Source organism: Dromaius novaehollandiae, chromosome 8 (genome assembly GCF_036370855.1).
Source record: "Dromaius novaehollandiae isolate bDroNov1 chromosome 8, bDroNov1.hap1, whole genome shotgun sequence".
NCBI classification, from domain to species: Eukaryota; Metazoa; Chordata; class Aves; order Casuariiformes; family Dromaiidae; genus Dromaius; species Dromaius novaehollandiae.
In genome coordinates this window covers 21881011-22025189 of record NC_088105.1, presented here as the reverse complement: position 1 = coordinate 22025189, position 144179 = coordinate 21881011, and the positions used below count along the sequence as shown (strand labels likewise).

The window sequence follows — 144179 nt, the reverse complement described above, 5'->3', positions numbered from 1 at the left end:
AGGGTCTGCTTCAAAATCTGTTGAAATTACAAGAAAACCCCCCATTAGTGTTGTGTGCTTTGGGTCATCTCTTGTATGGATTTTTCCTTTGACATGTTTACAATAACTCAGTAAGGGAAAGGGCCCTTAACCCTTCCTGCACATGTGCAGAAGTATGTGTGGGAAGGAAGGGGTGTAAGAAAGCTGATTAGTACTGGAGGCCCCAAAAGTATAGGATTGGCTGTAGGAAAGAATTAGTAACATCATATTAATAATAAACAGCATATAACTTTATTTTTTTTGAAGACTGAGAAGAATATAGGAAATAAAATTGTACGGAGATTAGTCTTCCATAAGAGCAAACTTCTTTTGAGGCATTATTTTGGTAAAAACTTCAGAACTTTAAATCTAAACTTTTTTTGTTAGAGAAACTGTGATAGCATTAGTAAAACTTTAAGCAGCATCCTCTGTCTCAGCTCACATCCAGCACATCCTGGATTTTTTAAATGTAACTGAACCGAAAAAAAAAAAAAAGGAAAGAAAGAGAGAGAGAGAATGAGAGAGACAAGGTGTTGCTTAGCAACAGCCTCATTCAAATGATGTGAAATTGGTATACTTGCTGGAATTTGGGAGACATCTCAGGGAGCTTGCCAGGTACGCAGGCTAAGGAGAGGAAAGAGAGCGTGTCCAAAATGGAGAAGTAAACCGCTCCTGAGACCAGTCTTAAGCATGTGTTCTTCACCCAGCTTTGTCTGAAATACCCTTCTAGCTGCATATTTTAAATGCCTTTTGGCTGCCTTGCATGCCATTGATCATCATTTCAATAACGGGAGACTTGTTTTGTGACAGGTAAATGTGGATAGCTTCTTTGTGATGTTTGTAGGTGGGTTGCTTATCCTCTGTATCTTCAGGATGGTTTATTGGACAAGCAAGCATTACGGGGGGTCCTGAGGACAACACTCCCTCTTGGGTAGTGCGGACGGCCCCTCAGGACGGTGTATTTGCAGGACCAGGATCTTACTCGTGTTTTCTTGCCTGAATTCCCCTTTGAGATTCCAGCTCAGTGCAGAAAAAACAAACGATAAAAAGCAAAACCTCAGCGTGTGTGTGTGTGTGTCTGCCGGGGTGGAGGGCTGAGAGGAGCAGTATGCGGAAAGGAGTGGGAGGGAGAGGAGGGTTTGACATGGATTTTTCTAAAATGCAATCCTGCGTGTTGTCTTCTCCCAGGAGAGGCAGCCCTCTTGCAGGAGGCCGGGGGGAGCAGCCTCGTTGCTGGGTAGGCTCTCCGGAAGGCACAGCAGAGGCTCTCCGGAAGGCACAGCGGAGGGCGGGCGGTCTTGAGGTGTTTTGGCCATGCATTATGCTCTAGGTGCTTTTTGTCTCCACCTAATGTTATCGCTGCTCTGTGTGCTGCCAGACTGAGCACCTCACTCTTGGGCTGCTGTGTGGGAGTTGTCTGTGACCTGGGCTTCTCTTCTGCCTTTTGCAGTTCCCTCCCTTTCCTTCCCTGAGGAATGAGGAAGGACAGAGAAGTGACTCAGTAATTCCCCTCCAGCTACTCTTGAATGTACTCCGGCTCAGCAGCCTCGACAGGGATTTCCAGCCTCCATATGTTTCCCAGTCCTTAGGTCAGGCAGGATGAGAAGGACATTTGGGATTTGCACTCCGGATCACCTGGGCTCCAGGGAAAGCACCTCTGAGGGTTGGCATCATCCCAGCGCGACGGGCTAACTACGCTGCTTTTGGTATTCCCGGCATTACCTGGGATTTCTTTAATGTCACTGTCAGTAGCGTGTGTGAGACTGGTTGTCCTTCTGTCTGGAAGTCAGTGGGTGGATTTCTGTGTACAGCACGAGTTGGAGCACATTGCCTCTCTGTGGCAGCATAGGCTTAAGTATATATACTCGCTTGTAGGATAAAAGGAGGGAACTGCCGGAACGAAACATCATCTGTTTTGAAACGGACCGTAGCTCTGTTCCTGCCAGCCTTGTCGCTTTTTGGGAACGGCTGCCTTTCACACAGCTAGCGCACGCACAGCTCCGAGTAAGAGGCTATGCAAGGGAAAAATGAGTAATAAAATCCAGAAAAGAGCTCTGAAAGAGAATGTAATCTTAGCAGTATAGTACCCTGGAAAAATGACCAAAGCTCACAGATACTAAGAATGAAACTAGTTGAAATTCTGCAGCTCATTCTCTTTGTAGGCAAAAAATAACATTCCTGGGTGGTTTGGCTTGCCAACTCATTTGCAGAAACAATTATAAAATGCAAATATTTATGAATCACTGTATATGTTGTAATCTTATTTTCAAAACAAACATTACTTTGTACTGTAGCTCCTAAGTACTGTGAGTCAGGAGATTTTCCAGCATTTATCCTGTTTCAGGCAGCAAGCTGCAGGGAGGACTGCTGCTGCTGGGACAGAGGGGATGTGCCCTGACCCCTGGCAAGTTGTTGTCAGCACGTGCTTTCAAAAATATTTAAATGAGAGTTAAAATTGTATTTTGGGGGTATTTAATTGTTATTTAGGCAGACGTTATAACCAAGTAGATGGCGACATTCGTGCTAAATTTGGGCTCGTAGCTCCTGACAGCGGGGTTCTGCCCGGGCGGCTCCTCGTTTCCCGCGGCCGCTGCACGTGCCGCCTTTCCCCGCGGCGGCGGGCCGACCGCGGCGTGCTGCAGAGACGAGGCACGTTGCGGTGATAGCTCAAGATGGAGGCAGCTGAGGGGGGCAGGGGAGATGGGGGGAGGCGAAGGAGAGCGGTCCGGGCCGCTCCGGCGGCCGCTCCGGGGCCTGCCGTTAGCGAGGAGCGGAGCTGCAGCCGCAGCGGCGACGCCTGGGCTCGCTGCGTGGGCCACGCGGCCGTCCCGGGGGAAAAGGGTTATTTCATTAAGAGCACTGCTTCAGTGTGGAGCTTCCTCCAGTTGGTCAGAAGTTGTCCCTTTTCTTTGCAGAAAAGGGCTGTGGCCGTGGTGGGCACGGTGCCCCTCCGCCACCGCCACCTCTGCAAAGACCAAGGCAAGTCCCGATGGACCCGTACGATGTTCTTCATGCAACTACAAGGCAATAACAGTAAGAGACCGTAAATCAAAACATGTGGGGGAAAAGGGTTTTTTCCGTGTGGAAAATATCCTAAGCGTTAACCATTAACTTCCTTTTGCTGGATGGACGTAAACATGGCGAAGGAGTTTTCTTCCCAGATCATTGTGCGGGGATTTCGGAAAGGGAATGGTGCCCCGCGCAGCAGGCCGCTGGGGTAGCCGCCGGCCTTCTGCACAGGGGTGCTCGCAGTATGCCAGCTGTGTGCCGGAGAGTATTATGCGCTTCTGAATTTGTGTATATTTATAATTAAGCTCGTCACATAGAGTTTGAATAAATCAGGATATAAATTCATTATCAGAACGAATTTGGATACTATCTACGTGCCTGTGACTAATACGTTACGCGTGTCTGTACCGTAAGTCTACAGCTGCATGACACGGTATATTTATTAAAATCTAACATTCGTGTATTTCTGTAATAGCATACTTTTTCCCAACCACTTGTGAGCCTGGGGGTATGCAGCATCCGTTCATCATTACATTCTGATGAAACAATGAGAAAACAAAAATGCTGTTAAGAAATGTGAACCTTCAGTAATGTGAGATGCTACAGTATCAGTGGCTAATACACTTCTGTATTTCATAAAGTGACTTATCCCTTTGCTTATTTTCAAAGAGCTCCTCTCTAACATAACAAAAAGCATAGAGTTTGTGTCTGCACAGTAAGCCAAAGATAACACAAATAGCATAAAAGTTATGTAAATCGAATGAAACATTATGTATTTAAGACAGACGGAAATAATTTGGAGAAAAAATCCTGTTTGATAATATACGTATTCCGGTTGTCCCTATATTTTGCAATAGTCTTAGAAATGCTGTTAACTTAATTATAAAATCATAGGAGTGAAAGACAGGAAAGCCTAGTGTCTTTTTTGGCACTGTCTTTTCAAATGTTTTATTAAAGTTATAATCATCTCAACTAGCATTCACTAGGAAAAGAACATATATATATCCCTGAGCAATAAGACTGCTTAAGGAATAAATAAAAGTTTGAGTTACAAAATCCAGCCGTTATCAGAAAAGATGACAAGGGCCAGTGAATTGCTGAAAGTCTGAGCTTTTCAAACCTTTCTTATTTTTGTGTGGAAAGCCATTTAGCTGATAAATACTTCTTTTTGTTTTGGCAAAGATGGTAAAAATTTGGACGACAAAACTGAATTCTTACTGAAAGATCAGGAAATAGACTGCAAAGAGATTCTTTACTTTGCTGGAATATATTTCTAACAATTTAATTTCTGAGAAAAAGACTAAACACAGTAAGGTCGTCAGTGTTTTGGGCAGAGTCTTATAGCAAATAAATAAACAGCAGAAAGCAAATATGTTCCCCTATTAGAATAATCAATGTACATTTTGGGATATAGAAAACACAATAGACAGAAGTTTGATCGTGAATTATTGGAGGGAATAATCCATATGTGAAAGTGAAATAATGTATGCTTTCTGAAACATGATGGCTGCTACTGCTTGCTAAGAATGTGATTTATTGTCAAATATCATAGTATCCCTCTGCTTTTATCAGGCCCGATGACTTCGCAGGTGTGGGTACAAAGACAGATTTAAAAATGGTAGGTTATGTAATACAGAAAATAGAACAATTGCGGTGACATAGTCCAAAATCTTTTTCTTCAGCTGTCATGTGGTGTCTCTCTCTTTTTTTTTTTTCCTTTCCTTAAGCCAGACTGCTGAATGATGAGAGCCGAGTTTGTGCTTCATCATTTTCTCTCACAGGAGCAGGGAAGCACAATGCGTTTTATTTCATGTTATTAGCCAGGCTATCGCTGAGCTGCTTTGTGATTGCTGGTCTTTTCCTCTTGCCTCATCGTTTTTTGTCATAATGGAAAAAGCACAGTGGTGAAGAAGGAAGCAACCAGCCATCAGGATGGGATGTAAAGGCAGCAAATTACAGTAGGGCAAGAGGATCTGTAAAGATCTCTTGCTCCCCTTTGCAGATATCTCTATTACTCTACTGCTTCTTGGAGGTGAGGTGAGAAGGGAGTAAAATTTTGAATAGAAAGAGCTGTCAGCTCTTGGAGCACGTTGTTGCACGTGTATGCACGAGTGAGGATATCCCTCTCTTCACAGCAAGGTTCAGTGCCCCGAGGAGTCCTGCCTTGCCGCCCTGACCCACCTGCGCAGCCGCCTGGGGATCAGTGGAACCTGCTGCAAGGAATCATGATTCCCAGTTCCTGCTGTGGGGGTCCGTATTAAAGGGATGCCATGGAGAAGGCTTTGTTTGCAAATGCAAACTCCTAGCATAAACTCTAGAAAGACTTAAGACCAGTGCTTTAATAGTGGATAAAGTGGGCAAATCTACCTGCTTTGCATGTATGAGGTGTAAGTACATTACACAGCCCAGACCAGAAGCAGGTGAAGTCCTGCTATCAGTATTTGCCTTTCATAACTCCAAGGTTTGCAATGTTTTGTAATGACTTCAAGGCTTGTGTCCTCCATTTAAAAACAGAAGGACAAAAATACAGATTGTCCAAATCTGTAGATTGTCCAAAGCTGCGGATTTGTGAAACCCACCTGAACATTGTGTAAGTTCGGGAAAGCATTTAAGCAAGTACTTATTTTAGCCTTGTCCATAATTGCTTTCCTGAACAGAGATGCTTTTGTGAAAGAGGCCAAGGCTGTGCAGAATCGGTCATAAAGACAACTATACAGTGGTTTGTTCTTTTTATTTTTCTAGCTTAAAATACTTTGTGCAGCTAAAACTCTCTTAAGTTTCCTGACTAAAACAGCCAGTAGGTATCTTTGTCAGGACTTGGGTTGCCTGAGTATATCAATCACCATTTTAAAAGCTAATTTTTGACATGAGCTTGCAGAATGGGAATAATAGACCGAAAATTATTGTGTTTTGTATCCCCAATTCAATAGTAGTGCCAAAGCCGCGCTATTATCTGTCCAAAGGTGGGCGCAGTGGGTAAGGGTGGAAGAGGAATCCTAAGTAATAGCAGAGAAATACAGTCTGATCCACAGAAACGTGTCCCTAAACAAAGATTTCCTCATGAATTCATAAAACAATTGGTTCTGAACTAGAAGGGTAAAATTGAGCCTCTATACTTACTTTTCCTGGGAGTAATTGTCACTGTGAACTATTAACGGAAGTATTAGTACATGGGTTTGAAAAACCTCTCACTGGGATGAGCCACCTGTTACTTGTACGGGAGAGTGATTTTGCTGTAGGTACCTGGCTGTATGAATCTGTAGCACCAGCAGAAGGAGGTGGCGTCCTGTTGACTTTTGGGACGTTAGCAGCCTTCGGGGACCAAATACAGGGAGAGAAGTGTGTGAAGAGAAAAGACTCAGCACAGGCTTCAGTGACAAAATCAGTAATAATAGGGTGCTATGGAAACCCAGGGCAAGAGACTGGAAGGTAAATCCCACTGACAGGGCTTCAGAAAAATAATATTGAAGGGCAGTACCACGAAGTATTCTTGTGCTGTGTTTAATCTGACAATTAAAATAATAAGTTGTTTGAAGACTGAGCATCTGATAACACATGAAAACAAGAAGGAAAGAAATGGTCCAGAACAGCAAAACACCATGTGCCATGATACAAGGTGCATATTATTTCTTTGTCATCTTGAAAATGCCAGTTGCAAAACAGGAGCCAATTTTAAATGGATGTCAAAAACAAGAACTGCCACTCCAAAAACATATTATTAAAACATTTTGCTGGCAGCACAATATGCAGTTATCAGGCATTGTGTAAGCTTTTAAAGAACAATACCAATACTCTAGATCATGGGCTAAAGTAAATTTTCATTGTATCTTCTGGTGCTAACCTCTTTTGTGCTTGACTTTTGAAACTCCTGCAAGTAGCTTCTCAAGTTAACCTCTTGTCCTTTGAATTGCTGAAACGGCCATCTTGTCCAATGAAAATATGATTTAATTATTCCCTAGTTTTTCCATTAATGTCTTACAGGATGTCAGATAAAACTTTCATATTATCTCCATATTTCTCTGTTCTCAGTAGACTCCTTTAGCAAGGAACTGGCTATTGCAGCCAACCTCCACATTAATCACTCTGTATGGATGGGCAGCCTTTCTGTATCAGACGGGTAGATTTTTATTATTTGGATTTTAGAGCTTTCTTATTCCTGCACTGGTTAGAGCATTGAGGAGGTTATGGATTTTCTCCTCATTAAACCAATCCATGGACTGAATATCTCTGCATATCCTAATTGTCATTAATATCTGAGCAGTGACACTGTTCTAAAATGATATAATGTGTTTAATTTCCCTGCCTTCTTTAAAATAGCAACTGTTCTGTTTGCACATGATTTGGAAACTTGTATTCATTTATTTGAGAAGCTGGGATCAGGCTGAAGAAGTAAATAAGATGTTCTGGTGTTTCAGGAGTGTTGAAAGGCCAGACTGTGATCTGGACCTTATGGTGGAAATGCTGTCTTATCTCTAAGTAGAGCATGACTTGTACAGAGGATGGAGTGGTATCCATCAGCTTTGCAACAACAGATTTATTGGTTAGTCTCCTAGAAGAGGAAAGAAAAAGCATGTCCAAAGACATGGTGACTGAAAATGCCTTAAAAAATTAGTCACTTACACTTAAGAGATGTAAGTCCCATTCAAGTATATTTTTCTATTGAAATACAGGTGCTGTCTGCATCAGGAACATATTTTGGCCTTTTCTGGAAGAAGAAAAAATTCCTATCACCTCTAACAAGTGGTACTATGCTGCCTCTGTCAGCATTATTCAAAACCTTAGCGCAGAGAGGGTGCCACAAGTGTAGGCATCGTATCATCCTATCATGAAGTGGTACCTGGAAGGGTTAGTAACCGTGGGAGACGTTTGAAAAATGTTCCTAAAACAGACAGGGAAACTAACGCTTTCAAAGTGAAACCCTGTCCTCAGTGGTTATTTTTCATTCCAGTGTCAATGGAAATGGGCCTATATATGTGCAGGATTTATTTCACCTACTGTGCTAGTGAAGCGCAGATCCTTTCTCAGATTGTTTGCTTTTTCAATGCTATAGTAAAATGCGTAATGGTTTGAAATGAGAAACAGAAAAATCCCATAGTCAGCTGAAAAGATATATAAGAGAGGGAGTGATGATATAAATGGCTTCTAACAGATGACTAGAACACAGCAAACATTCAGTGTTAATATATACAACATTCAGCTCCTCAGGTTTTATTTTTCTCTTCTGAATGATGTGAAATCTAGTGCCAAGTGTCATCAACTGGTGGACTGTTTTGTTAGTGAATTGGAGAAGGGGTGTTCTCCGTGCTAGTACATCACCGGTGCAACTTTCTTGCGATCAAGTTTTCAGGATGTGCCAAAGATTTGAATCTTAATTTTGCAGAATTCATGGCAGATCCATTCGTGATTTTCCCACTGTCGTCCAGGAGCTCTTTTGTGCTAGCTGTTAAGCACTTCCTACCTGTGGTTACAGCTTGAGGATTTTGATGCTTCAGCTCCATCTATTTCCCTTTGTTTATGGTAAAAAGCAAATGTATTCCTGGATCAAAAAAAAAAAAAAAAAAAAAAAAAAGAAGAAGAAAGGAGAGAGTCTGAGTCAGTGAGAAGCTGGGGAAATAGGAAGTATAAAGATTTTGTAAAACTAAAGCCTTTCTGTGCTTCTGAATGGAAATTAATTTCCTAATATAATAAGCATTGCGGTTTTCCTGAGCTTTTGCGTGCACACACGCGCTGGGGCTCACACGGCCCCTGGGCGCGTGCCGGGTGCTGCGGGGCGCCGGGAGGCTGGGCTGCCGTCGCAGCAGGCCTCCGGCGAGCAGCCCGAGGCAAGCCCGCCTCGCCGCCTCTCCCGGGCTCTTTGCCTCGGCACCTCCAATTTCTCCCCAGTGCCTCCGCTCAAACGTGCTCAGTCAGGCAGTAAAACTGGGATAGTAAGCGGAGCGTTTGTGATGGATACTGAATGCATGAGGTGTTTCCTTATGGGATGGGACTCCATGTGTCTATAACAATGAGATTTTGAGGAAGCAATGAAAACTTATACTGACATTTCTCTCTTAATACATTAGCGGTTGTGTTATAAGTACAACTAACATGAAGTTTTAAGTGGCCTCAGAAAAGGCAACTAGGAAAGAAGACTAGCACAGATATAAACCACCCCCACAGCTGTAAATCATGTTTTTTCTGATCAGAAGCACTACCCGTGTGCTGTGATGTCTGGCAGATCTAATCTTTTCATTTTGCTGACCAATAGAAATATGCATCACCATAAGCCATTTAGATTGAAAAGGAAAAAAAAAGTCCTTTTGAGTTAAAATCGTTCCTCTAAGTATGATTTTAAAAAGTTTGTATAGTCTCAAGCGAGTCTCATTGCTTGATCAGAATCAGAGAGCAGTGGCTGGGACAGTGTGTCTGGCACAGAAATGGAAAATGATGCTGTGAATGTTCAGAAATGTCTGTTTCCAGCAGAAGGAAGACATGATTCTTAAGGCACAGAGCTTTGCTACATCCGTGACTACTTACGATGATTCTGAGGGTGAGAATTAAAAAAGTAGGTGCCATCCTTTTTTCCCCTCGAAGGGTGAAGAGGCTGTTTGAAGAAGCAGCAGCTTTAGGTGTGACAGTACAGTCAGTTATGCTAGGAATACTGGGGATGGATTCGATAAAAGTTCGTTCCTCTTCCTCTCAAAGACCGAAGGTTGTATGCAAGGGCACGAGAATATATTGAGTGGCTGGGAATGAACGCAGGGTTTGAGGAGTCTGAGGTGCTTTGTGACACATGTCATTTCTGGAAAAATGAGCCATCCACAGAAACAGTTTGTCTGCCCTCATGTGCCAAGGAACTTTATGTATTGGCAACAGTGATGGAGTGAGACTGCAGCAAGAGCTAAGCGTTGCAAAAGACTTGAATTTTCATGAGGGACATAAGCACAAGATAGTCACACTTTAAGCAGAAATACAGGGTATAGGAACTGTGCTAGTTTAGTGAGTCTAGGAAGAAAGCTGGGATAGGTACTGTGACTGGGATATACTAATAAGCAAGTCAAGAAGAACAATTAAGACCTCCTCAGTTACTTAAAATGCCATGGATGCTTAGGGAGATATAGAAGGTTGTTTTGCCCTTTTTTTTTTTTTTTTTTACTGGTAGTTTACTATCAGAAATGCTTTTGGTCATATCTGAAGGGTGGGATCCTCAAAAGCCCGTAGGAGGTGTTTAACTTCACTGCTATTGCAATTGGTTATTACTTTCCCATTGATTTCTAGTAGGCATTTTTTGAAAATCCTACCCCATGTACATTTGAGGACGTGCAGGTGTAAAATATGCAGCCAAAAGAACTTAGGGAAACAACAAAACTGGAAGAATTAGGAGGTGAATGGTGCATTTATGGAAAAAAATTTGGGAAGCAGAGAGAGAGTGCAATTCTATTTGGTGTTAATGTGTGAGCCACTTGCTGAATATAAGCTTACTTGCATTTAGGGTTGTTTAGAGATTTAGAGAATCAGCCAGTGAACTCAAGTTCAGACTGGAGGCAGTACACTGTGTTAAACAGGAAAATAATTAAAACATAGGGAGCTTGTGATCTCCCTAAATACTGTTATCATAGATTACGAGGAGTGGTCTTTTTTACATGTCACCTTGCCTCTCTGATTTTACTTTTTACCTTTTCATCATAATTGAGGTATCATTTTCTTCTAGAAAGATTTCTGACATCTGTGATAGAAGCTATCCATGGGTTTGGGAACCATTTCCACCTGCTGATGATGTGGGTTACCTCCTTCTTATGATTGCAATCCCCATAACAGTTAAGAAAATGACTATCTCCTCAGCATCTCAATCATTTAAGGAGAAAGTGATCCTTGCTAGTCGCTACCTTCTATGCAAGCAGTTATCTTTGATATGCTTAGATGATATTTGATAGTCTAAGAAAGAAAATTAAGAATCTCATTCTCTGGAACTGGTCTTTCATTCCTGTTCAGTAGAACAACATATACTTAAGCTCAGCCGAGGCTGAAGCATAGCCAATGACTCTATCTGTTTGGACAGCTTTTTAAATAGCTACTTGCAAAGGTAAATCTGCTGAAATTGCTCGTTCTGACATACAGGCATAAGTTTGCCATGCCCCATGCACGGCCTACATTCATTTGGGTCAAGCCTATGTCTGACTCCGAGACGTACCAGCCTGGTTTGTTAATAGCAGTAAACTAGCCCATTTAAAACTAAGCCAAACTCTCCAGCATTTAAGCAAATAAAAATTTCAAACATGGATGGGAACTAGGATATAAACTTAGATCTGCAGCCTGCAACAGTCACTGAACTAAAGGGAGAAGAGGGAAACCTGCTCTTGCAGCCAAGACGAGGGGATTTGTGGATGCTTGAGGAATGGGTGAGTTCCCTTCTGTGGAGACTGCTCTTTTTGGGGATTGTGGCTAATGTGTGACACAGCGGTACCTTAAAGCAGTGAGGAGTTCTCAAGGTAGTGGTTGATCCATTCCTTGAGCAATACTTGGACAAACCATGTCGGAAAGAAGCTCTTTTCTCACGTAATGGATTCCGATAAAAGTTGGCAAGGTGAGAACTGAAGGCAGAGGACCTGCAGGATCTGTATCAAGGGCAGGATGAGAGGGATGGAGCTGGGCGTGGTAGCAATGGACATTATTTTTGCAGTTCTCTATTATTTTGTTGAGGGTAGGGTATGCATTCATTGAAGCAAAGAGAAGAACACAGAAGGAGAATACTGCAGGGGCTGAGGTAAAGCATAGGAAAAGCATAAATAGAAAAAAAACGTAGACTATTCCAAAGCATCAGAGAACCTCAAAATTATGAGTTGTTTTCAGTACAGTTTCTTAGACCAGTTTTTATGTGACATTTCATTGTGAACTATCCAGCCTCTCTTCATCTTCGCAAGAACTGACTGAATGCAGCAGTTATCATGATCAGTGTTTTGGATGTTTTTAGTTGGAACCTCCTTTCTTTATGCCTCAGATCCAGTAGGTTTTTTGCATTGACTTAAACAATAGGGAATCTGATCTGATTTTTTTTTCCTACTGAGCAAGGACTGCTATCTTTGAATCCTGCTTCAACATACAGTCAATTAAAAGAAAAAAAAAGATGCATGGTGCCATCTCCCCTGCCGTGATACGTATGGAGTAGCAGTGGACATCGTATCAGGGTGCACATGCCCTTTTCTGTACTGATAGTCTAGGACTAGTACGATGTGGGAAATTTGGGAGCCAGTTTGGGCACAACAAATGAAAACCTGATGTCAGAGGTTAAATCTCCAAATGTGCATTATCCGTTCTATACTACACTATAAAAACTTACCTCCACTCACGAAGCATAAAAAGCAAAACATGCACATGAAGTTGGAATCTGTAGAAGCTGATATTCTCCAAGGCATTGTTTTTAGCATTATTTTCCCAATAGAGTTGTCAATATTCCTTTTATTAAATATGCAAGGCTCATGGCTATTTTTTTTAAGACCAACACATTACTTTTGTGAATATAGAGATAATCAGAATTCAGTCAAGTGGGATGACTCTGTGAGTTCTGGCATCAAAGGGCAATACTGTTTGATTGATATCAGTCAGATGGCAATATTGTTTGAAGAAATGTAGTCAGAAGACTGGCAATTTAAAGGCTGTAAAAAGTTACAGGAGATGTGAGTGCAGCGTTCCATACTGATTTCCAGCCTGCAAGACTGTGCATTAGAGAACTGGCAGTAACACGGCAATCTTGTCTCTCAGACAAACACATCGTTCGAAAGGACAGAGAAAAAATCACGCTCCTACTTTTCAGACAACATAGTCAGTGGGGCATTAAAGACACAGTAGTAAATAATTCTTTCATTGTTTTATTCCTTGCTGCCTAAGACTGGGGTTTGCATTTTGCTTAAAATATATAGAGCACATAATATTACTGAACGTTAATAAGCAACAGACTTTTTCTTCTTTGCCATAGGTTTATTTGTAGAATTGTATTGATTACACTGTCTGCATATAGAGAACAACTCTGTTATGTCTTTCTGATAAATATCAAACATTAGTGTATAGATACAGTTGGTTTTACTCTATTTCCCTGTCTTGTTTTTTGTCTTTGTTTCTTAATATAAATAATGGAACAATGTCCTTTCACTGTAAATGGTTCCTTTGCTGAATATGTCACATAGTCATTACTCCCTGTGGGTTCAAAAACAATGCAAAAAGCTAACTATGGGATTAGAGCACTGCCAGCAAAGCAAAGTGAAAAGAAATCATTACAATTACTAGAAAACATTTTCCACTGCTGGCAAAATGTACCAAAATTGCATCAAAATGATTATCAAAAATAAGTTAGTTGCACAATAAAACACTATTATAAAAAGTTGTCAGAATAGCCATAGAATAGGGGAAGAATTCAATGTGGAGGAGAAAACACTAAATGGTATCAAATAAAGGGTAGATACCATTCAAGGAATAACCACAAAGCTGAATAGCAGGTCATAAACACTAAGTGTAAATATACTGGTCTGGGAGGCAGAAGCAAAGATATTATTGAAGAATTTCACACATGAAGGTGGTTATTATAATAAAATAATTATTGTATTTTTCCTAGTGTAGAGATGCCTAGGTATCCTGGCCTTTGACTTAGACCTTGCTATAGCAGGCATGGTTCAAATACGAGGTAAAGAGATGACCTAATTCCAAAACAAAATCTAAAATACAAAGGGTGCATACAGTTGAGCCAGCATAGGTCAGCATGGTCTCTGCAGCCCAGACTAGGTGGTTTCTTTCTTTTTTTTTTTTGATGAAAGTAAATCAAAGCCATTTAAGAAAACGTAGCTAGAGATATTTACAGCCACTTGAGTATGAGGAATTGTGCAGAAGGAAGCAGTACGTCTTTGAAAATGTAACAAATGGAAGAAAGGGAGTCTTAAAAAATACCCAGTTCCATATTTTTACCTACCAGCTTTCTGTCATTTATCAAGGTGTTTTTTGCACAAAGAAAGATGAGACTGGACCACCAAAATGGCACAGATTTGCAGCATCACAGCATCGTGGACTTTCTGAGGCTGGAGGGGGCCCCTGGAGATCGTCCAGCCCAACGCCCTGCTCAAGCAGGGTCAGCCACAGCAGGTTGCCCAGGACGGTGTCCAGGCGGGTTTTGAATATATCCAAGGCTGGAGACTGCAGAACCGCTCAGAGCAACCTGTTCAACGCTCGACCACCTTCACAGTGAAGAAGTTTTTTCTTATGTTTAAGTGGAGTTTTCTGTATTTCAGTTTATGCCCATTGCCCCTTCTCCTGTCACTGGGCACTACTGAGAAGAGTCTGGCCCCGTCTTCATTACCTTCTTTGCCACCAGGGCACATTGCTGGCTCATGTGCACCTTCTTGTCCCCCAGGATCCCCAGGGCCTTTTCTGCCAAGCTGCTTTCCAGCTGGTGGATCCCAGGCTGTGCTGGTGCTGGGGGTTTTTCCTCCCCTGGGGCAGGACTTTGCATTTAGGGTATTAGCATGCACCAATCTAATGTAAGCTCCCTCAGAGGAGGGTCATCAACAGCTTGTATGTAAAACCCTTCTTTGCCAGATCTTTTGTTAGCCAGTCAGAAAGACTAGTCCGTTCTGGCAGTCTGGTTGTTTTTGCCTGTTACTTGCCAATTTGATTCTTTGCTTCTTAGTTGGAGGGTGTAGACTGGCTAGATAAAGGAAAAACAGCCTTGCATTTTCATCCTGATCTTGAAATGGGTTCCTTTTTTTTTTGGTTCATATTTTTGAGATTCAAAGAAATCTAGATAACAGTTTCATGAAAAAAGTTCATTGTGCTATTATCTTTTGGGGGCCAGCGAGTGCTGAAAGCGCAAGAGAAATCTTGAGCAAATAGGATATTGCAGGGAGCTATTCCTGCAATTTTTCTGTAGCCTTTAGAGGTGGGAAGTTGAAGAAATTTTGAGGGAAAAGAGGTCTCAGCAGTTATCTGTTGCACTCAAAGCTGGAGTAATTCTCTGACTCAAATCTCTGCCATTTTTTAAATTCACCTGCAGAAAAGTGACAGCCTGCAGGATCTCTGGGCCTGATCCTGTGAGAATGGGTGGGCCAAGGGCCAGGCACCTTCATCTTCAGAGAAGCTGGTTAATGGTGAAAACTGTGAAAAGCTCAAGAGTTTTGTTCCTGTTCCCATATTCTTGCTTTCTGGGGAAGAAAAGCGAACGAGATCTGGCGGCGCAGCGGAGGGCTGGAGCAGGGTCCCTTGCAGCCGAGGGGCCGGGGCCGATGGCCGCCGCATCCGGGTGGCAGCGCGGGGCCGGGGCTGGTTGCCCAGCGTGCAGCAGCCAGCCTGGCGGCACACCTGCGCCTTGCCCCGGCGGGCAGCGTGAGCGCTCGCGCCCTGCCGCTTGCCTCCGCTCACTCCAGACGCAAAGGGCGTCAGAATAACGCTCTCCGCAGCTCCCCGGCTCTCCGGCCAGGCGATAATCCATGCCTGCCGAGCAATTTAGGTCTTTAGACTCAAAGTACATGTCACTTGGTATAAAAGGCTCGTTGCAGCAAAGCTGTCAGTGGAACTAAAACAGCAATCCTACACGATGAATAGGTTCGGAGGCGGGGTAGGGGCCGTACAGCCTGCTCTGCTGCTGCTCAAGAAGAGATAATCTTACCCATGGGTAGCTTCACCACTCTTGGCTCTGGAGTGTTAAGCTGTGCAGTTTTGCCACTCCTGTAATTTAGGGATATTATCATAAATGAATGGAAACATTAGCTTGGATTTTCAGTTGGGCAAAATGATTGGCATCACTGTGAAAAGAGATTTGTTAGGATGTAAAAAATAGAAACGTATGAAGACTGTAGTACCGTACACCTGATTAGTGTTCTGGTTTTCAGTTCCAATTAAGTGCTAGGAAACCTGTTAACCTAAAGTTTTTGTTGTCTCTGTGTCTCTTTTCTTTTTACAAAAAAGAGGAGTTTGGAAGCTCCTTTGGATATCTCAACATAGTTTTGTTGCCAACAAGCTGGGGGATGTAGGCTGACATGCATCCTGTTTCTAATAGCACACACACTGTTTCTTTATTTAGAGCCTCTTTACCAGTATCAATTAAACCCCAGTTAAATTTGACACATCTTAACCTTGCGTTGGATCCAATTCATTGCTACAGCAGAACCCATATGGCACTGAGACAGTTGCAGGCATCAATTCATTGCTTATGTAGAGTTACTGGCTAAATGCCAAGCAGTAATCACTGCTTTTTGTTAATAGACATGTTTGCTTTTGCAGTCATTTCTATACACAGTGCTCTAGATTAATTAGAACAAAATCTGTCATCCATCTAAGAAACAACCAGAACTCTTGGGTTTTTTTGCCTCAGATTTAAAGAGAAATGAGTTCTGGCAATCAAAAAAAGAGGGGGTTAATTTACATTATTCTGGAAGAACCTGTTTTCCTTATTGAGCACACATGTATCTGTTATTTTAGTTCAATAAATAAATAACAAAAAGAGAATAGGAGAAAATTGCTGGTAATCTAAAATATACATACAACTTGAGGGAGTAATCACAGAAAGACTAACAGTGATTTTTTAAGCTGAATTTTTAGCAAGAGGAAGACAACTACCGTTAAAGAAGCCACAATTATATGTGTTTTTCTGTAATTAATTGGCACTTTTGTTCTAGGGAGGCATTCCAATTCTGGAAATACACTTGGAGGTGACCTGCAGAATCGTATAACCCTCTCTGAGGTTTGCGTTATTCACGATCTCCTTACTACTGCCTGCTTACAGTTTGAAACCACGCCTGCTGTAGTGGGCAGGTATGTAAACAAATTTAATATTTCTTGTATTACTGACATTGCATTTTAAAGAAGTTAAAACTATTGTGATTAAATGCAGTTTTGTCCCCCTGACCCCACTCTGATGAGTACTTTTAGACCACACTATATTATATTCAGATCTGTTGTTACGGTGGATACAGGTAGGGTCACCTAGCCAAGCCTGGAAGGCATTCAAGAATATTTTACAGCAGTGAAATAGTGCAACAGTTTTAAGCTGCCTTATTACACAATAGAAACGTCATAGACTATTTTTCAATACAGTTTCTAATTTTGGCATCCACCATCATCAAGTGGTTTAAGAGACCATTTTGGGGCATGTTATTTAATCAGTTATGTGAATTTATAATATGGCTATAAAGAATGTTCTGTAGTATTTTCTTCAGGTTAACTATTTTTTTTTGCATGCATTCAGAGAAAAATATTTCAGTTAATCTGATTTGAAAGCAACGCTCTCTAGTCCCCACTTCTTCCATCCATAAATATGACACACAGGACCAGATTAAAAATCCACTGGGGCTTTCCTTGCAATTCATTAGGATCTGGATGGTGTCCATTGCCCTGATTATTAATATTGCTTTCTGAAGGACCTCAGACTACTGTTAGTCAAATCGCTGCTTGCTTGGCTGTTACTTGATAACACTTCACAATGATGCAGTGTTAAAAGGAAGAAACCCAAACATATTCAATAGTCAAGGATAAATAGTTTTCATTTAAAGTAGCCTTGGTATTTTTAAACTTTGAGGTATTTCTGTTACTTAAGTGATTTAATGTGATTTATACCTTAGCAGAAGATCATTTTAGGGCACCTTACCTCTTCCTCAGTATTCCTGATGCATGCTCTGTATAGGCTGCATAAGAATATGTATGTATACTATATAATTCCTCTTTGCATGAAAAACAGTAAAAATACCTTCATTTGCTGGAAGTTGTATTCTCTTGCAAAACTTTTTTTTAATGTTGAGCTTATGTTTTAGTATTCCAGTGCTGCTGGGCCATTGTTCGGAACTACAGCTTTATCAGCAGAATGTGTGGCAGATGGTTTACATTTGCATTAGCCTTCTGGAAAAGGAATCAGCTCCCACCAACATAAGCTTCAGCTTTTCTTTTCAAAATTTACAACAAATTCATCAGAATGGCATTTTTAGAGGAAAAAAACCCAATCCTACTATCTTTGCATTCCCTTTTTGAACAGGAAAAATGAGTCCTGTTCTAATGCCCTCATTTGCACATATATCTTTCGTCCCCTCCCCCAGTGTTTGTTAAAATGATTTAAGTATTTCATTATGCAAAATGACTTTTATAAAAAGACCTTCCTTTTTGCCCCACAGTCATTCTTAATTTCGTTTGTCACTTGTTATAGAGTGGAGTTATGTGAAGCTAGGATATATTATTTGTTCTAGTCTGTATTGGATAATTTATTACATTAAGAAACCAATAATTTTCAAATATAATCAGATTTAAGTTTTTAATAAGATTCATCCTCCCATTCACACTTGCTTAATTTAAGGATATTAAATCTGCTCAGGAATGAGCTGCCTCTCAAAGCCTCATGTGCCTATTAAAGGATTTTATTCCTGATGTGTTAATAGGATTTAATTATATTAGCTCTATAGTCCAGAGACACATCACAATTGTTAAACTTGATAAACCAGGCAAATACATGCTAAAAGAGTGATGGCTAGCTTCTTAAAAAAAAAAAGAGAGAGAAAATTACAAGCTGATAATATTTTAATATCTCTACTATGCAAGTATGGCTTTGCCTCATGCTGAAATTTTAAATTTTGAATACAGTGAAAATACTCTTTTTTCTCAAAAAATCAAGGGCAACGAAGAAATGAATAGGCTAGTTTAATCACTGCTTATCTTTGTTTCTTATTTCTGATTCTGAGATTAATTTCGATAAGCTTTCAGTTTTCTCTTCTTATGGCATCCTGCTGTTTTGTGCAGACAGAAGCCACAGCAAGCCATTCCGAAAATTCAGACTATCAAGTGTCACCTTGGCTCCTGCGTTTCCCGTGGCCACCTAGGGCAGCGGCACAGTGGCAGAAGCAGAAAACAATGGCTCGGACGTTTTGCAGAGACAAGGTGAGGGAGAGGGAGAGAGAAGAAAGGCGCAAGCTACTGTGGCCTGTGGATGTTGTCAGGTTCTCCCTGAGCATCATTTGCATTGATCAGGCGTGCTGGCTCCTGTCAGGTTCACACAGATGCTCAGCGTACACAAGCCAGCGTTTCTGATAGCTGCAGACAACGCGGAGACTGAGGCAATGACAGGATTTGCATAGAATCACAGGGAAGGGAAAAAAATTTAGCAATGTGCCATCCAGTTGGACATTTTGCTTCCAAAATTAGATTGACGCGTGTTATGGCACATTTCCACTAGTAATCACAGACACTCAACATATATTTCAAGAAGATTTAGGCCCTGAGTTTTTCTCTCACTTACGCAGAGCTAGACTCCAGGCCTCTCAAAACACAGTGTAGGCTGCATTTATTTGGAAAAGCTAAACATGTAAAGTAGGCTTTCATTTTTTAAAAAAGGAACTTTCTGGCACTTTTCCTTGCCATGATAGCCTTAGAAATGTAAACTGATATAAACTGTTGTTTTGGTTAGAAAGGAAGTAAAAGCAGGGTTCTGCTTTGCCCGGCAAGAGGTTGGTGAAGGGATCCATAAGAGGTCACATCCCGTTCTCCCCGTGGCTCCGACGGGTCTGCGCTGCCCCGTGGAACAGGGGCAACCCGAAACCCAGCACCGCCCGGCCTCGGCCTCCTGCACAGGCAGCGCAGACATATGAGCATCTCTATCAGAGTCTCAATAAGCAGCAAAGAGTCGCGGTCTTCTTCTAACACCCGAGATGCACTCTGCTTTTTGTACCTTCACGTCATTCCTAATTTCTACCAGCTTAAATGAGTAGCATTTTATGACAACATTGTGGCTTTCTTGTTTACAGTTTGATAAACTCTTGATAGAATTGTTCAAGTTTTCTATCTACAGTTTGAGCGATATTATTGATCTCTTTGCATGTCTCCATCGACATATATAAAATGCAGTGCGTATTTATTGAGGACAAGAGGTATCCTGCTCAAAGATGAGCGGCTGTAAACATGCAGCTTGTCACCACTTATACATATATTCAGTTTTTTTCTTTGCCTGCAGAACTGTGTGAGAAGGTCTTTCCTAATTTAACTTGGGATTTATAGCTCTATAGCGCTTTTTTCCAGTTAGGTGCCCATACTTCTTTTCACATGAATCTCCCAGGCGCTGAAAGGGGTGTTAGCTGCCTTGCCTTGCCAGCAGAACCAGAAACTGGAACGGGAGCTGCCAGGAGGGATTTAACTGGGTCTGCTCGTCTGTCGTATCAGGCTGCAAGAGGGGGGGAACAACCGTCGGCTGGATCCCGTAAGGTAATCGAGTGGTTCTGCCCCCAGGACGCTCCCGTGGTTCTGTTGCTCTGCTTATAAATTAGAGCTGGCTGTGAAATAGGCATCGTGTTCCCGTGAAAAATATTAAGACTTTGAGTTTTGCTTTCCTTCCTCCCCAAAAGTTTCAAAACTTGTCACTGAAGCACACAGGATAGTCACACAGCAGAGCGCTCGGTGCCCATGGGTTGTGAGGCTTGTCTGGGACATCGAGGCCATTCCTTACGGAGTCAAAATGCCAAAGAAATGCTCGTGTGGATAAAGGGTCTGAAATCAAATCCGAGGGCTGTGGCCAGTGCCAAGGACTTCAAACATAAAAGTTTAATCACAAGGGAAAAAAAGGAGGGGTGACAGGTGGAGAATGTGTTTCCCATGTACTCTCGAAGGAGGACTGATTTACTGGTTGAAAAGTAATAGTAGGACTGAAAAAAAATCAGTGTCCTTCCACAAATACAGTGATACAAATTAGGAGGCATTCTCAATAGAGGGGAGGATTAGAATATTTTACAAGCAGAAATAGGTCACCGTGCACATCGAAGTATAGAAGTGGCATGAATGCTATGGCACAAAGCGCAAGGTCCTGCAGTAAGGGGCTGATGAGCAGAAGAGAGAAGAAACCTTTGTCCAGGGGCATTTGAGTTGAGACATCACAGCCCTGGAGAGATATTTTCAGCTTAGAGAGAAAAAAAAAAACCAAAAAACCAAAAACCCAAAAAACCCTCCCATCCTTGCAAAATGTAGCATGGCTTGGGAAAACCCAGCAACTCAATGTGCATTGCAGGCAGAGGCTGTTAGCAAATATTTCAGTCTTTAATTCAGTTTTGAGTTTACTCTGCACATCCTTTTCATGAGCATTGATGCTCCTCTCTAATTCCTCCCTGGCAGGGTTTGGTGGGGAGCAGTATGTACTTGCACTTGGGAAGCCACTGTTAGTCTCATGATCTGTATCACACACGTTTTACCTCGCGTATTATACTGTCCATATCATTTTACCTGTCTCTCATCTTTTCAGTGCTTCCTTTTAATTTGCTTGTCAGGCTCCTGCGAGTCTTTCGCTCTTGCTAAGTCTCTCTGTCCTGATTTATGAGTAGGATGTTACTGGTGAACAGGAGGGAATTCACTATTTGCCTCCTTCCTTCTGCCTGCTCCCACCCTTGCTTGCCCTTCGCTGCGCTGGCCCAGCCCGGCTGGCGCCTCCCTGCCCGGTGCCCTCCCGCATAACGCAGTCAGGCGGTGCTTTTTTCCGAGGAACTTCAGCTGGTTTTCGAGTCCTTGCTCCGTTTTCCTTCGAAGTGGGAGCCATCTGGCCCTGCGTTTGGAGCGTGTCTCGTGGGATGCCAGCGGGAGCAGCCAAGCCGCAGCGGGGCTTGGAGGGCGCCGCTGCTCCTGCCTCCAGCTCCCGCCACCTTTGTCGCCGGCGCGTCTCGGCACCGCTTGCCGGTGCTTCCCAATCCCCATCTTTGCTTCCCTTCCTTTCGCGGGCTTAAATTGGGTCTCGGGAAAAGGTCACATTAATAACAAAAGTATTAATTTCTGTGCTACCAGAATAGTTCGCTTCAGTGCTACCAGGCACTGTTTCGTCGTGCTTGTGTGGTTCATGAACTACATGCTAATTTTCTTTATATTTAATTACCTTAGAATGTCTCCTGTGCTTCAGGGTACAAGCCGTCTCCTGACTAATTAGGGTTTTTTCTCTGAACAGACTATTCCCTATAAGTCTGTGAAGGGCTTCTTGCACTTTCCTGTGAAGCACGCAGTAACTGGCCTCTGTCAGCAATGACTGGGTTGCTGGATGCTTGGGAAGTTCCTGTGTTATTTGATCCACAAATTCACACAAAGCAAAGTTTTATTAATTTTAGCGCACTGAGCTGGCTTGGATCAAATCTTTGGCATGCATATGTAATGGGGTGCCTACTGAAAGAGCTATTGCGATTAAAAGAAAATAAATATATTTTTATCTTAAGACAATTACCCATTCTTTTGAGATAAGCAGGCACTACATATTACTCCTCCGGATCCACACTCTGTCAGACAAGCCTCCCTCATAGTTATGTAAAAACTGTGCAGGCATCAGAATTTCATCCTCAGTCTGGTCAGGGATTAAATCAGTGCATACTGCATGTGAAAAGCATCGCTGCAATGCTGAATATTCTTATTGATTATGTATATAGCAGTCAATACAAATGTATTGTGTTCCGACTGCAAAAATTATCATCTTAATTAGCTAAAGATTTTTAGCCTAATTTCCCAACAAAGTGAGACATGATGTGATTGCTCTGTCTTGTTCTCCAGCTCACCCTCCCTAGTCACTCCTGAACCTCTCGGTTCAGTCAATGTCAGCCCAACGCCGTTTTAGACCTGATGAGCCAGCAGCTGCACATGGGCACGCACTAGGACGGGAACAGACGTTGGCAAGAGCGAGGTTCACCGGCTCTGTTACTCGCAGCACAATCCAGAGGGTTTTACTGAAAACCTTAGCTTTTGATTTCGGAAGAGATGCTATGTACTCAGCTCTCTGTTAAGTATCCGAAACCTCAAGATCATGCAGACAGCTGAGTCACCATTACCACTGGCTCAAAAGCTAAACATTGTATTTTTCCTTTCTTTGCATTTCAAGTCATCTATTTCGGTAATTAGAATTGAACACTTATGCGAGGCTGCTAAAGTCACTTTTTCAAAAAGAATAAGAGCCATTTAATGCACCGAATAGTTCATATTCTAAGTGACAGCCCCGCCCCCCCCCCCCAGCCTTCCTCAGCTGGCAGCCAATTGCTACCAGGAACCAAGTCTCCAAAGCATTTGTACAGAAATACAACCAACTCGTTTTCTGAAGTTGGGTCATGTCCAAGCATATGAGATTCTTCAAGCATGAAATTTCACTTGACCCTATTAAGGCTTTCTCAGCATCAGATATGTATACCACAGAGTGGATAATGTTCATAACTCATTTCACATTACCCCTGGGTAGTGCCAGTGGAGAAATCCTGTCTAGTCTAATGCAATCAAAGTTGTGAATATGAGGAAATTGAAACATCTGGCCAGGATACTGTGCCATGCCCCAGGAGCTGCAGCACCGGAGAGTCGGGCTGGAAGGGGGGGCCAAGAGTGTGTGGGCAGGGGCCGGGGATCCGGCAAGGGCGCCAGCAGCAGCACGGTGCAACGGCAGGGCAGGTCACCGCAGCTGGGTTCTTGTGCCCATGCTGAAGTCCAAAGGTGCAATTCCGGTTCACGTAAACTTGTCTACGCTAACCTGAAGGTAGGTCAAGTGAGTACCGGTACCCACGCTGCTGCAGGCCTGCCGGGCTCGGTCTGGGCTCGCTGCAGGGCTGCTTGGATCTGCCCCGTGCTGCGCGAGAGGTGTGGTGGGGGCTGCACACTGGTCGCGTGGTGGGGCCAGCCCTGCGTGGGGCTGGGCCGAGCGGAGGCTGGCCGCCGAGGCAGGCCCGGGCCGGCGCTCGCTCTCTGCCCCGTATTCCTCCGGCTGCAGCCTCTGTGCAGCCAGTGGCTCTGCAGGCGTCGGCTCCTGATCTAGCTGGCTCTGTGTGCGCGTCTGTGCAAATGGCCAGCCTCACTATGCACAAAAAAAGGCATTGCCGTGGGCAGCGGTTTGCCTTCTGCGGCTGCGGTGCCCCTTGGCCTGTCCTGCTCGCGGGAGGCCCCCTGCCCTCGAGCAGCGAGCCCCGGTCTCCAAGGCTGTCCCCTCTCCCCTTCCCCCTTGCTGCTTCGGGAGCAGCCAGGCCCCAGCTCCTCGGCCTCAGGGCGTAAAATTGGGCTTTGCACGCGCATGGAGAGCTTGCGCCAGCTCTGGAGCCGCAGCTCTGCTCACCCAGCGGGCGCCAGCCCTGCCCGGCCGCGCGGCCTCCCAGCGGGGCAGTGCCCCCCGGGTGGGTGGCCCTCAGAGCTGCTGAGATCTGTAATGCCATTTTCTTTATATGTAGTTAAGATCGGTGTAAAAGAGAGACAATTCTTCTGGATTTTATTTCTCTGAGGTTAGAGGTATAGTCTCCAGAGCATATCTGCAGAACTGATTCTTTCAAACTTTTTGGTTCTTTTAAGACCTAACTGTACAAATTGGCTTTAAAGGGAGTTACCTACAGAATTCCCTCATATTCAGTGAAGAAGGTAGTCTGTATGCCTCTGTGATAAAACCAGCTACTAAAGCAGTGTAATTAATTTGACCACAGAGGTCACAGCTAAGATGGTACATGTGTGTAAACAAGCCAGCTGTGAAATCCAGCACTTCGTTGAATGTACATTATGGAGAAGTGAAAGAGGGCATCTATCTTTTTCTCCTTGTCCCTTTTTGCAAGCTACTTTGAATTCAGAGTTAATTTCTGGTCGGGTGCCTCACGTGGGTATTACTTCATGTCTCCTCTGTAGTCTTGGAGTTAGTCGAGATTGCCTCTGCTATAAGTGAATTTGACTTGGTGAAACCAGGCTAATCTAATTTTCCTGCTCTAGCATGGTGCTGATGCTGGGATGAAAACACCACGAAGGAATGTTTAAATCCTCCCAGCAATTATTTTCATTACACTTAAAATTTTTTTATGCTTTTATTTAATACCTGACACTAAGATTGGTCTTTTGACAAGTGACTCTCTGTGGTCTTTGGCATGTTGCTACTAACCGAGTTGCTTGCTTTTTGCTGTGTTGTGATGCTGGGTTTCAGTCCCTAGCTGGTCTGATTCACCGAGGAAGCATTTTCGGGGAGCCAGGCCAGGCCGGGGCTGCCTCCGCGCTCTGCGGGGCCAGGGCCGCCGTGGCGGGGTACCCTCCATGCCTGGCCCCTACTTGAGGAAGTAGGTGTTTGGTTGGGAGGCTCCAGGATGCGCTGCCCATGCCCCTCCAAGAGGCTTTTGCAGTAGTGCTTTTGCCTACGCTGGATAATCCTGCTCACACTCAGCTTGGTTTTATCCTTTATGTTTTCAAGTGTGTTCAGATTTTCTGACTAAAATCGCTGTATACAAAACGCAGAGTATTACTCTTCCCTTTTTTGTTTTTCTTAAATCACGAGGCATTGCTTTCTTCCTACGATCAGTAAAACCCAGAGCAGTCTGTCGCTTCCTTCCTCTCCATAACTGGGTATTTTTGCCTGAGTTTCATTCAACTGTTGTGATAAAAGTAGTTCCTTCTGAAACCAATGAAACTTCCTGGTAAGCCTTGAAAAGGAGAGGAGAACAGTGATATCAGACTTCAGCTTTTAAAACCAATAAAATTTTTATCAGATGTCTTCTAAACTGATGCTCTAGCATGGATTGATGACTGGATATTTCTAGTCTTACATTTTCTGGCTCAGTGAATTTCAGTATAGAAGAGACCACAAATTTGATCTTGCATAGGAGTCATGATGGACAGAGTAGAAAATAAATTATTTGTAAAACTCGCTCCTCTCCCCATGCCCTCCCTCTCCGCCCCAAAGAGAAACCTTCTGGGAATAACACTTTCATCATTACTGTTCAGCAGAACTGACATTAGCGTACCGGGACGTGATGGCTTTTCTGGATTTCCTTAATTAAAGCAGTTAAAATGTTTGTGCAGAAAAGGCCCAGGAATATGTGGGATACCTGGGATATGTATTTGGAAGGCATAAAAACTTGCTTTTCACAGAGGAGGCTTTTTTAGAAGCATGTTTATAACCCATTCTTCAGGTATACTTCCTTTCTGAATACACCCAGTTTTTCCAGTTGTCACTGGCTGTTCACCATGATGATTGATAATAATGTAAAAGCAAATAGTTATTTAATCATAAAAAAAAAAAAAACCTTTCAAAACCAACCTTGAAGGATTACTCACTTTGTTGGAGCAGGGAGCAGCATTTTGCCAGGCTGTCTGAACCAAAATTAACCTGCTCTTGTCTGTGACAGCAAGGACATAACGGATGACTCTTGGGGCTAGTAATAGATTATGGAGTGCCTGTCTGCTTGAAGTTACTGATTCAGATCTGGGCCAAGCTGACACAACTTGAAAGTTACCCTCAGGCAACATACAGGATCATATTTGATGATTTTTGGGCTCAGTCCTACTCCCTTTGGACATATGTTCACACAACAAAAATATGCTCCCCTTCCCTTGTTTGGCACTCACTGCTCAGCCAAGAAGTGAAGGATTATGACTCTGCTTTAAGTGTGTACTTGAATCCATCCTTCTTAAATATGAAAATCAGTGAGACTTAGCATATACTTAGCTTCACTTTAAATGCAGAAGTGTACTTTAAAAATGTGCTGAAGTGCTGCCTTGGAAAAGGATGCCTTCTGGGTCAAGGCTGTGAACCATCATTTCTTCCAGCTCCCCACTGGAAAACGGTGGGACAACATGTGGGAACGTCCATGGGACTTTTCCACAGCATGGGGAAGAATGAGGAATCCAGGATCATCAGTGGGGTACTTTCCAGAACTACGAATATTCCTCTTTAGCCTCTCTGCAGCTCACCTGGGAGATTTCCTTTGATTTCACTCCCATTGATTTAGCTATGTGGAGTCTTGGTGACCTCCACATACTGTCTGGAAACCTTTTTTTCCTGTGTTTTTATTTTAAACCTCCAAAATTTACAAACAGAAAACTAACCCTGCAAAGACAATCAGCCCATGGTGCGCAATCACTAGCTCAAACACAAAGAGAGGTGAGGGCAGGACCCATGCCTGGAGGCAAGGAGGCAGGGATAATATTGCAGTTTTGGCTTTCATACTTTGTTTTCAGACTGTCAGCTTCTTCAGTGTGGAGTCTCTATTTTCTTTAATGTCATTAGGAAAAATGCATTAGGAAGATTGCCAAGAGGCAAATGCTGAGGAACGTCCCTACAAGCACACCTCCTTGGTGACGTTTTTTCAGAATCAAGTAACTACCATTAGTTACTTCAAATTGCTAAGCTGAAACTTAACAGCCTGTTTTTAATATATTGTATTTACTGTGTTGCCCTTGAATCATTCTTGCTGCTTTATGAGAACTACCAAGTCAAATACTCTACAGAAGGCACTTTTCTCTGTGAAACTTGCATTCTTTTAAAAGAAGCTAACTGCTTGAAAAGACCTATTTTTTCCATAAAACCTTGTTGTTTGACATTATAGTACTTTTCATCAATATTTTTTAGCTGCATCCTGTATCAGCTGCTTTATTATTTTGCCCTGGATTCATGTCAGGCTGAGAAGTCTATAATTATCTGGGTCATCTCATTTGTCCCCATTAAATATTGACACTAAATATTTAATATTAAATATTGATACTAATGGGTGAAATGTAGAATTTATGAACGTAGCAGACTCCCGGCCCTAAGAGAGGCCAGCCAGCTCGCAGCCCTGGCCTCGGCAGGGATCTGGGAGCTGCGTGGGGACGGCAGGGGGACGGGAGCGCGGACCTGCCGGCGGTGCGGGAGCCCCTCCGCAGTTGTTAGCCATTCCAAACACATGCTCGTTTTTTGTTTCGACAGGGTCTGGAAACTATTTAGGAGTCGTAACAATGGTATCATTATTCCCCGATGAATCCGTGGCTGTCTGTGGCGTTTCATAGTTTCAGGCACTTTTACTGAAATCTGGAGCAGAGGACGGCTTCCTCGCTGATCACTGTCCTTGTGTGATAAATGTAGGGCTATTCATCATCACCGGCGTTAGGAGACATTTCACAAGTGAAGCAGCTGTAGTTACATCTATTTGGGAAGTTAAATCAGATCCCACAGGCACCGTGTGTGGATGAAACATAGAAATGGGGTTTGTTCTAAGATTTTCTCCTTTTGTATTTCCAGGTGTGCGTGTGTAAAGTTTCCAGCATCTCTAAACAGGTGTTCTTTACTTCCTTGCCCCGTTTTTATTAGTACATTTTTACTGTGATTGCTCTTTCAGTGGCTGTCATACTTGTTAGCTGAATTAAGGCAGTACTGAATCAAAAGGTCTGCTATCATCAGCTTGACCTATATCAGCCAGTTGTATTACTTTAATTTCTTCACATGACCTCTTGCTCTTCTATGACAGCCTTCTAGTACGTCAATGTTTTGTAGTGGAAAGGTGCTGAGAGAGGAAGAAAAAATTGCCACTCACCTAGAATGTGAATCATAAAAAGCTTTCCCAGAGCTGTCCACTCTTAATTTCCTGTGTTCGGTCTGTTAGAAGCATTTCTGGTGAAAAGCCAATATAATCTGTGTTGCTGTTTCAAAACAAATGCCTCTTTATCTGGTAAGGTTATATATTCCTTCAGCTTTCCAGGCAATTCTACTAGGAAAGAAAAGAAAAACAAATGGCATTCTTCTCTTCTTTTTTGTTTGCATATTATTTTCCCCACTGTTGGCAACAGAAATGTTTAAAAAAATTTGTAATGCTTAGAAAATAATATTAGTAATAGTCTTATATAGAGATACCTTGTCTGTAAATCAGTGGTGACAGTCAACCTGGAGTCCAAGCAAAAAAATGTGCAAATGGCTTTATTGAAAATCAATGTGCATTTGTTAGTGAGGATTGTTTTCTAAATCCTTTGTGTTCATTGCTAGTTTTATAGTGATGACACTCCCAGTGAATGCTACCGCTTTGTTTCCAAAAGTTAGTCTTAAAGTGCTAGAGCAGGTAACCGCTTTTTCCCCCCTTTCCTTTTCCCACCTGCACAGAACGGCATTGTTCGCGAATAAAAGGACCCTGCATGACAAATGCCTTTGTAGATCGTAATATTGCCTACAGTATAGACAAGTCCGTCAGATAGAAGGAGGACATCGCCGATGGGGCACGACTGGCAGTCACCTCCATCCGTCTGCTGGAGTATCACTCTTGCGGAGGACGTAATGCAGAACAGGAAGGTGAGAAGAAAGCCCTGTGCCTGAGTTGCTCGGGACGCTTGCCTAATTGCTGTGCGTGTTACACTTCTGACACTTCACTGGAGGCAGGTTTTCCAGCAGCAGTTCAAGACATTTTTTGTTCTCTGCACAGAAGAAGAAAAATATGCCTCAGTCAGTCCAGTGAGGTCTGATATAGCTTAAATTGATGTCATAGGCGAATTTGCATTAAGCCCCTGACTTTGAGATGGGGCAGCTGAGGTGCTGGCATATGGACTTTTCTCTGGCCCTGTGGCAGAGGTGGCAGCCTCCTGGGGAGGGCTGGTAATCCTCTTAAACTGCTGCAGCTGCAGCTGCGGGGGTGAGTCCCAGGCCTGAGGTCCTATTGGCGCAGCTGGCCAGAAGAACAACTCAAAGAGCCCTCAGCTGGCCAGCTCTGTCATGGCTCCTGCAGCTCCTTGGGCTGGATCTTCTGGGGAAGAGTAGGTCACTCATTTTTCTTAGTTCTTGTTTTTTTTTATTTCAGGACTTGAGCTGTTTCTTGGACAAGTGGTTCCAGCAAGTTCCACTTTCTACGCTGGCTCCTGGTGTCCTCCCTGTTACCGGGTGGCCAGGCCCAGGGTCAGAATAGAAGTGCTCTCCATCATTGCTGGTTGTTTATAGTGTGCTGTTTTTGCTTTCCAGTCTTGCCTGGCCACAGTCTTTTTCTCTACTTCTCTGTGAGTCCTTCAGTAGCCTTAACTATTTTATTTTTAGTTTACTCAATCTGATGGACTTTCAAGGTGTTTTTCCTCAATTGAGATCTCTCCTATATTTTTATTCTACTTCTGTACGCTATAAAATTTAGGTAGCCTTTTCCTATGCACATCTATCAGCTATATGTGGATCTCTGCAAATGTGAAATCCCAGAATTGCCATAATCAGGTCTGTGCGCTCTACACAGTCACTAGCAACTGGATAAGATGTGTTTTTAGAAACTGAGTAATAAAGTTGAATAAAAGAATGTTTCATCTAGAGGGTGCAGTAATAGTCTGTCAAGAAAAAGAAATACTCCAACCGTTCTAAAAGATATGAAAAGACTGTGTTAAGATTGGGAACTAAAACAGAGAATGCTGCTCTTATTTGACTTTTGCCTGCTCATCTGTGCAGTTTCACAAGTATGCCATCCGTTTACATTCTTTTATACTCCCATGTTTTTTCACATATATGATATTACTTTTGTCTGTCTCTGCATTTTAGTCTTTACCATTTTGTTATGAATGTATTTGAAAACAAACTTGTAAAATAAGTTAAAACACTTGTTCACTGCCTGAAGCGCAGCACAATGTGTTCTTCAGACAAGTTCCAGCTCTTCTTTGCATTTTCTTGCCTTGCAAGTTAGTACATTCATAGGTTATGCATAGTGTAGAGAAATTTTTTCTTGAGTTATGATCTACTGACTTGTTAAAATAAGATTGAACTAAGATGAAAAGGAGAACATTTGCTATAATAAAATGACTGAGGGTAACACAAATCAGTTTGATCTGAGTAATGTATATATAAAATAGCAGCACTCTGTTGGCACATTGAAATGTTTCTGTAGAGTTTCTGAGAAGAAAGGTGAAGGATTGCTTTTACCTGGCATGTGAGACAAAATACATTCTCAGAGCAGACTATTGTTAATTATGCTCTGTGCTCAACATGTTGACTGGGAAGCTCATATCACCTGCGCTGCTATTTTAAGAAAGGATTCTGTAAGATGTATTCCTAGCTTCAGAAATAATTCTATGAGCAAAGGAAACCTCTTTGAAGAGACAAGGGAAAGAAAAAGAAAACAAAATGAGAGATGCTACTTGAAATGATGTGCTTGGATCATATTCCATCTGCTTACAAAATATCAGTTTTCTGTGAAGGAAGAAGTCAGTAAGAGCTTTCATGTTCTGCTGTCAGAGGTATCACAGTTCATTAGTACCTCTCCTCAAAGAGGAATGAGTTGAGGAAAGCAGACTTGAATACACCACAGTGGTGGACACAGTATAGAAAACCAAGTAAGCAGAAAACTACCAAAATGTGGCAAGTTTGATCAAAGTAGTCCTTCAGGACATATACAAAATAAAAATAGAAAGCTCACATACTATGAATGTTTTTAAGGTGTAAAAAAATAAAACCAAACCGTGTTTCTTCCTCAATTAGTATGTTTGAATGAATCAGTGCTAAGGAGTCAACCAATTGTACCATACCTACCACGGTACCAAGCAAGGGAACTTTCAAAAGCTCCTTTGTGGCTAAGGTAATGAGTCTCATCTGATAATCAGCGGGACTTTGCATATACCTGTTCTGCATGATGCAGTTACTTGAGCTAGCTGTAAATTGGGTAGATAAAATACCAGAAATAGTTGAGCTGCAAAAACATGGCATATGTGGAGGGCTATTTAATCCCACTGGGCAAACACAAAATACTGCTTCTGGTGTGCTGGTTAGTGGCTGCCTAGACATACCTGTAGCCTCCTAAACCACTTAGTACTTCTGAAAGTTTTACCATTGCACTCCAGTCATTTTAGGTGCTTTAGAAAGCTGTGCAATGACTGTTTAATTATGCAAAGTGAAGGTATAATTAAATTTTGCTGGAACTATGGGGATTTGAATATGATGAAATAAAATGGGTTCAGTTTTAAAGGCTCACTGTGCCATGGAGGAATTGCGAAGCCCTTTGATTTTCTTTTTTCATATCTATAATTCTCTCTGGAGGACTAGTGAGCCTGGGCCCAAGGTGGCTTTCTGTCTTTGTGACAGACAGTGTAGATGTATACTCGTAAAAGTTAGATGTTGCCAAGCACAACTCAGAGATGAGATTTGTTTTTCTCCAAGAAAGCTGCCAGCACTGTTAATATGTACATCTGGAAGTTCTTGAAACCTGGTAATGAGGACAGTGGTAAAATCCAAATAGAGTCAAAATAAGCAAATCTATAATACAACTTTCAAAAATAGTAGCATGAAACTGGGCTCTTAAGCAAGTGGCCTGAGTATATAATACTGCCTCTTTGCAATTAAAAGAGCTGCAAACTCAGCTGTTCTGTAAAATCAGGCTGCTTGCTTAAAAATGGATTTAAGAGATTGGCTTTACCCTGATATTTGGAACTCTTAATCTTTCTTCAGCTTGCTAACAACAGAGCTGGCTAATTACCTTCTGTGTATCTTTCATTTGGTTACTTACCACTCAAGGGCAGTAATTTGCTTTTGCTTCCATGCTTCTGATTTTGAGACCCATTTCAGAAAGGACAAATTGAGTGGGTTTAAAGACTCAAATTAAGTGTTAGCTGAGTTTTTGTTGTGTTTCTGGCCCATAAAGAAGAGTCTGAAGAACAGAAAAGAGCTGTGAGGAAAGGAAAACCTGTGGGGAAAATGCAATGTCCTCTGTTTAGGTCAGACTTTCCCCAGTGGTAGTTAGTGGAGACCTCCCTGGCTGGTGAATGCATATGGATAGATGCTGGCTTTCCTCTGTATTTTCAGCTAAAATTTTATAATTTTTAAAAACACACAGAGAGGAGGACAGATAGATGTTTCATGCAGTTGAATGAGAGTCCAGGATCTGTGTACTGTGGTATCATTACGTGTTATTGCAAATGTGTCATACAAGGATATAAAATACCTAAATTACATATACAGAGGTGTAAAGGGCAACCTTATAATTTAGGTCATGGTTTTTGTTTCTTATGACTGTGTCTGATTTTAACTGTTGAGCCTGAAGTTTTCAATCTGATATCTGACCTATTTTTTTAAAAATGTTCCTTTACAAAAGCTTGTTGAAAATTTAGCCATTTCCAGAATGCGCCTAAATAGAAACATTTCTGTCTCTCTCTTTTTTTGACAACTTTGCCTTTTAAGCAGGATTTCTAGAGTTATTTTATTGAGGAAAAAGCAGCATCTTTATGTCTTAAAGACATTTAAAATTTAGCAGGTCATATAGGGTCAGAGGCCTTGTTCTGCCAAACAAAAAACTCCTCCCAGGCTTACCCACAGCGTACACTTGAAGTCAGCTTGCACGTGCTCTGTGAATGGAGACTTGCTAGGGCTCAGCACTGAAACGCCAAGGGTCTTCTGCTGTGTGCTGGGCAATATCTTTCTCTGGCCACCTTGAGTGCCCAAAATAGCTGCTAGTCACTGAATTTAAATACTTAATTAAAAGATTTTGCTCTAATTATTTAGTGTCCGTGGGATTGTGCTTTACCTGTATACCTGTTCAGTCAACCTGGAGTACCTGTTCTGGTGGCTTTTCCTCTGTGGTTATCACCACGGTGTCTCTCCACTACACATGTACCACTCGACCAAACCTGAAGCTCTCCCCCCTGCCCAATCTTTTAAGCAGATGTTTCAAAGATGCTGTGCTACACAAATACTCGTGGGTAGGGGGAAGAAGTCCATATTACAGGACAGCCCTGCTGGCGTTAACTATAGCTGTAATGCTGCAAACAGGCAAAGTGCAGCAAAAAGGATCTGTAAAGGTGCTCAAGCAAGCTGGCACAAGCCATGCTGGTGCGGTCTCGCTGCTTTGCATAGCCAAACCTGCAAACCAGGGGCGGCTTCCCCGGGAGGGGTCTTGGGAACTGCCTGAGTGTGGCTGCGTGGTCCTGTTAGCTGGGAGCAGGCTCCTGAAGTCTCAAATGGTTTTGACCACCTCATTAGTTGATGGCTGCTATTTATACGGTATTTACTGATGCATCCAGCTTGAGACAAGACCAGATGATCAGGTCTGGACACAGCAGCTTGTTCTAGGCTTATGAAAATGATTGCTCCTTTAAAAAAAAAAAAAAAAAAATCAGAAGGAAAAAGAGCCTGTGTTTGAGGCAATGAACTACTTCTGTATGCTCTACCATATTTGAGATAGCTGACTGTTGCTGCTTAGGTTTCTTATTCTTTTCATAGATCACAAAGTAAGAGAGAGGAAAAACTGAAACACAGGTGGTGCTTGTTAATTCTATATGCAGTGATGATGTTAAAGCAAATGAGAGCAGTTGATTGGGATATTGCCACAAATGAGGTCATCTGAGGTGCTTAACCCACAGCCAGCAGCTTCCAGTGCCTGGTGAAAAGGCAGCAGGGCTTTCTGCAGGTCTGGGGTTCCCCCTCAGGGCTCTACTATCCCCACTGGCCTTCCTAAACCTGAATGTGTTGACCTACAAGTCAAGACCTAAATATCAGAATTTTTGTCAACCTCCTTGGAGAACAGAAAGGAGGAAATCTTAATGGGTTCATTTAAATTTGTATTTGATACTATAGTCCTAACTTGTGTCTTTACTGCTTACACTTCTGTGCATTGACACACCTTCCTTTGTAACTGCCTTAGTTTTTGTTTGCTCTTCATGAGTGGATCTTGCATATATGATATTCTTAACTGCTGAATTGAGTGTGTTTTACGTATTTGTCACCTTGCCAGCAAATCCAACATGCTACCCAGTTCTTTTACCTTTTCAAAAATGTGGTGTTATCTCATAATTTGAGCTAGCATCTACAATAAAATTGGTGATATTTTCTGCCATAAGATTAAACATTACAAACAAAACTCTTTGGGGCTGGTGCATGCATGAGCTGTAATTCCTGCAGGGAGCTTATGGCCAAGCTCGCAGATGACTAAATTGATTTGTTTTCAGAAGTGCTGAGTGGGCAGGTAGCAAGACTTCCACCCTGGCTCTTGTTTGTGTGATTTTTTTTTAGTTATTATTCGGTAGAATACAGAGCAGCTCCTTGTTAATGTTTTTCTCTCTGGGCAAATTCATGGGGGGGGGTGACCTTATAGAAGAATCATCTTTAATTTCTATGAAAAGAGCTTGTCTACCAAGGAAATAACTTGGCTTGAAGAATAGAGATTCTATTTAAATAAGATTCCACAGGAAAACTTAAAAAAAAATATTTAAAACAAAATAAGTACCACATATTAAATTTAAACTAATAAAAATGGTGCTTTGGCATGCAGTGTTTTCTTTCAAGCTGCCTAAACGTCAGCTGGTCGAAGTGCTGTCTGTTTGAGTGGGTTTGCTGCTCTCGAAGTTTCCTAAATAAAACGAATAGGATGCTTTCCCCCCTGAAATCTGTATTCTGAGGAAGTCTGCAGGCGGGGGTGGGTGGGGAGCCGATCTCCCCACCAGCGTTGCCCCAGCAGCCACGCGTCGCTCCCGTGGCGGGGTGGAAGTTCGCGTTACGACGCGTGAGAGGAAGGGACACGAGGGTCTGCGGTCATGCCGGACCTGGGGAGAGACGAGAGGAACCTCTCTGCAGCGCTGGAGATGTGTGCCACGAGCAGAGAGAGCCTGAACGTTTTATGCTTTTCATTAGAAGCGTCTTGTAGGGAGGAAGCCAGGCTCAGCAGTGGGCAAGGTACCTGTTCTTTTCTATGCTCTCTGAAGGAGGAGGGAAAATCAATGATAAGCTCGGGTGCGTATGCTTTATAGCCTACGGACTGAGATGTTTGAGGACGTGAAAGCACATCCTTATACAGTCAGAAAGCATTTCTGGTTTGGTCTGTGGTTTCCACTAAAGGCATTATCCTAATACTGTTATTGGGGGCAGCTGCATTGTAGCACTAGTTACTTATTTATTCACTGTAGTGACAGTTATATTTCATGTAGCAGCTGCTGAAGCCGAGACTATTCAGCAAGGGCAAAATGTGATAAAACCTCAATGAGGTTTTCTTGCACAATATTAAGTTTTAATTTTTTGTACAGGAACAAATATTTTTTTCTACTGCTACTTACAACTTTTATCTGTAGCATTAGCAAAGAAATTTGATAGCTACTAGTTATGAATGTCAAGTTCAAGTTATTGCATTTGACTTTGTGTCTATCTATTCTAAATATATAACCAACATTTGTAAAAGCTAAATGTATGAAAGTAATTAATATGATAGAAATGGCCCAACCAGTGTTCAGATCATTTTCAGCTTTTCTTAATTCTTTTTACTGTAATGAGGGCTTAGCCTCTGGGCACGGGGAGGAGAAACCTGGTATAGTATACAAATGATTGAGGAAACTGCTGATACATACTGAAGGTGGTGCCTGCTCTGGGAGGCTTATTGATTGCTTCTAAATTTTAGCTAAGTGTTTGATGGGGAAAGGGCCAGTTTGAGCTTGGGGGATACCAGTGAGAGCTTCCAGCTAGTGCAAGTGGGATGAGAACGTCTGTGGTTTTATGGTCTCTCTTCTGCTGTTTTTCACCCAAGGTCTTGGGTAGAGTCATTTCTGTTTTGCTGGAAACTAGATTTTTTTTTGGCAGTGACTTGTGCTGCTGTGCAGGGCTTGATTCCTGCAGGCAGCTGCAGTCTGTGGGAGGGTTCAGTGCGTTTGGTCACTGGGATAAAAGTCCTTTGCTTGGGTTCAGCCTGGCCAGGGGAGTCTGATGCGGGAGCTGAGTCTGCGCCTGCGCTGCTTTGCAGTGGCTGGCTCCAGAGTAGACCTGTCCTCTGGTAAAGGTGCTGTGGGCTGGTCTGCTTTCAGGAGCAGACTCTGACGTAGAGCTTGGACAATTCATCTTTTCCTGCCTTTGCACAAGGAGTTTGACCACTATCGAGCAATGAATGATACTTAATTTAAAAGTTTGTGAGGCCTGTTACTGTGAATACCTGTCATATCATATCCTATAAAGCTGATGCTAACTGCCCTCATTGTTATATCCTTCTTTTGTCATCTCCTCTCTGGAGGCAAGAGTTTCCATGCCTTCTGATGTGCTACCAGCGGCAATCTCTGCCAACGTGAAGCAGCTCTTCCAAAGCTATAAATGCTGCGTGTATAATAAAATCCTACTACAAGCTGCTACCAGAGACTTTCCAAGCTTGCTCACTGCGAAGCAGTGGCAGCTCTGAGAGGGAGCGAGTGCTTTTGGTTCAGGATTCGCAGCCCTTTGGAAAGGAGGCAGGGTCAATACTTGCCTTTTTGCATGCCAAAGGCCAATGCAAAGCAGTGATGTTTTGTCTTCTGTACCCATGATGTTCGTATGACACCAAGCAGAGTGACCGGAGTAAATATTAATGTTCTGGCTCAAGATGTTGCCCCCTCACATCTCATTTTGCATGAGCTGTTACATAGCTTTAGTGATGGAAAACAAATGGCTATATTTAACTCTATCTTTGATATACATTAGTAACAGACATATGTTTTATGCATTTAGCTGTAATTAACACGTTTCCAAATTTATACTATCTAGCTTTCTGTAAATGTTTATTTTTGTACAGCAGATTTAATGTTATATTCACAGAGCTAGTTGGGAATTTTTCAACAAAACAAATGTCAGAAAGTGACAATTTGAAATCAGAACTTTCTTAGTGAACGTGGCATTTTCTCTGAAGTGCTTTTTCCAGGAAAGCTTTGTTGCGTCTTCAGTGTGGTTTCTGGCCTGAGGAAGAAAGACCCCCCGGAGAGGGAGGCTCCCTGGGCTGGGGGCGGCTGCAGGTGCTGGTCAGGGGCTTGCGCCGTCTGAACCGGGCAGAGCAGGGAGGTGAACCTGGTGAATCCTGCCTCTGGCTCAGTTGTATCCCAAGAAGGAATGTGGAGACTTCTGACACCTCACACAGTTTCCATGTGGGTATAATCACTGTAAAAATTTACTGAACTATAAGGAACAAAAACCCCATTGGAGTCTTCGGTGTGATCTAGCTGCCGCTGGGCGCTGTGCACATTTCCCAGGCAGCGCTGCGTGTTTGCAGCCCCTCGCTGACGGCACGGAGAAGCCCGAGCTCCTCCTGCAGCTCGGCAGTGCTTTGGAGAGCAGACCCAGCTTGCCGGGCTCGGTGCGTGGCTGCTCCTGTCCACACGGTAGCAAAGGTGGTTCGTATGTGGGTGGGCTCCTGCCGGACCGGGAGGCAGGAGGGGACTGAGCAACGCTGTCTTTGGCCGGTCTCTTTGAAGGTGCCTGGGGTGGGAGGGGAGCACAGGAAACTTGCACTTTAATTTCATTTGAACTTGGGATATCAAACACGAAGTGCCAGGCCTGCTTGTCCTTGCTCACGCTGGTTTCAAAGAGCACAAATTCCCAGGAGCGGGTGAGAAGTTAGCCAGGTCCTCCCTCTGCTTAAAGGGTTGTAACAAAGGGGCACACGCAAGCCCCTGCGTGTGCCCCAGCACGGGAGCTGAAAAGACAGTGCCTCTGCCGAAGGGTGGTATTTAGGGGGCTGTGGGACGGGCTCCGCCTTCTCGGTGAGCCAGAACGCGAGTCTGCCCCGATGAAAGCAAGCTTGTGCTTGCGGGCAGTTAGGCAGTGGCAGAAATGGTCCAATTTTACTTGAGTTGCACCTGTTTTCCCTCTTTATTTTTCTTGCACAAAAAGCTAGAAAATCCTTTTCATGTGGAGAAATTCCTTAGGAAGGAACCTGCCCTACCCCCTCCGAGAAAAAGTCTTTCTGCCACGCTCCAGCGGAGCCAGAACTGGATGTGTTTGGGCTGGCTGAGGTGTTTAGAAAGGTGTTTGTTTCCTTCACTGAATTATGCTGATGTCACCTTTGTGCTTGCCAAACTTTCCTTCAGGATTGCAGCTGGCAACGCTGCTTCTCTGATGCCCCAGGTTCATAAAATAACTTTAACCTGTTTGGATCCCCACCCGTCAGCCGTGCTCTGTGCATCTGCTTTCTCCTGCGTGACAGAGGTAAAGCAGGAACATCTGGCTCATGGCTCCCCTATTGCTGCAGCAGTTCTGGTAAATCGGGGCTATGCTCTCTGCGTACTATGGCTGTTTTTTCCTGGTACCTCTTGAAACTGGATAGCTTGGGCTCCATCATTACCTTTTCCTACACAGAGTCTGACTTTGAAATGCACGTTTTCACCATGGTGAAGCCATCTGCTACATGTGGGGAATTAGCAACACTGGGCATAATGTTTCTTTATAGCTATTTAGAAATGTGCCCAAATAGTGCAATATAATCAGGCATAATATTTAAACGCCTGTTCAGTGCATAGTCCTGTGGTAAGGCCATTTTCACACCATCTTGCACTGAATTGCATTATGTTGTATTGAATTTCATTTTGGTTTCTGTTTGCTAGTATCATACAATACCCGGATGAAGAAATCCGCTATTGTTATCTTTTCAGATGCATGTGTTTCTAGTGCTAGTTTGGTCTGAGATTCAGATATAGTTGAATTTACAGGAACTGGACAAAGAATATGATATAAGCTGCCTTGCATTTTCTGTGCAGTAAAAGCATATGTGTGGGTAGATACTACAGAGCAGCAAATGTGCTGTAAATCCACACTTAACCTCCCAGGTGGAACCTGTTTATGTAGCCATATCTAAGGTTGTCAGGACTTGGCATATTATTAGGTATAGTTCTTTTCATGAGTCTACAGCATTTGCAGGTCTTTGAACTTGCTGTGTATGTTTTTTTCACAGTTGCTATCTATCTTTAAAGGTGGTGGGTTTTTTCATTGACTTTGCTGTTGTGCAGCATGTCTTATGTACAAGGGAGGGTGCAGTCTTTTTGTACAGGGTTGAATTACACATCCACGGGCATCATACAAAATTCAGTTTTTTTCTAAGAGCTAGTGGCAGTGGTGTGTATTTTCAAGCCTTGGGTACCTTTAAAAATGTTAACTAACCCCTAGCCCATCATTTGTAGGTAACCATAACCTGTAATTTGCAGAAGTTAAGACTGAGGCAAAGAGGTTAACTTGCTGCAGATGTCAGTGATATAGCAGTAGGCATGAATTAATCATTGCAAGCATTCTTGTAGAGCCATTAGTGCAGAATCCTGTTAGACACGTGAAGCGCGGGATTTCCCAGCTCCCAACCCTCTAGTTGCACCGCTAATCTTCGTACCCTTTCCTTTGTGTTCTTCCTGTGTCCCTGGTGATGATTGTCCATCAAGGGTGATGCGTGCTAAGTTGTTTTATATTCTGACAGTTTGAGAATGTAACAAAACTACCACATGTCAAAAGTTGCAGGGACATCTTTCCCTTCCTCCCTCTCTCCTCCCTGTTTCTGCTAGCCCTGTTGCAAATTATCAGTGTTGAAAGAAGTCATGGGGAAAGAAGGGAGAATGCATGACTGAAGAAAATTGAAGAGGACTTCAGATACTTGAAGCCTGATAAGCTTCTAATGTCCTTCTGCTTTCTGGCAGGCTGCACAGGACCAGAAGCCTGTTTTGAACATGCTGTTTTTAATTTTAGGAAGTGTTGCTGACTAAAGAAAGATTGAGGCCAAAATATTGTTTATAAGATATATGCCTTATCTCTAGCTTTTATTCTGGTAGTGTCCAGAAAAAGTGACCATTGCATATAGATTCTTGGTGTTATGTGCTTAATTATAGAGAACTCCGATCCCATTCTCAGGGGACTAAATGCTGCCAAAACTGCAAGCAGTAGTTTTCACACATGCTTGCCATCGTTGACGTAGAGACAGGGCCTGATCTGTTGATTGACATATTTCTCTAATAACGCTCTTCATGTCAGAATTAACGCATGACAGGGAAGAACATGAAGAAACCTTCACCAAATCTGTTTGGGTCAGGAAAAATAGATATTGGTGATCTTGGGTTCTGATGCATTTTCCTTCTCTAAAATTATGTTCATATGAAAAATCTATACAGCTTTTTTTTCTGTTCATAAATCCCCTTTCTCCCCTGCCAGCCCTCCAACTTTTGGCATGAGCAGGGGCTCAGCTATAGGATATTGCAAGTGTTACAGAGGTTTAGCTCAGTGGCCTCCTGAGCAGTTAGAAAATGTGTCTCCATCACTGCAAAGAGGACAAAGAAAGTACAAAAATCCAATTGGAATTAATGTCAGTGTTGTTGAGAGGAGTTTGAAGGGTTTAAGTCTTACAGTTAATAACAGCAAGTCATGTTCATCTGCCATTTGAGAAAGCAAGTGAAGTACTCATAAAAGATGCCTGTTCGAAGAGTTTCCACAGTAGCATATCAAAATATATGCTGAAAACACTTAGGTCCAGTAGAATGGCCTATCTCAAATTTGTGCTTTATTTTAAATCAGTACAAAAGCTGCTTTTATGTGGCAGGTTCCCATGAAAGATAACTGCTTTTCAGTATCTTTGCCATCCTTTGAAGCTCCAAAAATATTTTTCTCATCTCTCCTTTTCCAGATCCTTTAACATATTTGGGCTGACATTGTGCCTAAACATTTTGGAGTGCTATGCTTAGCACTATCAAAGGAACCTGTTGCTTATGGGAGATGGTGGCTGGGCCACAGCATTGATCAGTCCTGCTTCAGCTGTGTCCATCTGCTGTGAGCTGGCGCTGCAGGTGGTGAAGGAAAGCTCTGGTGCTCCAGGTGCTTTGCTCTCTAGTGTCGATGTTGGTAGCTTTTTGGGAAGGGGACGCTGCAGGCTGGAATGTGGCTCCAAGCCCATATTGTGGAGGCTGCTGGGGTTGAAGGTGATTATGCTCAGACACGGTTCTCCAGGGGTAGGTGTGAATGGATGTCCTAGAACCGGGAGGCTTTTATCCCATTCTCTCCTTTGTGCTGGGTTTTCCCTGCCCCGTAATGGTTCTCAGCTCTTGCCTCCACACTTGCCCTGCTCCAGGGAGATGGGTGCCTGTAGCTTGGAGGTGCTCTGCACCTCATGGCAAATGACCTTCTTCCAAAGATGAGCATCAGACTGATCAGGAGTTGCTGGATTACATGTGCCCAGGAGCTCTGGGCACTTTGCTGTAATGTTTCAGGACAAACAATGTTACTGAATTATCTGAAATTTTGTGCCTCTTGACCATTTTTCTCAAGTTGTTTTTTTCCTATATTCCTGATCAGTTGCTGAGTCTGGTGAGATAGCTGGCTGCAAAACCCTTGCATAATGATCAATATATGCAATAACAGCAGCCTGACTGACTGAGGTGTAACCATGCAGCTAGGAGAAAGCTGCTGCCAAACACCATGTGGCTTTCCCGGCCTGTGCCAAGAACTCTTTAGCTCCTGGAGGGTCCAATGACACTGAAAGCAGCCAGAGGTAAGATGGACAAGTTGCAAGTAAAAGAAGAAAAGGACAACATTAAGTTATGCTTGTCAAACAAGGTAGAACACTTCTGTTTATTCCTAGAGAGATGTAGGATTACATTTAGTTTAGGACTCTTACGAGAAGCAACTGCTAATGCCAACGCCACTTCTACCTGGAGAACGGACAGACTGTCTTGTGGTGACAAAGCCCCTCTGACAGGTATCAAAGCAAGTGAAGCTTGCTGTGTCACACTTTGCAGAAAATAAAATCGGACTCATCCTATCAATCTTTCTCTCACCATCCTCATTTTTTCTGCTGCATGTCTCAGGGGATGTGATCGTTATTGTTTGCCAAGTCACAGTTGAGTGGAAAGTTTTACTGTGATGATGCTGTGGCTCGTTTCAAGCCCCTGTTAATGCTGCATTCAGCCGATGTTTAATGCTGAGCCTGCAGGCGCGTGTGTGCGTGTATGCACACATGCAAAACCTCCGTCTCTGGTTGCCAGGCACAGTGGAACCTCGCTGTTCTCCCTGTGTCATCGCCACAGCACACTTATTTTCCTTGGCGTGATTGCTGTGATTCTTGCTCATGTCCTGTCCCTTCTCGGTTGCGCTGACCACCTCCTCTGAGGCTGTTGTACGGCAGTCGGTGCCTCACTCATTGTGTTGAAGAATGGGCCAGAAAAATCCCCTTTGACACTGACTGGAAACCACTATTGCTTTTCTTTGCTTTGTCCCCCTGCTGAACAAAAGCTCAAGTTTCTTGACCCCTTTTTTGAGGCCCCACTTTGCTCCCTGTCCCCTCGCTGATCTGCCCGGGTCCCCGCCGGCCCCGTCGCCCTGCCTGTGGCCGCCCCTGCGGCGCCCGGCCCCGGCGCTCTGCAGCCAGCGGAGCCGGGGGGTGGCACAGGGGGTGGCACAGCCCCCGGGAGACCTGCAGGTTCGTTTCTCTGCACACTAGACCTGCTTTCCCTCCGTCCTGGGCAGGTGCCAGGGCACGTGCGAGGAGAGCAAGCATATCGTATTTACTGGCTGAAACTCGGAGGCTGGGCTCCTGCCGGGAGGTTTTCCCGGGGATTATCCTGGCGTGGCAGAGGGGAGCCCGGATGCTTACGGGAAGGGACAGGAAAGTAAGAAAGAGGCAGAGATGGAGGCTGGGGAAGGGGCTGCCTTGCAGCCAGTAACATGTTTTCATCCCCAGTGAACAGAGGCAGGCTCAGGACTCGGCGTCTGCTTTTGAATACTTATGTACAAGATCTTAATGAAGCCCAAATCCCTTCTAATGAGGGCTTCCAGCCTTCCAGTTTAAATAATGTCTGAATTCTGAGAGTCTATCAAAATATAAACCCAGACTGGTTACTGCCTTCTGGTATCAAAACCTATTGAATGTTACTCTTTTTCTTTCTTTCTTTTTTATTTTTTTAATCAGTGTTTGCCTTTGGGATCTGTTACAGCCCCTTTTGGCCAGGCTGAACATACTGAGATGGTCTGAATAATTCCGTGGTAACGTGGTCAGTTAGAGAGGGCATTGTGGAGTGAACAGATATCCTTGGTTAAAGCACCAGATAAAAACGGAGACTGGATAAATCATTTTGAAGGAAGAGACTTGACTCCTTAGGTTTAGTCCAAAGAATCAGTGAACTTAACCCAAACCGGTTTTGCAGTTTAAAAATGCTCATTTAACTCACTGACTGGTAATATAATGCTTGCTGGTGAATTACTATCAAGTAATTAGTAATTAAGGCTTTAATGGAAAGCGTTGCAAAAAATTCTAGCCCTGCTAGCAAATATGCCCATATTGGCCCAAGAAGGCCACTTCTCCAATAATTATACCTTAATTTTGCTCTATGTCCTAGAGTTTCATGTAAGATGCAGATCGAGCTTTGAGTTTTATTTAAATCAAGCTACTTGACAGTTGTCAGTTACGTTATTAAGGTAACGTCTTCCCCCAGCCCCCCCCCCCCCCGCACACCCCGCAGTGCGCAGGGCAGCGCCCGGGGCGGCTGGCGCTCTGAGCAGCCGTGAGGCACGCAGGCGATGGAGCCGCGCGTGCGCGAGGGTGGGAAGTGAGGGGTTAAAACTTGTTAAAAATGGACTGTGGATGGAACTGAACTGTGCTGGTGCCGAGCCTCTGAGATCTATTAGTTTTGACAACCTCAGTTATTCTGGTGCTTCTCATCATCTGTAAAGTTAACAAGGGCTGATAAGAGATGATGAGGCACCACACAGGTTTGTATTTCAGAACTCATAAATATTTCACAATACCATTTTTCTTACAATCAGATACATTAATTTGTCGACTGTAGATGTTGCTGAATATTCACTTGGTGCAGAGGTTTAACAAAGGCGCTGCAAGGATAAAAATTTTTAAATCGGCAGAGAGGAGCCTTGGGTTGTGCTGCGTGCTCAGCTGTTACGCGTTTTCAAATGCATGTTCTAATTTTACTGAAATTGTTGATTTTTGACCTGCTTTCTTCCTTGAAAATATATTATGATTCATAGGCAACCCCTTCCTCCAGCTGTATTTTTATCCCTTTTTGGTGCGACTTCGTAATTTCATACTAGCGAGTCAGATACCCAAGGGTGAATTTAATTTGAAACAAACCTTACTCTTGGCAGAACAATTTTTACGAGGGGATCAAACAATGTAACATACAATTTTCTCAGGCTGCACGTCACCTGGAGAGGCCTGCAACTCAAATTAAGTAAAGGTGCTCTTTGAAGCAAAAAATTTCTATGAAATAGCGTGTGGACAAACTCTCCAAAGTAGCAGTTATTCTTTCTCCTGCTATAATAAGATGGAGCACACAAATATCACTTGATTAACAGCTGCTGTATTAATTTCCCTTTTTGGTTGCTTGACTCACAGCAAGAATCATGTCAATGCAGCAGAGAAGCAATTAAATTGATTTTGATCTTTGTCAGAGAAGATAACATGCCTCTTTCTCTTCTCATTTAAATAATTAAAGTTTCAGCAGGTATTATTTCTGGCTTTAAAGAAATTGGTATCTTAATGTAATAGAATCCTTGTAATTATACACTTAATGGGTCTTAATAAGTTAATCATGGTTTTTCATTTAAAATGTTTTTTTTTTACTTATTAAACTTTTATTTGCTTTGGTTGTGCTTTTAAGAGGGTAGGAAATATTAAAAGTTCTAAAAGTCTCACTTATTCTTACATGGCCTTTCAAAATAATTTTCAGTGGAATACTCACATTTCAATAAATGCTTTAAAAATTCTTATTTGAGAAAGTTTCCGTTAAGGAAAAGATGAAGCTTTCTGTTATGCTACAGTTAATTACTTTGCTGAAAAAGCTTCATATAATGAGGAAAAACAAATATCTTTTTATCCGTGTTGCAGTAACAACTCCAGTTCAGCAGGAGTGCAGCAAATATTTTTTTGTCCCCTTTGATCCAAGCTGTTAGGCGATAGTTGGGGTCCTGCGGGTTATTCCCATTAGGAGGAAAATAGACGATGGAGTCAGGTGTAGCTTTGATGCAGTGCTGTCCGCTGACCCCGGGCATCTGTAAAATCCCTTTCCCTGCACGCAGGAAGGAGCTGAAAGGAGATGGGTCTTGGCTTGCGTTTCCGAGCTTGCCTGTTCAGGCAGTGCTTTACCCCCAAATCTTTCAGTAATAACTTGGCATGGTGAATGTTTTTCTTCCCCCTATTCCCCCCCCCCCCCCCCCCGCCCCAATTTAAGGCAGGGTTGCCACCAGTCTTATGTTATTTATCCTGGTTTTCTGCCTGGCAGAGGCTTACCCCTGCAGCCAGGGAGGCTATTTGCAAGCAGCCTGGCTTTCCCTGCGGCCATCCTGGCTGCTCTCTGCTGCTCTGTGAGCCGCTTCACGCAGGAAAAGTCTTTGCAAAAAGTTGGTTGCTTTTTTAAAGGTTTTAAAGGGGAATATCCTTGGTGGCTTTTTAGGAGGTGACCCCAAATTGCGTAGCTGCAGCACAGCCCTTCTGTGGGGAAGCCCTGCCCAGCGCGGCCGGGGGACTGTCTGTGGGCAGCCCGAGGTCCTCGGGGCTCTCGCATGTTACAGCGTGATTTTGGGCCAAATCCCCCGCTGCCGCAAGCACTGATTGAAGTGCTTTTGCAGAGTCCTTGGCCAGCGTTGTCCCAGCACAGCCCCGGTGCTGGGAAGCTCTGGGTCCGCGCTGGTGTTGCGTGTCACCGAAGTGTTGCGTGGCTGCGGGCGGCCCGCGTGGCCCAGAGCAGCTCCTTGGTTGTGCTGGTCTGAGGCAGGCGGTCGTGGGCACAGAGCCTGTTCTGGATCACAGCACAGCTGTGCCACAGCTGCAGCCCGCAGCTCTTGGGTTTCCTCTTCTAGTGTGCCTACGTATGGGACCCTTTCTGAAAAGCCCGTAATAGTAGACCTTATACCTACCGCCTCAGATGACTGTCATGATGATGATGTCTGAGATTCTCAGTGTACAAAGTTCAGGGGGTAAAAAGGCAAAAATACCAAGGGGGAAGTATTTTGCAAGGTTTAGTATGAAAAAGGATTTAGAAGTATTTGAGGAATGTGAAGAAATTTCCATGGGGGAACCTTTAAATTTTGAGAATTAAAACCATACAAAAAGTAGCAGTGACAGTTCACGTGGAGTTTCATGGAAAACTTGTCATTGTCTTCCTGTACAGCTGATATACTTTGCATTCTATAAATGGAAGTTGAAAACTCATGTGTCTACTGTATGAATTACCAGAAGTTAACAAATCATGAAATGTATGTTTTCCCGTATGGTGGATTTGGTCATGTTCTCTGAGAATTAACAGTTGCTCCATGACCTCAGTAAATAATGCTTGTCTGTGATAGCATTATTCAACTTTCTGAGTTTGCACGGAAATCAGTTATATTCTAAGTTTTTCTTTAAAAGAAAATTTCCAATTGCAAATTATAATAGTGATGAGCAACACCACACACAAGCAGCAGGGAGCACACCAGCATCTGATTTATGTCCATGCTCAAGAGCGTTGTATTTCTTCTGTTTGCTACTGTATCATCAGGATTGTTTTTTCTTTGACTAGAAAAGTACTTAATACTTGCTCTTTGCTTTGAATAGATATAAAATCATCTCTTATAAAGTGTCTTGTTAATACAGCTACCAGATTAGAGCAATGCTAAAGGGTCAGATTATTCTTTTCCTCAGGTTTCTTTATGAGAAATGTTCAGCTGAATTTTTTTGGGGGGTTGATTTAGCAGATAGTAAAAATTACATGAGTGCTGCCCATGGGGCTTGTGTGTATCCCTACATCCCAATGTACTCAAGTGGTTGAAAAAATAGCATGAAAAAAATTGCAGTATCTCTCAGCCTGGTTCTGGTGTCTCTGAGTAAAGCTGCTGCAGTGTGATTGCTGGATTCTCAAGACTGGCACAGCTTTGCTTGGGAAATGCCTTCACCTGCTCTTTGAGGTCCAGTTATTGGTGTGCATGTTCTTAGCTATGTGCAGTCCTGTGATACAAACACATTTTCATAAAGTAAAGCATGGAACTAAAATCCGCAAAAGGAGATGATCCTTTTTCATCTCTGATTTACGAGAGATGCGTGGGCAGGTGGACTCAAGGGGAAGGAATTCCACTTTCCCTGGGCAGACGACTTGCACGTGCAGGAGGTCTTTCCTCCGGGGCTCAGGCAACACCTATGTTCTGCAGAGGTGCAGAAATGTTCATAGTCAAACTTAAAAATCTGTTTCATGTGCTTTAATATGACCAATTAACTTAGTCTCATCTCATTTGTATCGTTGTGCCATATGGTGCATGTGCAGGCAGAGATTTAGTCCAGACAAATTTTATGGACGAGAATTGCAAATGGGGAAGGGAGGGAGAAACAGGGTGGTTAATCAACAGAGACGGGGTTCTTGGTAAATACATACTGTTTACTCTAAATAAGGGAAAGATACGTAACAGATGCTGAATTCTTTAGCACTCTTGGCAGCGCTACATGCTTGGTATCAACAGAAGTATGAACAATATAAGTGTTGTAGTATATGGGAAAGGAAACTCTTTAACTAAGAACCAAGTTGGAAAGGATATTGCTTGTTGCCTTGCCTACCGAGTCATTACTGTGAGCATTACAGGCAGTCTGCAGATAAAAGATAGTGCTGTCTGAATGGACTGATATTAGCAATCATTGTCTATATTTTGCTTTTTGTTTTTCCTATTTCAGAATATCTACTCAAAATATGATTGCAATCGCTTTCCTTGTATAAGTTTTTGTAGGACAAACCTACCGTACTGCCTATTCCCAATTGCATCCCAAGTTTTTGATCAGAAATAGAGATGCAAACTTTTATCTAAGTGAATTTGGAGACATTTTAAGAAAAATCGCTCTCGCTCATCTGAGGATCTTAAATGGCAGCCAGTGAATATTTACCACTAGAGTCTAGTGCAGGGTTTTTTAACATATTTAGACAGTGTCTCTGAACTCTATTTTTTTTGTGTTAACACACTGAACCTGCAAACGAGAAGGCTTACAACCTTAGTAGAAAACGCGTTGCAGGCTGAGATTTCCTTATTTGTATAGTTCTTTCAGTGCCTCCTGCTTATAAGACAACTCCAGAAGCCCCAAGCCAGGAAGCTGAATTCTTGCTTTCAGTCAAAATTTCTGTAAGTCTTCCATAAAATGGCTCATGTAATGAAAATCACATGGTAGCAGACAGCATTTCACTGATAGATGGTTTTGTTGTATTTGATGAGGTACAATTAGGAATCAATTTGGCAGAAAACCTTCACCCTCCATGTAAGGCAGTCATAAAATATTCTAGTCAGCAAAAATCCATAGCAAATGCTTTTAATGACTTCCTTTTATATGAAAAAATTACAAACTCACATATATAGCAGAATGTGAAATCTTCATCCCTGGGTGTATGTGTGCATGTTAATAATGCACTCAGTAACCAGGCGTGACACACGCTGTTATCAGAATGCAAGGGATTTTCAATCTTCTTTGTCACTTCACTTATTTGAATATTTTATCTAGGAACTAGTGATTGAAATCAGCTGGTGTCTCTGTTCAGGATGAAGCTGTACTGTACCTTAGGTCTTATCTACATTTGAGCTGAACAGCTTCTGCAGAAAGATTTTTTTTTTTTTTTTTTTTTTTTGGAGAGCAAATTCAGATGTCCTGTTCATAGCATCAATTAAAAACATTCCTTAATTACAGATGCAATAATTGAAGTCAAATAGCAGTATCTTACCTTCATCTACCTTCCCAGCCCCTCCTAAATTAAAACTTAACTAGCTGTAGGATGTAGCTTGGTAGGTTTTGCAGAAGGGAGTGTGTGATATGGTTGCCTGGTGACAGAGGACTAGACTGAACGACCCAGGCAGTTCTTTCCAGTCCCGCTTTCCCAATACACTGAGCAGCTGGGGTAAGTCAGGTCCTGCTGAGCAATGCAGCTCTTGGAGACATGCACTTTCTTGAAGGGGTGTCTTGGCTTGGTGGCGTTTCCACAGGTATCTGTCCCAGCACACTGTTATTCAGGGCATGTGCTTCTTCGAATATCAAATATTGGAGCATCTCTCATCTGTTCCTGATGCAGTCTGTGGGCTAGCTAAAACAGTGGTTGGAGGCCGAAAGGTGTCCCCAGGTCGCTCCTTCAGTCTGTTCCCTTTTGTGGCCTGCAGGATGCTGACTGCCCATGCAGGAGGCAAAGAGCACTGCGATTCCCGTTCTGGGTTGCGCTCGGTTTGCAGCATCTTAGACCGTCGGTGGTACCAAATACTTCAGTGGAAAATGTAGTGTTAGTAGTAATGACAGTAGTAACATAGTTGTTTATAGTACAGTTAATTTATGCAAATACTGTGTTTCCCAGGCGGAGCGTGACTGCCTTTTGCCCTCCTTGTGAAATGGCCCATTCTCAATGCTAGGAATAGAAAGTGTTTAAAGCAGCATTGGGAGGATGTAATGTGGTAATAGGTGTGATGGAGGGCAGGCATCTGTTAAAAAAGGCAGAATTGTGGTTGCAGTGCGCAGGCCTTCGGGGCACAGTAGTTACAGTAATGGTAAGATGTGAGCCTCTGGGGACGAAGCAGAGAATATGAACTGACAGCTAGATTTGCTTTTCTCTGCTTTTATGTGTTTGTGTTAAGTTTTACTAACAGTCACTGTTTTCTTTGCCTTACTTCAAGGCTTTTTTTATTCTGTAGTGCTTTGGGTGGCAGACAGATGGGGTATCCTTATCCTTTTCCTTATCAGGAAAGTATGTATTAGTTGTGTACGAGACCTTTTTGCATGCAGAGCTGCATCCAAGAGCTGCTTATGATGCAGCGGCTGCGCACAAAAAGTGGTCCACAGACTTTTGTCTGGTGTAGCCTATGGTTAGATTAATGGTTTATTCCATGGTTAAATGATACTCTTGGTCACACGAACTCCAACACACAGTGAAGATTGGCTTCTGCAGTGCAATGAAATTGGCACCTGGCCAGTTGTGGTCCTACTGCCCCTTTGAAACATGTAGCTGCACAGATCGGCTCCTGTTCCTGTATCTCACAGGTGTTAAGGCCCCAGAAGCCACTTTTCCTTGCCTGGGCTCTCCCAAGGAGGACACTGCAGCATCCAGTCCTTTTGGGTAGCACCCAGCAGTTCCAGCGCTTAAATGAGAATGAGGGACTTGCGTGTTTGTGGAAACGCGATCAGCTTCTGCACGCGAGCCCTGCTCTGTCTGTGCCTCCCTGGAAGTCCTGAGTTTGATGTGTTTTCTTAGATTGGGCAGTCCTTCCAGCTTTTCTGCTGGGCTTGTCTTGATGATAGTGTGAAGTGGCTTCTCTTTCTCAACGTGTGTGTGTAAAATATTTCCAGTTGCAGTTTTGCTGCTCCACTTCTGCAGGGCGGTTTTCATGTGCTGCTCCCCGATGTATCTGCCCTTGCAGCAGAGCCATAGTTGCATGAGGGTCGATCAAGAACCGCAGTGCGGGTGATTCCTGCCTGGCTCCTCCACCTCGAATGCAGCCTTTCCACAGTGAAAGGTAAACTACAACTAGCAGTGGGCAAATAAAATGCAATTCAGAATTTGCCACAGATACAACCCATGTACTGTTACAGTAACTTTTGAAAACTCATTTTATATATCGCTTTGACCACTTTAAAATGTGTTGCCATCTAATATCATTGGGAGAATTGTGTGATACAAAATCTTTGAAAAGATTGAAAAGATAGCTGCACGGGTGCACCTGGCTGACCTCTCTTGTTCCAGTTATTATTTTATATGTCATATTCTGTCATCTTTTATCCTTCTCTTCACTAGCTAAATTTTGTCCTTCTTTTTAATTGCTCATTGTGAAGAGTTTTTTTCCAAGCTTGTAGTACCTTTTGTTGCACCTTTCTGAACCTATTCTATTTTTGCTTTGTGTTTTATTCTTAAATAATTGACCATGAAAGAATGTGGTATCAAGATGAGGAACAGTACAATAGCTTGAGTAGTCTTTTTTCCTATAAAATTTAATGGTTATCACTAGTGTTATGAATTCTGAAGATGCTTTTCATGATTTCTCCACAAAAAAGGTTTAGGAGCGGAGGAAGCAGGAGTGGAGCATGCAGGTACTAACAGGAATAACATAAACAGAAAATCTTATTTTTTCTCATCTTGCCATCTGGTTATCTAGTTAGGATCTGTTTGTCTGCTGTTCCCTAGTTTTCTTGATGTAATGGCTAATATTACTCCCCTTGCCATGAGTTTTAATGCTTTGGCCACACGGTATTTCACGTAACCGACAGCCATTCCAGAGGAGACTGTGGCTTTATGGTGACCATGCTCAATCAGCTGCTACACATGCAATTTCTTTAAGTGCTGTTACCCAATCCATTACATTTGTAAAGTCCAAGTGAGCCCATTTCTCAGATTTGGTAGGCCAGCAGAGGGAAAACCTGGATTAACTCCGGCTTTCTTCCTGGGCTTGCTGCCTGCCGCAGCTCTCCTCCTGGACCGCGCAGCCTGCGCCCGACACTCCTCGTCCTCGGAAGTGCTGCTTGCTGCTGGCCGGGGAGCTGGGAGTCGCGTAGCCTCCTGCGCGGGGGCTGCAGGGGTGTCTCGTGTCTCGCTCACTTCTGCGTTTCTTGTATTCCTGATAAACATACTGAATGAATTATTGAGAAACAATTGTGACAGGCAAACAAAGTGCTCAAAACAAGAGCGTTTTATCTTCCTATAAATATGACTTCAACGTTTCCAATTTTGGAAGTCTAATTTAAAAATAATTCAGCACTTTACTGTTTAATTCTCTTGTGCTGTTGATTTGGGAGACTTTAAAGCTGCAACAAAAATAAAGTAATAAAAGCAGACAATGACTTCGGTTATGTATTGTGTATCATAAATATTTGCGTCTCTGACTGGTTTCATTTTAGCTGGCTGAGGAAATGTAACTTGCTGAAGGCGGTTACCTTTGTTCGAAGCCAACTGAGACAGAGCCAGTGCTCAGTAATTACAGCCGTACAGTTTCCAGGAGACTCCTTCTTCACCAGACCTGTCGTCTCGTGTCCCCATTTGTAACATCGTTCATTATATTCAACCTGCTGCCGTCACTCTGGAGCTTTCAAAAGGTATTCTGTGGGCTAGCATGCCGCAGGACGCGGATAACGACATAGTTGGACGTGACTCGTATTGTAATTGGCTCACCTAACTTTCATTTGGCTTGAAAAGTAGGCTTAATAAAAGCAAGAGTGAAAGGCATTTTATGTTTTTAATAAGGAGTCTCATATGGTATTACCTGCTGTTTTTCATTGTGTGTCTCTTTTCATGGTTTCCTTTTGAGGTACCTGACAGCAGAGGAGCAGTGAACATCTCTTAATCTTAAAGCTTTTTGCAAAACTATAGTGGTAATCAACACTGGTGATCAGTAATTTCCAACTGCAGTAAATTTGTACATCTATGTTTAAGATTTTAAAATGGGTAATAGTTTGCTTCCTGGTGAAGACAGTCCCCTCTGCCTCCCCCCAACAATCACAACAACAACAACCAAAGCTCTTTAATTGCTTACCGGCAAATTTGTTTTTGATGTATAGTTATAAGCTTGCAAAAACACACCTGCCCTTGTGCTGCCTCAGGCTGGGTTGTACAGGAGTTAGGGGAATTTTTCGGTGCACCCTGCGGCACGGCAGAGCTGCGCTCCTCCGACCGCGTCGGAGATTCACACAACGAGTTACCTGCAACTGGCTGTGACAAGAGCCCTGAAAAGCAGCGTTGTAATGTGAACCACGCATCTTTATTACACTGATGTAACCTCCTCCTGATCGGACAGCCGTCGCGAAAGCCTGACACCATCCTCCTGCCGCGGCCCAGCACGGTGGCTGCAGCGCGCGGGACAGGGGTGCCGGTCTGCAGGTAGGTAGCCCAGAGGAGCTGCTAAATAGAAAACTGATATCTGAAGCTACGTGAGTAGCTGTAACAGCTCAGTTATGAGGAAGAAAAGCCCTGTCCTCCAAAGGGGCAGCGGTGCTTTCACTGGAACAGGAGCAATAAATGCAGGTACCACTGCTGTGATTGGGTGAGATGGGACCTGGCAGTAGAAAACCCAACTCGCTCCATAAAAGGTGGAAGTACTGTTGGCTGATGGTGGAAACCATTTTGAGGAGTGGGTGGGAAGTTACCTTCCCCTTTGCTTAGGGACATCTGTGCTTCAGTGCTCATCAGTTCCCAAGCCTATTGCCACTTGTTCTAGATACAGACCTGGAGCTGGGTGACCAGAAATGCCGCTTTCTATCTGTGACTGCTACATGAGGGTATTCATGCTTCTCTGTCATGGCTAGTAAGAGTGAGTCATGTCTCTTGTAGACTTCAAACTTGTATTTTGCTATATCTTCAACTTAGCGTTGCCTTAAACTCTTCCTGAAAGCTGAAATTGATGGAGCAGTCTGCTCATAATATTCGTTGCTTAAAGTAAATGGTAGCATTACTAACCACTGGCTTGTTTTGACAGTTTTTGATGGATTGGTTCAAGTACTCGTGTCAACACTTTGTTATGTAAATGTCTCTTCAGCTCTGCAAGTAGAAACATGAAGGCAATGGCGTAATTCCAAGCCCATCTACCTTTGGGAAAGGTATGTGGATGGAAGACAAGTACCTTGATCATACATTTGCAGGATGATGGCTATAAACATGGATTAGAGAAAAATATTTAAGAAATATTTATTTGAATTTATTGCTTAAGAAGAGACCTGGAACAAGAGCCTTGATCACTGTACTTGAAGCACCAGTGGCATCTCCTATGTCCTGTTTAAACCTCCCTTAAAACCTCTTACCTGTCATGCCCTAGCAAGTGAGATTTTACCTTCCCTGCTGAAAAGCCATAAGCTGGCTCCAAGGCAGTACTTAAGAACTGAACAGAGGCCCTTGTGCCTGGGCAGCCTTTGAACTACTTCCCCTTGCTTTGACCTCTCGTTCTTGACTTGGCCATCAGCAGAGCTGCAGCAGGTAATGGGCTGGTTTTAGTCTCTTTAGCCAGGTGATGAATGCAGCACCAAAGGAGTGCTGCCTTGCTGTGTTAAACAATCCACTTACTGAATAAAGTGTACATCCCGTTTTTTAATTAGAAAAAATTGGAAGTAGTATGCTTTATGGTACTGTGTAGTGTCTAATGACTGTTCTAATGTATCTTTTTTTATGGTTAAAACCATTTCTAATTGAATATGGTTTCAAAAAAGTTTTTTATGGTGGGAAATCCTCAATCTGCTGAGATCAGTAATTAAGTCTGGTTGAATTCAGTAGGACCAGGTTTCAACCCACTAGTTTGTAAATCAGATAAAGATAGCTGTAAAATGATTTAGATTGATTATGTGTTGCTCTTCCACGTGTTGCTAAGATTTTATGCTGTCTAGGCCAACTTGGTAAAACTGTTATTCTACAAGTGGGATTGGCTGCTATGTGCTTCATAATTGAAAGTGCTGATGGACCTTTGATTTGGTGATGGCCATTACTCCTCTGGCATTGTTTATCCATATGTTTAAAAGAACAGAATGGTGATTAGACTAAAAATTTGGTCTATAGGGAAATGACTTATTGCTTCATAGCCTGTGTAGGAGGGCTGCTGGACACTGAAATGGCCATAGTTCATTCTATTTATGGATTACTCTGAGGTCTGAGTTACTTATGGAAGAACTAATGTTCCTTGGAAATGTCAGTCAGAACTTTTCATTTTAATAACATGCCTGGTTGAATTCAAAACTGGCATTTTATACTGACACCACGCATGAGCTGACATGTCATTATACACATGCTAACCTAGATTTATAAAATAATAAAACCATTGTGGTCTAAATTCCCACAAAATATTGATGTAAAAAAGTGTTATACACTTATGGGAGTAGCTTACTTGCTAATGTGTTTGCCATTTTTTACTGACCTTATTGTGAATGCAACCTTGCTGCAGGCTCCTGCAAATTGGAGCTCTGCTACAGCATTTCTGTTCAGTTAGACCTGCAGAAGCACATACTTACTGTAAGAGCACTCTATTCTTCCTCCCTCACTTCTGGAATACATTAGCCTAATAACCAAAATGACAGTCTAGAATAATACATCTTTATTTATTGATGTATTTCTTGGTTCTGCTCTGTGATAAGAGGCATAGTGACTTCATTCAGGCAGCATGTGACATTGACAATTTCTTTCTATTTTGGTGTTCCTCTACCTGAAGAAAAACAGCCTGAACCAAGAAGAGTTTCTCTTTATTTATGTTAAAACAAAGCCATGTGAAGAGAACATGAAGGCTGCAAAAGCAAACTTAAAATAGGGGGAAGAGAGTCCAGAAGTAAGATGATTGGTGCAACCTGATTTAGGACTTTCATACCTATGCATTATAATAGTGCGTTTTGCTACAGTTCACATGCTATTTTAGTGAAATAACCCAGTAATGTTAATACTGTTATTTCAGTTTAAATTGGTGTTCAAACCTAGGAAAGGTTGGTCTTTCAGGGGAAATTAAGACGGAAGTCTGATTTTCCACTTGCTAAGCCAGAGAAGGGATTAAAAAGGATTGAAAAAAGGGAAAAAGGATTTTTTTTTTCTTTTTGGTGAGATAGCATTACTTATTTCCCAGAGGAAAGAACCTAAAATTGGCAATGTGGTCACTTCATGGCAAATCCTCCATTTCAAAGGGATTAAAAATTGGAAAAGGCTTTAAATAGCTGCATGGTATTCTTGTCCAATTTAGAAAGCAAGGAAGTGACCCTTACCAGAGCTCTTTTGTCTGGTATTGTTCTTCATGAGGATTAGCTTTATTTAGCCCTGATATTTGGTGATGTTAGGCTGAGGATGTTTCTGGGTTTTATAGAACCAAATAACCAGAAAAGAACAGTAACATCGTTGCCACAATTAAATTAACTCACTGAAAACAATCATACTAAATGTGTGCATTTATGCCTGGGTATCAAAGTCTTGATTAAGCACTGAGCTACAAGATAGTGTTTTCAGAGGAGACTGCGTGCTGGCAAATTCCCCTGGCTTTTGACTTTGTGCCATTTCCTCTGTTACTTGAGCTGTGCCTTGGCTTCACCCTCCTGGAGGCGGTGTCTGTTTTATGGGATACAGAGGGTGTGATGCTGGTGAGTTGTGCATATCTCTGTGTAGTCATAAAAATGACAGAAATGGCTATAGCTAGAAAAATGACTTCTAATTTTGCCCTGAATTTTCAAGCTTGTATGTAATTTCAGGGTAGGGAATTTCTACTTGTGTTCCAGTTCAACAAACTAGGAAGGTAGCCAGAGAAATCATCTAACAAACTTTTGTAAAGATCACTTATTAGGCCTTTATATGGAAAAAAGGTGGCAACAATTTAATAGAAATATGCCTCTGAAATGGGTAAAGTCAAGTTGCCCCAAACTGATTGTGTCAGTTCAAGGGCTATGAAGAGATATGGATGAGCTAATCAAAGGTGTCTTGGGCAGTATCAGGGCCATTAAAGCCAAACCTTCACATACAGAAAAGAATCAATTTTCTTATATAGTAGAGAGAAAGCGAGAGAGAAACGGAAACTATGACATTTGTCTTTGAATTTAAAAAGGGCTCAGAAATTGAGGGAGAACAGTACGGAGGTGCTAAGGGAGGCACAGGGAGCTTGTAATGATCTTGTCGCCTGCATTCCAAGGTAATGTGCAGCTCTTCCCTTCCTGCCGAGATTTCTATTGAAATTACCTGTACCTAGTCTGTTCTAATAAACCTGCTCGTATTTAGTTGAACCTGAGTTGGTTTCTGAGCTTCACTTAGGAGAGACCTAGCTGTTCTCAAGTAAAATTTGATGTTTGACCGCAGAAGAGGCTGAATTAGACAAAAAGTCTAATATCTTGAGAATTTGGGGAAAAATTGGGAGTATTAGCTTTAACTCTAAAAATGATAATGAAGAAGGAACAAATTTACTTGATGCTGCTCTGTGCTGGTGAATGGAAGTCTTGCACTTCATATGAAACAGAGTGGTTTAAGTTCCTATTAGAAAGAACAGAAAAATGTGGTGGTAGGTTAGTAATGCACTGAGTTCAAAAGGAGTAGAGATACTACTGAGTAGCAGTAGAGATACAAATGAGAGTTGAAAGTAAAAGTCAGTTCAATAAGTCATTTATAAATAGCTTTGAAATAAAATAATGGTACTTTAGAAACAAGCATATTATGAATTTTGAAGAGGTAACTTCAAAAAAACCCAATAATTTTTACATGATTAATTGCTTTGGACTTGAAACCTAATATATTTTTTCTCCCTTTTTATAAATGTCAAAGAGAAACATATTTTGAGCAATAAAGGAAATAGCAAGACAGACTATTCCTCTAATTTTTTTGAGAATACGTATAACTTTACTAATGCTATTGTTCTCCATCCGCCCACTCCCCGTTTTGATGGATGTACATGGATTAATGTGCTAAACTGGAAATATAATTTAGGGCTAAGCAAACTATTTCCACGGAAATACTAACATTGTCAACGTCCTTTGGTTTGGGAAATGTTCAAGAAAACACAATCCATCAATTTTTCATCAGTCCAGACACAGGCGAGAAATAATGAAGATGTTTGCAAATGACTGCTGTATTAATAGGAACTTTGTACTTGGATTTTCATGATTGTTAGCAGCTGCAGTTTATATATGTGTGTGTCTGAGCGTATATATGAACATACACAGATACATATTTCTTAAAATTCAGAAGTTTATTTACTACTTCAGTTTTTCTTAAAAGACAGTAGATGTTCTTTAAGCCTAAAATTTTCTGTGGGCAGCTTTTGGTCTGCAAACTGTTCAACATGTTTGTAGATTTACCTATTTAACTAGTTCCACTCAAGTGAAAAGAAAGTAGCACTGGCTCTACAATTATATATGACTTTGCATGAGACTCTTGGCTTTCTTGAGATTGTACATAAGCAAAATTATATGTTTACACATTTGAAGAGTTTAAGGATCGAGTACTATGATTCTCAAAATTTAAAATATGATATTTCCATAGTGCTGTATCCACATCCAACAGTATTCACTGGTGGATGCACATTGGTGGTGATGGTGAAGCTGAGAAGTTGCACCATGTCTCGGGTAAAGCATGCTAGCAATCAGCACGCTTCTGCCTGGTCTCTCTTTAGGTACTTCTGAATGGCAAAACCAACACAGGACATCTAAACATACCGTAATCCAGTAAAATCATTTGTATTTATTCAGACATGAGAAAAATATTCAAAATTATCTTTTTAAGTGCTGGTGCTATTTCACATTCTCCCTACAAATGGCTGTAAAACTTTTGGACCAAAGATCATTGTTAAGCTTTTTTTTTTTAAAGCATGAGAGGAGGTAAGGCATTTCCTTAAATGTCAGTAGATATAAAACACTTATTACAAAGCCTTCATAAATTAAAATCTTTCCAGATACTGATGAGGCGTATTCACGTTACTGCTCATTTTATTTACTCAGGAGACCAATTTATTTTGCTACCTCTGTGGTAACTGTTTCCATTGACATCCAGGTCTGCTCTGACCAAGCAACTGTGACAAGTTGTTTATTGAACTGTAAATGGGTATTGTCTGCCTCTAAACAATGGCTTTAATTATGAAACCCCATGCATCATTTTAGTCCAGTGCTGTTGGCTATACAAACAAGGTCCAGCTCCAGATTTTCATGTTATTAAAAAATTAATTTAAGTCCGGGTACCCTGTCATGCAGTGGAAGATATTCTGCATTGCAAGTTTATAGACTGGAGAGAGCTGACTATAATGTTCTGCCTGTGGTTTGTTGGGCACTAAGAATAGCTGAGAAAGGACAAAAAAGGGAAGCATTTTATTAAAAAAAAAAAGAGAGAGAGAGAGAGAGATGGAATAACTGAACAAAGTCCATTGCTTATGCTTTAAATGATTCTTGTGTTACCAAAATGAACTCTTAAAACTAATGTTGATAGAAGAAATACAGGTGTGGTTATGGGAAGCAAAATTGGATCCTCAAGAAGTGAAGCTTCTGGCTTGAAAACAGTAACAAGAATTGAATAGACCTGCTTGAAAAACTAACTCTTCTCCCCATTGCTTTGTGTTGGGAGATAATTGAGTGCAATCAAAGCTTTTTGTCTTCAGCTGTCAGTAAGTCAACTTTTCTAAGAGGGTTTTATGCAATAATCGCAAAGAACTCAAAGGTTTTACTCTTCTGTATTGGTATGATATTTTTGGGCATGAGAAAACTAGCCAAAATTGAATGAACAGTTTTGATACCACACAGACTTTAAAAAAAGAGGCGGGACTATATATGTATGTTAAAGAATTGAAACAGACAAATGTTAATGCTTTATTAACATAAATTGAAATAAATGAAGTGTGATGGAGGGCAAATACTTTCCCATGAGAACTCGCACAAATACTGCCATTTGTAAACAAAATTATTTAATTTATCTTTATCACTGAAAACTTTTCAGATTGCTTTTTGAGGCATTGCTTAATGGTCTTGCATAATTAGTTTCACACGTTAAATCCCTATTGGTAGTTTCACTGTGATTTTCTTATGAAATATGAAACTCTTTAAATTTTAATGGTGAATTAATATTAATTTAATCAAATATTTTAATATTAAAGCTATTAATATTTCATCTTTTACATGGCTGTGGAGATTTTGAAAGCCCTTCTAATGTTTTCTGGCAAACTCCCCGGTTATACGAAGACTATTGTGAAATTGTTTTGCGTGTGGTTCCTGCGCAGCAGCCAGGCTGCCCGGGTCACTGGTTATTTTTATTCAGCCCCTAGAGTGAATGCAAATGAGACGCAGGGCACAGCGAAGCCGAAGAAAGTTTACCAAGTCTAATCGAGTCCGTAGTCTGCTCGTGCCCGTCTGGACGCCGTTGGCGGGGCCCCGCGCGGATTCGCAGGTGGGTCGGTGCCGGCGGCGGGTTTGACGCGTATCGAGCCTGGCGTGCCCCGGCACCGGGGGCTGCCGCTGGCGAGGGGCTGCGAGGAGACGGCTGGCCGCGGATCTCGGCTAACCGAGCTGCTTGCACGCAGCTGATAAAACCAACGACTTACTGCAGCAGACAGGCGGGAGCTAAAGCGAGCTCCCCTCTCCGAAACCCTGCCTGTCACCGCTGCTGGTTGTACCCCTCGCAGGCGCAGCTGGCTCGCGTGCGGGAGCCCCGCCGGCACGCCGTGGGGCAGGGGGTGTGGGGCCTTGACCCACCAGGGTTGTCCCCCTGCGCTGCCGGGGCTCCCGGGCAGCCCTGCGGCAGCTGCCCCATGGCAGCGGTGCCGGTGCGCTTTGCAGGCTTGCAGGGAAGTGTTTTGCAGCCCTGATGCAGTTGGGATAGCTGGTATCTAACCCAAGGCAGTTTTCCCCAGTGATTTGCATCTTCCTCTGTTTTTAATACAGCTACGGCGTCACTCTTATGTTCTGGCTGTGCTTTCTTGGTGGCTGAAGCTGTCTCCTGGACAAAAAGATGTGGACTACAGTTGTCAAAGACCCATTCTGATGTTATTTATTAGTCTAACATTATTGTAACAAATAAAATCAAATATTTTTTGTTGGATTTTTTTTCTCTTCACCAAAAGTAAGTTAAAAAATGAAGAGAAAAAAAAAGAAACTTGACCAAGTCAGAAGACTTAGTGGCGATGCTGCGTGTGGCAGGCTCCGTGTGCCATTAGCCAGCTCGTGATTCCTGACGGCAGGGTGCTGCCGCCTGGCTCAGCAGCGGATGATGTATCCGCTCTACTTAGAAGAAGGCAGACAAAATTGATTTTATTTTATTTCATTTTAGCTTAATTTAATTTTACTTTTACAGAAACGTGTAAACTGTCATGCTCATTTCACGGAGATATCAGAGGCCAAGACAGCAGTAGAGTTAGAGGGGAGAGGGAAAAAAAAAAGACACTGACCTGATGTCACAAAATATAGCTCGCTCTTGGTCATGGGCCCAGTGCTCTGACACCACTTGGCTTTTCAGCTGAACTTGGCAGAGCACCGGCTCCTCCTGACTTGTCCGTATGACCTCACGAGCAGTGCTTACTGAGGTACTCCCAGATCTCTGCCCAGGAGCACTGAGGATGCGCTGATGGATGCTGCCTCCTCCTTCCTGAAGCCTCTCACCTGTGGGACCAGGCAGGTGAAGGAGCAGTTAGGTCAGGGAGTAGAGCAGGAGGAGGAGGAAGGGGCTGTCTCTTGTGCGGTCAACAGCTTGCGTGATTTCCGAACTCACCTAGGAAGGGCCTGTGACACAGGATCGTGGAGCAGCAGCTCTAGATGCTCGTCCCTAAAACGGCTGCCACCCATCCATACCATCTCCTGGCACTTGGATGAGGCTGTAAAGGCTCTGTTGGTAGCTCAGTGCTGTATCCCCTTCTCCACTGATGTTAGCAGTGCTATAGCTAAGGGCCACACAACCTAGGACAGGGGAGTTCTTGGACAGCTTGGATCTAGGCAAGAGCAGCATGTGAACCAGAGGGGAGGAAATGCTCTGAAAGTCCAGCCCTGCTGACAACCTCTCTGCCCCTGTCCTTTTCTGTAAGGCACAAAGATACTGTTTATCCAAGAGATGTGATAAGCTTTGGTACTCTTTCACTACCTTCTGAGCTTAACTAACCTTGTCCTGTTCTGGTGCGAAATATCTTTCACCTCCAGCTTATTGGGCACTGCCTGCCCATCTTCCTGGGCAGCACATCCTGAGACCACGGTATAGCTATAATGACCATATGTTTGTCTCTTCCACTTTAAGTTGCTAGAATTCACTGTATCCGTGCGCAGGCTTCACCAAGTACCAGATAATGCAACCTGTTTCTTTCATGGCCTGTGCAATGCTAGGAAGAAGCATGAGCCCATCCCAGATGAGGTCTCTGAGATTTTAGGAGGAAGCCTTGAAAGTGACAGTGCTTCAGATTTCACAGGCTAAAAGCTATGCAATGAAAGCCATGCAATAAATCCCGTTGTGGGACTGTCCTTGCGTCCTTGGCCAGTTGAACGACTGGCAGTCATATTTGCAGCAAGTTATCTGAACAGGTATAAATGACCACAGGAGGAGCAGAAACTGAGGGAAGTGTTGAGCTAAGGGCTGCCTTGTACTTCTGAAGCAACACAGAGTGGTGGTAGCCCAAGAGGATGTGTTTGCTGAGGGAGGGGATGAGCACCTGCACTCTGCCCAAAATACGAGAAGTAGGTTTGGCTGTAAGGGCTAAGGTCTGGATTTATTTTAAGGAGCATACTGTGGGGGTGAATGACTACAGGTGTCTGCACCCCAAATCTAAGGCTTAGGCTAGGGAAACAAACTGGAAATTTTATAGAAGTGGTGAGTTTCCCATTATAGCAAAATAGATGGTCACATATGAAAGATTTCACTGAAATGATAATGTTCCTCAAGAACTAGAAATGTCACAGGATTGCCAGAGAGGACTTGAGCAAAGAGAGAGACTCGGTATGTGCGTGGCAAGAAAAACTTGGTTTGGATAGGAGATGTGAAAGTGTCCTGACACAAAAAGACTATGCAAGTATTTATGTTTATGCCTGAATTATCTGACATCTGAAAATCGTGCTTAGGATTGCTCATAGAGAGGTTGCCATTTTAGGCCCTGAGCTGATGGCAGAGCTAAGATGTGTTTTATTATAACTGATGTTAAACCTCATTGGAAGTGGTGGGTATGACAACTGGTGAAGCTAACAACTACCCTGCGTTGCGCTGAAGTGTAGAAGCTGATTATGCTGTGTTGTGGGATCCCTATGTAAAACCCTTGCAACTTGAAATCCAGGCTAGATATTGAACCGTGCAATGGCAGCTTTCATAGGGCTGCACGCAAACGCAGGAAGGCAGGGAGTCATTTTGGACACCACTGTGCCTGTGTTTGGTAGCTGCGAGAGAAAGGTCACAAAATTAGAGACAAAGTCCCAGTGGCAGGTGGAGCTGCTCTCGCTGTCCAAAATCCCCTCCTTCCCCTCCCAACCCCCCAAAAGTGGTGGTAGAAAGCTGGCTTGGCAGAGGCTGGGACGGGGCGCGGAGACGGGCCCACGGGACGCCCCGGCGCGGCGGGCAGCGGCTGTGCCGCGGGGCAGGCGTCAGCTGCTCGCTTGGCAGAAGCAGCTTCCGACAGACCGGTGCTACGTCGCGGCTTGAGCTGAAACGCTGGCTTAGTGCGTGTGTCAAAATGGGTAACATGTTTATATTTTTATCCTTAATGACTTAAGCTCTTCCACCTCTGTTATTTCTCTTTCCATATGGAGCTGTTGCTGTAAATACATGTCAGAATACCACCGTAACGCACCGAGGCAGCAAGGCAAGCAGTGAATACTGATATATTAAGGAAAAGTCAGAGCAGCTTTTTTTCTGCTGAAAGTTTGAAAAAATCAGTTTCTTTTTCTCTTTACATTTAGAGAGGGGGAAAAAAAAAGAATTGTGAAAATGTATGCAAAATAGCTTTGACCCTAGAAGCCACAAAACTACAGCAGACGGATGTACTTGCCCGAGCCAAAAGTAGTCTATTGAATCATGGAAGAAACATAAAGTTAGCTAAAGGACTAATTAAGTATAGACTTTTTAAAAGAAGAATTCATGCTTCATCTTGTCTTGGCAAGATGCCTATACGAAAAAGAAAGATCTGTCACAGTCTTGCAGACTGCAGTAATTAAGGTTTGAAATACTTCCCGGTCTAAAACAAGGATAGTTCAGACAGAGCTAACTGTTTAAACAACGTCCCTTATGAACTGACATTGCTACTCTGTTTCAGACTGACGTGTTTTACTTTGCTTTTTTTGCTATTGGCTTCTGTGCAAAATATAAAGAAAAGTATAAATTAGGAAATACTCATCAGTGCTTTTTTTATAGAAGCCAAAGGGTTAGAAAACAGCTCTGTGGAGCAGCTAGAACATTCGGTGTGTAGGTAGTACAGGAGGTAGAAAATCAAGTTTTATATCTCAGAGTAGTTATGGAAAAAGGTTATCTGTCTCGAGGTTTTGTTCTTTTCTGTCTGTGAACATGTGATCCTATTGATGTTAATTGGATCCAAACATCTTCAGGCTTTGAGGATTTAAAATTTATTTCCAAATCTTGCATCTCAGCTTGCATCCGATGCTGCAAGTTCTGGAGGAAAGAGGATCTCCATCCACCCTTCAGTCAAATTACTTTAAGAATTTGATTAGTAATTGCTTATAAAATAAAAGGTCAAGTTGATTGCACATACCTCTGCTTAAATATGATAAACACATTGTATGTGCATGTCGTTTCCCAGTATAATTTCAGATGATGTGTTATCTTTTTACATCTCTTAACTTGCACAATCTATTTTCCATCCAGAAAGGTCAGTCCAGTTTAAAGGATGAAGGTATTCGGGGCCCAAGATCATGGACCTTTTTGCCGTGCCCTATTATTCTATGTTATATTTCTGGTGTAATCCGATACTTGTCTCAGAGAAAAGTCTGCCCTCTGGCACAGTCGTTCCACTGTCATAAGAGTTTAGTTTTCTGTGATCTCGGTGGTATTTAACGATAAGCTCTGAACTGCATGTTTAGTAGAAGCTGTGGGAACATGGATGTCAAGTCCATTAATCATGGATAAAAAAAAATCTCTGGGCTGGACCGTCAGCCAAGGATTAGCTGTGCCCCCACTGCAAAATCTATTCAAACGACCCGCCGATTAGGTCAGCTTGTCCTTCTGCCCTGAGATTTTTTTTTAAGAGAAACTGGCAGTTACAGCTATAATCCTTACACTACTCGAGGCTGTGTATAGATATGTGCTCAGAGAACCATAGGCTACGCCGGTGTAGTGTTTAGTTCACCGACGTCAGGTTGACACAACTGCATAAAATCCATACAAAACAGCATGTTCTGAGAAGGAGGTGAATGCATGAGCTGCGATTGTTTCAGGAGTACTTTGGTGACACCTTAAAAGCATGTTTCTGTAACTTGGTGATTCGTTTTTAGCCTAATTTTATTTGGAAGATAAGTATTAACTATATATAATTATTAAAAGAGAAAGGAGAGAGAATTATTAAGAGAATGTTTTCTAAATATTATCTCATTATATATCAAAAAAAGATTAATTTTTTTGCAGTGGTGATGTGTCTTGGGATAGACAAAGCATTTCTGGTAAAGCAGAAATTTGGCTAGCCAAACCAAAGCAATGTCGTTTTTGGTGGCACCTGGCAAAAGGTGAACTGTATCTGACTTCTGAGCAAAGTTGTGCTGGTGGCTTTTGGGTGAGCTGAAGTGATTTTTGCTCTTGATCTGGGTAAAGAAGGCACGAAGATCTCTCATAATGCTCTGTTGTGGAAGAAAGTTTTATTTTCCTCAGCTGCAGCTCTCAATCAATGCGACTGTTCTGCATGGCTAACAACGTAGCTCCAGAATCCTATTACTATGCAAAGCAATTTCAAATTATTTCACAAATAAATCTTTCAGACTCTGTTGGGTTTCCTGACTTTTTGGAGTTATCTTGAATTCTCAGAACCATTTGGCCCCATTCATTTTCATTTGTAGAATTATCTATAATATGGAAATCGGCGCTAATTATTTCTGCAGCCGCTATTGTCATCACTAGCCAAAACTGACGTTTTAAGTGCGCGTTATTAGCAATTCAGATCCAGAGCCACGCTTCTGCCATGCTGCTGTGACCTGTATCGCCAGCAACTTTTCCAGGCTACCTGGAGGATGGCTCAGCAAGCAGGGCCAGCGCGGGGTGCTCCTCGCTGCGCGGCTGGACTCGGTAGCGTGCTCTCGGGGGCTTTTCCTGGCACTCGCCTTGGACCGTGCAGCGTTAATGGCTTTGCAGCGGGGCTTGGCAGGATCTGTGCAGCTTAGTGAGCCGTGGGGGGCTGCCTTGGTCCCCGGCATCCTCGGTGCTCCCTGTGCCAGCCTGCATGCAGGAGCTCCCTCCAGGCGCCGGAGATGCCCCACGAGCAGCGCCTTTGGGGCGGGCGCGTTGAGAAGGGCTGTCGTTGGTTTTTGTCCTCTTGGAGTAAAGTATTTTGAAAGGGTGCTCTTGGGGGTGTAGTTTGACAGCTTAAAATTTGTATTTAAAATTTAATTACACATTTAATAAAAGATTGGAGCAGGGTAGGAAAATGTAGAATGAGAATTGAAATTAAATGTCAAATTGGGGTTTTAGGGCTTTAAGGTCTGCAAAATTTGGTGTACCTAGAATATGGCTTTAAAATGTATAGCAACGCTAATGAGTTCTCAATATACCTGTATTTCTGAAGCCCTTAAGAAAGGAAATCATTTTTCATTTTTGTTAGATAATGAATAATAGGCCAAGCAGAGCAAACTCTGAAATTTGATGTTTTTCAAAGAACCGTATATACAGTAAAATGATGACAATGGAACTTGTTTATTAAACTAATGTAGTGATTTTATCACTTCATTCTTGGTATCTTAGTACCTGATATTATACTGGTATGGTTTCCATGGTAACTGAACACACTGTTCCTTTCATTTGACCTTAAGTTCAAGCCCTGCTGTTGCAGTAGAAATGCCAAGAAACACCTCCACTTTTATTAAAAACAAAACTATCAAATACATGCAAAGTGAAAAATGGGGAAAAAGAAAAGACAACCTGACATTACATTGTGTAATCAAAAAGGAGAAGACACTGTTTTCAATGAAAGAACTAAGAAATAAACAACTATTGGGATGTGTTCTCATAGCACGTTTTGTCCTTAAATTTAACTGCATTTTGATTGATTTGCCACATCACCCTTGTATTTACTTTTTACTGTAGAAGCAGCTACTCTTTAAAAAAAATTCTTATTTTTCAGTTTGTAGAACCTGTTGGGTTTATTCTCCACAGAGAAGCACTGACCTGCTCAGTCCTGCGTACCAGCTGGCACCAAGGCAGAAAATGGTCAAAGAGGCTGGAGATGATGGAGATGGTTCCTGCTGACCGGCCTTTGAGGAGACCTGTGCTGTTTCCCTCAAACTCGGTTGCCCCAAAAGGTCCTGCTTTCCAAATGAGAGTGACTTTCTGGGGGCCATTGACCGACATCGATGTGGAGTCCATGTGGTATCGCATGGAGCCCCAAAACTGGGGAACCTCTGGCTGTCACTGCAGGAGATGCCACTTCTGGCAGCAGCTCCTGGGCACCAGGGCAGTGCTGGAAGAGCAGTGAGCCAGGATGAGTGGTAAACAGGGACATATTCCAGAGAAGAAACAGGGATTAATAATTTCTTTTTTTGTGTTTTACATTAGACCTTTACTGTGACTGTACATCAGACCAATTTCCTGAACGTCCTGCTCGGCCCTCTGGGTCTTCCAGAGCCGACTCTGCTGGTGGCTCGGGGAAAGGAGAAGCAGCCGGATGGCACCAGGAGTCACGGTGAGTGAGTGCTTATGGGGCTGTCTCCTAAATCTCTCCCAAATTGTGAAACAAACGTGTACCCTACTGCTGATCCTTGTATGGCGGAGCCCATAACTTCAGGTAAAATTAATGGATTGAAGATGTTGATCCCAGAATCCTTCAGGGAATACTTTGTCACTGACAATTGAGAGTGCAGCTTTATCTGTGTGGGAAATTCAGTAAATCAGTAAAACACATATGCAGTATATAAATGCTAGTGCAGCTGATTTGGTTTTAAATTTAAATTTTTGGAAGTGGCTTTGTTCTGACCCTAATTTAAGGTTAGTAAGAAAGCACGTTGCTTAAAACTGGGACAGATCTATTTCTTTGTTTCCTAAAGCTGGATCACCAGTGACACAGCGGGCTGTGATTTCTGTTTCCTATATTTTGCTCTAGTAAGAAAAGGTGTGAAATAGTGAAGGTTTAAAAGACTTGCACAATACTGGAAAGACTGAAAACTACCAGAATATAAGAGTAGGGATATGCAGGCACAAACTGCGGGTTGCTGCTAGTAGCAGATGTAAAAGGGAACGAGAGAAAGGTTTATGAATACATAGAAACGAGGACGGTTAATAACCAATTCCAGTCTGCTGTCTAATGGGAAAGAGAACAAATAATGGTTGATGAGGAAAATGATGAAATGCTTCATAGTTACTGTTCTTCAGTTTTTACTGGAAGAGATATTAGTTACAGGTTGTTTAATTCAATAAATGCATGAGAAAGATGAGAAGGTAGGAAGGACCAGCTCAAAGTATACTCAGAAAACGTGAAAGTGCTCCCATAAGGGAGCTGGAAAGCATGTATTATGCTAAAGGAAGAAGCGGTGGTACTGCACTCTTTGGAGAGTTTGTGGAGGCAAAATAAACCTGAGATGCAGTGGGAAGGGGAAAGCATACGTGCCTTTTTCCCCTCTGCCTCTGAGCATAGTGCAGCTTCTAGTTTGTTGTTCTGCAACCTCGAGGAAGAGATCCTTGCAACAGAAATCCTTCACATGCCCTCAGTGATCTAAACTCCTTTGGGTTTGCAGTCATCCAAGAAACAACCAAGAAATCAGTTTTCTAACTTTGAGAACTGTGCCAATGAATAAATCCTGCCCCCCCCCCCCAACCTGTAAGACTCGAGCAGACCTAAAAATTAAGGTCTTGGTACTTTACACGGCACAGAAGTGATTATTCTGCTTTTCTGTGCAGAGAGGGTGCCTTGCCAAGCCATGCAGCACCTGCTCTGTGGCTCATCCGTATTACATGGCTGCCAAGCCTCAGCGGGGCGCGTTTCTGAAGGTGTCGTGCCGTTATCCGTGCCACAGCACGGGCTGCTGTGGGTCTGTGTGCGTGGGAGGGAGCTGGCACTGCCTGTTCTGGTGGCCCTTCAGCCAGGTCACGGCGGGCGGCTGGTTGTGCCGCTGGTGAGGAAGACCTTGGCTGGTAGCTGGTGTGAGAGCTCCCTTCAGGCATGTCATGTCCCCGGGTGATGCCCATTGACTGAGGGCTGTCTCGGGTTTAAAAGAAATACGGGTGAACTGAAATTGTCTGTGTGCAGAGGCCATTTGTGTTTGGTGCTAGTCTTGTCTAACATCGTGAAAATTGCATCAGGACAGGGCACTGACAACGAGCGTGCTTTGAGCGCTGACCCCTTGTTCCCGGAGAGGTTAACACAGGGATGACAGTGTCAGCCGAAAAGCTGGGACGGGCCGGCTGCTGTGTGGGCAGCTGAGCGGGGCTGGCACCTGCCCAGCCAGGCCCGTCCTGCAGCGCTGTGCGAGGCCAGTGGCTTGGCCTGGGGACTGTAATCGGCATCAGACACAGCACAGTCATCACCAGGCACGTCTGTGGTGACGGGGCAGGTCTGGGATCAAAATCAGCTGAGCCCTATGGTAATGCAGAAATGTAATCTAGATGAGTGTTCAAGATCCTTTGCAGCCCTAGTGACTGGGAGGGTCAGTTTCTAGTATTGCTGTGGATTATCAGCATAGATCCCCTGATTTTTTTTTTCCATTACCTTTTTAAGGCTAGCAGCTTTATTGGCATGTATTCAAAAGCCAGGAGTTCCTAGCTGCTTGTCAAATTTTCTTAAAATGACGAGAATTCTGCAGTCCTGGAGAATTATCATTGCCTTCAAAGTGTAAAATGTGAATACAAATTAGTTTGCAAATATCATTCCAACATCAGTAATTTTCAGCTGAAGAACATGTGAACCAAGTATAAATACAGTAATTGTTAGTATTCCTCTCAGCAAAAATGGTGCCTTGAATTCTGATCGTGTGCTAACGTGGATTAAACCCAGCTACCCCACAAGCGTGTCACAGTTGCTCTGCACTGTTGCAACAGGAGAGCGGCTTAGGCTAATTTGCCATGCAGTGACTATGCCCTTTGGAAAAGCCAAAACTGCCCGGTGAACAATTTGATCTTCCGTTCTGTGTCATGGCAAATTAGTTTGTTTTATTTTACAGGAGGAAAAAAGTCTGTGATGTGAATACTGGGAGATGTCCAGCTTCAACCCAAAATGTCTTGCCCAGGCTTGGATCCTTTCTTTTCTCATGTCTTTTTCTCTACAAATGAGCCACAGATCTCACTTGATGATCTATACAAGTTTAGCCCTTCCCAGATGGGATCGGCAGCCTCCGTGAGGATGCGGCTCCTGGTGCTCGGCGTGCGGCTGTGGAGGCCGAAGCCCATGGGAGGTTTGGGGCGTCGAAGGCCCTGGGCGCACCATCGCACGCAGCAAGCACAGGGATCCTCTTTTCCCTTGAGCAGCATACGCTGGAGATGTCATACATCAGACCAGAGCTCCCCCTTCTCCTTTTTAAAGTCCTGAGCTGTAATCTGATGGCATTTTTCCAGTTGTGGGTTGGGGAAGAAGAGAGCTTTGAGAGCGGGTAACGTGCCACTGGGCTGGGAGGCTGCGGCGCTGGGGGCTGTGGCCGACGGCACCGCAGCAGGCGGTGACGCGCTGGCCAGGCGTGGGGGGGCTCTGGGGACACGGGCCAGGGCCCTGGGAGGAGAGGGGCGTCTCCCCGGCTGCTAGGAAGGTATAACTGACCCTGAACAAAAAGTTAGGCACTTTAATAATACCATTTGTGTTATTATATAAGCTTTTGGGCTTGGTGAGGGGGAATCATACAGAATGCATGTTTTTTCTCCTACTTAGTGATTCTTGGTCCTTTGGAAGGTCGTTCTTCTCCCCTTCTCTTTATTTTCTTAATGCTGGATTTCTGCGGTAATTGGCGATCTTATTGTTCGTTCTGTGTCAGCCTTGACCAAAATGTCTTTACAGTTAGAACAAGAGAAATGACTGAAATATTTTCTCCTTTTGTAGCAGCTGCTCTAATTAGGACTGTATTCCTCAAAAATGCAATCTGAATGACAGTTTCCTCAGAAAAAAATATCAAATGAAAAATTTTGATTTGTAAAGATAGCAAATTTCATTGTTGTTCTTATTTTTTATGCTTTTGATTTACACGTTACTCAATTAGAATCTTACCCACTGGTAATATTGTGAGTTACTATTTCCCCTACATAATACATGTATTCAAATGCTTAAGATGGGTATACTTAATATTTGTTCTCTAGATTAGTTTTCTCATTTTGTTTAATGTAATAATGTGATGTATACCTTAAACTCTTCTAGTAACTCAAACAGGCAACAGTTTGACCTAGAAGATACTGATGTCTTTAGTAATAGCAAAGTACAGGATGCTAGGACTAACGTGTAGTTAAATAACATCTCAAAAATGATATAAGAATTCAGAAAAAATATTTCAAAATTCCTCTAAAATAGCATTTCCAATGTGATATCTGTAACTGCTCTTACAGAAAATTAAGCACTAAGCTGTTTTGGTTCTGACTTGGATTGAAGATATATGTATAGAGAGAGACAGAGAGAAAGAGGAGAAAAGTGGTTTTTTTTGTTTTTTTTTTTGTTTTTTGTTTTTTGAAATGTCAGTGTTTGTGTAAAAAAGGATCTCCAGGGCTTCATGCCTAGGCTGGCTGAGCTAGGCCACCCTAAATGCTCCAGCTGAGTCTCCTCTGGCCCTCAGGTGCTTTCCTATGTGATACAGGCAAAGGTGGCAGAGAAGCCCGAGATATCTGATAATAGCGTTCCTTTCTAAGCGGTATGTGCTAAGAAATTACAATATTGTCAGATTCCATAAGCATAAAAAAGGCATATTCATCAGGTATATTTCATATTATCCATTTATTCTTGTATAAGGTAATCCATAGCATAGTATGCTTAGGTATGTCTTTGGCTGAATGGTATTAGATATAGAGTCCTCTATGGGTTCAGTGTGACTCGTGTGGTTCTCCCACTTGTGACTAGTAGAAGAGCTGTGCAAGGATTTTGTAAAATGTTTAAGCATAACTTGCCTGGTTAAACATAAACTTGAAACTGACTTTTTAATTCTCAGCTTGATGCTTTTGAAGTGGATCTAGGAAGGGCATGAGAATTGTATCAGATTCAGGTTTTCATGGATTCACGGTGAAATCGAGGGAAAAGCTTTTTATTTCAACCTAGCTTTACCTCTAGTCTAAATCAAAATTAACTTGAATCGTGGTGCTCTGAGTACAAGTAAATTCTGGAGTGAGCAGTGAACATATTCTAGAGCGCCAGTGTTTTACAGAGCTCTAATATTCGTGGTAAAAGTCAATTATTCATTAAAATGACCCTTTACAGGTCTTAATTATTTTTAATTTATGCAATGTAAGCTAGTGACAGGGCCCAGACCTTGTGATGCAGTATGAGCGGGCTGCGTGTACTAGAACTAATCGTCAGCCTTTTTGTTAACTCCTCAGGGTGGTTTAAATGCACCAGGGAGTGTGATGCAAGATCACCAGAACCACGTGCCTTTTCCCATTTTGTCCTCGTCTAGGTGTCTGATTACCCAGGGAGCAGAGAGCTTTGCAGGTGAGGCACTGGAAGCAAATAGTCCTGCACCACTTGCAAACGTTTTGCATGTCAAGTTGCAGTCGCACGCCTCAATGTTTGGATCCTTTCCCAAGGCGATGTGGTGTCTCTTGACACGGCGGCCGGCACTGGGGCTGGCCTGTGCCACAAGTGCCGAGAGCTGGGCTCTGCCTGTGGCTTTGTCACTGGTATCCTGTATTCACTTACTGCGGGGGTATTTCTCTTGTCACATCTGGACAAGGATAAATATGCACATAGTTTTATTTTGTTTTTTGAGCAAGAGAAAGCTAATGTACTGTTAAATCCTGATGTTCTTAGGACAAATTATAGTTTTACTGCTTCAACTAGCACAGTAAAAGTAATCTGTCTCCCACTTTTCTTTCCAGAGCACCCAGGGTGTGGACTAGAGCACCTCTGGGTATGTAAAAGGGACACTTTTTATTGGTGACTCAGGGACTCCTTTTCCCTATTAAAATCAAGCTGCTACTCCTCCATTTCACTTCCTAACCAAAATTAACATTGTACTGATCTTTAGTTATATATACGCCCATACAAATTTTGTGTTGCGTGCAGACCGTGCCCTGAGTAGCTGGTCATACGCAATAGCCGTGATGAGGTGTGCAGAGGGTCGGGCCGAGCGGCTTGGTGCCAGCACTGCGCTTGGGGCCGCCCGGGACCTGCATCCCGCTGCCCGGATGCTCCTCAGCACCCTGCAAGGCTTTTGGGGGCCCTGCTGAGCCCCCATTCCCCATGGGGCTGGGGCTGTGGGGGGTGGGTTTGCTGGGTAAAGCCAGACGCGGGGGAGCGCTAACCTTGGTACCGCTCGGGTGCCCTCGCCCCTGCCCTGCTCCTGCCGCCTGGGAGGCTTTTGGAGGAGGGAAAAGTAAAGTCAGGATTTAACTGGGGAGGGTGCTCCCTGCCACAGCCCCGCTGTCAGGGGCATTGCGCTGCTGCCCTAAAAATAGCGGGTAATGGGCTGGTACGGCAGGCAGCGCATTGCCCAGGAGTTTCGCTCTGAACTCTGTTGTTCCTGCTGTCACTGAAATGCGCTTTATTAGGGAATATATTGCAATTTCCCTTCAGTGTTGAGGATCCTCTTAATTCTAGAGAGCCGCAGTAACTGTGCTGGGCACTTCAGTACAGCTGTTGAAGGCGGTGGTGGCTGTCAGCCTCGCAGTCTGGGAACTTTTGTGGCGGAGTACAAAACTTGAAAGCTGTCTTGCAGTCTGTGTGCACGGCTCACAATGCTACCTCTGCTCCTAGGAAAGTGCAGATAAGGATGGTGAAGTTGCCGGCTGTCGTTTTATCTCAGTATTTGCGTGTGTTTTTAATATTACTGTATCGTCATCACGCAAGTTTCGTAGTGGGTGGAGCGGTGGCTCATTTTTAGCTGCTGCTTGATGTCAGGGCAGCATCTGGAATTTTAAAATAGTCTTTTCAGTGCTGACGGAAGGATTTTACTCATCACAGCAATCTGATATTCTTTTAAACACAGCTTGCGTTTTCTGTCATGTCACATCTATAAGAACTAACCTTAGGTTATTGTATCACAATTAGACAGGAGTATTATGGCCATAAGATTATCTTTTTGACATCCCCTATGGGTGTTGTAAGGAATTTTGCTCTCGAGGATAATAAGAAAAATGGATGCTTCCATCATTACCAATGCCATTTGCCTTTTCTATGTCTCAAAAGACCTGAAGAGGACAATTCTGTAATAAAAACTGGAGGTTAGGCGTCTGAGGAAATGCTAAAGTAATGCCCATATAATGATAGAGAAGTTCAAAAGCCTTCTTTCTTGAGGATATGGATCTGGTATGACTGCACTGTTTGCATGCCTTGATAACTTCTGAAGTTGCTGGTCAATGCAGATGTTGCATTCCTGTAAGTAGGAATAGGAGTCTGGAGAGGAGAGATGCATTTTCACATCAGCTGTGGGAAGAGCTGCAGCATGAGCTCAATTATATCAGACCTCAGGGAATCTACATAGACCTGCTCTTCTGAGGCCATCCCCAGCGCTGGCAAAGCTTCCTCCCATTCCTGTTTCTCCAGGCGATATCCAAGCCTGAGACCAGAAGCAGCGAGGAACCAGGTTTCCTAACCTCTGCTGCTCATGGCAGTGCTCTTGTGCCAGGGAAAAGACGGCCTGTGCTGGGGGGAGCAGGCCACGACCCCGTACCAAATTCAGGCCTGCGATGCTGAGCTTTTTAGCCCAATGGCATCAGTTTTGGAGCAGTCTTTGCATGCACGATGCTCCTGGCCCCCCGCAGTGGGTCAGGTTGGGCTGGGGTGGCAGAACGTCTCCGCAACAGCAAGGCTTCTTGTGGGAATGGCCGTATGGGAATGCTGCGGCGCCTGGCGCAGCGCTGGCCGGGGTCTCGTGGTGCGGAGGGCTGCGCCGGCCACCTCTGCCGCGGTTTCATCCCCTCGGGGCTCCCACGGGGCGCCAGTACCACTGCGGGGCCGGCTGGGAAAGTTCAGCTCAGCACTGCTGCCTGAAAACCTATCACGTACGTTATTATTCTTGATTTTCCTCTCTTGCTTGCTCTTATTAAAATAGGAATCATGAAATGACTGCCATGGAGCATTTCATAAGTCTCGGCTTCTTAATAGATCTCCATATAATTTTGCTACACATTCTCCTGGGCTTGGCAACTATAAAACAACTCCTATAGCTTTCACTGTGGCAGCTTTTCTGCAGAGTCTGTTTTGTAAAATGGCACGTTAAAGGCCTTCAAATATTTCCTTATTGTTGCAGACTTCCAAAGCACCAGCCTGAATGGTTTATTATACTTCTGCTCTTTCTTACTCTCCTCAAAGAGTGCATTTTTTTTATTAGGTCTTGTTCCTCAAGGACAGACTCAGTGTAGTAGGCTTGCTATGATTTTAATAGACTTTCCTGTCACTTAGTCTTGTGCACGGGCCATGGGACTTCAGGAATCTCGGAGACTTGATGTTATTTAAAAAGTGCCTCCTGCTTCTTCTCTAATTAATTGCAATCAGAAAGGCTAGTTGGTGGAAACATGGTGTCGCAGCTTCTGTGAAATACTGCCTGATGGCTATAAACGTTGCCATATGTTCTCTGCGAAATATTGCCATAATCGCTGGCAACAGAACAGCTGATAGGTGATGAAGGATTGGTTGTTCTCCTTTTTCTACTTTACTTTCAAAATCTGTGAAGTACTTTCTGATCACCTCAGTATTTCCTTTTTTTAGTTGCTGATACTTACAGTGGGCTTATCTTCTCCTAAAATGTTAGTTCAATAACTTTTAGACTTTTACCTTTATCTTTTGAATTACAGCTGCCTGCATTTGCTTTGCATGCTGTGTCCGTTTGCTGAAACCACTCATTAGTCAGAGTAGGCAGTTAGTTTGAATGTTTTTTTCCCCTGAATTAAACAGGTAATTTTTTAATAAAACTGAGTAGTTAAAAAATTAATAAGAACTCCAAAAAACTTGATGAACTGAAAGTTTTTATGTAATTAGAAGGTTTTGGCTCTTACCTAAAATGTAGGTAGAGGGACAATTTTGGGGCTGAACTGTTTACCAGCTCTTTTGATTGTGAAAAAGTGGCAAGTTTTCAAAGCTGTGATCTTAATTTTAGGTGTTTTTCCTCTGTCATCAAAAAAGAGGTGGCTTTTGCAGTTTGTAGTAACATGGAACAGCAGTAGTACATAATGTTATGTCCTATGCTGATATGCCAACTTCCTTACTAGAGTAGCAGTAGTGTAGTAAGAAAAAATAAATATCTCTTAGTATAACAGTGTATTTCAGATTGTTCATCAGCATTTCCAAATAGCTTTCCTCTGTATGTTTTGCCTCTGCCATTAAGTTTTTAACACTTTGGCCTCCATTATAGGAGGCCATTCATTAGAAGCAGCAATCCTCCAATTACTACAACACAGCTAGAAGCCTCAAAAGACTGCTTCCACAATAAGTATGATTCAATAAGAGAAGGAGAGTGCATTAAGCATGTAAAGTGTTTTTGTGTCTCTGGTTAGAAGCACAGGGCTCTTGTGGAAGTAAGCAAACAGAATTGATTCTGCTCCATTTATTAGAATTGGTTTCTTTTAAGCACTGCTTTTCTTTCTCAAAGTACTAATTCTAACAGGGTTCTTGCTAGCTCTGAGAAAAATTTTATTTTATTAAAGCAACAAATGGTTTTACATGGCCCTCTCTACTTTGGGAGTTGTGGGCTATTGAAGCAGGTTGTGTCTTACACGCACAGCTCTGGCTATTAAACTGTATGCAGGTGATTGATCTTTTTAATAAAACACTGCTGTTTAGTAAGGAAAGAGTGATAAAGATAAACAAATGTACTTGTTTGTCCAGTGCTTTGGAGATCACAGCAGCATGAGGACACCGAGAATGCCATTTTAATGAATAAGGTAGATGAAACGCATCAATTTGGACTTCATTTTAGCATGGTCTGGAAACCAATATGCTTTAGTTCATTGGATTCATGCTTTTCATTCGTTTGTAACACCACGTGCATTTTGACAGAAAACATTTCATACTTAAGCGAATAAAAAATCTGGCAGGTAAAGGATGCTGGCCCTTTCCGCCCTCGCATCGAGAAGCGCGTGGTGCCGGCAGGCGCTCCTGCGGGAACGCGGGGCCGGAGAGGCCGCTACCCGCCGAAGCCCGGGCGCTCTGCTGCACGTGGGCAGGTCTGTCGCCGCCTCCTTCACCCTGGTGTTCTGGGGATGCTGCTGATGTCAATACTTATACTGATTTTGTTTTATTTCATTTCTAAAAGCAAGCGTGAGAAGAGAACCAAGCCCTCGTTTCTTGTGCTCTGCACTAAAAAGCATTCTTTCCATGGCAACCTCTGTTTCCATGGTACGTGCTGTATTGCCCTTCGGAGAAGCTTTATTAAGAGACATATACACACATGCCGTCATGTGATTGTGGTCACATTTTATAGCACTCTAAAGGAAAACTACAGTAAACTGTCATTTTTTTTTTTAAGTTGTAGTGCTTTTTCATTATACAATGTGATGAAGGATTATTGCTGCCAGTGCTTGGCAGCATCATGGGAATGCAGCACAATGTGGTTCGTTCCACTCTTACTGGAGGGATGTTCTTCAAACTGCTCTATTTACCGGTACATTAAGATCATTGTTTTCTAAACTCTTTTTGGGTTGGAAGTTGGCATACAAAGTAATCAAACTCCTTTTATAACTGTAAAAATAAATATATAATAGCAGTTTTCTACTAGGTTCAGCATGGGAAATAATAGAGATGTTAGCAAATTCACAGGCTTATCTTCTGTTCAAAAAGAAAAAGTGAACCCACAGAAAATTGGAGACGACTTCTCCATAATGATACTTATTAGAAGCTCCTTTGAAAGAGTGCTTTAAGTGAGCTAAATTTCCAAAAGCAAGACAAAGTACCTCCATTTTTTACTATGAAGATGCAGCTGTAAAATTCTGTTACGTCATTACCTTTACTTTGAACAGATTCATTTATAATCGCGTTTTTAGACTCTTCTACCTGCTGCTGTTATGTGCTGTAATAGCCTCGGGTCTGGAGGCTCAGTCTTTGCCCGGCTACGCCGGTGCATCCTGGCCGTGTGCATTCGAGCCTGGCTGCGGCATGCCGAGGCTCTGGGGCCGCCTCTCTGGCCTTTGGTTAGTATCTGCTTTTTAAAAATGTCGTTCCAAACCTTAGAAGATCCATGGAAAACTAAGCAAACCTAGAAGTATACTATTTTCAAACAAGATCACTGCCTCATATCAAAAACTGTTGATTTCAAAGATGACCTTGATAAAATCCCTACAAGAAGTCAGAGTGAATTTTCCTTTTTTGCAGAAGGAACTTGGCTTGTGATCAGACCTTGCAAAGGTGGTATACTGCTTTTAAGACACCTACCCTGATGTATGTTTGTTTTCCACTTAGTCACTGGTGTCATGATTAGTGAACTAATATTTGTAACTCATGTAGAAAACTACACCAAAAAAATTTGGAGAGAATCTTAAGGATTCACCGCATGAACAAAGGAATGTAAATAATATTATCTCTGATAGCTGGAGAAGTTGGGAAAGTTGAAGTGGGGTGATGAAATGTGTCAGGAGGTTATTTGGAGTGCCTATATGTTGCCTTTAAAGTTCTGTTTATTAATCAGTAGACTGAGAGGTTATATACAAATTAGGGGCTTTTGTTTTGCTTTTGGATGGGTTTGCTGTCCTTTCATCAAGAACAGAGCCCTGTAGTGGTGGTTTCATTAACAGCTCTTAGTGAGTTTTTTGCTTTATTTTTACGTTAACTATAACACCTTCTTATCACCTTTATTTCTTTTAGTTTTTGATTTTTTTTTTTTTTTTTTAGTGCTGTGCAGCTCTCTTGTGAATGAAATACTTGTCTTCTCTGTGCCATCCTGGGATGGATCAACTGGAAACAAAGCAATATATTGATACTGGTAACGCAAATCGGTAGCAATGCTACTTGTGAGGCAAGCAAGGGTGTGATGTGGGGAACCATCACGTACTGGGTGGGCTGGGAGACGGTTACGTCTCGTGTTCTTCAGGATCTTGCTCTAAAAGAGAGCAGTGCATGTTGGCTGGCTTAGAAAAACGGCAAAGCACCACTATCCATCATCCTTGCTCCTCTCCAGAAGGCTGCACACCGCGCTAACCTCCATGGAGCCGAACGGCTGTCCCGTTCCTCTGCGAGATACGGACATTCGGCGGCGGCGTTGTCACAACCCCCTTGCTTCTGGGGACTCCTGTGTGCCCTCAGAAAGGAGGAGAGCCTGAAAGGGTCTGTTCTCTCTCTGAACCTGCCGCAGAAACGCGTTCAATTCCACATAGTAATAGTGCTTTAATAACAACTGAAAATATGCTTTATGGTGAATGTTGATAACTAAATACTCATCCCGTATATAGAAATTCAAATAATTGGAAATTCTTATAGCCTGGATCCAGTCGCGACCACTGGAGAATACCTTGATACTGGAGGTTAGAATCAGTAGAGTGTGTTTTGGTTATTTTTCAGATGTCTGTTGTAGGCTTAATATACTGTATTTGTATCACGGGCTCTCGGCCCTGTAAATCTGAGGTCTCTCTTTCTTGAATGAATGAGGAGATAAGCAATTGAATTTGAAAGATACTTTATGCAACAGAAAAGCAATTTGGTTTCTGGTTATCAAAGGGCAAGCAGCAAACTAGCAATTGAGTGCTAAATATTTATAACCCTTATGTTGCCAGCCTGCCCTGCACCTTTAGGGAGCTACGTTTCTGGCTGTGCTGGCAAGGCCTCACATGCCAGTGTTGTCACCTGTGCACCGAGTTCTGCCTGTTCTCGTGGAGCTGGTGGGCGCCGCCTTCTGCCTTGAGAGCTGCTTGCCCCGGCGCTCGCTCCCGTCCCTGCAGTGCTGTCCTGGGTGCCTGGGCAGCGGTCTGCGGGGCGGTCGGGGAGGAGGCGGCCCTGGAGGCACAGCAGAGCCAGGTTCGGTGCCAGCCCGGCCGTCGGTGCGGCTCTGCGCCTGTACCCGCTGCTGCTCCTTGCCGGGCGGCCGCCGCGCTTCCCGTGAGGAGCGGGACGGCCTGGGTGTAGCCGCGCCCGTGGCGTGCTGCGCCGTGTTGGGGGCGGAGGCGCGAGCTGCTATTGCTGTTATTTACACATCATAGGCAAGTGTGAAAGGTCGTTGGTAACTAGTGAAAATAAATATGTCTGGATTTGGCACAGCCGTCTCGTTTATGCCTATAGCGCTTTCGTGCCTTCGATGCCTCTGACTTTGCAGGCGGAGGGTTCCCGAAATAAGAGGCAGGAGGTGGCGGGGCCGAGGTCCTCTTTGCCTGCCCAGCTGTGCGAGCCACCCCTGGCGCCGGTGCCGCTCCAGCACGGCCTTTAACTATTGCTATTAACTATCTGCACTTGAAGTGTAGTCATAGGCATTTCATACCTTGAGCTTGGCTGTCTATTAAAAAAAAAAGAAAAAGAAGAAACGAACTTGATGCTAAGAAGCCTGGGACCAGGGCAAGGTTAATAAAAGTCAGAGCTGGTTGTGCGAGTGCTGTTTGCAGTGAGCGTAAGGGGGACTGGAATAACGTGCGAGGCTGTAGAAGAGCAGCTAATTTGCAAAGCAAATGACACAACTGTCAGCAGGACAATTTCACCGGAGGATGGTGTGGCGGAGGCGTAGCCTGTGCGGGAACCGGAGTGGCTGCGGGGGCCGGAGAGACGCTGTGCTGCAGCCTGTGCTGACCGCAAGCGTAAGGGACGCCGCCAGCGTTAACATCAATGCCTGCTCCAAAGTTTTAAGCCTTTTTTTTAATGCCAAAGCCAAAAATTAGAGCAAACATGTTTTCTTCTTTATCACCTTATTTTGATTCTGCAGCAGTGCTTCCTGAAGCCTATTTGATTATCGGTAGCGTTTTCTTTGCTTCTTGCCTGAAGGATCCCCCAAATTGAAAGCAAAATAAGAAATGAAATTACTTCTGCGTAGAATGATATGAAATTTTATATAGGGTTTTTTAACAGGAGGGAAAAAAGTCTATCTTGAAGTGTGTGCTCTCAATAAAGGCGAAGTTTCACACCAGGTTCCCTTCTAATTAAGGGACAGCTTTCACAATGGTAGCAGCAAGTACTGTATATGACTGTTTTGTCCTCTGTCAATAAGAACAATATATGAATGAAAAATTATTAATGGAAGTCACAACTATGAGCCACACTGAGGTGCTAGTCTCTTAAAATCACTTACTTGGACAAGATTTCAGATTGTTTGAAGATAAATACATTTTTTCAAACATTTCCTCTATTTCTGTAATGACAGTGAGTGTTCAGTCAGCAGTGATAAATATGGAAAGCAACACTACTTTTTGTACAGCTACAGTAGCCTAAACTCAAGGTTATACTATGCTGGGTAGCTGAGCGAGTGCAATTTTCTCTGTACAAGGGTAGTGCTTAATTTGATTTTAGTCTTATTTTTCTAGCAGTAATAATAGATGTTTTTGTTTTTTCTAAATTCTTTGCAGGTTTTAACAAAACATAGAAAAGTAAAAATTAAACCTCTAGAAAATCTCAGTGCGTAAGAGTAAATTTGAGATTATGAAAGAATGGCGATCCACAAAGTCAGCGGAACCTGCACACATTGCACGTAAAGTAAATCACGTATAAGACATTTTCCATGACAGATTTAGTTTGGTAGCCCTGTATTTCATTATGTTATTACTGCGTCCTTCTGATGATCTTTTTTTTAATGGATATTAGAAAAAGATAATACTATAATATGTGCTAAATGTACTGGTTATTATAAAAATCAGTTATTTTTATATCTAGTTATGAATTACATTTTAGAGGTTTTGTTAATACCTATAGTTACTGGAAGCGGGGTGGTGCCAGAGGGTTCTTGGCTGTGTCTGTATGAGTTGTAGAGCTGTCGTGTGCCAGCTGTAACGCTGGAGCGCGTGGTTCAAAGATCCAGGCTCGTATTTCCCAAACAGCGTTTCGTAGCATTACCTCAGCTTACAGCTCTGAACTAGTTAACAGGGTGCATTCCCTCAGTGTTGTAAGGCAAAGATTGGGGGTATTTCTCAAAGGAAATGTGAATGCACTTTGCTTATCCTTTGTCAATGGAAGTTACAAATAGAGCTACAATTTCGCATAATAGCTGTAAACCATTACTCTAATGGTTTGACAAATACCTGTGAGGATAGACTGCAATATTTCATCTGAGAAAGGGCTGAATATTAAATAAATGTAACCTCCCATTGGGTCCTGCTTTAACCTCCTACTGATTTTGGAAGGTGAATTTAAGAGCTGAAAGCATTTTGGAGTAAATGTTAGGGGACAGGTTCAGTCAGACCTAGACAGCAGATTAGCACTTTGTGCTCATAATAATCCTTTCCATCTTCCCATTATCACTTCACCCACATGACTGCAAAGTGCAGAATTTAGCTGAAGAGTTAGGTGCACAGTAGGCTTGGGCTGATTGTCTAACAATTATGGTTATAGACAATGAATATTTTTTTAACTTATTTAATGTTTTCCCTACTTCTGATGACCTATAAGGACTGAGAACTGGAATTTGTGATTTTCTTATTAATGTAATTGAGCTTTTGAGTTAAGTTTTTAAGCCCAGCATCTCAGAGAAGAGGTTCTGGAGTCATGACATATTTAGCTTCAAAAGCTAAAAATAACGAAGTTGTTTAAAATGAGCCAGGACAAGCCTGACAACATGAGACACTATTAATGCAAGCAGAGCAGGAGGCTTCACATCATTTAGAGACTATTTACTAATCCAGAGAAAATGTTTCCTGTAAATTTTTCTTTTTCCTGAAAAGTACTTGTGGCATTAGTTGTTCTCAGCTGGGAGGAATGAGATAATGCCAGTGTGAAATATTCTTGTTCTGTTGTGAAAACAAGAAATGAATTGCTTTGTAGTGAGCATAGTAAGGGTGGGTGTTTTTGTTTTGTTTTCTTTAATGGTAGTGAGATAGCATGGTAATACTTGCATGTATGTGGATAGAGACTTTAGAATGAATCCTGATTATATTAGTAACAGCAATAGCAAAATAGCTATTGCAAGAAGAAGCCCTTTAATTATAAGGTGGAAAAGAGAAAAACATCAGAAACAGCATGTAATGTCTGTTTTCATTCTATATTTTTATTTTTTGACAAGAGAAAGCTATGTTGAAAGGATTTGATTATTCGGGTTGTAATTACTACAGTAGACAGCCAATCAAAAGGCAATTTGTCTTTCTAGAAAAATGACGGTTATCCATTATGTCATAGAGAACGCTTAAAAATATTTAAGTTGTTCAGGTGCCTTTCTTGCGGTCAAAGATCAGTAAGTAATGACATGAACCAATAAACCACACTGACAAGCATATCTCTCCCACTGAAACAGAAATTGCTACTGTTCGAGTACCTGCTCGTCTGCTAAAACCTCTTTTTCTAGTTCTTCTGACGTTGCAGCACCTGGCTTATGCTGTGAAATCTCTTATGAGTTAGTTGATTTCTAAAATGCTTTGGACACAAACAGACCTAATGAGCAGGTAATGCACAAATGTTCCCCCTTCTCTGGCTGGAGGCTGCCTGGCCGTAGCGAGGCACGGGGAGGTCCCCCCTGCTGAACCGCCCGGGATCAGGCAGGTAGGCAGCTTGTTCTGCAGATGGAGCAGCAGTCAGAGCAGCGTGTTTCTGGTGCCCAGGTGTTTCTGTGCGGTTTTGGTTCTTGAGTGAGCCAGAAGCCAATCTTTTGTGAGAGAGGAAAGCAATAATGAGTCATTCACAGATGTCTCAAACACAGTTATAAACTAAGATGTCTTCCTACTGTAGCAATAACAATATAGTGCTAAGAGATGAAGGCCATCAACCCAGTCAAATGCAATTAAAAAAATCCACGCTTCTTATTTGGCCTTAAGTATTATTTATTCCTTTGCAGTAGCACTCATGATGGGCTAAATGCTTTCTTGCAGCTATAATATTCTGGTCTCAGCAAGGAGTGCATAATTTGACAGATGGATGTTGTTGAGGAAGGAGCGCAGGATCCAGGCAAGGTTGTGCTGGTGAAGTGATGAGAATTAATTAAATCCAAATACTGTAGTTAAGACTGGTCTCATATAGCCTAGCTGCCTGTGCAATATTTTTCTTTTTTGTTCTTCTGCATCACTTCATCTCAATCTCTCGTTTTCACCAGCTCCATAGAGCTTTTCTGTGTGGGCATCTTCTGGTTAGCGGTGAGCAAGGCAGTGGGACCGCAGCAAGGTTGCACATGAAGCCCATGCAGAGGCTGCAAAGCAGTGCCCCCTCCTTCCCGCAGCCCTCTGCTCCTGAGGGGATGCACATCTTGGAGAAGGAGGCACCCACTGGAAGAGGAGGACCTTGTCTCCTGCCTGTGGCCATCTTCAGCTGATGTCCCACTGTCCTCCTGCAGCCTGAGGGAGAGGTCCGTCCTGACCAGAGCTACATCAGAGGTACGCCTCTTCCGTGCAGATCCTGAGCTGTTTTTTGGGTTTCCTGGGCTGATCTCAGACCTGGCTTGTATCCTTGTGTTGCCTGATGCTGTTGGGCTGTTGATGGAGCCAGTGGCTGTCTCTGGCTCCTCCCTGCTTGCCTGGTCCAGGTGCCATCAGTGAGGTCTCTGCCTGGCCTGCCTCACCTCATGGGGTCACCTTCGGCTCCCAGCTTCTGCTCCCTCTTGCGGCAGCCCCGCTCGTGCCGCTTCCTGGTGCCAGGCTGCTGGCACTGCAAATTAAATAGATGTGATAGGAATATTTAAGTTCAGAGGCAGGAAAAAAGCTGACAGGTTGCAGAGATGGCCTGGCTCAGGCTGCCATGACCTGCAGTGAGAGCGTGACTCACTTCTGGTGCCCCTTGGAGAAGGCTGGAAGGGGCAATGCCCCATTGCAGCGAATAGGGGAGCCACAGCAGGGTGCTGCGATGCTGGGTAACAAGCGGCATGAAGCAGTGGAGCAAGGGCAAAACTTCCAAGTGTTCCAGCACTAGCTTTAAGGCCTGAAATATAATATGAGGGAGTTGGGCTGTTTGGCATCAAACGATAACTTTGATGCACCAGGCCTGGTGAAAGGAGGATAACTGGTGTTGCCAGGATGTCAGTTATAGGAAAGATGAGAAGGACATACAGGCAGGGGGCTGGCACTGTACATGAAGAATTTTATAAAGTGTAAGAGCATAGAAATATCATGGAAAAAGGAGGACTGTGGAAGTCCTGTGGGCTGAAATCCTGTGCTCTAATAAAAATGTAGTGCTAAGATTGTGTCACCAGCCCCCTGCTCCGAGCTGTAATAGTGCTCAGGAAGCGCAAAGGGAGACTAGAGAGGCTGCAAATTCAGGACGGGCAGTAACAGTGGGAGGTTTTGGTAGCAACCCGCAGAGGCTGGGTCAGTGCCTCATCAGGGTGCGAGGTAGCGAGGGAAACTGTGGATGTGCGAAGTGGCTGCTGCCTCCGGCACCTGGTCCAGGAGCCCCTGGAGAGGAAGATGCTGCTCTGGGCCCAATCTTGAGCAGCGTGCAGGATCTGTTCGTGAGCGCTGCTCTATAACTAGTGACCATCGTAAGGTTAGGTTTAACGTTAGGCTGAAGAGGGCAGAGTACATAACTACAGCATGGGGTCATTCAATTTCAAGAACAGGATCTGCATAACAATGAGGCAATTAGTCAAAAAAAACCCTCAAAGGATTAGTCCAAAAAGCCTTATAAGCAGGCTGCAGGCTATTAAGGTAGTATTCTAATAAGGTTGTTAGAAGCCCCCAAGTATGTTCCACAATTCAGTGAGAAAAGAAGATCACCTGCAGCAGCCTGCCTCACTTGCTGGGAAAGCTGGGAGGGGAGGGCGCTGTAGCAAAGCGGCTGGAAAATGGAAAGCCTGCCCGAAGGAGCAGAAGAGGAAAGCCCTTGAACATGGCAGGTCAAACATAAACAGGAAATTAAAAAGCCTCATAAAGAGTTCGAGAAGTGCCTTACAAAGGCTGCTCAAGCTGTTAGGAAGAAGTCCCGAAGTGTATCAAACCCAGGAAATCGGCAGGGCCGCCGCCTGACGGCAGTGTAAGGGGGCGCTGGGAGAAAAGGCAGGGCAGGGGAGCTCGGTGCGTCCTTTGTGTTGGTCTTCGCTGCTGAAGGTGCTGGGGAGATCTTGCATGTAATGTGGTTTTTGCAGCAGTTAGGTCAAAGGAGCTAAGTCAGTCCAAAGTAAATACCTAGGAGGTATTAGGAGGAGCAGGTGTGCTGGGTTGCAGCCCCAGCGGTGCTCACCCCACTGCTCTGGGGGAGCTCAGCACAAAGCTGCGGCTGCCGGCCAGGCTGTGCGTTTCCCAGGCCCTGTGTCGCGGACCGACGGGTTGTTGGTGCAACTCCTGCCTATAAACAAGGCTCCAGAGCAGATCTTACTCCTCCCTCTTTGTTGAGCATCCATCTTAGAGTGACATCATTCAACATATGGATAAACATCATGTGTTGGGGGAGAGCCTATGCTGCTGCGGAGGAGGGACGTCCGACCACCCTGCCTGGCTGGCGGTCTGCGCGGGTGTCAGGAGACGTGCAGAGACAGGAGAGGGGATGCGTGGGGGCTGCTGGATTGTCAAAAAGCAAGTGATAGGGTTCCACTTCAAAGGTCATTTGAAAGTTATCATGGGCTTGTGAGGAAGGTCTTTTTGTAGACTTAGAGCTTGGTAAACATTAGGAAACAAAGTGTCATGTAATAGTTATTTTGCAGAATGGCAAGGAGTCTGGTGCAGGGACCTGGTCAACAGGGCAGGTTCTGGTTGATGACTTCATCAGTGGCTCAGAGAAGAGGATGTGCAATGAGACCTTCGGGTCTGTGGGCGATACGGAGCTTTCTGGGTCATCAAATGCCACATCGACGATGAGAACTTTGAGTGGACAAAAAGGTGTCTGAAACTTTCCGTGTTGATAAATACAAGATATAGCATCCAGGGAAAAAGATCCAGGGAAAAAACCACGTCAGCATGATGGTGAACCCGCCACTGGCAGTTGCTATGCAGGAAAGACTTGGCTATGTGCCACAGCAGCCAAAAAAAAAAAAAGCCATCAAAATATTGGGCTGCATCAAGAGAATAAGACAAAGGGTGTTGTTTTTCCTTCTATAAAAAAACACTTCGGTGTGCTCATGCCTTGAATATGCAATACTGGTTTCTGCATTTCAGGAAGGGTACAGAAAAACTGAAGAAGGTGCAGAGAAGGGCAGCTAAAATGATCCAGGAAAAGGAGCAGCTGTCTCATGAGCAGGGATGGAAAAGGCTGGGACTTTCTGGTTTGGATAAGAGAAAAGCTGAAGAGGGGTGGCTGATGGTTAGGAAATCACAAAGATTTTGGGTAAGGTGAACGTGGAGCTGTTTGCACCACATCCTGCAGTACTAGAACTAGAGTGATCTTGACAAAAGTAGGAGATGGTAACTCCTAAAGGCAGAGAGAAAAAATACTGCTTTGCAGAGCAGTGGACTTGCGGAATGTTGTGTCATGGAAGGTTATAGAGGTGGGTAGCTTCAACAGACACTGAAGGGTTAAGCAGGAATGTGTCTGCCACTGTCCCGAATCCAGCAATTGTGGACGCTGGGAAGGCATTTGGGGAAGGGACTGCAGAAGTAGCTAGGTTCATGTGCTCCCTCTAAACAGCCCCTCTAGTCAGAGGGAGTCCTGGGCTAGTCAGACCACTCTGACCATCTAGAGCGTTTTTAATGTTTGTTTATTGAGGTACCAATGTTTATCAAACTAAGATGTCACCTGAGCTAAGTGAGTGCAAGCTTCTATACTGTGCAAAATGCAGAACTCGGTGTAACTTTGCCTTCCCAGGTTGCAGGCTGAGTGAAGTCAAATTATTCCACTTTTGCCGTAGGCTAGGAATGAGCTCGCAGACAGCTACCAGGGCTCAGCTGACGCACAGTCACTTGGTGACTTTGATCACGCGTTTGAATTCCAGCGTTTTGTCAGCTCAGGGTGCTGGGGAAGGCCGTGCTGTTAGTGCTGCATGTTTTCATACTCATCAAGCTACTTGACCAGATTTAACCAGGCTGTCAGCAGTGCTGAGAATGAAGTAAGGAATAGTTTTTCCTTATCTGCTTGTAGCAATATTGCCCAGAAGTTTGCTTCTCAGACACAATACCACTGAAACTTTTCATGTGAGGAAGAGATCTGTTGTAGCTCCCTCTTCCTTGACCTTTGCTTGCCTGCTAAGCCGCACCTGAATCTCAACCAGATCTGCTCTTCTGACTTGCAAATATCTGTCCTTCACCCATGACCTTTCTACTTCTGAAATGCAGTTCCCTTGCACAGCTCCTCCAGTTGTGGTCAACTTTGCTCAGTTTGCTTAAATGCCACACAGCTGAGGACCGCTCTTTTGCTTCCTCCTTTCCTACTTGCTTCCTACCACAAACTTGAGGAAGTTTCTTCTTGGTGCTCTCTTCCCCCATGCTATGGGAGCCCTCTGCACAGGGCTCCTGGGTTGTGGCAGCTGCTGTCTCGAGTGGCCTGAACCTAGCCATAACAAGGAGTTTGGGGAATTTTAATCGCAAATGCTGTAATGCCCCTATTGCCATTTCTTTTAGAAGCTGTTGAAGTTCAGGATGGATAGGGTTTTTGGTCCTGCTGTCGAAGGGACCACTGTTGAAATGTCAGGTGGGAATGGGAGTGTCAGCTTAGGCCTCCAGTTGTCTTTTTATCCTCTGTGCATATGTTACAGTCAATACTTTAACAAACAGAGAAAATACGGATTTGTACTACTGTACCTGCAAACTTAAGAGAAAAGTATATTTCCTGCTGGTTTTCCCTAGAATGGTTCTTCAAGCACCAGGGTGTTTTAAAAACTCTTTGCTGTAGTTAATATTATGTTCTTTTCAGAAATCAAACTGTTGCAAATGAAAGTAGCTATTTGCGTTGTTTCAGCGGGACTATGGCACACAGGGCGCATAAACTGAATTTCAGAAATATCGCTATGAAAATACCATTAAATGTATATACTTGTGGTCAATATTTATGACTAGAAAGAGTGCTTTTTGTTTGTTTCTTCTTTTGTTGAAGTAATTTTCTTCCCTTTTCTCCCTTAGGTACAGTGATGCAGTTTTTTCATGTTATTTGTGGGTCCCAAGAATATACCATTGAGCAAATTTTTAAAGTGAAATTTATATTCACTAGTGATAAGTTCAACATAGAGAATGCTACTTTTTTATTAATAGGAGTGTCTGAAAAGCTCTTAGGTGAATCACCAATAGTAAGTCTGAAATTTTCCTAGCTATTAGAATGTACCGTTTCTCTGGCAAAATAATTGCAGGCAGATTTTTCTCAGAGTCTGGGTCTGGCTGATTCAACTGATTCTGAAATGTGAGAATAGTTGTGGAGCCAGTTATTTTATGACTGCAGTTGTATATCTGTTTTTTGTCTTTCTACCATGAGGTACAAGCTGAAATCTTGGCTCTACTAAGATGAAATTCAGGTCTGAGAGAACAGTGTCCTCAGTAATGTTTAAAATGAAGTTAGCTTTCCCCCCAAAACACCTTAATTGCATTTCTATTAGGAGTGTGTGTAAAAAGACATGGAATTTTACGCTAGATAGATCCTGAATACTTATAGGACCTTTATTTACATTTTGTTTTGGTATTCCAAGTAACTTATGTGGTGCATAACTAAAATCTCACTTTGATCATGGTTGGTAAAAGGACAAAAAGCAGATGTAAGCCAGGACTGCTGAGAACAGTCAGCGTCAGGGTGCTGCTGACAGCTATGTTGCCATTAGATCAGTCTGTGACCTTTGAGGCTCTCTGCGAGACACGTTGTAAGACAGAGTAAATAGAGACTAGCAAGAGTTAATTTGGCTGTTTTCCTGGGTTTTCAACAGCTTTACAGTCATCAAAGTAGGGAAATAGATTCTGAAAGAAAGCCTTCAATATACACGGGTCCAAATATTACCATATGTTAATATGTCTTTATCAATTAAACTTATTGGTCTGAAAAGTGTTCTGTTTTATTTTGATGTTTTGTTTAAACAAATGAAAAGAGAAAAGGAGAAAGTGGTTTGTCTAATTTTGCTTTGCTGACTATTTTCATGCTTTTCTATAGTGTGAAGAGTGCCAAAAGAAAGTTTGATGAATGTTTATCCATAAACATATTTGCTCATATAGTATAGCATAGGCGGGACTGGTTCCTTTGTGCCTTAGGAGATCACATTAGGGAAATTTCATTATAATTCTTTGAATGAGAAACTTTCTGATCCTGCTCAGCTGAGGGAAGCATACACCTATCTTATGTACCATTTGAATCAGTTTTTAATTACTGAGTTTATTAAATTAGAGATCTGTGAGAGATGAAGTACTGTATTATATGTACCTAATACTCACACGGGTTATTTAGACATCATTATTTAACAAATTTGATCTTTCTTTTAGAAATGTTAGGATAATTCACATCTCCCCCCACACTTCTCTCTCTCTCTCTCTCTCTCTCTCTCTCTCTCTCTCTCTCCTTTGCCATTTTATTAGAAGATCTGATCATAAGGTGGATTTGGGTGAAGACAAGGGGAGGACGTGGGATGGCTTCTTCTCATGCTCATTTGCTACACCATTGGGTTTGGAGATGGATAAATTGCAGTCACCATGGTTGGTGCTTTTGCTATAGCCCAGTTAGTAACTTTGGGTCCACAGACTACCACTAAGGCTGCTTGTGCCTGTGACTGTAAAGCTGCCTATAGGGTTATTGTGCCTAAGGCTGTGGCAGTTGTTTGTAGACCAAGCCTAAACTCTAAAATGTTTTGTGGAGCCATGTTTGGTAAATGGTCCATTTGTTGTTGCATCTCTGGTAGCTTGCTGATTTATCACGTATCTTATTTTCACCTTTGGGCCACGTAACTGCCAGAGTTGCCCAGTTCTGCCCATGCTGGAGGATACTGGTCTGTCTGTCTGATGTTAGACACGATGTTTCTGAGCACTGTTACTATCGGTTGGGACTTCTCATGTAATCCTCTGTAAATCTGAACTGATAAATACTTTTGGTATTTCATCTGTCTTAGTTATCTGATTCTTTGCTTCCATAACTTTTCTCTCTGTTACCTATTGTTATTGGCATTAACTTGGAGGGAGGAAAGAAAGGTGGGTGTTTCATTTAACTCCTGGTTCAAAAACTCATTCTGAGAAACCATCACATGCAATTGATTTCTTTGGTTAATTGTGTTGCCCTGACAACACAATTCCCTTCAAGGGAATGATTTATATGTTTATAGTAGTATAGTTTAAACTTTTAGTTTTTTCTGATCTTAGTCTCCATTGAGGAACACACTGGAGAAAAGTAAGAATGTAGATTAATTTGACTACTTCTTTATTAGTGCATTTCAGAATGTTGCACTATTTGCAAACATTTGCACTAATGTTTGCAAATTTGGTTCTTTGGGACAGCAGCTCTCCAGGATGATGACTGAATGTCGTTTCTGCTGTGTCATCCCTGCTAGGACTGAATTTCAGATTATAAAGTGCTTTAAGAAAGAAAAGAATTTCACTGTACTTGCCTGGCCGGTAGAAAGATCTCTTTCATCCTGTGAGAGGAGACCAAAGTGGAGCAGTCCCCCAAGCCCCTGCCTCTGCTGCCCTGTGATCCCTGGGTGCAAGCTGCTGATGGGGGCAGAGGGGAGCTGCTCAAGCTCCTCTCTCCAGAGAGGGGAAGAGCTTACAAGAAATGCTGTAGACTGCGTGTCAGCTCAGTGATTTCTGCTGTGTCACCTTCCTAAATGCAAGGGTGCCCTTCAAGAAGCTATTTATCACTTCCTCCTGAAGAATGATCCCATGTCATTGTAGTTGTGAATAGTGCCTGGTCCCTGCTCAGTCATTGAAAGGAGCTGCTTTAAAAATTATACTTGTTTTCTTGTGTTCATCTTTCATTATAGCAGTGACCTTGCTTATGCCACTAACTTCTTACAGTTTATTTTCGGAATCGTTGATCTTTGGTGTGTGTGTTGGGGGAATGTCAGCCTCCAGTCTCGCATCATGTGAGATGTGTCAGTTGGTGGATGAAGATTTGGAGCAAATATAATAATATATAAATATATAATATATAAATATAAAAAAATACTATAGCTAGTTCTTCTAACTCAGGCTTAACTGATTATCCTGAAGAGTCTGCAAGACTCCTTATACTTTTTTTTTTGCCCCCTGAATTACATTTGAGATGAAGACTGATCTTTTCTAGGCTGCTGGGTTTGAGGCAGTAATTCATCAACTTTGTTTTCCTGTGTTGAGATTACAAATGGTGCCAACTTTCCCAGACCAGCTTTAGCGGGGAGATTGGGAGAGCCAGGGGTGATGGACTGTACCTCCCTCTCCCCAGACCTCGTGCATACCATTGGTGCTTTGCTCTCTTCACAGAAATGGGTAAGCAGACAGAATTTCAAACATTGGAAGCAGCATACAGCAGTATACAGTTGCTTATATACAGGCAGTGCAGAAAAAAAATGGAAAGGGGGAAAAGTTATGAGATAACATCAGTGCATGTCTTTTCTCCTGCTGGTCTCCTGTTTGTTGGCACCTTGGCCTTTGGCTCATTCTTAATTTGGCAATGAGCTGAGGAGATAAGAGGTCACCTGGCTGTTGCCAACAGAAAGTGATGTGTATTATATATGCTTTGTATATACAGAGCTAAAATGTCAAGATACTTTTCTGTAAGAAGTATTGTTTTACAATGTGAGACAGTATGTCTTTATATTTTCTGTTAATGAAATAAAGTCTGTTAGTGGTATACTGAATTCCATTTTAAAACTTTATGATTAAGAAAAAGTCAAATTCAGTCAGATGTTTAGTCTTTGCTTTAAGATATGCATCAATCATTGTTAACTTCCTGTGTTACTGAAAATTATGAAATTAGAAGATTAAGATTTGCCCAGGCTTCTTGTTGTTATACAGGATGAAATCACGCTATGGAGTGGAAGAGTTGCACTCCTTTTGTGTTTTTTCTCTGAGCATTTTCAGGAGACACGTATGGTAGTTACAGCTCTGTGAGCCCACGTCAAAAAGCAGAGTGTGACCCTTTCTCTCATGGGTGATTAATGTAAATAGCTTAGAGCCACTTCAGGTACTCAGTAAGAACACACTCCCAAATATTTAAACATTCATAAATGGGATTTTTGGTGGCTATCTAATTTTAATGAGATGAGGTGAAATTCTGTTGTCACTCCCTCCAAATAAATTACCTGGTGTTTAGTTGAATGAAATGGATACCAGAAGGCTATGAAAGGATGAAATAACAGGAAGAGTCTTGCTACTTAGACTAGGAGAAGTTTATTGATGTCCATTTATTAATGGAATTAAATAGACTTTTTCTCTCTCTAGGTTAATAGCTCCACTTTTATACAGATCTGTACCTTTTTGATTGTAATTTATTTCATTTCTTCTAATAACCTCCTGAACTTTGCCATACAGATGTAGGGAGTAGAGCTGTAATGGCTGCTGTACTTTTTGCTATTTATGGGGCACTGACATGATATTTAGGTGATATACTCTTCCTTCTCAGTGCTATGTTGCTGACTTCCCAGGACTGGCTCTCTGTCAATAATTAGATGCCTTTTGAGTCTGGTTATTCACTTCTTATTTGGATACATTTTGACAGAAGAAAACAAAACTGTGAACAAAGAATTTAATCTTTCCAAATGCTATTCTCTTCTCCCGTCTTTTGAATATTGTTATAAAGCCATATGGTACACTTAAATCCATACTTATGTGATTGCCTTAGAATTAGTCTTTGCTGTTAAGGCTAGCTCCAAAGCAAAGAGTAGTTGTCTTGCAGGCGATCTTGTTGTTGAAACTCTTCACATTGCAACATTGACTATTTGGAGTGTAGGCAGTAAGGCTCAAAATAAAGTTTTAACAGCTCATATTGCACTATTGATTCCAACAATTCAATGAAATTGCATAGTATAGTTTCTTCTTAACCACTTCCACCCATTATAATATCCACATTCACAAACAAACCTTCATGATGGAGTAGATACTTTTTCTTAAGAGCCTCTCTCTACTCAGCGGTTTGAATCAAAAACAGCTTGTCATATCAACTAAGGGATAAATTTGATGTTGCCTGGTCCATCTCCCTATACAGACACATTTTGACACAGTGTATTTGAGTGCTAATAATGACATTAGAAGATGTTGGAAAGAGATCTAATTCGGCATGCAGAAGTGACTTTGCTGTCATCTCCTATTTTCTGCACAATTGACAGCAGATACTAGCGGCTGAATTTTTATTTCAGGTCAAATTTTCAAGGCATGAGGCTGTCTGTTAGAAACAGATAAGACCAAAACCAATACTGAAGTACTTGTTGGAAGTGTCAGCAGTGCTGAGAATTTAAAAAGGGTGCTTTGGTTTTCTGTTTAGGACATGACACAACAACACATGTTTTAGCAACAGTAAAATCCAACAATCCAGTCTGTCAGTTTTCCAAATTTCCTACTGGGAAGGCCTCGTAAGAGAAGTCTTATTTGGGAAGAAAAAAATGTATAAACTAATGTAGCTGCTTTGTCATGTTCTCTAGCCAACATACTCTGAAATTCCTTAAAGAAATCAGAGCAGGTATAATGCCCTTGTGACCTAAAGTGATGAGTTTTATTACAAGCTTTCTTTGTCAGACAAATAAAATTCATATCCATGTCTCATTCCTAGTGTACAAGACACTCAAAAAGCAGAAAAAATATTATCTGAGGCAAGAACCACTTTCAAATGGTGCCATAGATGTTTCATACACAGTTCTCAAGCAGTTCAGTTCATGTCCCATCTCCCCCTTACAGGAAAAAATAGCCAGGCTACTTCTAGCTTTCCGTTAGTGGATGTTAATATTAAAAATAGCTCTACAAAAGCTTTTCTCAAAAGGTAACTGAGAACAACTTCTAAACAACCTATTTCTCTACAGCCACCCAATGACTGTGACGAAGCGCCATGTGTGATGATCCGAGATGTCCTTATCTGCAGCTTATGAATACTGAGTGATGTCAGGACATCTCTGCTGAGCTGATGGCTCTGTTCCTGATACACAGCCTTTTCCATTTTTCGATGTCTTTTGCCTTCCCTCGCCAAGGTAGGCGGAACTTCCCAAAGTCATAGCATTAGCCTGACAGCAGTGGGTCTTGTAATGAAAGTGCTCCTTTGGCTGTGCATGCATAGGGAAAGTGACATAGACTGAGCATTTTGGAAATCCGTTTTTCAGATGACATAATATATGTATCAAAATGCCCTGAATACTGTCATATCAAAAAAAATCCTTTTGGCTCTGTATTAGCTCACTCTCTCTGGCAGCAGATGATACCTAAGACAGATTAAAGAACAGTCCAAGACTTAGCAGAACTTCCGTGTACACGCTTCAAGTCCCCCAAAGATTCGTAGCTCAGGACTTCCACAGCCAGGAGAAACATCTTTGTATGTGTTAACAGCTTTTGATAACTTCTCTTTCCTTTTTGAGGAGGGAACTTTTTTCCAGGCACTTCCTAGTTTACATAAATCTTTAGCATCCAATTCCTGTGGCAGTTGGTTCCTCAGTCTAATTATGCATTGGATGAAGTGACATCTCTTCTGATATTACCAGTTTCACTTGTTAACCTTGATTCTTGTACTGGAAGAGATAGTGTGCAGTGATTTCCTACTTGCTTTCTCTGTGTCACCTGTCATTGTATACATCTGTCACAACCTCGATCGTCATCTTCCAGGCTGGCTGAGGCATCCTGATCTATCTTGTCATCTCCTATATAGAAGTTGTTTCATACCTTTTGCCTTTCGTTTTACCCCTTCTAGTTCAAGTACAGGGCAAGCTGGAACTGCAAAAAAATATTTAAATAGTAGCTGCATTGTATATGTATATATCCAGGTGTGCTATGATGCTTTCTGTTCTGTTCCTTTCCTAATAATTCTTTTTTTTTGACTGCTACTGTAATTTTAGGATAGTTCTGAAATTTTCATAGTGCTATTCAGTATAACTCCAAAATCTTTATCCTGACTGGTGATAGTCAGTTCAGAGCCCATCACTGTATGTGGAAAGTTAATGTTTTCCCCCATCATAAGCATCACTTTCCCTTTTAACTTTGGATTTCCTCTGCCTTTGTATCACCCAGTTGCTTTGTATGGTAGATTTCTTTTGAAGTGCTTCATTGTTGCTAAGCCATTTGGGGTTGTAAAAGCAAGAGTATTGCCAGCTAACTTGTTCACTTCCATATTCACCCTTTTTTGCAGATCATTTATGACTGTTTTGTGTTTCACGAGCTCGAGCACATATCCTTGTAAGGCATCTCCCTGTAAGTTGTGCTTCATCCTTGAAATAAAAACAGCAGCATCTATATTTTCACCTCTTTCACATGCCTCCTTAAAAGCTGGCTCGTAAACCAAGTTGTTTGCGACATTAGCAGAGTTTGGGGAAAGTATGCATTTAAATCATGCTGGGAGGTCAAGTGTAAATTATATCTGGCAACATCAGGACCAGACCCTGCCAAAAGACAGGTGGATGGTAAGTTTCAGCCACTCAAAGATGTGTTAAATACAGGATTTGTGCTCTGGCCATACAGCAAAGGTCCCCTAGCTGAAGGACCTGGTTTGGTCCAGGTCTAAGAGGCTAATTTTGTAACTGGATCTCATGACAACAATCCGAAGAGTGACCAGTCATGTACTTGGTCAGATGCTACTGGCATGAGTTCAGCCTCTAGTACTTTGGGAATTCATCCTGTGAAACTGGACCCTTGCTCTCAGCAAAAAATACCTGAATTTTATTTTCTTTACTGTGTTTAATATCAGTTGCAATTCTTTAATAGGAACTGTAGTGAAAATGTTCCAAAAGGATTTTTTTAAAGATTTGGAGTGAAGAAATGATAGTTTGGGAACACATTTGCAAGCATGTTCCCAGTAAAGGTGGAAGGTGTTCTTTGTTGAATTAGTAAATATGCTGGGGGGAAAAAATGCACTTTTTATCAGCAAGGAAAGACTGGGAATAGTTTTGCTCCTTCTCTTCCCTTGCCCAAGGATGGAGAGCGGACGGATTTTAAAAATACCAAAATATTTTGAGTTTTTAATAAACAATTCAGGAAATTGATAGGTTTCATTTTGACAGTTTCAAGATGAAATGTTTTAAGTTTCTTATCAAAACTAATTTTTCAACTTGAAGTTGAGCTTTTTCAAGGAGGCAAAAAACAATCTCCTTTGGAGATGACTGGTCTTAATCATGGGTGATGGATTGCTGGATTATCATTGCAGGGAGAGTAGCTCTGCTACTGCCTAAGATACATATGTTCCATGCAGAAATAGAAGACTTCTGGTAAGGGGCTGTAATGGATTTTTCTTCATACTCAGTAATAGAAAGGAGATGACAGGGAAAATTTTATAAAGAGTTAAGGAGTTTCTGCATTAGCTGCTCTGCAAATTACTGACCACAAAAGAGAGGACCTCTTAGCAGGAGGGCTAGAAGGGCTTGTCCATCACTCTGGGCTGTGGAGCACATGCCCAAATTGCCCCCAGATTAGAGGGAATCTGCCCGCTGATGGTTTTCAAACATGAGATACAAAGTTGACTCATACATAACATGCTTATTAATTTTTTGCCTATCTCTAAGTAAAGGTCTTTTGAGCTCTTTTTCTCAAAATACTTCTTTGTAATAAATTGTGGAAAGGGGAGGCTATGGGTTGTGCTGGAGGTAGAACCAGATACACAAGAGCAGTATAGTATGTGAACATCTATTAAAATAGAAAATTTACCCACAGGAAATAAATATTTACCCTCCAGCTGTAAAATGTGTTATGGGAGCAGTGAAGTGATTTTTACTAGGCTAGTATTTTGAGCTGGTAAACGATTATCATCTACTCAAATGGCATCAATAGATCAAAGACTGAAATAGCTAATGCCATGCTGGGATATCATTTTACAGCCCTATAAATTTCAGGTATATTATTAGGGCAGAAAGCATAAGCATGTTGAATATTTTTATTCTATGGTAAGGGATAGAAATAGTTGAGAAATAGTTTTCTCATAAACATGGAATATGCGACCAGGCTACTCCCTGAATAGTTAAAATGAAGTGCACGGTATATGGCAAAGATGAGGTAATAAATTATGGGAATGTATTCTTTTAGCATATTTTTGTATGTAATAAAACTTCATTTCTTTTGCTGGCAAGTATTTACAGGTTTTTTTTGCTACTGCTCCCGTTATCTTGCTCATAATAAATTTTGGACCGTGCTGTTAAAAGCAAGCAACACAACAGCCAATAATCAGACTTGCAGTAAAAATAAAACACTAGTAACTTCTCATGACTGCAGTGGGCTGGGGCTGCCCCGGTTTTGTCCCAGCCAGCCTTGCTAAGGCGCAGCGCAGCCCAGGCAAAGCCAAGGCCCTGCCCCGCGCGCCCGCCCGGCCGTGGGGAGCCGTGCCGTGTGCGGCACCGCTGGGCCGCCCGTGGGGGAAGAGCCGTGCCGGCCGCGAGGGTGCTTTGGGGCCGCTGGTGGGAGGAGGCTCTGGTGTCGGGAAGCCAAGTATCGCCGCTGGCGTTTCGAGTCGTTGTAATGAGAGATGGGAAGATCGTAGCGTCTCGGTTTAGTGACGCGTCCGTAGTCGTTGGTCCTTGTCTCCTCTTTCTGCATGAAAGCTCGTGGCTGTCCTCAGAAAAAAATGAAACCTCCCTTTTTCTCCTTCCCATGGAAGCCCTTAGAGCAGGCGCTGCCTCTTTGTGGAGGTGCTTTCTACATTACTTAAAATTTTAGCTGATCAAGGAACGAGAGCCTGCGTTGAACTGCTGCCCGCAGTGGTGGTGCTGGGTGCAGGCGGGGGGCCCGGTGGGTCGGTGTCTTGTGAGGAAGTGGGAGGAGTGACACAAGGCCACGAGCTCCTGCCTCTGCCCCGGGCACCGAGCAGCGCGCGAGTGTGTGTGTGCACGCGCGTGTATAAGCCATGTGTGTGCACGCTTTCAGCCTGCCCTGGAGCCGGCCTGGCGCAGTGCAGTGCAAGTGGAGGGGGCAGCCCCGTGTCCCAGGTCTCCGTCGCCTGTTGCTCGCGGCCGTGATCTTGTGGCTGTAGCTTCAGGGCAAGCTGAATCAGCGCGTAGGTCTGATGGACAGCTGTCAGTGTTTGGGAGGGGTTTTCGGTAAGATCAGCAAACGGATGTGATTTGCGATAACCGCTGCGAGCTCCGCAGGCCCCGCTCGGGCGATGAGCACTCGCAGCGGGAGGCAGGAACCGCAGTGAGGTCAGTTTATGCGTGAAACCTGTCTTGTACTTTTGGAAAGTCTTGGAACTTCTTTCTTTGGCTTTAGTTCACTTTTTCTGAGATGATCTTGGTTTCTGTGAGCAATTAAAACCAAGGTAATGCCCTATGTATCTAATTAGCCATGCAGAAATGAATTTTACAGTCCAATATATCTGCTAGATCTCTGCTGCTTGCGAATGCCCCTCCTCCTCCTCCTCCTCTTCTGCTTTCTCTGCAAATACATTAAGAAACTTCCTTAGTCTGTGTGAAGCGTGAACCTAGATGAGTTAAACAGGATTTATTTTATTCCCCATTGCATTCCCTGTCAGGAGGGTCAGTGGCTGGTGCTACCCATGTGCCCGTTCAGCCTCCCGCTGCCTGGCATGCCCCTGCCCTGTCATGCTGGACACGCGGTGGGATTGGGGGAGCCGAGGGTCAGAGCGGGGTGAGCGTCCTGGTCTCGGCAGCTTGGCCGCTGCTGTTGCGTGTGCCGCAGCGCTGCAGCAGATCCATGATGCTTGCACTTTTCCTGGGTAACCTTGGAGCGTTTTGGTGGATCCTGCTGCTGGTCCTGGCTCTTCCCGCTCTAGGTGCCTGCTCTGTGGATATTCTAAACTTTCCATCCATAATAAGGCAATTCTTCTGGTATTTTTTCTACAAAGACCATAATGACTTGGACTGTTTCTCTCACAAGTCAAGAGAATGGCAATTGGTAACCCACTAATATTGCTGCCCACAAGGGTTTGTAATTTTAGAAGTAATCACTTTGTGGCTGATGTAAATTTTGTAATGAGAAATACTAGATTTATGACTGCAAGATTTCTCTCAGACTGTTTTATTGCTTAGAGGAATTGCTTTCTCTGTTGGGAAAATCCATCATTAGATGTCTGCCTCAAATGTTTTGTGGACCGTTTATGCTTGGAGAATGCTAATGTAATCATTGAAACAATAACGATGATTTGAGATAGTATAATTGTTCCCCCTCTCCTTCGTTCCAGACACTGAATGAGCTGCCAGTCAAGTTACTTAGACATAGATTCATAAGGGGACTTTGCAGCCAGGACAGGAACGGCTGCAATGTCTGGCCTTGCGGTTCGTGGTCCACCTGACAGCTTTATTCCACATTCCTGAAAGAGCCACCTATTTTCTCTGTGCAGTAGCTGAGCAGAGCTGTTTGAGAGAGTGCGAGATATACTGCCTCTGTCACTGGGATGATAACAATCGATTTTGAAGAACACCTTTACTGCTGCATTTTTATGTGGAACCTGCCTAGGTAAAATATGCCCTGAGCACACCTGTGGGACTGAGCTCCTCAGGCAAGGTGTTGGGGAGCGCAGCTTTGGGTGCAGATCCTAAGGAGGCTTGGGCATGAGAAAGGCGTGAATTTCTCAGACCTCTTAAGATCGAGGCTTTTCTGAGCATGCCTGGATGTGTAAATTTTGGGGTCTGCTTAACTTCTGTGGTGAAAATCCCAGCACCTGCAAGGTTAGCTGCTGTGGGTTTGGAGGTTTACAGTTCTGGTTTGAAATACGAAGTGTGGATGCATAATGCCCAAATTTGCCGTGGGTCTGTGGTCTGGGCTGACCTTCGGCACGTGCTCTCCCGGCTGTTTGAGGCCGGCTTGTGCGAGCGCGGCTGTGCGGTGTGGTGCTGGTGGGGGCACCGGGCAGGGACACCAGTGGCCTGTGAGCTGCCTGCGAGCGAACGGCGTGGCAAAGCGCTGCCTGGTTCACCTCGCGCTTTCCACCGCTTCCCATGTAATGATCGCCTGGTGTCGCAGCCTGGGAGCACTAGACAGTAACTGTGCAAACATTACTGTTATTGCAACTAAGGAAGAAGTTGCTGTTATGTACAATTTTATTTTCTGTTTATTTGCTCTTTCACTAAGTGTGGAGTACGCATATGCTTTTGTATTTAAATGAAGATAACTGTTAAGCTTTCTATTTTAATTTAATATAATTTGCCAGCTCTATGCCAATAGCATATCTCGGCAGAGAATTGCTGCAGTCAGCAAGGTGTTTCCTTCGTGGGTCTGTGTCTATAAAAAGAAATATAATGAGAGAATGAGCTTAGAAACATCATGCTTTGAAGTGCCATCATATAACCTCTAGTACCTGAATTTCTCAAGTATAATTTTCCTGCGTGACTCCAGCAGCGCCGCAGGCAGCTGCTCGCTGGAGCGCTGGCACAGGGCACAGAAAGGGAGGCAGGAGCCCCTTCTAGTTTTTTTGAGTTCTGCTGCATCTAGTTTTGGCCCAGCGTCTGCTTTTAAGTACCTGACTAAAGCTCTTCCGTGAAGTTGCATCATTGTGTGGATTAGCATTTCTTTTCATTTCCTGCTTTCTGTGCGCAATAGATGTATTCCGAGAGGGAACATGTGTTACAGAAGAATCATCTGTGATGTATTGGAGTTTTAAATCTTTGTATGATTTGGCATATTTTTGCTTTTGAATGTAATTCATTTCTGTGCTGCTGATCTTATTCTTTATTGAAGCAGCACATTTGTGTGTGATTCAAGTTCATTTTGGGAAACCAATTTCAATAACTTTCATTTATTTAAACTATTAAAATAGTTTAAAATATAGAGAATAGTACCACTCGCGCTTTCTATTCAAATTTCTGCTCTAATCATTGAAATAGGCTTGAAATAAAGTATCTTAGGTTCTGCTTGACCTGATTCAATGCAACTGTTAAAAAGTAGAATTACTGAAAAGGTAGTGAGATGCATTCCCTATTTGGCTCAGACTATTGAAATGGGGATGGTATGAGTTTGCCACAGCTATTAATATGTTATTAATCCTGGGTATATTATACATTGCCTTTAAGACTTATCTGAAGGACTGGATATCCTTTTGTAACATGTTCTTTTGCTTTTCCTATGCTAGGATATTTTGTAGATGAGCCATTGCTCAGTATGTAAAGTCTAAATGGCTGCTCTTATTTGATCAAGTACCATGTTATTGAATGAGCTACAAAGAGACCATATCCTTTGCACATTAAGTTTGGGTCTGGTGCTTATTAGAAAATCCAGACTTTTCAGAGGCCAAGAAAGTACTATACCTTGCAAGCTAAAAACAGTAGTCTCCTAGCAGCTGTGGGCTGTTATGACACTAAATGACGCTGTTATGTCCATCCTTCTCTCTTTTGTCCATGTTTTCCATGATAGGCCCCAGTTTTTTTGCAATGTTAAATATGCCTGTGGCTCTGTGTGGCTAGAAAACAGTAATCCTATTATATTGTCTGTTTTCTGAATCAGGGCTTTTTTTAATTTTGACTTTGCCTATGAAATGTCACTGTAGAAATAATAGATATTAACATGGTGATGGCTTATTTTCTTTACAGCTTGCCGTAGAAGCCTTCTTCACTTATTTTTAAGCCATTAATACATGCGCTGTAACTTTAGGTTGCTTAAGATTACTTCTGCCTTTCTTTTTCTGTAGGGGGGTTTTCAGCTGCCCAAAAGGTAATTACTAAATCGCCGAGATGAACAGTTTCCTCTATAATGTGGGCCTTGCATGTTCCTCAGTGAGACTGAATACTCCCAATTTAGGTAAAGAAAAACCAACAATGATTAAATAGAAATACTTCTAATAGGAGAAATATCAAACCTCAACTAATCTATATGGTTCTTTTAAAAAACTATACATCTCCTGACACCTTGGCAGCTGCTGGGCCAGTGCCGGAGCTGGAGGATGCTTTCGGGGGGAGGAAGGCTCTGCTGCGTTTGCCCACTTCCAAAACGGTCCGCTTGGGGACGGCGAGTGTGGCAGTTTTGGAGACTGCAGTCTTCTCAGGGCATGATGCTTCTTTTAAGGGAAGGTTTACGAGCTGAGCCGAGCACGCTGTGCCCCCCAGACAAGGTGAGCCTCCGCTTAACTGGTGTTGGTCAGCTTTTGGAGGACGCTCTGCTTCCAGCCAGAGGCGGTTGAGTGTGGCCTGGGGCCGTGTTGTGCAGGGATACCCGAGTTAGCCCTTCAAGGGTTACCTCCACGTTGAAGCTCAGGATATTTTCAGTTTAACACTACCTTTATATCAATATATGGTGCTTTTTATACTGTCTGCTTTTTGAAATCCTACATGGAGCCAGATAGGGTCTTCTAAAAACTTGCTCCTTGAGGAGTTAGGAGAAATGGCCAGAAACATGCTTTCAGCTCAGTCCCTGCGCTGCTCACCACCTTTTTCACTCGGGTCTGGCCATTTGCATCAAACGGAGACGGACGGGCCGGCGGCACCCTGCTCGGGCAGGCGGTCTCCGAGGTAGTCTGGTCTGTCGGAGCTGCTGTGCGTACGGGAGGCTCCTATCGCTCCCTCTCCAGCGACGTCCTGTCGCTTCTGCTCCTTGGTGCCAACGGACGGTTGCCGTAAAACGGTGAGTGGTGGGCGCTAAGGGGAGAGATGCATGCCGGGGTGTTGTAGCACCGCCTTGCTTCCACGTGAGCAGGTGGTTCAAGAAATTTTTGTTCATTTCTCCTGTTTGGATGAGAATCTGTAAGAGAATTGCACAGAAACCAAAGAATTAAAACCTCTTTTCTGCCTTTTTTTTTTTCCTTCTGCGTCTGGGTTATAAATTTATGTCAACAGGCTGTTGATGAGAACTTTATTTCCATGGTCTAGTCACACTGAGATAATTAAAAATAAAAACGTCCACTTCTGCTTTTCTGTATCCAGTTCAGCGTCACACTGACAGCAGAGGCACCGTCTAGTCCTTCACCCAATCCAGTGCGCGGCTGAGTGCTGCCTTCCCGTTCATCAGGATTAATAATAATCAGGGAGCTCACCTATGGCGGAGGGAGGTATTGATTGCCATTAAAATGTTGGATTGTGTCTCAAGAAATCTGGGTTTTGCTCCTCACTGTCACAGCACCTAATTGACTTTGGATGAATAAAATTTCTAGGCTGCATCTGGTGCATGACGTTGTGACGGAGCTTTTCCCCTCCCTTTTGCCTTGCCTGTTTAAGTAGATGAGCCCTTGGAAATAGGGAGTAAGTTACTGGGGTGCCAAGAAAAATGATCTTGTTTTGGCAGGAGTTCAGGCACCCTTTTTAAGAGAAATAGCTAACAAATGTGGATACTAGGACTATTTATAAAAAGAGGTCAGGACAGGCAAACCTCCCAATTCCATCTTCTCAGATATGTTTAAAATATGAAAAGTGAGAAGTATGAAAATCAGATTGTTCCAAAAAAAGATTAAATACAATTGAAACTTTCTTATTTAGGTAGGTTATTCTTTATAAAATTGACCGCACATCTGTCTATATGACCTCTGCTGTAAAAGCATGAGAACTCTATAAATTCTTTCCTAGGCTGCTGCTTTTCCATCAGTTTTGCGGCTTCCACATATCTGGGGGGAAATATTAATCTGAGCCACGTTTTGCTTCAGAATGAAGATGACAGACTTGGTTGTATCTGAATAGGAAAAAAGTAGCTATGTTGTAACATACGAAAATTTTGTGAAGCCACCGCTAGAAAGAGCAAAAACATGTCTAAATGTTGAGACAGAGACACACACACACACATGCTGTGTGCTGTTATTTTAATGCGAGAGGGTTATATGACTGTTCATAGTTTTGATGCATCTCCCTCCCCGCTCCAGCTCCAAGGCTGGGAAATCAGTGTAGTCTGAATTGCAGCTCGCCAGGCACTTTTCCCCTGCCCCTATGTGAGCTGTGCAAACTCTTCACCGGGAGCTGCAGATGTGCTCTGCTTGTGCTTCTGTTGATCTTGAATGTTTGTAAGTTTATAAAGCCACCGAGGGCTGTTCAGAATTAAAAGTTTCAATGCATTGAAATTCTCCATGCAGCGTGTGCTTCACGAAAAGGAGTTTTCTACGCGGTTACCCGGCTGACGGCACTTTCCCAGCCTTCATCCACAAAACCTCTGGATGTTTTTGCGAGCCGCTGTTCCCTGGCGGAAGGCTGCTGCTGACGGTGCCTTTCGCGGCAGAGCAGCAGGCTGGGCAACGCAACGCGGTTCCTGACCTGCTGGCGTTTCCCCCGGTCTCGGCCCGTGCGACTGCAGCAGCTAAGGGGCTATTGTGGGATCAGCTGCCGGCGGGCACCCACCTCGCGTCCCCGCGCGCTCCCGGAGCCAGCCCGCTGCTGGCTTCCCGCGCCCCTGTGCCGAGCTGCCGCTGCGCTTCTCCGCCTGCGGAAGCCCTGCTGCCCGGGGCGAGCCTCGCCAAGCTGCTTCAGACACAACCGCCTCCATCTCTGGTTCGTTTCTGGTGGCGGCGCTGCCCTCGGCGTAGGCTTGCTCCCATGTGCTGCGCCGCGTCCCCATCGCAGCCGGGCGGTTTTGCCGGGCGCTTGTCACCCTTCGGCCTCGCTGCCGGCAGCCCGGCCTTTGCCGGAGCTCTGCTTTTGGGGCTATTCGGGTATTCAGTTCTCTGCATGAAGTCCTCTCAGCAGACACTAAAGGAACATATAGGACTCATAAATAAACGTATAGGACTACCAGAAACAGTAGGTATTTGAAAACCCAGCGTTTACAAGCGTGCGGCTGGGCTGGCTCAGGTTCTGAGCCTGCTGTTGAGAGACGCTGTACTCATACTGCTGGCAAACTTTGGCTGTTTGCAGGAGTCGCAATAGCACGTATGGAAGATGTGCTGCTAGACGGGAGCCGTGCCTGCCCGAGGGATGGCAAAGCCTTTCCTCCGCGGGGAGCGAGCTGATGGACGCGGCGTGAGCAGCGCGTGGCAGTGCTATAAAAGGATAACTGGTTCAACTGATGCATGATGGGTTTGGGTAAGTACAAAAATAAGTGGAAATGATGTTATCCTGAATATTTCAGGTTTTGGCTGTGGCCTCCTCTGTGAATTGGTATTGTGTTGTAGTGGCTGGCAGTGTTGTACGTTTTTGTTAGTGTATTTTTAATGGCACCTGAACAACATGGAAGTGAGTACACAGATGGAGCTGGAGAGCAGAAGGTTGAAGCTGTTGTGTACAGGAGGGTTTTTTTTGTAAGAAGTTATTAAGAACTAATAGAAAAGTAAGGCTTGGATTCAGTTTACAAGCTAAGTTGCTTTTGAAAAAGTTGTATAGTAGTCAGTCAAAACAGGGACTTCTTGTGGTAAATCCAGTACAAATCTGATGGGTAACCTGGACTCTGCCCTGAAAGGCTCACTTTCAAAAATGTTTTTAAAAGATGGCAATAAATTTTTCTTTTGTGATGTCAAGATATGTGGGTAAATATATATACAAATGTAAAACAAGTTGAAAATGTATGTTTAAAAAAATCAAATGTTTCATGATTCCAATACGTAGTGTTATCACAGCTGAAATTACTCAAAGCATCTGCTCCCCAGTGTAATCTTTGCATCCCGTGTTAGCACGTGCCAATTCCAGCTCTTCGCTTTACAGGCACCGGCTAAGTCCACCTCTCTCTCAGGTACTCTTTCACTCTCCCTTTTCCCATTTATGCTGCACTTTCTACATTCCCTGTATTACTGACTAACATACAGGTAGAGAAAAGTGTTACGATATTAAATGTACACGTGCTATTTTATTTGGACAATGTGGGCAAATTTTAAAAAGCCAATTAATGATTTAAAAGAATTATGACTAATACTTCTAAATCTTTTTGCATCAGAAGATCTCAGCATTTCTTGGGAAAGTATTAATGACTCAAACCTCAGAACACTGCGTGAGAGTTGGGTCAGTTTTTCCTCTCTCTGGGCAAAGAGAGGATTTAAGCTATGTGCCCAAGATTGCGTGAAGATTGTATAGTAGATCTGGGGAATGGAAATTAGGTCTCTTAACCTCCTGATCTATGCCCAGTCATCCTTTCTTCTTTTTAAATGGTGTATAACTGAGAAGAGCTGTATATACCTCTTGTGAAGATGCTTTCAGTAATCTTCACAATGAAAATACTGTGTTTAATATTTTTAATATCCGAAATGTATTTTAATCTTCATTGAAACATAAACCAACACTGTCCCCTGCCCCGTCCCCAATGTGCAGTAATAAAAGAGCTGCAGCATGAAACTGGCAGCTCTCCTCTCAGGAGAGTTGGTGCACAGGACCAACGTGACTTACCGCTCTCCTCTACCAGCACACGTTTCTGTTTTGCTTCCAGCCAGGTCAGCCTTTGCCAGTGCTCGCTCGACTGGGGCTACATCGTTTTCTTTGGTAACTACCGTGGCTGCCCAGCGAGCGAGCAGGGTGAGTAGGGAAATGTGGAGATGGGGAGGGGAACAAAAAAAAAACTGGCATGAATTTGCAAATTTGGCCTGAAAAAGTTATGTTGCTCGTAACACAGGTGCAAACATTTCTTGTCCTTTCCCCAGCTTTCTTGCCCCCTGCTCCTCGCTCACACTCTGCAGCGGCCTCGTGAAGGAGCCGGACAGGAGGGAGCTTTAGCGTTGTGGGCACATTTCTCAAAGGTGGCAGCTGAAATGAGCTGACACTGACTCTGTTTAAGGCTAAATTGTGCATATTTATCCTCAGCTGAAAAGGATCATTAGATTATGCCCCATGCTCGTATGAAAACGATAGTAACATGTGCAATGAGCCTGTCTTCTCTTTTATGACATTATGGAATCAAGTATTTTACACATAAATAGGGCGAGATATGAAGCAGAGTGCATACTTCTTTGAGCTGGGAGACATGCACCATAAATCAGGATATGTGTGCGTAATTACAAGATATCAGAACAAGTCCCAAGGGTATTTTTAGCATACTGAAATGTTAGATAGACCTGCTTTCCTGCAGAACATTATCCTTTTCATTTCTCCACTCCTAGGTACCAGACAGTTTTGTTGGCCAGGTTACACGACACAGGAGCAGCGTGATAAATTACAACTGCAGGAGTATACTGTGTTTAATTGCACAATCAGAGTTTAAAACTTCTTCTGATTAAATTGTGCAGAGCCTCTGAACTAATTGTCTGAAAATGTCTTCAGGGTTGAGCACTTTCTTGGCTAACATTTGGATGTGAAAATCAGAGGCTTGGCGCTTCTGCTGGTGTGGAATATGTGGGGCAGGCAGCTTGACCTGGCGGAGCGAGCGGCTTTGCGAAAAGGAAAGGACACTGAAAGTGCTGCTTTGGTGGAGTACGTGCGTTTTTCAGAAGTGTTTGGCCATTAGAATTTTAATTTGTGCCCATGAAGTGTTTGATAGGGTTGGACAGGAGAGTAGGAAGGACCTGTTTTGAGTTTAAATACTGATTAAAAAAAATATATATATATATATATATGCGTGGACGTGAATTTTATTGGAATCATACCTTGTATTGTTAAAGTCATCGTTGTCTTTGTCTGCGTTCCCAGGATCGCCTTTGCACTGGCGCTTTTGGGGAGACACCAGCGTTCTCTATACAGCTCGTGCTTGTGTTGTTGCTGAGCTTGAGCTCTGCCTTTGCCACCGCGGCTTGGGTTTGGCTTGCTGAGAGCCATCAGTTGAACGCCAGTGCTCAGGTCCACTGAGTGACACAGATGGTCTCGGGCCGAATCCTCATTTGGATGCTCGTTAAAAAAAGAAGAGGGGGTGGATAGCAGCATCGCATCCATTTGTGTTGCCTGCCCGGATCTCCAGCACCTGTGAGATGGAGGAAGGGGGATGATGGAAAATGAGCCACCACCACTGTGAGCAGGGATCAGGCATGGCTCAGCTGGGAGAGGAGCTGTGGTGGGTTCACGAAAGGAAAGCTTCTGTACCCTGCAGTCCTGTTGTGCTACCCAACGCTTGTACAAAGCCGAGACCGGAGTCCTGCAAGTTGTTAACTTGCGTAATTTTGTAAGAGATTTGCAAGCTGCTTATAGCCCCCCTGCGTGTGACTGCCATGTCCGTGCAATGGGAAGGCACCGTGGGGGACAGGGAGCCGGGACGTGGGGCGGAGAGGCAGCACGGCTGCCGTTGCTGCCCTTGGGGCACCAGAGGAGAGGTACGAGATCTTTCACCTCCTCTTCGTGGAAGGCAAAAAAAAAAAAAAATCTGGCTTATACTTGCCATGCAACTCTCCACTGCTACTATAACACCAGTGATCATCTCCGTGAGCTTCTGAATGTGAATTATGTGCCATTCTCTTCTTCTGTAGGTGCAAATATAATGTCTTTTAATGTGTTTCTAAGGTTAAAAAAGAAAGGCCTCTGCACTGATTTAATTATCTGAAAACCTCTTACTCTGATATACTTCTACCTTTTGTGGAGCAACTAACTGTCATTTAGCTTGATTTAACTAATTTACTCATATCAATTAATTGGATAATGAGTCACAGGCAAGTTTTAGGTATCTCACAACTATTATCCTCATTTCATCGTTTATTGTTAGAGAAAATATAACATTTCCCCAAGTACTCTGAAAGCATATGCCTATTTTAATAAACGGAAATTGTCATAATTATATTGGTCCTCACTGTTCTATATTGTCCTCAAGTCAACTGTTAAATTGTTCTCAAATTTCCATTCAAACCACAGAAGGACACTCTCATGTCTAAAAATGGTGAGGCCACTTTCAATGCCTGAACATTTGAACATATTGCTTAAACTGTGTAGCTCGCAATTGTGGTCCTGTGGGTGTTTATATTTGGTAGATATTTTTAAGGTTAATCATGAGCCTAATTTGTTGTCATTTTATTCCTAGATCTAATAGACAAGAGTAAAGTCAGATTCATGATATGTTGTGCACTACTAGGGATGGCTGGCTGAGTCCTTTTTGTGGCTTTGTAAAGCGTTTATAAAATGCCCTAAAATACTTTGAGATAAAAGGTGCTACAGCGACTAATGGGAACATTAAGCAATATGCCTTCCTAAAACAGACCTTATCCACTGCTTAAAAAATAAAGAACTTACTTTGCCAAGATATTAAACATTTAACAGCCTTAAAAATATATTTTTAAGAATTGAATGGCTCATTCCCCTAACTAAAGAGGCCTTTAGAGGAATTTTTGGAAGGTACTAATTTTTCTGTTTTATGCAATGGTAAAATTCTTTGGGTTTCTATATATGTGGATAATAACACCAAAACGTGTTTAAAATTCACTTCATTAAGCAGTCAATGAACTTTTCTGGTAAGTCCGGTACTTGCAGTTTTATTTTTGTGTGAATTATTGTTTGGCTTATACCTGCCTTCTAGTTTTATGCTTTCAGCTCTGTGTATTAGTGAGTTTAGTCATATCTAAGCCCTACGGATTTTGGCAGCAGGCTCTGACTTTTAGCAGCAGTCCGGGGCCCCAGGACTTCCCACAGTTTGGACCTCCCGGGCTCCCGAAACACGAGTCCTTTGCGCCTCGGACGTGAGCCACCTGCACGCAGATGCTGTCGTGTTGGCGCGTGAGCGATGCCCCCTGCGATCACCTTTCAGGAGCCTGGAGTTTATCAGACGCGTTGTGCAGCAGTGCTGGATCTATTACTATTGGATCTGTCCACATGAACAGGTCTGGTTTTGAATGTACAGTTAATATGGTTTAATATATGTTTAATTACTTTAAGCCTGCATCTAAGAATATTTTTCAGATTTGTATTACTGTTACATATTTCAAAGCATACCAGTCATACAAGTTCTTTTTGGGGAAAGTGTCACAGTCAGTAATTTTACATTAGAGCTACACTGGACTTTGGAATTAAGGGTGCAAGTTATGATGTTTTAGTGTGCATTTCCCCACAATCAGTATTTTCACTTTTGAGCGGGTTAATGAAACTCTCTAAAGCTGTAGTTTGTGATGGCCTGCAGCACATTACTGAGGGCTCATTATCTTGTCAAAGCTCATAAAATACAGCCACCGCAGGAGTGATGTTGTTACTCACTGAGTTAATACAGGGTGAGTCTTTTCACGTGGCACCAGGAGGAGAAACGTGGCAGCAGGTACAGCCGGGGATGAAGCGCGGGACCCTGCGAGACTCTACCCACAGAAAAGGTTCTAAATTTGTTTTGGACAAATTGGATTTGATGCTCTTCAGTTTTCCTTCTGAAAACTCTCGTGTGACTTTATTGTCAGCTGAAGTGTTTATTGACTGAGAAGTGCTTGCGTTTTAGCGATGGAGACGGTGATCCTGGTAAACACTCGGAGGCCTTCATGGTGCAACGTGCCGTGTAAGTGTTTGTGTCGTTCTATGATGGAGTGGGCAGACACTTGTTTAAATGAAAAGTAGAAGAAAAAGCCCACAGTCTGAGCAGCCATTAGGTTCATTAAAGCTAGTATGAAGATGGGAGTTAAATGATTTGTGGCTATATACAAATGTCTTAAAGTAGAAAAGTAACGTGGGATCCAATGCCATTATTACTGGGAAAAGTGCCAGTGTTCTCATTATTTTTAATGACTTCCAAACTGGGCCCTTAGCAACTGATGAACTAAGCAATTTGAGATGGGAAATGTGGCTCCTTCAATTCTGAAAGGTGCAGGATACCCTCAATTTCTAGGGGCCCTGACAATGCTCAGGAGGTTGCAAGGGGCAGCAAAGTGTAGGTTAATGCCTAACATGGTGGCAGCTTTAGAAAGGGGGAAGAAAAAAGGAAAGTTTGTACTAGGTCGTTTTGTTTTGTTTTCCTTTTTTTAATAAAATAGAACAATCTAACTGATAAAAAAATTGGATGTGACACCGCAGCTCCTGAACAAACATCCATCACTGCGGAAAGATAGGCGTTGAAGAATATGTCTGCAGCTCTTCGGATTTTATCCCAATATTAATAAACAAAACCCCAAACCCACTTCAGTAACTGTTTCTGTTTATTAAAAAAGATAAATATCTCATGAAGATCTGGAAGTCATTAATAATGAAGTGACGAGTGTGCGAAGAGCTCACCTTGGAGAGGAGGCAGCCGCCTGTTGCAGCACCCCGACGGTTCCCTTCTTGCACTGTTAAGTGTGTTTGGGAATCTACCTCCCTTGGAAAGCTGACCAAAACTGATTTTATTCCCTAACAGGGAGACAGCGCCCGTGTGTTGCCCTGTGTAGGGCAACACACTTGTGGCAAGCGACTTGTTCACGGAGAGCCCAGGGCAGGAGCCTGTTTTGGAAACCCGCCGTGCACCCGGGGCGGTGGCCGGTCCCTCGGGTCCTGCGCGAGGTGCCCGCCGGCTGCATCACCAAGAGCACAGCAGGTCAGGCAGCGAGTGTTGGAAGAAAGCGGTTTATTGATGAGAGGAGGACTTCTGCAGGGCTCGGCCTTCTGGTTTTCACTCTTTGTACCAACAGCTAACCTGCGTGGTCCAGGACACGGGCCAGCTTCTCAGCTGTGACCCCTCAGAGGGCTTTCAGGGAGAGGCTATATGGGAACTGCTGGTGTCTGGAGCTCAGGGGCAGCAGACCAGCCCTGGTTGGGGCCTTGTCACCCCCCAGGCTCTGCCCGTTGCTGGTGATGAGAACGGAGCGCGAAGCAGGGCTAGATCCCGCGGTGTTTTGCGTGGGAGGCTGGGCAGCCTGTTGGTGTGGGAACGCTATGCAGGGCTGTCCAAGGGACTGGACCTGGTGCCTGTCCCCATCCCATGCACCAGCCGCCACGGTGCTGGGGAGGCTTCCCCCGAGGGTAGGAAATGTTTGTTATCCCTTCTGGCTGGGCATGCCTGCGTAGAAATGGTTCAGGTTATGCCCAGTATTTTAAACTTGAAAATATTTTCATCTTTTTTTTAAAGTTGCTGATCCTGACTTTAAGCAATGAGAAACGTTGCTTGGTGCAGCGCAGGGAAGCTGCGCGGTGCAGCTCATGTGATGGTAAAACGTCTGCTTTAGAAGTTAAAATTACTGGGAAGATGACCCAGCTGTAGCAGACAACTACCAATTTGGCAGATGTAAAGCAAACACAAAGCAATATATTTCTGTGTTTTTTAAGGCAATAAATTAAATTGTGGGTGCTCACTGCCATGTGATACTTGGGAAGCTAAAAATATAAACAGATTGCAAAGTTATTAGATAAATTCATGGAAGATCAGTCAACTGATGGCTATTAAAAATGACAGTTGACATGCAGCCCTCAGCTTGGGAAACCCATAAATCGCTGGTTGCTCAAAGCTAGAAGAAAGAAATCGGAGGAAGGCCTGCTGGCGCGGTTGCCTCCCGGTCCCTCGCTCCCCTTTGCCGTGGGACAGGTCACAGTGTCGGCCTGGCCACTGCGCCGGTGCTCTGTGTCTGCTCCCGAGCTCAGAAGTTGTTGCAGGGTCAAACTCGGAGGTGAAAGTTATTTACCTCTATGTTTTTCAGCTGGGGGCCCTGCGGTTGTGGTCACCATCGAGCCAACGCAGCAACGGGGTCCGGATCCCGCGGTGGTTGTCCCGGGCTGGTCCGGCCACGTGGCGCTGGGGACATCGCTCTTCACCCCCAGGAAAAGGGGGGAAACGCTCGTGGCCTTTTTTCACTTCCAAACGTGAATTTAACTGGTCCGTGCAGCTGAGCCGCATGAGGGGAGAGGTAAGATTAGCACCAATTTAACAGCACTCTACATTTTCGCTACCCTCAAGTATAAGTTACTCTGGATATGCAGTAATAGCCATAATTAAAATGCTCCCTTGAAGTAAATAATTAAATGAGGATTACAATTATGACCCACAAAATGATACAGGTGACAGACTTACCTACAGTAGGACAATTAAACTGTAAATCAAAATTAAATTTCTCTGTGAAATTAGAATATTATGCAAGGTAATTATCTAAGAGTAATAGCTGAGGTCAGTATACTGCAAAAATAAATCTTTTCCAAGATCTCCAGGAAATGGATTTTCTACCCTGTCATTTTATGTGTGTGTGTGTTAAAATATTTTTTATCACAAATGGGAGCAAAAGCCCAAACTGGACATTTTCCAATTTCTTTGGCAAAATTGATCATATTTCATGGAAAAAAGTTTGGTTGAAGAAACATTTCCCCTTAGCAAACTCTTTCAACTTTTTAATTCAGCAGGGGTGTAAATGCTGCTGCAGAGATGTCCGTATGGTCCAGGCAATCTCCTGGCTGTGGACCTGGCTCAACAGCAGCAAGAGGATCTTTGTGGCTTTTCGTCAGCATCTTTGTGGCTTTTCATTTGTTTCATGAGCAATAAACAGTTCTTGTTATTGGTATCTTTGTGCATACCCAAAGGTTATTTAGTGCACAATTTGCTTAGTTCATTATTTAACATACTTTAAATTTTGAATTTTTCACACTGTACTTGGGAGGGTTAAAAGACAAATTTTGTTTTATTCTGTTTTAAAAGAACAAATTTCCTCTCCAGGCAAGAAGTGACCCCAGATCTTGGCAGTCCTTCAATCGAGGGCTTCTGTACCATGCAAAATGTTCTTAAATGATACAAAGATAATATTTATTTTTATTTTTAAGTGGGACGGTGTTGTAGAAAATATCAGAAATGCACACAGTTTTGAGGAAAAATGGCATTCTGTTCCAGATACAAAAGGACCTTTCTGAATGAAAGCAGCTGACTTCTAGGAAAAAAACAGGTTTATTTTCCAGGAAAATTGTGTTTGAAAAACACAGGGAAATTAATGTTGTGTTTAAAAAAAAAAAAAAAAGTATAATATCAAAATAGAGAATAAACCAAGATATAGGATGAAGTATAACCTCTCTTTAGAAGGAGCCAATTTTATTTTTTATTTTTTTATATTTTCTTTTTTTTGTCTGTGAGGCAGATTTGCGAGGCTTGGACACTTCTGCTGTTAACTTCAGGGCCATGCCTGGAGCTGCAGAAGTTGGGGTTTGTGTTTTATGTTCAAGGGAACAAGACAGCATGTGTTATGGGATGGAGTTAGGGCTACTTTGGTATGTTAACGGCTGGATTTAGCCAGTTCTTACTTAGATTAGTAGTCCTTCATTGTGTAAGTAGTCTCACTTAAATCAGTGAGTGATTTCTGTGAGTAAGAACAATCTGTGTGTGAAGGATCTAAACACCTGGGTCCTTAGTGGGGGGCGTGTAACCTCGCTCCTCGCCGTCCTCGCCCAGGCTGGCCAAACGGGGCAGCGCTTGCTCGGGAAAGACGCGCGCCTCTGCCTCGCTCCTTAGCCACCCGCTTTGCTGCTCCGGGTTCTCACAAATATAGTGCCATTTAGATAATTCCTATGAGACGCTGTACTTGCATGCTGTTTGGGTTTTGTAAGTTTTATTAAAGTAAATAATCAGAAATTCTGAAATGATAAAAAAAAAATTAGATTCTAATTAGAGTCATTTTATATCCTTTGATAATTTGACAATGTGAATCAAGCCAGCCTGCTAAATCAGAGCATCAAAAGAGCACAAAATGCTTTTCACATTTTACTAGATCCTTTTATGCTGTAATTTTAATCTCTGCTTCTAATATTAAATTGCACCCAATTTATTAAAAAGACAAACAAAAAACTAATTTTGACAGCTTTGTCACTCTCAATTCGGAGAAAAAGGAACAGGTTTTTTTTCTGTCTTTGAATATACTGTCTTAAAGCCTAGAACAATTTAAATCAGCTTTTAGATACTGTACTCAGTTTAGTAAAATATTTAGTGCTATAGATACTGTACTCAGTTTAGTAAAATATTTAGTGCTATTGTAACAGTGTAAACTATTAGACTGCAATTACACTAGCACAGCACAGAGACTAATAGTTCTGTGGGAACACAACAGTGATGCATGATTGCCCTATTATTATGGGAAGTCTTGAAGCACTGAGGTTATTAAAAAAAATTAATCACTCTTACAGTCTTGATTTTGTTACAGATTGCAATAAAAATATCTTATGTATGTATATAACTACTATTGTGTCAGCCTCTTAAAGAAGTATTAAAGAAATCTTGCTAAGGATTCTTAAAATTATGTTTGAGGTGTTTTGCCCTACCATTGTTGTAACTGGATTTTGAGAACTTCATGTCTACTCTCCAGAAAGTATTAATTGGGCAGGTTGTACTAAGAAGAGTTTTCAGGAATTAAAAGGGGCCGTTTAAACGGGTATTTATGAAAGTGGAATTTTAAAGGTGGTGATTAATTTTAAAATCATGTTGCTGTTGGTATATTTTTTATCCAAAATACCCAAATGTACACCCAATATATTCACATAATTTCTAAGACGAGTATAAAGGAAAGGTAGGAAGAAACATTTCTCTTTTTTCTACTTTGTTTAGCTTTTAAGACATTTAATAAGAGAGTTTGTATACACAGTCAGGTTTTTACAGCAACCGGGGAATAAGAAGCATTTTAAAAATAAAAAGGAGACTGTGACTGTAAAACTTAAAATGGGAGCAGGCACTTAGGGGCAGCATTAACACTGGTAATAACATTTAAATAGTAAAAAAGAAAACTGATTTCATTTCAAATTAATGGCATGCCTCTACATTTGCGCATGTGGGTGTCAGCAGCATATCTGCCTATGTTTAACATCATCAGAGAGGAGGATACAAAATGAGTGAACTAGTCACCATTGAGCTAATGGTTGGGGACTGAAAACTGCAAGTATCTGAAGATAATTCTCCTTCCGTCAATCCATATAGTGAAAAATAAAAGAGAAGAAAAATCACACTCAGCTGACAAGTTCACCTGAGAAACTCATTTGGAAGTTCAGAAAGAATTTATTTCTGAGGGTAAGCAGAAAGGCTGAGTTTTGGGGATCTGTTTTTTGCCGAAGGTGATTTATGTGTAGCTCAAACCCCGAACGTGTCACTGGTAACTCCAAATTTTGCCCACGGCACCCCTGTTGCCCCGGCGTTTGGACGGGGGCGTGGGGAAACGCGGGGAGCGAGAGTGGGGCGGCACGGTGGAGGAGAAAGGAAGCAGAAGAAAGGGGGGGAGTGTGTGAGATGCAGGCAGAGACGCAGCGATGCTTCCTGCCCTAAGTGGCTCCCAACAGCCTTTCCAGGAGAGGCAGGTGAAGACAATTTTTAGGCTTATGACACTTATTATTAGATACAGTTAAACATTGCTGTCCATGGTACATGACTGCTTTTGTTTCCCTTAGTTTGGGTGACTTGTCTTCCATGTTTAAAGGTGGTTTAAGTTAGTGAACTTAAGCTTTAAACTGATACTGAATAAACAGTATTTAACTTGTATTCTCTGAAATATGTTTAAGACTCTTTTAGAGTATATCAGCTCTCTGCATCTGCAATTAACTGCACCCTTTAGTTTGTGATAAAATTATGTTTTTGATTAATATTTAATAGTGATTTTGAAAATGTGTGGGCATGACCATTAAAACACGATACTACTCAGGAAGAGATGCATTTTAATGCAGAATTAACAAATCTGACTCAAGGGTAGGAGGTATTTGCTTTAGAGAAATGATGCAGTTTAAATATGGCACTTGAAAATAACACATTAAAATGCCTTTAATATTACAGATTCTTTCAGTTGCATCCCTCAGCTCGGTAGCAGCAGTGTTCAGCTGATGTTCGGAGCGAGTTTGTGAGCTTGGGTACGTACACAAACTGGGCCCTGTTTGAAGGAAAGTCTGTGGGAGGCATCTCTGGAGTCGGGCAAAAGGTAATATGAGCCTCTGACATTGAGGGTCACATCAGAGCCCCCAGATCTTGGGCTGGGAGACCAGCACCCGGCCCCAGCCCTGGAGCACCCATGGGCTTTGGGCCCCGGTGACGGTCCCAGGAGACAGCGCAGGGGCTGCTCTGCGCCCGGGAACATGCCCATTGCTGAATACCGGGGTGGGGGCGTGTGAGAGCCTCGCTCTGCAGGTCATGCGAGGTGAGGAAACACCTTGTAATCGGAAATACGGGAATGGGAGTATTGGAGAAACCTGCTCCAAAGAGCTGGAAGAGCTTCAGTCTCTTCCTCCACAAATTCAGTGTAAAAAATCCTAGGGGAAAAATATCAGCATACATAGTACATACACTTGTTATGTTTCCTGCATACTTTAATGACGAATTAGACATTATCCCCTTCGTACCTGGGATACTTTCTAACAAGACTTACCTGTCTCTGTGCAACCATCCTTTTTTATCTAGATAATCTGGAAGAACAGATGCTGACAACACCCTGAACCCACTGATTATTAGAAATTGTGTAAGAACAGTATCTAAGTAATACAACTGACAATGTCTTTATATATTTCCTTTTGTGTTTTCACCCTGATGATTACCCACCCCTGGCAGAACCGGCCATTCAGCTGTGCTTTTTCAAGGATATATCGTATTTGATCACTGTGCCCTTTCTTTTTTTTAAATATCAGAGTTTTACAAAATCATAGTGTCCCTCATCAGTTCATAAATCTCCAGTTTTGCACACTATTTCCTATGGGGCGCCTTAACCTGATCAAAAGGTTCCCTCCGGCTCCTTGGTCGCTTTGCCAGGTGACCTCCAAGGTTTGGCCAGCCTTTTAGGGCAAATCTGGTTCCTCTCCTGTAGAACACAGAAGCCCCGATAACAATTTTAAGTAAAGTTTGGATTGGATCTGTACTTTGGCAAGTGGCTCTAGCCGTTTCTTGGCTTCTGCTGAAACCTCTGGCTGTTGTCCACAGTAGCTGTTGCTGGATTTTGAAGCTCTTTTCTTAATTAGCCTTTTACATTTTGCTGTGTAGAATAAGCCTTAGCTTTGAAAACCTTAGCTTTCCAAAATTTATCTTTTAATAGCTGCAATGTTCTTACAGAATTTTTTTGCCTGGTTTTCTAGGGGAATGAGGCTGATACGATCGTGCTGTTTGCCCGGTGTCTGGGTCTCTAGGTCACCCTCAGTAACTGTTTAATGCACTGTTCTGTTTTGACCACATTTGATGAATATTCGGGGCTTTGGAGAGTGTCTCAGCCTTTCCTCAGGGCTACGCGAGGTCTAGGAGCTTCTCGCTTAGCTGACGTACCCTGTGCTCCCATTTGCAGGGGTGGGTGGTCGATCCCTCCTGGTCCCTGCACCAGCCGCTGCGTCGGCACCCTGCGAGTACCCCGTGTGCTTTGCTGGCGTCGCGCACGTAGTTAATCTCAGCGCCGGTTTTCTTGATGCTGGTCTGCTGCAGTTAGTTAGGATTTTTAAGTACTTTAACTTGTTTTTTCCTGAAATACCAGCTGTCAGAAGCACACATAGGTCTCGTGAAACAGGTGCAGTTTTTGAACTGATTCAAATGAAGGAGAGAGAGACATTTGGTAAATATTAATTGGCAGGATCTCTGAGTAAGGACAGCAGACAAAATGGAAAAGGCATGAGTTTGGGAGTGTCTGACAAATGTTTTTATTTTTTTTTATTTTAGGAAGAAGAAGAGAATTCAGGTCTCATTTGATTCTGTTTCTCTGTAGCCCGTCATGAGGCTGTATCCTCTTTGACTCATTAAATTGGACAGCAGCATTTGTTAAGTAGCTGCTTAGCACTTCACAGTCATTATCTCTTTCATCAGCGTAGTTCATGTTTCTGATTCCTTCTCATGTTTTTTAATGTTTGAAAGAAGCAGCAAAAAGGTTAACATAGAAAATAAACACGGAGATTTTCTCCCCTGAGTAATGTACGTTGCACAAAGCTTACCTGAGAGGTGTCGAATGTGAAGTGAATACAAGAGTCCTGGACCACTGGAAATGCTGCTGTGGCTTTTATGACAACGAAATTATATAGTTTCCCAATGTATGGGCCTACCTTAAGAGAAATACTTCTAGAAGGAATTTCGTGGATGGATCGGAAGGAAAGAAAATGTCACTTTATTCACTGATCATGTTGGAGTTTGTTCTTACAGGCAATAACATATTTTAAACGGAAGAATTGCTGTTTATGCTATGTACCTTAGTACACATTTTTTGGTGTGGTTTCTGTTTATTGTAGACTAAAAGAGGAACTTTGACATCGGAAGGAGGGATGCTTTGTGCCCAGGCAGCAAGGCGGAGGGAGGAGCACGTCCATCCCCTTCCCCTCGGGGCTCTCCCGCGCTCATGGCTTGGCCCGGGGCATCTGCAGGAGGGAGCCTGGCGCAGGCGGGAGCCGCGGTGATGGGCGCCTGAGAGGCAGCAGCAAGAGGCGGGCGCATGGCCCCACGCAGACGGGCTCCAAGGCACCCCAGGCGGGCGGCCACCGCGGGAACGCGCCCCGCCACGCCGTGCGGCTCCTCCTGTTCAGGAACAGCAGCGGAAGGCTTGCAGCTCTCCCCCATGCTCTGCACACGGCGATGCTGGTGCGCGCGATGCTCGGCCCCGCCGCTGTTCTGGGATTTAGCGGAGGACGTAGCAAGCGAGCGTGTTTGCTGTACCTGCTTCCTGCCAATATGCTGGAGATAGAACAAGTTGGGAAGAAATGTAGCTTTTTGGATCATTAAAAATCCATTTTCATTAGAAGCAAAGTATTGCACTGACTGACGGACTTATATGTTCATCCCCTGTCTATCTATGCCTTACAGATAGAGGGAAAAGAGAGCCTTTTCATAACTGATTTAAAGCCTAAATGAAAGAAAAGCATTCTATTTACCGTTGAATTACTTACATGGCGTACTTGTTCATTTTTTCCACTCTGCATTGGATGGCAATTACGCTGCGCTCTTTCCCTACCACCAGTTTCTTTTGTCCTATGTATCTATCATTTGTTTTTATCTATATCTTCCCCCTATCTCTCTATTTCCTTTTTGTGCTTCGAGTTGGTTGCAAATTATATTTGTGATGCAGGGAGCTTTCAATCTGACTGTCTTGATATTATTATATGCAACCGTGACTACCGTAAAAATTGGCTTTACTGCCTCTTTTGTGTTATTGATTCAAGCCCATTTCAGAATTAACTTGTTTGGAATGATCTGGCAATGTCGTGTGCCCCAGGTTCTCTCCGTAAAAATTCATATCTCATAACGAAATGCAATAAAATGTTCAAATATATCTAAACACAGTTATGTTTTGAATTTAGATGAAAACCTTATGGAGTCAATCAAATATACAAGGCATGTGTAAGTCTTAGTTCTGGGCTTACAAGCACCGTATTGCAGAGAAAAGTATCCAGAGACCAACTTTTTCCTAGAGGTCTGTCCCTTATGTATGCTTTATGAAACGCCTAATCACATCATTCATGTTTCCATCCTGCATTGGAGGGGCATAATTTTGACATTTGGACTGTAGGACCGTATCCATAATTTGAGATTATTGCCTTAATTCTGTTAGGGACTCAGCCTTCCGAAAGCTCGGTGTTCCCTTGTCCTCGCGGGCAGGTAGAAACGTTTGCATGCTGGCAGCTGGTGGGGACTGATCTACAAAAAGAAATCTTTGCTCAGCAGTGACTTGACGGGTCAATTTTGAGCTGTGCCATTACAAACAAAAACAATAGATGCTGGTGTGCACAAGGAAATTTATAATACGAGTTAACTGCAGTATTCAAATGCAAAGACGTTATAAATCTTTAGTTGAACAATTAAAGCAGTTGTGGGCTGAAAAGCTCATTGTTGATCAGATTTCTTTTCAGGTACCCAGAAGGGCGAAGTATGCTGGGAACGACCCAGCGATGTGAGCTTTCTGCCTCACGCTTGCACCCGCGCTCCTCGGCCGGTGCCCGCCGTGACGGACCTACGTAGCGTGAGTACAAAAAAGATGCGTGCATATGCCAAGATGAGCACATTATGGATGAAGAACTATTATCATTCTTCCCACATTCACATTTCCATCCACTTACGAGATATATACGTGTGCCTTGTTAGCAATGATGTTATAATGCAAAAGCTAAAGTTTTCATGTTGGAGGGAACATATATTGTTAAATGAACTGAGAACATTCTCCCAAGGGTTAGCATTTCACTTGTACATGTGAAATCCTACTGAAATAAATGGCCCTATTATTTTAATTGAATCTTTTGGTATTAGAACATCTTTCTTTGTACTGCAGTAAGGAACCTTCTTTTCTTTCCCCTCCCTTAAAAATCCGAAATGAACAAACACAGGTGATGCATTAAAGCATTTTTGATTTCCTTTGGTATAAGACTATATATGTGTATATATATTTCTCTGCATGTATATGTGCATACAGATGCACACATACATACATAAATTAAATTCATATTTTATGATGTGTTCCTCTGTGCTACCTGAGAATATACAAATAGGTCTTCTACATTTAAAATAGGTACATTTTAAGCTTTTCCTTGTCTTTTTGACTGACATATTGTTTAGAATAACAATAACAACACAGGCGCTTAATAAAAATTTAACAATACCATTCTTTGTTCAGAATATGGTAGAAATTTTTCAAAAAGGATTATGTCCATGTAATAAATGCATTAGTAACTGGACTGTAACACTCCTAACAGTTGTGGATAGATTTCAGTTCAAATACTTGGACTATATGCTTCATTTGCTATTATGAGTGAGGGATTGTACAATATAATAAATTAAACTGTTACCATGATAATTTGTTTTGTAGAAGATCACAGAAGTGAGGAATTCTGCTTATCACATGTTGCGATCAAAAGCACAATAGAGTAGATGATTTCCTATGAACACAGGTTTGAAAACCAATTTGTTGGTATGTTTTTTTCCTCTCTCTTTTCTGCAGCTGTTCAATTACTAACCTTTAGTGCTGGTCAGAAAACCAAACATCTATTCTCCAGGGTGTGTGTGTTGCACTCCAACATTCAAAGATTTGGTTTCTTTTATAATTGGAATGAAATATAAAGTGGGTTTCTTTGGGGGTGGGGAGGGAAAAGGAATATCCCCCTCTTCCACCTGAATACTACCTAAACATGCTCATGTGTGTTAAAGGCATGTATTTAATTTAATATATGAATACAGTAACACAAACCTGAAAATAAAATGAATTGTAATTGCATAGGCAACATAGATCTTCATCGTACAGAAAAGATTGCAGAATGATTTCGTATAGGCAAAGCGGAATTTTTTTATGTTTAGATTTTATTGGATTTTCTTGTTTGCTTTTTACCACATCTATTTAAGTCTTCTTAGGACAACTAAGCTTGGAGGAAAAATCTCTCAGATGAACTTGTTATCAAAGCCCAGATAATGGCCCTTTTGGAAGTCGCCATCTCCGCTGCTGCGTGTCCCGGGTAGGTGTGGATGCTGCAATGTGCGTTCGCGGGGGAAGCTCGGCGTCGGCTGCTCTAACCCGGGGCAGCTCTGCCTGCGTGCGTTTACCTGGGGATGCCAGCCTCAGTTACTATCACTGCATGCATGTTTGCCTAAATAATATCTATTGGTGATCAATTTATTATCTAGGAGAAGAAAATACAGCTGCGATGGCAAGCACTGAATTGTCTGTTTTGGGTGTTTCCCCCCTCACAGAAATGATGGATTTTTTTCATAAATTCATATTGAATGATCTGCTATTTTGTGCAAATTAACGAGATAGCTTGATACTTGTAAACAAAATAGGTCAGAATTGCTCTAGCGTAAATTGTAATAGCTCCCTGGGAATTAGTGCTGCTTTCCTGATTCACTTCACCGAGAACCTGTTTCAGTCTTTGCAAGTCTCCTGTGGAGGGACTGGTGTCTCCGGAGTCCCGACGGCTGCCAGGCTTGTGCGGGGCGACCCGGCCGCTTCTGGGCTCCTGTTCAAAGCGTGGGGGGCCCTGCAGTGCCAAAGGCTGTACGAGGAAGTGAGGGCACTTGCTGCTTCGTAATAAACAGCATCTCTCAGCTGTTTCCATAACAACACACTTGCTATAAAATAAATATTTGCTTCATTTTCACAATTGTCATTTTGCTAAGAATTAATTGATATTAATGTTTTTCCCCTTTGTGTTTGAGATCATTTTTGAAATAATACAGAAACAGTTCTGGAAGGATGGGGTGGCAGTGGGCCACACTCTGCTGAGGGTAGGGGCAGGTGACAAGTGGTAGTTTTTAAAAGGCTCTCTTTTTCTTTGGGAACAAGATGGATTGGTCCCCAATCCACTTTGTAAACCAGTCGTGGAAACCACTGGGTCAACGCTGCTGGGGAGCAGTGTGCAGCGGAGGGGGCGGGGGAGCTTGTTGGGGGAACAGCTTCAGCCTCTATTTTTGCTGAAGCCTTCTGCCATCAAACCAGTGTCTCAGATGTCCTCCAGACTCCTACAGCCATCCCAGTAGAGTTACCAATATTAATCATATCACAAGTTAGTAAATTTCCCACTCTTACAACTTAAAGTAGTCCTGTAACAGCAAATGTGCTGTTGGCTATATTTTTACATTTTGGGCTATTTTGCAAAGGATACTTGTGGATACATTTGTAAGATGGTTATTTTCTAATGCTACTTGTAGCACCTGTTAATTTTAGGTTGTAAAGACTGAATTTTTTAAGTCAAATGTTTCAAAATTCATGGAATTCAACAAATGATACAATCATTCAGATTTATGAATCTCTATTTGGACTAGGTGTGGTTATCTCTTTTATTAAGAGGGAAGTTTTCTTCTAGAGGAAATTTTTCATTATTTGCTGTATCTAAAGTGTAAATCTGCGAATAAAGACCAGCAGAAACTGTGCCAGAAGCTCGGCTGTGGCAATATCAGTAACTGTGGTAAATATGGTCACATAGCATATTATTAGCTCATCCACATTTTCTTATCTTGATCTATGACCATTTCTGCTAGAAAGGCATGCTAATATTACCCAAAGCCAATTTTTCTACTCTGAGAATTTTTTTTATATTGTGCCTATCAGTATAGTATCTGTGTGCCATAAATACCATGACTAGCATCCGTCACTTGTCAGGATAAGTAAAACCAATGTTTGTCACCAATATAAATAAGGAACCAAATAAAACACCATTACCAACGCAAAACCTTTTGACAGAGCTGAATGCCATCGCAGTTGTTATTGCATCCTGTTCAAAGCAGGGGTTACTGCAGTGGTTGAATCCTTGCTTAACAGTGGTTCATCTTTTAGCATTATGGAAAGTATGTTATCTAGCGACTGTGAATCCAGAGTGACAAAGTATAAAAACAGCTCTAGAGCAAAACTTCAGCTCTAAGATACCAGGAATAGTTGAGCTCACTCTTGCTGCTAGATGACAGTAGTATACGGCCACAGGTTTAAGGGAAGAAAGACCTCAAAACTCGTATGCTGGAACAAGAATCAGTGACAAGGGGAAAATAGGTACATTTTAAGTAGTATGGGTTCACAGTGCATGGATGTTTACATTGTGACTTACAGGTGATTTATATAAAATCAAAGAAAAATGCATTTTTTTTTAATCCTGGAAGCACTTTTAGTATCTTTGGCTGTTCTTATTGCAGGACTTTTCATTGGAACTCTGCAGGTCTTGCACAAATCAGAGGAATTGGGCTAGAGGAGTATCAAAACAATAGACCTTTGTCTTTGGAAGGCAGATTTTTTAGTTCATACTGAGCAAATACTTTCTGAAGCTGGTCTGAGACATTCTTCTAATTCAATATACACAATGAGCTAACTGAATACTGACCAGCTGAGGAAGGTGAATGAAAAGGGCACAAATCAATTTGATAACAATTAATTTGCTTAATGTCAGTCTGGTGCTTTTAAATTTGTTCGAAGAGAATTTTTCAATTGCATTAGGATTGCTGTAAGAACTAAGATTAGAGAAGATGCATTAGAACTGATGAACCTCCTAACATGCACAGGGGGACATCTTTTGCTCTTGTTTATGCATAACACGTTTGATATAGTCTGAGACTGTAACAAACTTGAAAACTGCACCTGATCCAGATCTTTTCATATGTGGTTAGAACAAGCCTGAAAAACGTTATCAAATTAGATTATTAAATCAATATGTTGATGTAATATAGTGAGATGACATATAAATAAAATAATTGTTGCTGGAACCCAAATATAGGTTCATTAGCCCTAAAATCATAGGGCTATATCAACTGAACAAAGGATGAATTCTTTATTTAATAATTAGCCTGATATTTGTATTGCTAGTCTAACCACCAGAGAGAGACAAGGCCACATACCTAAGCGAGTACATGTTGTTGAATATTGACTTAAACTTTGCTGTAGCTGGGGGTTGGATTTTATGTTTTGCCTTTTTTTTTTTTCTTTTTCCTGACCTTCTTACATTTGTGTTCTAACTTAACATATAAGGAAGAAAGGAATGTTTGTATTCTTCCTGGGCTCTTCCTGAACATGAAGCATAGAGTCAAACAGGACTATCAGCAAAGTGTGACATGGGCTGGAGGGGCAACAGAACAGCAATCGGAGCTGAAGGGCAGTGCAATTTACTTGGCAAAATGAAATGGACGTAAGGGCTAATGAATTCTTGATGCAAAGTGTTTGAATTTGGAGGCTACATTTAAAATCTGTCCTGCAAATATAATCCTTTAAGAAAGTCTCTGAAAAATGGCCAGCGTTGTATTCCAAGACCAGTTGCAGACATACGCTCTCTTTGGTCTTTGCATGCCTCCATGCTGGAGTTCTTGGGGCAGAATCTGTGTCTTTTTATTTATCTGCCTTTTTTGTTGGTTGGCAGTGGCACTCAACATCTTTACAGCAAGGTCGAACTGTCTCAGCTGGTTAAATGGCCCCTCGCTGAAGGCAGGCTGGAGGGGACCCAAGGGAACCAGCCACCAAGACCAAAGGCATTTCAAACACTGGGAGCCTGAACAGAGGCTGGACACCAAGCATGCCCTGGGGTCTCTTCAGGGCACACGATGCATTTAAATCTCCTTGGAGAGCTGGAACCTGCTGCCCACCGGCGGTTGCGTTCAATGGTATCGTAAATGTGCCTTTCCCACAAGTCACTAAGGGTTTGCTGTATGTTTTGGCTCTTCAGCAGGAGGGTGATGGGCGCGGGGCGGCTGGGAGCTGGGCATCGGACCACAGGACTTGTGGCACCTGGAGGGTTTGTTTACAGTGGCTTAAGTGTTGGGCCAGAAAAATTGATGAACTCTTAGTAAATATTTTAGAGAGGAATTCTTAAAACTTTCTGTGGAGTGCAAAGCTGGCTTGTCTCTTGAATGGTGATGCAGAGCTGAAGTGTCTTACAGAGGGTATCTTGTCTGAGTATTATCCTTTCAAAGACTCTTTATTTGGTTTCTGGTTTTCAGTTCTGCCTAGTTGTTCACTGATTCTTTTTTTCCTTGGATCTAATATCTGGATTGGTGACATTTGTTAAGGAAAAGCAGCGGCAACACAAAGTGGATGAGGTTGCTTTAGAACGTACAAGGTGTCCTAGGGAGGCAAAATTTGGGGCTTTTGTAGTTCTGAAACGTTACTTCATTAAATATCCCCTATTGCACAGTGGGAGCAGGATGGGTTCCTAAACATGCAATTTTGATTAAGCCTGGATATTGGCGGTTGTTGGTAAGCTGCAGTGTGGTGTGTGTGATGGAGATGGGGGACAGTGCTCTCCAAGTGAATGGATGGGCACAGGGTGATGTACTCGGACTGCCTGCTGCGAAGCCCTGTGAGAGGAGTGGGCCCTGGCTGCTGCCAAGCAGGATGAATGCTGCTGTTCATCCGTCTGTCTGTCTGTCCATCCATTCAAGGGGGATGTGCCTGGGATGGGGCAGCGGAAGGAGGGAGGCGCATTACGCTAAGGCCAGGGCAGTATTTCCTGTTTCCCTTCAGGTGCACCAAGAGTTCGGGACCACAGCGCAACTTCTTGAACTCCATTGTAGGTGTGAATGTCGCTGTCTCTCCTGCCCTGTCTGTGCCTAGAGCTGACCCGGAAATCACAGAATCAGAGAATGATTGAGGTTGGATGGGACCTCTGGTGATCTTCTAGTCCAACCCTTCTGCTTAAGCAGTGTCACCTAGAGGACATTGCCCAGGATTGTGTCCAGATGGCTTTTGAACATCTCCAAGGATAGAGACCCCACAATCTCTCTGGGCAACCTGCTCCAGTGCTCTGTCACCCTCACAGTAAAGAAGTTTTTCCTCATGTTCAGACAGAGCTTCCTGTTTTTCAGTTTGTGCCCGTCCTATCACTTGTCACTGCTGAAAAGTCTGGCCCCGTCCTCTCTACACCCTCCTTTCAGATACTTATACACATTGATAAGATCCCCCCTCGGTCTTCTCTTCTGCAGGCTGAACAGGCCCAGCTCCCTCAGCCTTTCCTCATATGAGAGATGCTCCAGTCCCTTCATCATCTCAGTAGCCCTCTGCTGGACTTGCTCCAGTAGATTCATCTCTCTCTTATACTGGGGAGCCCAGCACTGGACACAGTACTCCAGATGTGGCCTCACCAGGGCCGAGTAGAGGGGAAGGATGACTTCCCTTGATCTGCTGGCAAGGCTCTTCCTGATGCAGCCCAGGATATCATTGGCCTTCTTGGCCACAAGGGCACATTGCTGGCTCATGGAAATAACTGGAATCCGAATCCTTGAGAGCAGTGGACTGTTTGGCCCATTTTTCTCTTTGGAAGTGTCGTCTAAGATGGGTGCACTGGCCTTGTCTGTGCAGGTCTGTGTATCTGTCTGGTCCCAGGGGATCATTCGTGAGCCCCTGGAGTAAGGCCTGAGAGAGGGCGAGTGGTGTCAAAGGGATTCGGCCTCCTCCACTGAAGCCCCAAAGGGCCCCTTGGTGGGCAGAGCCCTCGGTGACTACCTTGAGGGAAGCGGAGGCAAACGAGAGAGGCAAGAGGTGGCCTGAGGAGCCCCTGGAGAGTGCTGTGGGTGTGCTTCCTCGAGGTGGGAACCAGCACTGAGCGGGGCTGGGAGAGGCTGTTCAGAGGAGGTGCCTGGTGCAAGACTCGGGGGAGCAGCAGCAAATGGAAGGGCTGGAGAACTGGCCTCCGCGTATTTTGGGGCCCTTGGGGGGTTGCCTGGCTGCTGCCATGTCCGGTCCTGTCCCTAGGGTGTCCCTGATGCAGAGGCACGCGTTGGCTGGACCCCTCTGAGGTGCGGGGCGGGTGGCGTGTCACAGCGGCCGGGCCCTTGGTGGGGGGACGGGCAGTGGCCCCAGTGTCCCAGTGCTCCGCGTGCGAGGAGGTGGCTGGGAGCAGTGCTGCGTGTGGGCGGTGCCCCCGGGATGGGGAGCTGGGGAGCAGGCGGAGGTGAGGCTGTGCCTGGGCTGGCAGGGCCCCCGCCGCCCTCGAAGGGAGAGCCGGGGGTGCCGGCAGCCTGCTGGGCTCTGCCTGCTGAGGTTGAGGCCTTTAGTTGTCCAGGATCTCCAGGCAGGATGGTGGCTAAAGGGCAGGGGGTGTTTCTCCTTGCTCCGAGATGCGTCCCAAGCATGCTTCTTCCCTCCTTCCTCCTCCTCTGCTTTCCCCTGCGGCAGGAGGCGGCCGTGGGAGATGCTCACGTGATGGGCGTCAGCTTGGTGGAAGCTCTTTGGCTGAGCGAAGGCCTTCTGGAGCGGGGCCGTCCTGAGACGGCAGGTAGGCAGTTGGGAGGTGACTTTCGAGGGGGTGACGGAGCTCTCTGTTTTTAACTGAAACTCATGGGTGGAAGAAAGCCTGGATGTGGCACGTCGCTATGGGCTGTGGAGAAATGTGGGGGAGGCACTGGAAAACTGAGAGGAGGTAAAGCAGCAGCTCCCAGAAGAAGCTTAGAACAAACAAAGGGCATGGTTTAAAGTACAATGGTAATGCTAATAGTGTTCGAAATATGCATTGATGAATTTATGTAATTTTTGCAACGTATAAAACAAGAAATTTTTTTTGTAAGTTCTTCTTTTTGGTCTATACCTTTTGTGTTTATTCTCCTTTTAACTTCAAAAAAATAGGTGCCTGCTTTTCAAATGAGGCCCTCTAAACAGTGTTGGCTGTTTGGGCGCGCCTAAACTGACTTCCTAACGTGGCATATCTGGTCCCTTCTGCCGAGTCAAATTTCTGAGTACAGGACTCTGTCTTCTATTTTGAAACCTCCTTTTAAAACCAAGTCCTCTATGAAATAATTTCCTTTCTATGCCCAGCATTTCTGCTTAGAGCCACATCATGTAATCTATCACAGATATAGTGAATTAAGACAATAATTTGAGTTTAATAAGCCAGACTTTCCCGCTAAAGCAGAAGGAGCCTACTAGCAGGTTTATATTTCAATATGATATGCATATAATCTGTTTTTAACTTGAAAGCACCCACTTAGAAAAATCCTGTATCTTATTCACTAGTGATTCTGCTCCATTGTACAGTTTCATTTTTTCTTTTCTTCTTTCTTTCCAACCCCTTTTTCTTCTCTTCTTCTTTCTTTTCTTTGTTCAACACCCCTTTTATATTTTGTATAGATTTCCCTCCCCTCTGACATTTTTACCATTTTAAAGCATAAAATAAGGCCTCTCTTCTCCTTCTGCAGCTGCGACACCATCCCCTGCTGTACCAAATTGACACTTCTGCAAGCAGCGGCTCCAGTCAGTCACTCGAAGGCTGCTGCTTTCAGAAGTGTTGATTTAGTGCAGCAGGGGATGATGTACCAGCTGTAAAACTCAGACAAAAATAATAATAATAAAAAACCTATGAGAAAGTCTTACTGTAAAATGGAAAAATAAAGGTGGAGGGCGGAGAAGAGATGGGAAAGAAAGGCGCGTAGGAAGAGAAAGCGTGGTGGGGAGAACGGCGGCACGGCGGCGCTGCCCGTGGCGATGGGGTGCCCGGCTGTCCCGAGGGAAGGGGAGGGCAGCGGAGGGATGTCCCCTTGTGAGCAGACGCGTCCCCCCTCCCCGGGCTCGCGTGTGGTGAGGAACTTTGTGACCGATGGGGCAGAGCTGCACCTCCTAAGCGCTTAGATTTCGTGTTTCTACCAAATTAGAGAGTAATTTGGGGATAAAATCCTGGTGGCAGGGGGTGGAGTACTGAGAGACTGTGGGGTGCCTGCACTCTGGAGTTATTTAATCTTTGAAAATGCGATTTTTAGACAACAAGATATTTGGTAATTTCATTCCTACAGATATATATTGTATGATTCATGGATGTGCCGCCTGAATTTCTCAATGTGCAAATAGCACGTTGCTATTTTAAGGACATAAACGGGGAGTTCCTTTCAAAATAGCCCTGACTTACCTTCAAGGAAAGTACTAGAGGAAATCATTTATTTCTTATTGGTGTCAATGTATTTAATAAAAAGTTGTATTTCTGCTATAGAATTGATAGGATTCCTTAAACCTCTGGATGGGTTAACATTTTCTATTATAGTCTCCAGGTGCTCGGAGTAATGTCTGTTCATCCCTATTGATTTATTCTTATTAGGTTCCTCAGACATTTTCATAAGGGAAGCAAAGCCCTGGATTTCATTCGCTCATGGGCTACGCGGCAGCTGCCGGTAATCCCCGCTCTGAGACCGCGTTTGTGCAGATGCCAAAGTGGCCACGGCGATGCGCTGATGGAGCACATCCGTGCGGCACCGCCGGCTGCGCGTTGCACTCGCGGGGCCGGGCAGCGTCGCGCTCTGCGGCGAAGGCTTAACGGCACCCGAAACCTCCCCTCCTGTGGCAGAATACCAGCTGCAGCGAATCCTGCAAACTGCCAGCCTTTTCTAATGTCATGCTGCTGCAGAAAAGGCAAACTGTGCTGAGCAGGGCTCTAGCTGTCGGATTGGAAAAGGGATTTACCAAACCTTTTATATCTATTGCTGTCAAAGTAGCCCTTATGGTCCAGGAGTTGTGTTTGTTTTGGCAAGAAAAAGTTGAGAAAAATTCATTGTTGATTCATATGTATGGATTTTTATTTTCATTTTCAGCTACTGAACCAGCAAATCAATTATTTCCAAGGCTCTAATATTTAACTATCCTTCAGTGATCTGAATCAGTGAATGAAATACACTAAGTGCTAAATACTAATAGTGGTAATGACATAAATGTACGGTAAGATAGGATGATTTCAAGATAAATGCAAAACATAATTTACAGTATAGTTCTCAAATTTCAGCATCTTTTTATGATGTACAAGTCAATAGGACAGACTGTGATATACATTAACACTGTTCACAGCATGGGGTAGGTTAAACTAAATAGGATTTAGTGCAAGAAGATGTGTGGTTTCAACATGTGATCAAAAAAGTAGCCCTGAACTAAATTAGCCTGTACTTATCAGAGGATGTATACAGGACAGCAAGGTGCTAACAAATGTGCAATAATCAAATTTAAACAAATAACATTTATACATGATGTGTGGGGTTGTGTTGGAGAGGGGGGAGATTCTGCAAGGACTCTTGGGAGGCTCTTTTCTTACAAGTTTATTTTGGACCATAACTTTGGGCTGTCAGTAAATTAATGAGAAATAAGCACACACTTAAAATTAAGTATGTACTTAAACACTGAGGTGGATGGAGGTGATATTTGGCAGGTCCTGGAAAAGCTTCCATTGTTTGAAAAGCAGCTGTTTTTTCAGCATTTAAAGAGATGCTTTGTAATCAGCTTTCACAATGATCACCTTTGTAATCTTGTTATTCATCATATTAATTGAAGAAGCTTCATTTTGATAATATTTGGGCTGTTTAGGATGTGTTCCCAAAGCATCAAAGGCTGAAGAAAGTTAGAAAGATAAAAGATGTAATAGATCATTCAGTCCATTTTTCTGCCAATGTGGGATTATTTCATAGAGAACATTTTTTAGTGTTATGTCAACTTTAGTTTTTAAAATCCCAAGTGAAAGCTTCCATATCTCTCCTTGGGAGACTATTTCACAGGCTAATACATCTCGCTGTCAGGAAGATTTTCCTGATACTCTACTGAGCTTAAGCTTTTTCTTTCCATTATTTCTAGTTATATCCCTTTCCCTTGATAGCTTTACACACTTCAAATATTTATAGATTATTATATTTTTCCCTTAAGTTGTTCTTGAAACTTTCTTCAGTTTATCCATATCCTTTTGGTTTTGAAAAACCCACCTAAGATCTAGGTGGGTTTATTATCAATTTATTATCAAACCATACTATAGTAAGGTGCTCACTGTGGCATTTTCTTCAGGATCTTGTTCTCAGAGTCCAATTTACATATGAGATTTTAGCTAGGAGAAATCTGATAAATAGAAACCTTTCATCAGTGCTTTGAGAAAGGCTCATTTGCTTTATTTCTGCCTCTCAATGCATAGCTCTGCTGGCCACGGTGAGTGAGGATTCCCTGCTGCTACTCCCCCCCTAATCGCACCCCTCTGGGTGCTCTGCTCCGGGGAAAACTTGCAGCTCGATTAGCTTTTGCAGCTTCTTGGAGCTTGCACAAAATTCACTTCATTCTTGTGAGAGTAACTGCTGTGGTCAGGGCTCAGAATACTTCTGGGGAAAACAGAAGGCAAGAGAAGGAGGGTGCTGCTCTACTCTAATGCTAGACCTAGTTTGGGAGTCCTGGGTTGAATTTTAGCTCCCCTTTTTGGGGAATCTATGGTACATCCATGCAGTCAAAGGTGCCAAGTCCTCAAGTGGGCTTCAATAGCATGGACTAGTCCTGCATCAGCACTGCTACAGGGCGGCCGAACAGGGGCTGCGTGTGCCAGCTTAGAGCACAGGTAAAGCCAGCAGCTAATCAGCACCTGGGGGCTGCTCTGTGCTTCTGGGTGCTTCACCCCAGCTGCAAAACAGAAGCAACAGCACTTTGCTGTCACATGCTGATGGATATTGGTGCTATACAGACCATCTACTGTAGATAAGTAGAAAGATTACTTTCTTACTTTCTAATGCAGCTGAAGTTAATATTATTAGCAATGAGTGTTAGTACTGGTTTACAGAAAAGAGAAAATAATCAAAATGGTTTACATGCCATTCATGTTTGGAGAGTTAGATGTTGTTAATGCTGTCATTTCTGGCTTGGTTTTCTAAGGAAATACTGTCTGTCAGACTCCTCTAATTATTTTTGCATGCACTGGACGTTTGCCACTGAATCTGGCAGTGGAAGGGGTCTGGAGGATGCCGGGATCCCACGGCGGCCCTGAGCAGTGGCCTGGGAAGCAGCCAGGCGTGGAGCGCAACTGGGGGCATTGCCGCTGGGAGACGGAGGAAGAGCAGAGGGAAGATTTTGGAGAGGGACCATGTGGGCAGGGACTTCGAGGCCTTCTGGGCAAGTCCCAAGGCAGAAAGTTGTATTTTTACTGCTGCAATAATTTGAACCTTTTCCAGGCATTTTTCAAAATGTTACACAATAGGCCTAATTGTTCTTCTCCTGAAATCAATAGTCATACTCTCATTGGTTTCTACTAAAACCAAATATTTCTTAAAATTTGAGCTATATTTCTGAACTTAGGATTTCCATGTTTTGAAGAGCCTGCCAAAACTTTCTAGTGCCTTGTGAAGCTTTGAATATAACATGTTTCCCCCAGAAGTACGCGGAAGGGGAACGCCAGCCCTGAATGCCTTCAAAACCTTTGTAGATGCTACTACGTACCAAATTGCTATTTTTCTGCCTATTCTGCATAGAAAGCCTGCATCTAGCATGCTTATTCCCAGGTTTCTTTCTTTCTTTCTTTCATAATAGCAGTTCTGTAGCTATCTTCTTCCTTTTGACTGTTCCAAGTTATTTTCCCTAGATGTTTTAGCTGACATTTGCCTAAGATATTTTTTATTTTATTTCTTTCTGTGTATCTGGTTTCTTGAGGCTGCTATGTATACTTTCTGCTTTACTGTTGTTTGTAATATTTTCCAGATTTGCATCTTCTATGAGTTTTGACAATGAGATTTCCTGCTTAATACAGATAATTCATTGCCTTTATTTCTATATTTAATTTTTAAAAGATTATTCTGAACTATATTTCTAAAGTAGGTATAAAGAGCAATGTTTACTACCAACTTCCCCTTAGCTTCATTTCATTGAGAAATGAAATTAAAGGAGTAATGATACGGCACTTGTGCTGACTACTCTGCTTGACTGATTCACAGGGTATTTGCTCTTAACATGCTGTAAGAGTTAAAAAAAAAAAAAAAAAAAAAAAAAAAAAAAGGTGTCAAACATTTTTGGCACCCAGCTACAGTAGATCCTGTTAGAAGAAACATATGGCCTCACACTAACAGTGTTAAAGCACTGCTAAAGTATTGCATGTATGACATTGACAAATTTCCTCCAGGCTTTTTGTTTTCTGTGCTATTAAGCATTCAAAGTCCAGTATTTCATTACTACTGATGATACAGAGAGCCTTATTGACATTCGATCCATCTGTTCATAACATGCATTATTAAATGTGAAGCAACTAGTAGGTAGGAGTGCACTTGCCAGCTGTACAATGAATTCTCAGCAGTTTGGTGCCCTCTATAAATTTCCTAGTATTCTGCCAGTTTCTCAAGATAATTTACAATGATGGGGTTTTTTTTTTGTAGTCCACATTAGTACAGAGAAAAGTTGCTTTGAAAGAATTTCCTATTTCATTATCCTTGCTGGGTAACCTTTAGATACAGTTTCAAAAATCCCAGGAGTCTTTTAACATACAAGCACCATCTCTGATATCAGAGCTCACTAACTGCAGGGTTTTTCGGGAACAAATATGCCGCATTACCTATGAACAGGATGACGGGGCCCCAATGAGTGGCCCTATTCATATATTTTTGGAACCCAGAGGAATTGGCTTGACTATTTACAGATTATAACAGTTGGTAGTTGAATGTTTTATTTTCATTCCCAGTTGGTACAATATGTTCACAGCTGATGCTAATGGCTTGCCCATTTGATATCACATATGGCCCACTATTTGGGTCTCCTCAAGCTTTCTTTTGTGGTCAGGCTTCTTTAAAACCATCATGTGTTTAGGTTTGTTCTGTCTGCTGGGAAGATGACCATGAAATTCTGAAACTTGGCAGCTGTAGAGAAAATCAGCATTTCCGTTAATAAAGATTCAAAGAATTTGGGTCAAGATGTCCAAGAAAGAACATTTCTGTATAAAATTGAATGCAAACAAATGCCTTGCTAGAGCATGTGCAATTCGATGCACAAAGAAATGTCCCTTTCGTCTTTCCTTGTCTTTGAAGCCGTGCTTGAGTTACCCTCGAGTGTTTCAGCACTGTTGAGTGTCATCAAGACTACTTTCGGTGGGTGTTCATTTGCATTGGAAAACAATTTATGCAGAAACTGTATCGCTCCATCCATTATTTATGACTTTATTTAGATACTACTTTTCTGGTACCATTTTACTAAAGGAGGACACCTGAAACAGTAAAGTAATTTTTCCTTTGGTTTCTAGAATAACAGCACACGAGAGGTACACTAAAACAATATGAGAACAGAAATTAAAATTACAAGCCTGTTTGTAGTCCTTACCTATGATACACAAGTGTTTATACTGACTCTAAAATATAACTGATAAAGCCACAATCTCATAAAAAGATTATTTTCAAAAATTATAGGCATTACCCTCTGAGAGCTGAAATTTTCATTTATTCATAGGAGTAGATCATAATAGCTCTAATTCCCCGAGAAGTGGGCATTGTATGATAATTGAGCAGGCTAGTACGTTAATTGTCCTCCACTTCACCTCTAGATGTTTAACTCCTTATCTAGTCAACCAGCAAACAATAATGCTCGCTTATTTGTGCCTTACTGTTCAAATAATTTTTTAACTGGGTAATTTATTTGAAATAAAGCAGAAGTGTATTCATGTGGAAGGGACGCTGAAATTATGTTAGATTAACATATTAAATGCCATTTGGTGGCAAGATAGGGTTTTTTATGGTTGTAGTTTCTCAACCATACAATTTTCAGAATAAGGGCAAGGTAATTTGGAATGCAGGAATATTTCTCCAACTAATAGGACAGCTTCAGTAGTTCTTATTTTGTGGCTACTCCTTTCTCATGGCCTGTATGTTCTCTCTCTCAGATGTTGTCAGCAGAACATGTAAGTGCTCGCTGGAAGTGACGTGCGTGCCTGAGACGCTCTAGCTCCGATCGCGAGACTAAACGAGGCAAGCCTTGGTAGGAGGAGGTTCTAGCTTATTTAGCTTACGATGAAAACGTGCACTTTGCTCATGTAGAGTTGTTCCTTTGGATTAGATTGACATGGAGCTCAAATAAGAGGTTTTTTTTCAAGGGAATAAAGTCTCAGCATTCATCCTGGGGCACTATGGAGGACACTAAAGTTTTCTCTACAGAAAAAAATTTTTTTTAGTGAAACTGATAGCTAAGAAGTAAAATTCTGCCCTCTGCTAAGAACAGTCTCAGAGATTCAGAAAAAGACGGTCATACTCTAGCATGCCAAGAGGTTTACCCACCTTGAAATGTCTTAAAAAATGAAAAAGGCTGAGGAGACTGAATTAGTAACAAATAATCTTGGCAAAGGACTGATGCCTGATGATATGGCCCAAAGTATTTGTTAGGCAGGACTTGACAGGAAGAATTGACAGGAATTAAGAGAGCTAAAGAGCCTCCTGCAATTTATTAGAGATAAATGAAAGTTTATGCATAAATAATTTGAACTCATTGGATACAATGTAAATTAAATAGTTTTCAGGAAAGAAAGTATTTCGCATAAATAACACCACTAAATGTTAAGACCTGGAAACAATACTGTTGAAACATTATTTTCTTGTCATTATATGAATAAGTCATATGCCCACAAGCCTCCGGAAGCAACAGCATGTGTGTTGGCTTGTGGGTTTCTAGCAAAACCTGGGTATTATAATGCAAAATGTAGGGCATCTTATAAATGTGAATGGGTCCCCAGGGGTCCATACACATCATGTTTGGCATGGCTAAGCCCGTTTTGAGCAAGCAGTGATGTTTTTGTCCTCAAAAGCGGAGTTCTGCGCAGAGATGCTGTTTTGCTACTGAGACACTGTGGTAGCTTTGCCCTGGTGCTAGGTTTCAGCATCGACTGCGCGTGCCTGGGGGTTGCTATTGGAAAGAGGAGCTACGCATCTTTGATCTACAGCTCATAGGCTATAAATCTAGTGGTTAGTGGTGAATTACATTCACCCTTCAGGATTTCGAAAGCGCAGAGGGCCTGTGATTTTGAAGTTTCCCCCAACCTGCTGGGGTTCCCCAGTCTATAACGGCAGAGCCTGAAAAGAAATCTCTTGCTTGTGTATGCTAGTGCCATGGGTTTGGATTGTAAACTTGTTTTGTAAGAGAGAAACAATGGGGAGATGAAGTGGGTTTTGTCTTATGGTACCTTTATAAATGATGCTTTTTGTTTTCATACGAGTTTGTCTTACCCAATTAAAAATCCAGTCACCCAGTTCCAGGCAGGCTTCTCTGTGTGTAAGTCAGAGATATCCTCACCGTTTAACCACTGCATTTTGGATCGCTCTTCAAACTGTATATATATATATCACTTTAAAATCCATGTAGTTAATCTTATTTTACCTGTAGGAAAGTTTTGCTGATTTATTTTTATTTACAGCTGCCTTATACAGGCTTTGCAGTATCACCCAACTAATTTTAGGAACACACGCAAGGACGGGATCCTTTCCCTGGCTTGTCCTTGGAGGGTGATGCATTTCCTGGGTTTGTCTTGTCGCTGCTTAGCTCATATGAACGAAGCAGCAAAAGTCTCTTTCCGTGACAATCCCCTCCTCCTCCTGGGCAGGTGCCCGTGGCGGTGAGGGCAGCGTTAGGGGCAGCCCCCAGCTCCCCCCGGCGTGGGGTGCTCCTCCTGCCCACGACAGCTCCCCAGGGGCCTGAGCCCCGAGCCTGGCGCTCTCGGACCGCAGGGTTTCACCCTTCTCTTCAGCTGGGTGGCTCTTGCCCTCCCAAATCCCCAAGGCCAGTGCCAAAGCTGTAGGTCAGATCCCTCCAGCAGAGCCACCAAAACACTAACCTCGTTCTCCGCCCAGTAAATTCTTTCCAAAGCGTAAGATCTTTGCAACTCTCTTTTATGTTAATCTTCTTGCTACACCAGAGGGAGGCCCCGAGTGTCTGGCTCGTGGTGGTGGTACAGGCGAGGTGACACGGTTCAGCACGTCGGGGTTTGCGGGTAGCAGTCAAGGGATGACTTCTACAGGCCTGTTGCTTCTTGCTGATTTTGAGGGGTGGGATGGACTTGATGAAACCGGAAGGTTGATTAGAAGAATAGCATCAAACTGCAACTTATAATCAGCTCTAGATGGATTTTGAGGGAGTCCTCTTTCCTGAGTAAGATTAAATTACATATAGTGTTAACACAGAGTTTTCTGCAACAATGTAAATGAGTTGTTAACATGGCACTTCATTGCTATAATATTTCAAAGCTACTAGCAGGCTTGATGGGTCTGCAATAAATGTTTTATTATTTAGGAAAAATATACTATACAAGTTGCGATGTGCCATGCTCATTCATGCTGTAAATCAACAAAGATCAGCAGACTGAATAGAAAAATGAAAAGCTTATTTAGAAACTGACACAAGCTTTCAGATGAGCAGGGATGGCTGAAGTTAACTGCATTCATTTTTCTTTGCTTGTCACAGTTGCCACTTGAATTTCACTGCTAAAGATTGTGGGTAGTTTTGCTTTATGAAATTATCTCTACAGAAACAGTATTTGCATTTATATAGGCTTAGTTATAATAAAGTTAAACCTAGCACACCCCCTTGCCTCCACAAACAAACAAACTGGCCAGCTAACCAGAAATCTCTACGTCAAAATAACGTTTATTCTTCAGTTTTCCCAGCTCTGAATGGGACCGAGCTAACAGATCCCACTGCCCGGTTTAGCGGCCCGGGAATGGCAACGCAGGGAAACAGGGCAGCTCAGAGTTGTGGTGATACAACGATAAAGTTGTTTCAACTTTAACTGCTCTGTCCTCGGATGAATAAAAGTGGAGTTTTCTTAAAATACGTACTTGGGCACACATCCAGCTGCGCTGGCATCCCCAGGGCCGCAGGCGAGGGGGCCGTGGGGTGGCTCAGCGCTGGCGCGGGGCGGCTGCGAAGTCGGCTGGCGCCGAGGTCCTGCTTCGGGCTCCCGCGCAGTGGGACGAAAACCTCCTCCGTCCTAGTAACGCTGCCTGCTGCCGCGTCCCCTGTGCCCGATGTCGTCTTGTGCTTTGGTGCCGCGGGTGAAGGGAGCGGCTGAGTGAAAGGAGGGCTCAGGTCTGAGGATCAGAGAGCAGGAGTTAACGTGATCCCCGCGGCTCAGGCGGGAGGTGCCTGACACCGGCTCTGCCGCTGTCTCTTCTCCCCCGGCACCTGAAGGCCTCGGCGGAGGTTTGCAGCATTTCAAGCACAGGTGCTGAGTGTTAGTTCTGCTGGGCATTTTTCTCCCCCAAATTGTACTTGTTCATACGTTGTGTGAAACCCTTCACAAACTCTGTAAGTCGATGCGATTAGAGAGCTGTGAATACAGAGGCTTTTCCTGTTGCGGGAAGGAGGAAACAAGCAGGAAGAGGGGGAAAAAGAAGTGGGTCAAGATCAAGCATCCCATGCCCAGCTGTTGGCTGAGAAAGGACTTAAGGTTTTCTAAGCCAACTTCAGAAATGATTTTTGTTCAGAAAGGAAAGCAGAGAACACAAAAATGGTGGAACTTAAAGAAAAAGAAAGAAGAAAGAGCAGATCAGTAAGTTCATTGGGAGAAGAGAGGTGAGACAGGCCCTTGCTAGGGCATGTGAAAAAGTTAGACCTGAGTTAACATGAAGGATTTGGTCGGCTCTCAAACGAGATTTTTGATTCTTCTTTTGTAATGTTTTTTCTTTAAATACTTCATTACTAAACCGTCAGTGTGCAACGTGTTTTAAAGCCTGGCTCTACCATGTCCCAGCCATGGTCCTTCTCAAGGAAGAAACTTGCCTGAGTTTTAAAACCTCCACTTTTTTAAAACTTCAACTTTTAATCACAGAAATGTTTTGAGGATTACTGCATATATGATGTGTGAGAATCCCTTGGAAGTGACGTGTTACTACCCCAGAATTATTTTGCTTATTTGATCAATCAGAAAAGGGAAATGACTTTACCCCCTTGGAAATGTAGTAATGAGCACTTTGTTTATGAGAACAGTATATGCAAAAAAATTTAATTTGGAGAGCTTGAGTCTTAGACTTGCTTCAGATAGAATTATCTGAAGCTTTTGTCATCATAATCATCCAAAAAAGACAAAAAAGTCACAGATTCTAAAGGAGTCACCGAGATGATCCATGATGTAGGTTTTGAATTCGTTTCACAGAAAAAAAGTTTTGCTTCTGAGCTAGCCATTTATATGCCAAGGAAAGCCCAATTAAGATGACTGAATTGCAAGTGTCATAAAATAGAGAATGCAAAGGACATTTAATTATAACTATGCTGCCAGGCACCAGCATAACGAAAGAAAAAATGTTCACCTACAACACAAAGTACTGCCTAACACGTTGGTGTAATAGAGAGATGATGTATGGTCTAAATACACACTCTTAAACAGTTCGAAAAGCTGTATCTTCTCATTTTCAGGAAGATGTTTTCCAATTACCCACACAGTTTAAGAAAAAGTAATATTTTTTAATATGGAAACTTTCAAGTTTGTTCACAGGTTGAAGAAAAAGTATCATGAATTAAGACAAAAAGGTTGCCTAAGAAAATGGATTCATGACACAGAAGAACATGTAATTGATGTGTGTGGTTGTCTGGATGGTAAAATAAAAATAGCAACCATTAGAGATGAGAGCTGTAACAAGTCAGGCAGTGAGGCAGGATGTATTTTATAGGTCATCTGGGCTCCATTCAGATCTACAGGTTGCTATTCCTTTTCCATACTTGAAAGCATTTAATGGATTATTATAAAAGGAAAAAGATGGTATGCAATAATGGTTTAAATTGAAGCTCTGTGTATATATCACTACTGTGCGACTTCTAAATGAATGCTTCATTTTTAAAATTCTCCCATGGTATACTTAAAAGTTTGCCAGAGCATCAAGGAATTAAAACAATGAATTCACCAGCAGAAAAAGTAAAGGACACTGAATAGTACAATAGAAACAATTTTTTTACTGCATGGACAAATATAAATAAGCAAAGTTCACCAAGAAGGATTTTTCCAAAGGTGCTATCTTCAAGGCAGATAAACTGTTTTTGTTCTGTGTTGTTTTGTAATATTAAATAAAGAAAAAAGGGAATTTTGGAAAGAGGCTTAACAGTTAACAAGCAAAGCTGAAAGCGCATGATACTGAAGTAAAATTCAGAATCCCTGCTTGCCTGGAAAATGCTTCTTTCATATCAAAATTGATATGAGTTAAAGGGTGGAGGATCTTTCCTGCTTTGTTTCACATGAACATAAAAGTTTTATTCCTGCTTTTAATGGGTAGTATTTTACAAATGTAATGGAACATAATTTTACCAGGTTTCCCTAAGGGAAAGTCATGGCATGATTACACAGGCAGTCCCGTCTCATTTAGTATAATGCCTACAATATACATGCAAATATACTTAGGCAACTCAAGTTATAGATGGATTGAATGGCATTCAGATAATCACAGAGCAGTACAGATGCTCAAGAAACTTTTGCAATGGAAATATGCATTAAATGACTGGTCCTTTGCAGCCACACGTACCTTCAGGTAATGTTTCTGTGATGTGTGGGAGAGTCAAGATGTGTCAGACGGACGTATCTGACAGTTCTAGTTTTGGTGAACACCAGAGTTTCGTCCAGTTTCCAGCCCATTGATAACGCAGCCTAACAAGCAGTGACAGGGTGGATCAAGGGAAGGGAACCGTCGCGCTGGCACCATCCCAGGTGCAGGCTGGGAGAAGAAGCCTTTCCCTCCCGAGCGGTGCTGGTGCCCGTGCGTCGGCCCTCCGGACGCCCTCCTGCCTGCTGTGCGGCAGCCCGGCGCTGGGACTCCCGGGGGCCTCGTGTCCCCCTCTCTGAGGGGCAGGGAAGAGCCGAGCTGTGTCAGACAGGAGCACAGTGCGACAGAACTGGGAATTTCAGGCTGAGAGTCTGCTCTCCGTATTCCCTGTGCAAAGGCTCCTAGGGAACTTTTTGGCCAGGGATTCAATAAATATTTAAGTCTTAAATCATAAAGGAATGATTTAACACAATACAGTGCAAACTGCAATCCCAGCATGTTGGGTGCACAAATTATGTCAGGAAAGTCACAAGCATATAGAAGTCTTTGGTTTTGAGACAGTATGAAAAGTCTTATGTCTGTGGGAGTTGTGAGAGTGCTCTTTTTGGCTTGCCTTGTGCATGGGCAAAGGAGTTACCTGTAAGAAAAATGGTTTGCATCTCCTGTTTCCTTGTAGGGAATGACTGAGCTACTCTAAAACATCCTACCAGCACGAGTGAGTGCAACGTAGTCCCTAGTTCATGAACAATGCACAGTCTTTTTCTTCCAGTTTAATTATTTTTGCTGAATGCGAGCCAGAAGCTAATGGCCAGATTCTCATTTAAGATTTGGCTCTCATTTGGCATGATGCAAATCCATCAGAAAGATCAGAGAAACTATCCCAGATTTTCAGCAGTGAAGTGATGGAAGAGTCTGGTCTGCACGAACCTAGTCTTGGCACTGGTTATTTGCAGGCACGCGTGAAGGAAGCAATCACAGTAGCTCCGGAGTCAAAGCAACAGCCGTTCTGAGCGCTTTCCTGGGAGGCCGTGGCCAGCAGCGCTGCCCATCTGCATCCCTGCGCTAGAGCTGCGCTGCCGCAGCTCACGCCCGGGCCGCAGCGGTGAGGCCAGCAGCCAGGCACCCCAGGCGGGGGGATGGACTTTTTTCTTTGGTTTTGCGAAGGTCAAGGAATAACATGTGCAACAGCAGAAATAATGAAAAATGAAGTGCAGAAGCTCAGTACCTCTCCAGATTGGATTTCTCTTAAACTTTTCCACTATTGATATTAGTAGCTCAGATCCATAAGAAATAGCAATGGATGCATTAGTGCAAAATGTATATTCCAGCCCATGTGTTGTCTCTATCTGCCCTAGAGAAAACTGGATAAGCATAGCATATAAAATACAAATGGCTTTTTTTGTATCATAGATAGTGCTTTCTGTTCTCTGACATGTTTGGAGTGAACCGTTTTTTGTGATCAAGGAGAATATTTGGCTTAAATGTTTTTCCTTTATTTTCTTTGTATTTCTATTTGCCACAACTCAATTACTTGTCAATATGTGGGAATGTGAATTATATCAATTTCCTTTTTAGTCAAGTGTAAAATTTATCATCCAGATAAACTAACACCTGTATCAGTATCAGATTGAGAAAGTGTTTGCTCTTGCTTGTTCATTAGTTAGCATTTCATCTGTGAGCCTGAGATGGGTAAATTTCAGAGTTCATCCTAGTTAACCCCTACAAATTTATCTTCTATTTAGTGACAAGAGGAGCTCCAGAGCTGCGCTTCCTCACTACCTGCTTCTAGAGGGCGAAGTTGCCAAATTCCTTCCATCTTTAGAGAGCAACGTTTTCTCCTGATACTGCCTTGTTTGTCTGTACTTTCACATCTAAAGACAAGTTTTCAGACGGGATATAATACTGAATTAAAGTTTGCTTGCTTTTCAAGTTTAGTAACAACTTCCTATGAGCATTCAAGTCAGTGA

General features: G+C 43.0%; 1 long non-coding RNA gene across 2 annotated transcripts; it reads left to right on the top strand.

Annotated features, from left to right (window-relative positions):
• The first annotated feature begins 52945 nt into the window (after positions 1-52945).
• On the top strand, positions 52946-113612 carry LOC112979805 (uncharacterized). 2 transcript variants are annotated; one of them, XR_010390190.1, is made up of 8 exons: positions 52946-53205; positions 53861-53921; positions 60061-60189; positions 67474-67600; positions 94881-95045; positions 105759-105926; positions 108450-112218; positions 113315-113612. It is a non-coding gene; the product is annotated as an uncharacterized LOC112979805 (long non-coding RNA). The 2 variants fall into 2 exon arrangements; XR_010390191.1 differs by lacking the exon at positions 94881-95045.
• Positions 113613-144179: the final 30567 nt, after the last annotated feature.